General features: G+C 38.1%; 5 protein-coding genes and 2 pseudogenes across 10 annotated transcripts; 3 read left to right on the forward strand and 4 right to left on the reverse strand.

Moving 5' to 3' along the window:
- The first annotated feature begins 5258 nt into the window (after positions 1–5258).
- Positions 5259–13439, forward strand: LOC148845158 (uridine 5'-monophosphate synthase / UMP synthase (PYRE-F) (UMPS)). The gene is made up of 6 exons (XM_088953308.1): positions 5259–6172; positions 7723–7806; positions 10653–10735; positions 10852–10939; positions 11112–11366; positions 13158–13439. The coding sequence occupies exons 1-6, from the start codon at positions 5396–5398 to the stop codon at positions 13284–13286; spliced, it is 1416 nt and encodes a 471-aa protein (XP_088809434.1). The 5' UTR covers positions 5259–5395; the 3' UTR covers positions 13287–13439.
- A 15065-nt stretch (positions 13440–28504) lies between these two features.
- Positions 28505–32467, reverse strand: LOC148845159 (coniferyl alcohol acyltransferase-like). Its single transcript, XM_088952737.1, has 2 exons — positions 32064–32467; positions 28505–29615 (listed from the first exon to the last, which is right to left on the reverse strand). Exons 1-2 carry the CDS (start codon positions 32418–32420, stop codon positions 28626–28628), a joined length of 1347 nt encoding a protein of 448 aa, XP_088808863.1. The 5' UTR covers positions 32421–32467; the 3' UTR covers positions 28505–28625.
- A 1467-nt stretch (positions 32468–33934) lies between these two features.
- On the reverse strand, positions 33935–40719 carry LOC148845160 (coniferyl alcohol acyltransferase pseudogene; annotated as a pseudogene).
- A 2168-nt stretch (positions 40720–42887) lies between these two features.
- LOC148845161 (uncharacterized) lies at positions 42888–45608 on the forward strand. The gene is made up of 4 exons (XM_088955852.1): positions 42888–42988; positions 44420–44571; positions 44689–44903; positions 45099–45608. Exons 1-4 carry the CDS (start codon positions 42888–42890, stop codon positions 45606–45608), a joined length of 978 nt encoding a protein of 325 aa, XP_088811978.1.
- Positions 45609–49956: 4348 nt separating this feature from the next.
- LOC148845162 (coniferyl alcohol acyltransferase-like) lies at positions 49957–64977 on the reverse strand (annotated as a pseudogene).
- Positions 64978–67137: 2160 nt separating this feature from the next.
- Positions 67138–95353, forward strand: FY (Transducin/WD40 repeat-like superfamily protein). Its single transcript, XM_088954962.1, has 18 exons — positions 67138–67683; positions 69868–69959; positions 71475–71543; positions 72527–72631; positions 75868–75963; positions 76050–76132; positions 76250–76321; positions 85630–85727; positions 86577–86636; positions 86728–86788; positions 86867–86954; positions 87645–87708; positions 89021–89099; positions 89900–89989; positions 93760–93848; positions 93995–94491; positions 94570–94821; positions 94912–95353. Exons 1-18 carry the CDS (start codon positions 67533–67535, stop codon positions 95017–95019), a joined length of 2154 nt encoding a protein of 717 aa, XP_088811088.1. The 5' UTR covers positions 67138–67532; the 3' UTR covers positions 95020–95353.
- A 2929-nt stretch (positions 95354–98282) lies between these two features.
- LOC148845164 (uncharacterized) lies at positions 98283–105214 on the reverse strand. 6 transcript variants are annotated; one of them, XR_016101706.1, is made up of 4 exons: positions 104984–105208; positions 104505–104828; positions 98812–99163; positions 98283–98601 (listed from the first exon to the last, which is right to left on the reverse strand). XR_016101706.1 is itself a non-coding variant. In XM_088952822.1 (3 exons), the coding sequence occupies exon 2, from the start codon at positions 104678–104680 to the stop codon at positions 104534–104536; it is 147 nt and encodes a 48-aa protein (XP_088808948.1). In that variant the 5' UTR covers positions 104681–104747; positions 104984–105122; the 3' UTR covers positions 98283–98601; positions 104505–104533. The 6 variants fall into 6 exon arrangements, 1 of the variants encoding a protein (XP_088808948.1); XR_016101707.1 differs by having other exon boundaries at positions 98812–99112; positions 104984–105205; XR_016101705.1 differs by lacking the exon at positions 98812–99163 and having other exon boundaries at positions 104984–105214.
- Positions 105215–115221: the final 10007 nt, after the last annotated feature.

Below are 115221 nucleotides of genomic sequence, written 5' to 3' on the forward strand. Positions count from 1 at the left end.
ATATCAGAAGCTTTCTAATACGTCCCTACAGAGTGTATCGGGGTTTTGACCGGTTCAGGGGTGAATAGACCTTAAACAGAACCCTCTGAACTGGATTTAAAAAGAAAAAAAAAACCTAAAAGAACTACTAATATGCTTCTACCAACGTATTGATATTTTGAGCCTAACCTTACAATATAAGCTTCATTTACATTGCTGTAAGACTATAAGTGCATGGGAGTTAATAGGTTGAAAGTAAATTCTGGTTTAGTTTTGCTTCAAATTTAACTTTGTCCTATTTGTTTGTGAGAAGTAAAAACAGTGTGATTTTCACCTCATATGCAAGAAAATGGAGGTGGGGAGAAAGATTATTTATTTAAGAGAAGTAAAAAGCAAAATGATGTATTCCCACTTTATATAGTTAGAAAAAAATTATGTAGAATAAGGTGGTACAACTTTTCCATCAGTTTTTAGAATGCAAAATTTGTACTACCAATCAATGCAAATGAAAGAAAAACATAAATTCGATGTTTGGTAAGAGAGCAAATCATAATTACAAATAAACAGATGTAAAATTGAGTAGGGTATAAAATTTGTATACTGTTCAGGTTTGAATTGCAAACAAAACAAAACTATAGATGCAACACTATAGATCTCAAATTGCAAAAATTCAACATTAATGCACATATCATGAGAAGAGTATTGCCATACTAGTGTTTCTGAACCGACCGTATTATTTACATTAAAAGTTATGCTCAATATTGTGATTATAACTCATGTAAGTGTTGATAGTCCACTTTTTAATCAATATATCTTTTCAATAGATTTTCCTTTCTTAGATACTCCTAAACAAATAATTGGCGTATCAATAGTTGCTATATAGGATTCAAAAAAATGTGTTAACAAACATGTTTCTTGACATGCGAATGTGACAAACGCATAGAACTAATGGTTATAAAACAGAACCATGACAAACACCACCTAAACGAACAAAATCACTTAATCCTCTCTCTCCCCCCGAAAATAAGGGACTCGACCCATCAACTCAAGAGCCCCAAAAGAGGGCTTTGAACAACCTTGGTGTCACACAGTAAAAGTGAAAAAACAAAAAAATACAAGAACCAAAGTCATGCCTTCATTTTCTTTTCTTAAGGCCAGTTTGTTTGTAGTGCAAATTTTATTTGTATTAGTGTGCATGTTACTGCAAATAAGTTGAGTGTAAATTCTGGTTTATTCGTGAGAAGAAAAACGATGTAATATCTATGTTAAGGTTTTTAAAACTGGATAGGACAAGGAACCATTATAGGGTCCAATTCTCGGGTTAAACGGTCCGATCGTCTGATCCGAATAGATGGCCCACTCTAATAAAAAATAAAAAATTTAAAAAACCCTAAAAAGGTCAAACACCATTCCCAGGTCAAATGGTTCGACTGCCCGGGTCAGTAGTTGTTGACCAAATCAAGGGTTTTTGGCCAAACAGCGATTTTGAGGTAAAACAGAACCAATCAAGTGACCAGTTCCTAGTTTTTTCTGGTTCAGCCATCCAGTCTGGTCCGATTTTGAAAATATTGCCCTACACTATGTAAAAGATAACTTTATTTGCTTGAAAGTGAGGTAAAAAGCAAGATGATAAAAGAATTAAGGTAGAAGGAATGTGGTGCAAATTTTACACAGTTTTTGAGATGCAAAAATTGCACCACCAATGAATGCAAAACTTAACCAAATACAAAATTTGTATTTGATTCAAACTTACATTGTAAATTAACAGAGAGGTAAAGTGCCAAAGAGATGATAATTGACAATAAGCGATGCCGATTCATACGACAACAAAAGTTTCAGGAATGGTCAGTACTGATTGCAAAGCTTTTGCAAAACGGAAAAAGTATAAACATTCACCGATGGCCCCCGTGAATTGACATCAATTTCGGATTGCCACCCACCCTAACTGTATTTTGAGCCTAAAAATTCTAACCTTGAGCTAAACAGTCATTCTCCCCTTGCAAAAGAAGCCGTTGATTACCGTAAGCATTTCCTTGTACCATCTATTAATGATATTTGATTGTGGGACCCGGGGGGGTGGTCAGTCGTGGCTTTTTTTCTTTTACGAGTGGTGGTGGCGGCTATCATCTCTCCAGACTCCACATAAAAATCTAAAAGGTTAGAGGAATGTGATGATTACATAAGACAAGGATTTTCTAGGTCCAAGGGGTTGGGATTTCCTGCTTACGATAATTCTGTCAACGCCAATCCACAATAAATCATTCTCGTAAATTGAGAATATTTCTTCTGCATAATACCATATCATACAGACGATGAGATGTTATTCATGTATAATTGCGATAAATGTGGATGGAGTTTTCGTGAATAAGACTTTAAGAAATCCAGACTCCACCTTGACGGGATTCAAATGAGCATTTGTCAAACCCGATGCAATCAGTGTTGTAAGATTTTGGTTGGACCAGACGGTCAGACCGTGAAAACCAGGAACTGGTTTCCATTATGGATATCGGTTAAATGATGATTCTTAACTTCTTACCAATTGAACAAATCAATCACCCAGTTAACTGAAAAAGCCGTAACCCATAGAGTATTCGGGTTTTTAATCCGGTTCGACTCTTACAATATTGGATGCAATTAGAAAAACGTTCAGCTCAGTATCCAACTTGCACCTTTCTTCGTAAGGGCAGGTTTCTCACCGTTAATGTTGCCTTCCCCCTTTATCCTCCATATTTAGGGGTTGCAAACGGTATCTAATTATCCAAATTTGAAATTGAGATCAATCTTACAAAGGGTGATCCATCGAATATGGATCCTTCCATTTAGATGTGTAAAGTGGGCTGTGCAGTGTTGGCTTGCGGGCCGTTATGGGCCATGCCGCCCTTCCTAGTGAAAATTTTGAGGGTCGGCCTGGCATGGCCCACAGCCCAAGCACGTGCAGGCCCGTGCCATGTTGGGTAGTGTTGCGAGCCGGGCTGGTCCATGGGCCAAGCCTTGGCTCAAGTCAGGCTATGAATCAAGTCAAAGCTATTTTTGTCTATTTATTTAACAAAATTGAAAAAAAACTAAATTTTTAATTTTATATAAATTTTGATGTATACAATTGCTTATATATACATTAATTAAATAAATTAGTATAATAAATTGAAAACAATTGTTTATTTTATTAATATATTATATACTATATATTATTATATAATTATAATTTATATAATATATAAATAGTATATATGGGTCATGCTGGTCCAGGTCGTGGGCGGCATAGCCTGCTTGGTTGTATTGTGTCGTGTCGGCCTGTGGACTTTGAACCCCAAGCCTAGTACGGTATAAACCATTGTGTCGGGCCTGGCATGGGCCGTTGGCTTTCGTGCCGTATTGTGCTGGACCAGTCTAAAGTCATGCCGGGCAGTAAGTGGCGTAGCTCGATTTACACATCTACTTCTATTCAATATGATATAATCTGATTCAATTTGATTAAAAATATTGCATTTTCATTAAATTGTCATAAGTTCAAATTTCATATAAATAATTATTAATTCATTATGTCCACAAGATATAATATTAACTAAAGTCATTTTATTTCATTATATTAACAATGTATACCATTTTGATAAGTTTTAGCATAATTTATTTATACTATTTAATATAATTGGGAACTCATTTTAATAGGGTGATAACTCACTCTTTTAAAAGCATTTACTATGGTTGTTACACATTATTGATTTATTATCAAAATTCACTCATTAACCTTCATTGTAGGAATCCAACACAACTTCTTTTACTCAAATATCGTATTCACAAAATTTAATAATAGCTTTCTCATTTCTTAGCTAGAAGTAATGTTTTCAAGTTATCCTTGATTCAGATGATCAGACCGTTTGGTTCAAGAATCATTCAAGCAATTGGCTTTGTTTCACCCTTAATCTAGTCTTTGGTAAAAAATTATTGATTTGATAAACAACCCATTGACCTGAGTGGTCATCGAAGATGGGCACATCAAAGAGTTGCACATACCCATCGGAACTTTCACAAGTGTATTGAAAAAAAAAAACTCTTTGGGGCGTTCTTTTTTTTTTTTTTGGATTTTGAGAGGGGGGAAAGTTTGCTAATGGGATTTTGTTTCCCATTGACCAAGAACCCCATGTTATTTTTTTTAGATTTATGTGTAGAGTAGGAAAAGTTTATTTTCCTAAGTATCATTTGCCTGAGTAAGTGATACCCATCTCTTAGGTGGATAAGTAACTTTTCCACATGAGGGAAAGTCACTAACACTTGAATGGGACAAAAATGCTCCTTTTAATCATGAATTTTTATGGCTAAAATGGTCATCACCTTATTTACTTGAGAAATAAAAGAACATCGGTAAATGCACTTACCTAGGTAATTTTTTCTTAAGAAACACTTACCTGAGTAAGTGCATTTACCAGAGTAACTAATTTACCGAAAAGCAAACAAGGCCTTTGTGTTAACCTCCCATTAGGAAAATGGAGTGAAAATGATGATGTTTGAATCTTGTAACCTATTAAATTTACTGAAAATACCCAAGATACCCTTATAGATGTATTTTTCTCATCTTCTTAAAAAAGGGTTTGCTTTCTACTATGCTTCTTTTGTTTATAAAAGCTTTTCATTTTGGGAAAAATTCCCGATTAGAACCCTTTTTACTTTAAACCTAGTGTTACTTTAGTCCCCGAACTTTAAAATGTAATAATTTAGTACCTGAACTTTTAAAATGTGTCAATCCAATACCTGTTGTTGATCAGTCCATTGACCAATAGGTAAGTGGCACTTGAAAATGCACAAATGCTCTGATTTATAAGTTTTAAAAAATAATAAAAATTTAAAATAAATTAATAAAAAAAAAACTAAAATTTTATTATTTATAAGTTTTTCACGACCCAATTCTTTGTGCTGTACCGGCCCATGGGCCTCAAAACCCTTACTTTGACGGGACACGATGGTTGGGGCTAGGCCTGGCATGGCATGGCGTGTTTGCTAATTGCTATGGTGACCGGGCCGTGCCATACGGGGGGTGGTCCGGTCCACTTTAGTGCTCTGATTTTTTTCCGGATGTGAAACAAACAAACACGGATAATCTGATCATTTTACATTTACCGTTGATGGCTGACGCCGTTTAATTTATAAAATTTGGAGGGGGCGGTATTTACAACTTCTGATAGTTCTTTAGGTATTAAACTGATAAAATACTGTAGTATAGGCGGGTTTCTGAAATTTTCCCAGTTGCATTAACAAAGAAAACGTTCAAGTACGAATTCCGAACCGCATGAACAAACGAAAACGTTCGCGCGTTACCCTCAAGACACTTTATAAAAGAGAAAGAGAGCCACTGAGGGTGAGGGTCTACCGAGTGAGAGGCAGAGTGAGAGAGGCAGAGTGAGAGAGGTCCGAATCATCGACAATGGAGTCTTTGGTTCTGCAACTCCACGAAATCGAAGCAGTGAAGTTCGGTAACTTCAAGCTCAAATCCGGCATCTCTTCCCCAATCTACATCGACCTTCGTCTCATCGTCTCCTATCCATCTCTCCTCCAACAAATCTCTTCCCTCCTCCTCTCCGCCGTCTCTTCCACCACCTTCGACCTTGTATGCGGCGTCCCTTACACCGCTCTCCCCATCGCTACATGCGTCTCTATCTCCAACAACATCCCCATGGTCATGCGTCGCAAGGAAATCAAGGACTACGGCACCTCCAAGGCCATCGAGGGTGCGTTCAAGGAGAACCAAATCTGTCTCATCGTCGAAGACCTCGTCACCAGCGGTGCTTCCGTGCTTGAAACCGCCGCCCCGCTTAAGGCGGTCGGATTGAAGGTTACGGATGCTGTGGTGCTTATCGATCGGGAGCAGGGAGGGAGGGAGAACCTCGCTGAGAATGGAATCCGACTGCATTCCATTATTAAGCTGAAGGAAATGATTGAGATATTGAGGAAGAATGGTAAGGTGTCGGAGGAGATGGAAAAGCAGGTTAAGACTTTCTTGGAAGAGAATCGCGCGGTTTCCGTTCCGGTGGTGGCGCCGCCGGAGAAGGCCAGGGTTAAGTTGTCGTATTCGGAGAGAGCAAAGATGAGTAAAAATCCAACAGGGAAAAAGCTTTTTGAGGTAATGGTTGCCAAAGAGAGTAACCTCTGTTTAGCTGCTGATGTTTCAACTGCTGCAGAGCTACTTGTCCTTGCAGACAAGGTATATTCTACCCTTTGTTCTTCATCTTTACCTTCTGATTGTTGCGTACCCAGTTGTGATAATATGTCCTCTGTAGATTGTTCCTTTTCTTGGTTACGCATATTTTCAATTTTTTTTTCTCATTTGAGTGTATAAAAAACGTTTTTTTGCTGATAAAAAACGTTTTCTCTATATTTTTCTTTGCTATCAGAAAAAAAAAAAAAGAATAGCTATAAGAATGTCGTTCATTGTTCATTATGGTTCTATACAGTTGGTTTTTACTTGCTAGCAATTGATGAATATATCGTAGGACAGTGTTAAAGCTGTTAAAATTCCTTGTTTGAACATCGCGGCGGCTGTTTTCATAGTTTAGAACCGTGGTTGTATTTAAGCGATCAGAATACTGTCACCACCATCATCGCCTCGTCCCAACTATATGCGATCGGTTGCAAGGGGGGAGGGGGTTGACTCATAGCCTGTCAAGCCTGAGTAATCTATAGATGAAACTCCAAACCGTTCGTTTTTTTTTCTCCTTTTGATTGACAACGGAAGAGAACCATTGGTTTTGCACAGCCTTAAGATGAATCAGTAATGAAAACATGAAATACTTCTCATTTGCTTAACCGTAAGTGACAGTTTTATAAAAATAAGATTAATTGCTATAACTGAAGTCCATTAATCAGATGGGTGCCGTTACTAGGATATCTCATTGATGGAAACTTTGCAAGGATTCTGTATGAAAAACCATAATTTATAGAAACGTATCATCTGTCTATTATAAATCCCTTAAGTACTGAGTTCTCCCCATTCAAATTCTAGTTCCTTTAAGCAAAATTATTTATATGTGAAAGACAGTTTGATGTAATGCAGTTTGATTAGTGCGTTTGTCTCCTTGTCTTTGGGGGTGGGGGGGGGGGGCTCTGTTGTAATTTGTTGTTCTATTAATAAAATTTTACCTTACCTTTCTCAAAAAAAAAAAAAAAAAAAAGACAGTTTGATAGCATCAGTCACTTTGAGTCGTTTCTCTAGTGCATATAGAATTCTTTCAGTTTTTTTCCTGAACCTATGGTGCCGAAGAAGGATAAGGGTGGAAACTATGTTTTATACACAGGTTCTGATGTGGATATGTAGCTTTAGCTGATTGAACACTTTGATTTACTTTCTAGCAATTCTGCACGGGAATTTGTCTGATGCATGTTCTGTTTGTGTAGATTTATCTTTGTTCCAAGTAGATGGTGATCATTCATTTTATTTTTTCTATTTGGGAGGGCAGCACTTTATAGGTGCCAATAACATGTGCATTAATTAAGTATAATCTTAGAGATGCTGATCTCTTTGCCCTCTATTATTTATCATTTTTGTGGGGTCACATTTCCAAGCTTCTAAGATAACCTGAAACCTGGTCTTGATTACTTGTTCTAATGATGGTGGTATTGGTTTCATTTACTGAAAAGGAGAAGATGGACTGTTTTCTTTTATATTTTGATAAGTATGAAGTTGTGTTCATTTATGCTTTTCAAAATAATTCTTACATCATTTGGTCATTGATTCTGTTCTGGGTATGCATGCAGGTTGGACCAGAGATTTGCTTATTGAAAACCCATGTGGACATATTGCCAGATTTTACCACTGAGTTTGGCTCCAAGCTTCGCTCAGTATGTCAATTTGCTTTCCTACTTTATTTTGGCATATCTTTTTGTTTTCTCGTCGTTGCTTTTTGTCTTCCATAGAGTGCTTTATTTTCTTTACCAAGCAAAAGATGAAGAATGTACCTTTATGTTTTGGGCAGTTCATTACTTTTTCATAAGGTAAAAATATCATTGAATAATTAGGACTGTTTTCAAAGCTCAATTTTGATGGAAGGCTCAAAGCCTTGATACCAGTTGAACCAGGCTGGATTTTTTCTGGTCCTTGTTGTAAAAGGATATTTTAGGTCCTATTTGAGATGGATTTCAATGAAGTGTAACCTAGAATCCTTCAAGGATTATTAATATTTAAAGGGATTCCTTGGTTACTTTGGTGATTGATGATGATTCAGCCAAATGCCATCTGCATAGTGAAGAATAAGAAGATTAGATTGTGAAGATCAACAAGTTACTTGGACAATGTTATTGATTTTGGTCGAGGATGATCTTATCATTTCCTCTAATTCCTTCAGAATGCAGATGAAAGTGTATTATTAACCAACATTTATGTAATGACTTCCGTAAATGGCCGCATTTCATGTCAAGCACATATTGGATTCTGACACTCCACACACTCTGGTTGTGACCGTTTCTATATTTTGTTCTTTTCTTACTTGCACAAGAAGTACTAAAGTTCACCATACATATTGCACATTGTCTTTTCCTGTAGAAAGCTTCCAGGCATGGTTCTAAGTATTGATATGATATGCCCTGTATCGGGTGTATCCAGTGATTTAAAAGCACACGTGAGGCACATTTTAAGATACACACCTTGCCTAGGACCCAGGTTCAGCATTTTCCAAAGGTCTGCACCTTGCCTAAGGCTGCAGTCCATACTAAAGGGCCACTTTTGTAGGCACTCTAATCCCACAACTTTTTTTTTTTTTTTTTTGGGGGGGGGGGGGAACGGGCCACTGAAACTGAAGTGCTGCATCATGGACAACAGAGTAAGTGCCTTTTCTATCTCACTTCCAAATTCTGCTATCCTCTTCAGGGGCAATCGGCTGGAACTGCTGCAGCTGAAGTAATAATCTTTCCAGCTCATCTATTTCCTAGTCAAAAAAGACTCCTGGGGATTTTGAATAAACAATATCCCTTGTCCATAGACATCTGATACAATTTAAAAAGATATTTGATTGCTTTTGAAGTATATGAGGAATGAGGATATATCCTTATTTCAGGGTTATGGCAATGTAGTAGGTTAAATGAATCAGCTGTTCTTCCTTTACCCTGTTGGGATGGTTTCTTTCAATATTTTTTACTGGGTCAGGTCAAGTCATGTTTTGTTTCCAAAACAATGGAGTGTGTCTGGTTCAGGCAGAGGTTAAGTTCCACCAAACCTGAAAGCTTGAGTCATTTGCCTAGTGTTTTTTAAGGCTCTCTTCACTGTATGGTATTATTAAGGGTAGAAACCTGAGGATCCTTTGCCCTTTGGATGCATTTTTGTACCTGTAAACTCATGCAATTTGAAAATCAGTCACTATGGCTTCACCCTCTCAGTATATCCAACCCTAAATAGCATTTGAATGAGTCGTCCTTCTGTTTCTCTCCAACATGGCTTAACCTTTTTCTTTTATAATTATTTAGTTATGAAATTTGAAATTTGGTCGGTCTATACCTTTCAAGTGATGCACTACCATCCTTGATTTGGCTTCTTATGCAGTAGTGGCAACGATTTCTGGTTAATATTTGCTTAAATTAATTGTTTTATGGATAATTGAAAGAAATGTTTAAATTGGTTGCTTTTATCATGAGGATCTAGTTTATTGGTTGGTATTTGCTTTCTGCTTGCTTTTATTTATTTTTATTTTGGGACTGGTTAACCATGGCTTCTGTCATGGTCTGAAGAATAAATTTGTATCTAATTTTCTGTAGGGACTAGGTACCATATATTGGAAGTTCAGTTGTAGGTGCCTGCCTAAGCGCTGGTACCCATCCAACATGTAACATGCTTATTGGGTTTTAAAGGCATGTCTGCTTGGACCTTCACCATTGTGTTGTGTTGGAATTTCCTGTCATCCACATTCTCTATATTTTGACATTCTCCTTTTTTTCCATACTCAGAATCCTTGATTGGTAATAATATTGACAAGGAAGGGATAAAAAACATAGCTTGATTCAGCAATTAACCAATGTTCATTGACTCTTGTGCATTAGTCTGTCCTAAGTATCCAGGTGGGCCAGGTTTTTATGCATAGACATTGCCTCTGCATGTGATAAAATGTGATCAACTAAAGGCTAAGCAAAGCAAAGATAGGAATGATTAGTTTGGAAGAAATAACATCCAACTTTCTCTTGGATCATTCTCTGATAGGGAGCATTGTGTTGTGGTAGAATGTTGCTACCAGAATAGCCCCTTCTAGGCTGATTTTGGAACTGGTTTTATCCATTCTTAATGGTATTTCATGAATCATATTTTTTGATTGTAGGTATTTTATTGATGAAGTTTTGCAAAGCATTCCCTCCCTTTTCCTCTGTCAGAACATGATTTAAAAAATAAAAGGACATTAATGGTTTGCCATTTGAACTTGAAAAGCAGTTATTGTCTGCTATATTGTGTAGTTTAAACTCAATGTCATTTCATAAAGGCGTACTTTGCTGACTGAAATGCACTAACCATAATTAAGCATGGCTACTTAGCATCTTTCTTGACCAGTAACTATACAAGGTCACAGTTATTCTTATCTTAGCATTTGGAAAGTTATCCACTTAATATTGAATGCAATTGCCTAGTTTTCTTTTAGTTAATTTATGCATTTTTTATTAATTAAAATTATTGCTAGGTTTGTAGCTGATTGGCTTTATTTCTATTGAAGGTCGCAGATAAACACAACTTCTTAATCTTTGAGGATCGTAAGTTTGCTGACATTGGAAATACTGTGACTATGCAGTATGAAGGGTGGGATTCAACTTCTGTCCTGGATCTTTGTCCCTTATCTCAATTTTTTTATTTCATTAGTTTTTGCTTACATTTTTTTTATCTAAGCTTGAAGGCTCTTATTTTATTGTTTTCAGAGGTGTGTTCTGCATTTTGGATTGGGCAGATATAGTTAATGCTCACATAATCTCGGGTCCAGGAATTGTGGATGGTCTAAAGTTGAAGGTCTGGCTTTGGCAGAAGTACTAACATTTCATATCCAATAATTGCTGTTTGGGATTGATTTTTCATGATATATCAGAAATCTAGAACTTTATTTGGTTTTACATATGTACTATATTGAGTTGATACTTGATAGTAATGCCCAATCTATGACTTTCAAAATTCTGGAATGAAGGGCTTGCCCCGTGGCAGAGGCCTACTACTGCTTGCAGAAATGAGCTCATCGGGAAACCTTGCCAAAGGAGACTATACAGCTGCAGCTGTGAAAATTGCTGAAACCCATTCAGATTTTGTCATTGGCTTCATCTCAGTCAACCCAGCATCATGGCAAGGTGGACCAGTAAATCCAGCACTTATCCATGCAACCCCTGGAGTTCAAATGGTTGCTGGAGGTGACACACTGGGCCAGCAATACAACACTCCTTATTCTGTAAGTTACTTTTGCCATTGATTGCACATTCTCTGATTTGGTATTGCTTCTTTAGAGTAATCTTTCTTCTTAGCTCTTGCTCTCTTTTGCCAATTTATTTATTCAAAGTTTCAAATAAATGCGAAGTTATACTAGGAGTAGAGTTCGGGGTTAACATGTGTTACCTGTCCACCAAATACAGATTTTTTTTTTCATTGGTTAGTCCTGGGTCCACATATTGACATGGGGCTTTTCCATTTTGCGTTCTTTTAAACTTGTACATATTTATGCTTCTTATTGATGTCAAAAGAAAGGTAGGGAAAGGAGAAAAATTAGGCTGCTGGAGTTGATAAGAATAAGGTTTAGTTAGGTTCAGAGATCAGCAAATTGCCTGGCTGATGCTTTGACTAGAGAATTCATTGGAAATGTCGATTATTCAAGGTGAAAAGGGTTGGGTGAAGCCAGTCTATATATATATATATATATAAGGGGTACCAGGCACAGGTGTGTACTTGTACAGAAATCTTTTCTTTAATCAATAAATTTGATTGTTACCCATTAAAAAAATTCAGGCTCCCTGCCCCCATTTCTGTGTCGGAGTGGGTAATCAAGCTGGCATTTGCAAGAATCATGCTAAAGAATTTAATAATGAAATGGCTGTAGATAGATATAAGTTAGAAAAAAGAAGTTGAAATGAGTGAAGCTGAGTAAACAACAGTTTTCCATGCATATGAAACTAAAAGAAAATGCAAGATCTTTTGATGGTGCAAGGGAGATTTTTATCTGAATCAACTAAAAGAAATTACATCGTACTGGTCTTTACAGAAAGTCTAGAGGTCGTTTTGATTGGGATCTGAGGGGAGCAGGGACAAAAGAAACCTAAAACTTGTACAGCAATACTTTGCTTTCCCAACTCTTTCATAGTAATTTAAATAATGTAAAGCTTGTTCTTGTTGTATCAGTTTTTTGTTGTCAAACTGTTTCTTTTGCATTGGTTAATGTCTAAACAAAGGAGCCTAAGGTAGAAGATTCAGATTTTTGTTTTTCGGACAAGTCCTCAGGCTGGTTCACGTATAAGATCCTGAATTATTCATGCTGGGGTTCCTTCCATCAATTATGGGAAAAGTAAGCATGTGAAGTTGCCTGTTCATCATTTTAAATTTTCTTGACTCCATTTTGTCTTCCTGCTTCTCATTGATGATCATTTCCCAGAAGATTGGGGGATGCTGTTATAGCATGTTTTTTTTTTCCAAGATAGATGCTCTGATACCCAAATGGTCAAATACTGATATCCTGTTGACTTTTGAATATTTCCTATATTTGTCAATAATCAATATGCTTGTATATCATAGTACTCATAAAGGGGTTCATGAAATTAGAAGTTTAGTTGAATTCCACATGATGGAAAACCATTGAAGAGATCCTGCTAAAGTATGTAGGTGCCAAAATATTAGAAGCATGAACAATTGAATGGAAAAAATAAAAAAACAGAAGCTACTCAACCTGGTAGATCTTCAACATAAGATACAAGGATAAGGAGCAATATTAGTTATATCCGGATCTACCCAATGCATTATTTGATCTATAGTCTGTACATCATCTAATATAATACCTGTTTCTTTCTCTTGTTGTTTCAAGAACCGATTTTTGTCTCATCAATCGTCCATTTCAATTTTCTGATGCCCAATTATTTTAACAGTATATAATAGAAAAAACCAAATAGGCAAGTTTTTGAAGTTCTACTTGCAAGCTTATTATCGATTTTAGATCAATTCGTATTTTCCATGGGTCTAATTTTAACGGTGTTTTCAGGTTGTTTATGACAGAGGAAGTGACATCATAATTGTTGGACGTGGGATTATTAAGGCCGAAAACCCCGCTGAGGTTGCTAGAGATTACCGTCTTCAAGGATGGGATGCATATATGGCCAGATGCACTTAAGAATCCTTGGTCTGAAACCAACGTATTCTAACTTGCATGATTTTGCCAAGGAATAATTGAATTGAAGCCATTGCATGTACACCAATACCCATTTGGGTGTTGGAACTCTCGCATTCAATTCATAATGAATCCCAGATATGGTGAGAAATCAAATGTAGGCTCAGACTTCACCCTTTATCGTGTCACATATTTTACTAAAGCCCACCCTATAGTTTGTGCTTACTAAAACACCCCCTATACTTTGCAACTGATTTATTTAATCAACCTTCCATTTGTTGGAAGTGGAAAATGATGGTTTGATCCCCTTGTTAGTAGTTCAAACAAATTAATTAATTAAAATAAAATAAAATAGAAATGATAAAATAACATTTTTTTTTACTTGGTAAAATGTGGACAACCACTTTGTTTAGTCGATTTTGTTCGAGTTCGTGTTCTGTACACCCGTGAACCCACCAATAGGATGCAACCACGTCGGCAATTTGAATTTGGGCTTTAGTTAACGGACTTCTTACCATTAAATCCGGTTGAATCGGACACAAAAGATTTCATTCGAATTCCCTCTTCCTCCTCTCCTCCACCAAACCTTGACCCAAAAACATCCCACATCCCACTGGAAATCTTGCTGTACACCGATGTTTGTGGACGTCAAGTTCACCGGCGGCAGTCCGATGCTAAACGGGGAATTCTGCTGCCGCCTAAACATTTCAACAAACAGAAAGAAAATAAATAAGTTTCCACGGAAACAGGAGAATAAAGTTAAAAGGTAATCAAGAGGTTAAAGGTAAACGACCAAATTAAACAACAAAAGTGAATTGCGTATTCTTCATTTCTCACAAACAGTTATATATGCCGATAATGCATCCAAATTTACAGTCATATGCAGTAAAAACATGACCATGAAGTTTTTCGGCGCATACGCCATTTCCGGGAACACTTTGCAAGCTCTTTTAAACTCGCCCCTTCTGGGTAGGATGGATGGCTTCCTCTAGGAGAGATGGTTAGAGGACACTTTCTCTGCTCATCTCAAAACTCAGACATCATTTCCTCAATAATTTGCCCAAAAAAAGCATTCTTAAAACTCTCTCCTCATCTCCAATAATTAATGTTTATGTTACATTTTCCCTCCCCATTAAATCTATTATTTCCACTTAAAATATAAATTAGATAGACTGGATCAAGTTAAGAACCAACCCAAAACTAACCCTAGACATGATCCTGACCTAGACCCAAAATGAAATCGATCAAATCCCAAAATTATCAACCCAAAACCAAATTTCTATTCAACACCATGCATTGCATGGGTTTACTTGCTAATATCCATTTCAATTAGAATAGAATCTGGATTTTCAGAAACTATCAACATAGGTAGTAGGTACCATATATGTATGTGTATATGTATTGAACATCCCCCAAGTGGATATGTCAAAGGGCAATAGACTAATGGGCCGGAAAGCTATATACATGTATTTATGTATGTATGCGTATATGTGTGTATATGTACATTTGTATGTATGATATGCATGATTAAAATAAATATGACCAATCATGCATGGTCTAATTGGAAGAGGAACATATCTACCTGAGATATAAAAAAAATGAAAGAGATAAAATAACTATTCATTAGAAATTCTGAATGTGTTTTTCCAAGATGTGTGAATCTAGTTTTTAAAACAAAAGCACGCTACAATGGCAAAAACAATAGTGGAGAACAGTCGCTTGTTTTTGTTTTGAAATAAAAAATCGTGCATATTAGATACTGGTCCCTAATTTGTGAAGTTTTACTCCTGAACTCAATTCGAAGTAACTCTAACCCTAACCTGACTTGATCCAACTAAAATAAAAATTGGATGCAGAACCCATCAGCCCCGCCCCATATGTAGCAAATATAACATACGTGCGTACATGCATACATACCTATATTATATTTTAAAATGCAGTTGTCCATAGCAACTTTCTCTCTTTTGATTTTCAACCCTTTTAAAGTTGGTTTTTTTTTTTTTTGGGGGGGGGGGTGCGGGTTACTAATAGACTAGGATGGGACTGCAAATTCAATTTCTGAGGGGGATTGCAGTCCAAAAAACCCTTTAAAGTTTTGTGGAATTTTTGTTTAAAAGAAATAAAAAAAATTAACAAGAGTTAACTAAATCAAATTTCCTTTTGCATTAAAATTGAATTTGAGTACACCAGAAAAGAGTTATTTCCAGTCATCCATTAATACCAATCCATCTGTACTCAACATTTGGTTGGCATTGCACTCAGCGACGTAATGAAGAATTCTTTTTCTTTTTTTCCCGTGGGGTCATTCAATAAATTGTATCAAAAATATTTTCATACATTAAGTGATTTGACTAAAAGTAACACAAATAATTTAACATCTTTAAAATACAAAAATAAGGAAAAGACTGTAATACCTTAATCACACTATTTCAATAAAAAATAATGTCATCTTTATCTTAAAACAAAAAATCTAGATGTAAGTACAAAAGCAATGTAAAAAACACAATTCAGAAGGAAAAAATTAAAAGCATAAAAATATAGATAACTCATACTCCATCTTTTTCAAATTTAATTTCATAACAAGTCTTGCATCAAAAAAATTACATTAGAAATTTATATGTATATGATATATGAGAGGACTATTCGATTAGAATGGTAAATTTCTTTTAAAGCTTTGTCTTTTGTTTTCTTGTTTTTTATAGTTAAAATCCAAGTGATGCTTCCAAATTCTTTTGATGTATGGTTTGCTTCTTGAGTTGACAGATGCGGTCAGATTAAAAGTAGAAAGGATGAGTTGTTGAATTACACAGCTATTCTACTATGGATGATATGAGAGTACGAAGGAATGTGTTCTTGAAAATGTGATCCCTGATTCTAATCTGTCCTTATCTATGTATAACAGGGCTTGGAAGGAGTGGTAGATGATTTTACTAAAAAAACGACAAGATTCTTCGCAAATTCCTGAGGGTGATTAACAAAGTTTTTTTTGGTGGCAGCCACCTCAAATGAATGTTCTTAAAATCAATGTAGATGATAGTTTTATCAAGTGGATGAATGGAGTAGTTATCAGAAATCATTTTGGATTTTGCGAAGCAGTTCTTTTTGGTCCCTGCTCTGTGTCCTCTTCATGGAATTCAGCTAGCAAAACAATTCTCCCATGGTCCTTTTGTAGTGGAAAATGATAATAGGTCCTTAATCCAGGCTTTATCACCAGGAGATTTCTTTGCTGCTCAGGATGCTTTCTTGTTTTTTCTTTTAAGTATATTCATTCTGTGACTGTATCCTTTTATTTTGTTAAAAGAGAATGAAACTCCCTGGCCCATAGGCTAGCCAACAAAGGTTTAAAGGAGTCAAGTGTATATATAGACAACGAGAAGTCTTTACTGATGTTGGGTGATTTGGCCCGACCTAATAATAGGGGGACATGTGGATGCGACCTGACTATCAGGATAATAACTCATCTCGATGTGTCAAGTCCGCGACAGATGAGCTCATACAATCAGACCACCTAAGGAGAAATCCACCTCAGGACGAATCTACCTTGGTGCAAGGTCACATCAAGACCACCTCGGTCCCAAGGCACTTCAGCATTCATATCGGGTCAGATTTAAAGGACACGAGCTCAAGCAATGCTAACCGACCATTGCATGGAAACTCCAAGGATCTCACCACCATACCCCGTGCCTTATGGGATCGTACCTTGTAACAACTAGTATTATCTCCCCACTCCCTGATTTAGGCAAAAATGGCCAACCTTACCGGTTAGTAGCATTATCCCCAATTAACACGAAAACAGATCCTATTGCAATGAGAATCCCAAAACTACTCCATGGAACCCACGAGGACTCCAGTATATAAAGACCTCACCCCCCCAGGGGCGGACGATATGCGTAATATCTACTCTTTGGTCCTCTTACAATCTAAGTTTATTTTTAGCTTGCAACCAAGTGCTAACTTAAGCATCGGAGCGACCACACCGGGTAATCACCCTTGGGTTCTCTGATTCACCTCTTGCAGATTCTTCAAGCCCGTCGTTGCTGGTATCCAGATCACCTCCAGTTAGGAGCAGTTAGATTGCGCTACATCATTTGGCGCCGTTTGTGGGAATCGCTTCAAAAAGCCTCTTTCCACTAAGCATCCCAAACTCAATGTCGATGGCATCCTCCAACAACGCCAGACAGAACAATGAAATGAATGTCTTCAGGGGTTAACCTTAAGTCCCAACCGTGTGCATTAGTCAGTTCACCGTGCCTCTCTCTACAAGTGGGGTTCCCACATTGAACATACCTCAAGTCACAGTGCCGGTGAATGCCCCATTCCCTCCTATGGTGGGTGCAACCTTCATTGAACCCTCTATGGTTCCCCTTGCAGTTGCACAAAATCAACTAAACGACTTGTTACACTGCTTGCAGGCTATTTAGGTCCGAATGCGATAGGTCTAGCAGTTCCAACATTACCAACAGCAGGTCCTGCACCACTTTTACCAGCAGCAATATTAGCAGCAGTTCCCTCTGCTGCCACAAAATCAACAACATGTTCCACCTCAGAATCTGGCCCCACAACAAAGCAAATCCCATCATCAGAACACTCGCCCTCCTCACTAGGGGCAGAATCCCTAGGTTCTACATCCCCTTGGGAGCCAAGTCTCGTCTTGTGATAGGAGAGACAGACAAATTACTCCTATTTTGGACAACAACAAATAGGGAAACACTCAGCTTGCCAGGGCTGTTTCACCCAGGCCATCGTGTCAAGAAGGTCCGCTCATGGGGAATTGGTTTGGGGTTCTAGCCGTGGACTCCAGACGAGGCCAGTCCATCCATAGTAGCCAACACCAGTAGTCCGAATTAGCCCGTGACTGCACCGTACTCGATCACACTAAAGTTAGCACCACAAATGTACAACCTATCAAGAAGCAGCAGAAGTGGCATCGTAAGACACACTGAGCTATAGCTCCAAGCCAGCTCGTCACTCCTAGTTAGATTGAGCAACCGAAAGGTAAAGAGGAGGCGAGCTCAAAAGCTACAAAGACCGCTCCCCTCCTCTCCGGGTCATCTCCACTGTCTTTCGAACTCCTGGCGACCCCAATGCCAAAAGACTTCAAAATGCCTCCATTGGATAAATATGATGGGTCATTCGACCCAAATGATCATGTAGACTCTTTCCAGTCCTAGATGCACTTACCTGGGGCTGATGAATCTTGCATGTGCGGTGCTTTCTCTATGACCTTCAAAGGAGTAGCTCGCACGTGGTACAAGAACCTCACACCCGGGACGATCAAGAGTTGGGCGTAGTTCGTACAGATATTCACCTCGCACTTCATCACCAGCAAGAAGTGTCTGAGATCACAAGAAAGCCTCTTCAACATAGTCCAGAGAGAAGGGGAATCAATTTGGAGCTACATCAAATGCTTCAATGACAATTGTCTACAAATTCCCGATCTAGATCCCGATTAGACCTATTCATGGGCCGGGCTGGGCTTTTACTGTGTATTAACAAATTTTTTTAAGGCCCGAGCCTGAGCCCGACCCGACCATTGGGCCTACAACTTGGGCCCGAGCCCGGCCTTCATAAAAAGCCCAAAGCCCGAGCCTGGGCCCGGGCCTGAAATTTAGCCTATACTATTATTATTATTAATGTTGAAGCAGCTGAATAGGGAGAGAGAGAGAGAGATATTGAAATTATAAAGAAAAGAATAAAATATATATATTAAATTATAAATATATATTTTAATAAATATTATATTATTTATATATTTTATATAATATATAAAATACATATTATATATTTTATAAAATATATAATACTGAGTCGGGCCGGGCGGGGCTCAGGCTGGGCTTTTTTGACAAATCCCGAGCCTGGCCCGAAACACAGTCGGGCTTACTGTGTTAAGCCCGAGGTCAGGCCCGCGGGCCTAATTATATGACCAAGCCCGGCCAGAGTGCGGACTGGGCTGGGCCGGGCCGTCGGGCTACCCAGCCCATGAACAGGTTTAATCCTGATGTAATACTAACGGCAGCGAAGAGAGGTATCACTCAAAGGGAGTTTAAATGGCACATGGTAGCAAACAAGCCTAAGGATATTATTGAGTTTCTCAAGATTGCCGATCAACTTATTGGGACAGAAGAGGAGATGAACCAGAAAAATGAGAATCCAATGGAGAAGAGGAAATGAGAAGGTGATACCTCGAACAATGGGGACAATAAGCGAAGAAAGAGCAAGTCACCAACTAGAGGAGGGAACAAGTCAGATCAACATTCCCGAACTCCTCTAGTCGAAAGGATGAACTACACGCCCCTCAATGCGAAGTGAGGAGAGATTCTCATGGCGATTAAGGACACCTCTTATGTGAAGTGGCCACCCGGTTGAGGGGAGATCCCGCCACTAGAAATAAAAATGTATTTTGTCATTTCCATAGATATCACGGTCATAGTATTGAAAATTGTAAAAACCTTCGTGACAAGATTGAAGAACTCATCCATCGTGGATACTTGAAAAATTTTGTACAAAAAGATAATAAAAACCAGATAGATCGATAGGGGGAGCAGAGGAGAGATGCTCTAGAGTCCAGCAACTGACAAAATGAATAGAGACAACTACCCGAAGAAAGACCGATCTGCGGAGTAATCAACATGATTACTGGCAGGTCTATTGTTGCGGGCTGCACCTCAGCAGCGGGGAAGACCTCGGTTCGTGAACTAGAACGAGAAGAACAGAATCCTCCAAAGCACTCAAGGCTCAAGGACCCCATATTCTTCATAGAAGACGACACGCATGGGATTCAATACCCCCATGATGACGCACTAGTCATAAAGATGAGGATCAACGATTTTTAAGTTAAACACGTCCTAGTGGATTCAGGAAGCTTGGCTGACATCTTATTCAAGGACGCCTTCGACAAGTTTCAGATCCAAGAAAGCAACATCAAGCCCACAAGTACTCCTCTGGTAGGCTTCAACGGAGAAGAAGTCAGGCCCCTAGGGCAGATTTTAGTACCTGTGGAGGTCAACACGTGGCCCAATATCGCGAGGTTCGAGCACACCTTCTTGGTGGTTGCGACTCCCTCCCCATATAATGCCATTGTAGGTCGCCCATCACCCACACACTTCGTGCGGTAGTGTCCACCTACTATTTGGCTATGAAGTTCCTCACGTACTTCGGAGTAAGGGTAGCGCGAGGCGACCAGTTCGAGTGTCACAAATTCTATGTCGCCACCCTTAGAGGGAAAGCCAAGCTAGTGGGGTACGTCAAGCTAAAGCGGCCGACAGAGTACACTGAGGAGCGGGCTACACTGACGAAAGAGACGGTCCACGTCCCTGTTTCGACAGAAGATCCAGATAGAACTCTCTAGATCGGTGCATCAGTCGTGGAACCTCTTCGTTCACAGCTGATAAGTTTTTTAATTAATAATTTAGATGTATTCACATAGTCTGTGGCAGAAATGCCCAGTATAGATGCAAAGATAATAATGCACAAATTAAATACTGATCCTGCAGTCAATCCCGTTAAACAGAAGAAATGCAACCTCACCCCGAAGCGCTGGAGGATAGTCAACGAGGAGGTCAGGAAACTCCTGGTAGCCGATTTCATCAGGGAGGTCCATTACCCGAGCTGGGTGGTCAACCCAGTACTGGTGAAAAAGGCCAACAGTAAATGGCGCATGTGCATCGATTATACCGACCTGAACTGAGCTTGCCCAAAGATTGTTTCCCACTCCCTAAGATCGACCGTCTAGTGGATACGACCTCAGGGCATGAGTTGCTAAGCTTCTTGGACGCTTACTCAGGATACAATCAAATCCGAGTGGACCCAGATGACGAGGAAAAAATGACATTCACAACCGAACTAGGACTATACTATTACAATGTCATGCCCTTTGGGCTAAAAAATGCTAGGGCTACCTTCCAAAGACTTCAAATCAGACTGTTTGAGCCGTTGATTGACAGTAAAGTTGAATGCTATGTAGACGATATGGTCGTTAATGCTCGATTTTCAAACTATCTAATAAATGACTTACAATGTGTTTTTAAAATTCTGCACAAGTACAATATGAAGCTAAACCCCAACAAGTGTGTCTTCCGTGTCACCTCAGGTAAGTTCTTATGTTACATAGTTAACCGACGTGGCATCGAAGCCAACCCCAAAATAATAAAGGCCATCTTAGATATGAGGCCACCCCATAAATTGAAGGAGGTTCAGAAGCTAAATGGTTGTATAGCTGCTCTGAGCCGCTTCATGTCTAAATCGGCAGATCGCTGCCTACCTTTTTTCAAGGCGATCAAGAAAAGTAAGGACTTTGAGTGGACTGAAGAATGCCAGCTCACCTTCGATGAGCTGAAGAAATGCTTAGCTTGCATCCCGGTTCTGACTTGACCTGAGGACGGAGATGTTTTAAAGTTGTACCTCTCCGCGAGTGATGAGGTAGTTAGCTCGGTACTGATAAAAAGTAGATCAGGTCCAACAACATATCTAGTCTGTCAGTAAAGTTTTGCAGGACGTTGAAAGCAGGTATTCGGAGATTGAGAAACTGGCATACACACTAGTCATGGGAGCTCGGAAGCTTCGTCTGTACTTCAAAGCCCACACAATCATCGTCCTCACCAACAAACCTCTGAGGCAAATCTTACTCAAGCCCAATGTATCTGGTAGACTGACAAAGTGGGCCATCGAACTCAGTGAGTATGACATCCGGTATGAGCCTTGGATGATGATTAAGGCCCAAGCCTCGGCCGACTTCGTTGGAGAATGCACCTTTGACACTGCAGTTCCCGAATTGATTAAGCTCGAGCACAGAAAGGAAGCTTTAACCAGTGTGGCATCGGTCTCGGTTAGAGCAAAGCCAACCTGGGACAAGGAGCCTTGGATCGTCCATATAGACGACTCATCCAATCAACAAGGAAGCAGAGCTGGCATTATTCTATATGGGCCAAGCGGGGTGAAGCTGGAGTATGCACTTCAGTTCGAGTTCATGGCATCTAATAACGAAGTGGAGTACAAAGCATTGATAGTCGGCCTCACTCTAGCGAACGAGGTACAAGTGAAGCACATTGTCATTTGCAATGACTCCCAGCTTGTGGTCAACCAGGTCATCGGCGATTACGAAGCTCGCGACCCCACCATGGCTACTTATCTAGCCAAGGTCAAGGAAGTTCTACGCAGCTTTTAGTCATACTTCATCAAGCAGATTCCAAGGTCCAAGAACGCTGAGACCGATGCCTTATCCCCGTTATCCAGCACGAGCAACAATACCGTGAGAATCATGTATATAGAGAACCTACCTCGGCCCAGTCGGGGGTGGGGGGTGGGGGAGGGCAAAAGAGGTTGCTCCTATTGCACAAGTAGAACCAAGCTAGATTGACCCACTCGCGAGCTACCTACTTCACGGGACCCTCCTTGTAGATCACAACACGGCCAGGAGGGTAGAGCGATAGGCAGCCAAGTACGTCATGATAGACGGTTGGTGTACCGAAGATCCTATACACTCCCCTACTTGCGCTACTTGCGACTCTCAGAGGCTAAGCTCATTCTCCACGACACTCATGAAGGCCTGTATGGTGGACACTTGGGAGGTAGGGCTCTCGCCTAGAAAGCACTATGACAAGGATATTATTGGCCTACGATGAAGGCAGATGGACTCGAACTTGTCAAGAAGTGCGATAAGTGCTAGAGGCACGCCAACATCCGTTACCAACCTGCTGCCGACCTGAAGTACCTCACTAGCCCATGGCCCTTCGCAAAGTGGGGAATCGACATTCTTGGACCATTCCTGCCAACGACAGGACAGAGGAAATTCCTAGTGGTAGCAGTGGATTACTTAAAGAAGTGGGTGGAGGCAGAGCCCCTAACAACAATCACAACACAAAGCTTACTAAACTTCTTTTGGAAGAATATAGTATGCCGCTTCGGCCTACCTCGAGTGCTTATTTCTAACAATGGTAAGCAGTTTGAAGATATCAAATTTCAGAACTGGTGTTTCTAGATGGGGGTACAACAGAAATTCACATCAGTGGCACACCCTCAAGCAAATGGGCAGGCGGAAGTCACGAACAAAGCCATAATTTGTGGGCTAAAAGCCCGTTTAGCACGAGCTAAGGGACTTTGGGTAGACGAGCTACCCAGTGTACTATGGGCTTACCGGACCATCGTCAAGACCACTATAAATAAAACCCCCTTCAACCTCACCTATGGCACATAAGCGATAATCCAATCCAAGATCGAGGTACCTACACTATGTCTGGAAGCATATGACAAAGAGGCGAATGATGACGAGCTTCGTACGAACCTCAACCTGGTGGAAGAAGTGCGGGACCTCGCGTATATTCAGACCTTAACCTACCAGCAAAGAGTGGCTCGGTACTATAATGCTCGGGTCAAGAAGCGATACTTTCGCGTCAAAGACCTGGTCCTTTGGAAAGTTATGGTGCCTGAGCCTGGTGTCGGTAAGCTTGGACCAAACTGGGAAAGCTCCTATCGAGTAAAGCAAGTACTCGGGGAGGGTACGTACAAGCTCGAAACCTTAGAAGGGAAACATGTACCTCAAGCTTGGAACATCAACAATTTAAGGCAATACTACCTATGATCATCAAATTGGAGAGCGGACTGCGAGTCGCTCCCAGAAGTCCAAGAACTAAAATGCCGAGTTGATAGAAGACCCCAACATCCTATAAGTCCCAGTCGCCTCTTTGGCATGGGCGAATAAGTCCTAGTCGCCTCTTTGGCATGGGCAGATAAGCCCTAGTCGCCTCTTTGGCATAGGCAAATTACTGCTAACGCCTAAGGCATAGAGAACTCAGGTATAAACCCTACGATGTCAAATCCACTTCAGCATATAGCAACTGGTTGGACCTAGTAGGGACAACCAATACTTAAATGAGTAGCCCGTGCACAGACATGCCGGGCATATACCCCGCAATGTCACCCACTTCAGCATACATTACGTGGAGTTGCCCCTACCATTAGTCGTAGTAGACAGTTCGGGTGACAACCACTTGGAAAAATTTTACTTCGGTTACCCTTGTTTTCTAGCTCAGTAGCTTGACAGTTTGGGATAACCCATACATCTGTTACTTGTGTTCAGTTAGAAAAGTTAATTAAACAGCATTTAGCAAAAAGTGTATTTCAATGATAAGGAGCTAATTACAATATGGGGGAGAACAAAAGAAAAAAAGATATTGAGCTCGCAGGCTCGGAGTACATAACTCGGAAGACCTACTCGTTTGGGTGCCCTTCACCCTTGCCCGAAGCCTCAGCGGAAGAACCAGCGTTGTCATCAGTGCCGGCCTCTTCGATGTTGAGCAGCTTGTCGTCACTCTCTGCTTTAGAGTCCGGGTCTTCGATGGCTTCAAGGGCCATCTCTTTTGTAATTCGCGAGGTGGTAATGGCACTCAGATCAAGCTACGGAAACTCGCGCCTGGTTAGCCACCTACTAAGCTTGAAGCCTTTGTGGTAGCCCTCCGTCCTGGCCTCAATAAGCTCTCCTCCGAACTCCTCCAAGCTCTTGTACTCTTCAACGGCTTTGACCTTGGCTTCCTTCATCGCCTTATAGAGTATCTTAGTTCACTCCTTGATGAGGGCCTTGAGATTCTCCACTTCGTGCTTCAGCATCGCCTTCTCTAACATCAACACCGAAATGAGCTCTTTTTGAGCTCGTGGATCATTCCCCAGTTGATTGATCTTGTTACGAGCTAGATTTAGCTCAGTATGAGCTTCGCGAGACGAGCACTCAGCTGCTAGAGCCCACTTCAAATGCAGCTCAGACTGGTACGTCAGGGTGTGCACGATGGAGTTTACCTGTCAAAAAGAACATTTAGTACAACAGAGCTACAAACACAAAACTGAAGAAGTAAAACAAGACTTACCACCATGCAATGGATAGTCGTCCGAGCTCCAAGCTAAACGACCGATAATTCAGCCTAGCTCGTAACCTCCTCGGCGTACACCACACCTTTACTCTTGAGGAGGCTATATTTCAGAGTTAGAATACTCCAAACCGCTTCCTTACTGCCTGAAGAACCAACTGTTGTAGGAGTGGGCTCTGAAGACGCCTTAGGCGCGCATGGTGGGGTCTTTCCTGATTCCTCCTTGATCAAATCAATTACTAGAGGCGTAGCAAAGGGCTGTTCGGACTCAGGCATGGCGGGCTGCGGTGACTCAGTGTGAGCTCTTTTGGAAGCTCGCTTCTTCTTTCCCTTCATCCGCCCAAAAAGTTTGTCTGCATCGAGTCTCATGGGAGCTGCAACGAAAGCATGGCGTTAGCAACATTATAAAAAATGAAGTGCCAACACTAAACCAAGATGACCTACCAGGACTCAAGCCAGCCTGCATGAGCTTGTCTTTGACAATGTAGTCTGTGAAGTTGAGGCCGACCTCCGTCCAAGACTGGAGTGTCTCCCTTGTCTTCAGGTCCAGTCTAACACCGAAATCCTGATTGGCTGCCCTGTTATGGGTTGGAAAAGGCCACCCCTCAGGACTGCGGACCACGAAGTAACTCCGCTTCCAGGCAGGGATCCTATTGGGTAGTTCATGCAAAAGCTTGTAGCCCGGACTAGGTGACAGATAGTAGGTCCGCCTATGCCCGTGAAGGACACAAGCAGTGTTCTTCTTGATGGACAAGATTGAAGAAAAGGTATCGAGGTCGAGGGGCAGGTTATAATCGTGAAAAAGCGAAATGGTCCCTACTACATTACGGATGGAGTTCGGGTGTAGCTGGTCTATGGTAATGTTGAAAAATTTCAAGACTTCTACTATTAAAGGGTGCAAAGGAAAATGAAAACCAGCCATGAGTAGCTCTTCAAAAATCATGATCTCGTTGTGATCGTGCTCCCAAGGGACGTTGCCTATGGGGAGGCTATAGGTAAGATCGTTTGGAAGGTTATACTAGTACACTAAGGCCTGGAGCCTATCCACAATCATTGTCGAGGGGCCAAAGTTGTCTAGCACTCAACCTCAATACGAAGTGGATACCGGATTATTTGAGGCCTCTCGCACCTCCCGAGGTGACTGCACCTCAGGAGGGCCATGTACTACCTCTGAACCCGAAGTAGCCTCGTTACGGCTATCGACCTGGGCCGAGGCACCTCCCTCAGCCTCATCTAAAAGGCTATCAAAGCTAAAGCTAGACATGAAAACGAACCGTACTAAATTGAAAAGAAGAGTTAGGGAAGACTCACCAAGGAGAATGATTGAACAGAAAAGAAATGGCAAATTGGAAAACCCGAGCTAAAGAGGCTAAGAGCGGCCTCAGATCGAAGGCTAGTAAGCTTATGGCGAAGAAAATGAGTCTCGGGTGCCCCCTATTTATAGCCACTGTACCGAAGAATCAACGGTCAAGATTAAAGTGATCTGACGGTTCCTAGGAAAATCAGTTGCATGACCCCCGAGGTCGAAATTGGTTTAGTGCGCCTTTTGGCGTCCGTAGAATTTATAGATCGCGCGACATCTGCGTGTAAACCACACGTGACCTAGGTTATCATTGGTTGAGCCGAGCAGCCGAACTGGTCCGACCGATGATCTATCTGACAAAATGGCCTGAATTTCGAATCAAATCCACTTGTCACATTGTGAACTCCCCACAGGTCAGGACGCCTGGTTCGAGGAGTGGGGGGCAATTGATGTAGGGTGATTTGGCCCGATCTAATAATAGAGGGACACGTGGACATGACTTAACTATCAGGATAACAACTCAGCTCGACGTGCCAAGTCCGCAATGGATGAGCTCGGACAACTGACAACCAGACCACCTCGGGAGAAATCCACCTCGGGACGAGTCTACCTTGGTGCAAGGTCACATCAAGACCACCTCGGCCCAAGGCACTTTGGCATTCATATCGGGTCAGATTTAAAGGGCACCAGCTCAGGCAATGCTGACCGACCATTGCAAGGCAACTCCAAGGATCTCACCACCATACCCGGCGCCTTACGGGATCGTACCTTGTAACGGCTAGTAATATCTCCCCACTCCCCGATTCAGGCGGAAATGGCCAACCTTACCTGTTGGTAGCATTATCCACAATTAACACGGAAACGGATCATATCACAGTAAGAATCCTAGAACTACTCTGCGAAACCTATGAGGACCCCAATATATAAAAGTCTCAGCCCCCAGGGGTAGACGGTACGCATAATATCTATTCTCTGGTCCTCTTACAATCTAAGTTTATTTTCAGCTCGCAACCAAATACCAATAATCACCCCCGAGTTCTTTGATTCACCTCTGCCCGTCGTTAGTGGTACCCAGATTTATAACCCATTTGCTACATCATTTACGTTTGCCCAGTATTAATTTCTTCTTCTTTTCCTTGTTGATCGTCACCATCTTGTTCTTCTCACCATTGACCGACTCCACAGCAATAACATAAGTCAAAGATCTTCAGCAATGCACTACGTACGATGGAAACCACATCTAAACAACCCATTTGCTTATGTGAACTAGATTGGGTAATGACTTTTTTAAAGTATGATCTATAAAATTTTAGACGATTTTTTTTTAACAATGGTTTCAGAAAAGATGTCTACTTGGTCCATTAACTAGGTTTTGCAAAAATAAGCATCAGGTGTCTTGGGTTGTGTATCATACATTTTTTCCGAGGAGATGTACGTCGTGTTGTCCAGGAATCCATGTCCTGTAGGTGTGGGGAGATATGTACCAAGTCAGATAGGCGATCGAGCCACTTCAGTTCATCAGGAGAACTCGGGTTTAATTTATCAACCCAATATGTTGAACCCAACTACGAAACTTGGTGTGTTGAATCATTCTCATTCAAATTGATCTCCTTGTATGGTCACTGGCTGGTCGTAATGGAGGGATCAGATCCCACCGATCCCATCAGGGGTCCAGTTATCAGGTCAAACAGTCAGTCCGTTTTAACAAAAAAAATAAAAAATGGTCAAAACCACTTGAACAATTAACCGTCAATATCAGCGGTTTGTTAACCAAAATCAATGATTTTTGAAGAAAATCTACCTTTAGGGAAAATTGAAACAGATCACCTGACCGGTTCCTGGATATTCGGTCCGACCATCCGGTCCAGTCTGATTTTGAAAACCATGATTTGAACTCTAATTGAACCCAGCCAAATATATATAATTTTACTTGTAAGAATAATAAAAATACATTCACTTTTTGGTTACTTTTCAATAAAGAAAACAAACCTATACATATATATATACCTTCAAATTATCAGCGATTGACTATGGTACGTAGGGGACACACAACAAACATTTTCCTTCAATTTTATTCGATCGAAGAACAATGATCGATATTATAAATATAACTTCCCATCTTCAACAAAGTCATAAGATTCATAACAAGATCATTGCAACAAACACACATAAGCATTAAAACAACTACTCCCGATCCTTCATGGACAACTTGAGATAACCACACGTCAATGGCCTAAAGACATCAGCAGCCTCAGCCTCCAAGAACTCCAGCTGCCCTTTCGGCATGTGCATATAGACAACCCAATCACGATTCCCTCTTGAACTGGGCATGGGCATAACGTACCCAGCCTCACCTTGCCATGGAAAATGGTAGGACCCAAATATGGGGCTGCCCCACCCGAAATCCACCATCCCTACAGGGAACCGCTGCCCAGAGGACACCACAAACGTCGGTCCATCCATATTACGTCTGCTACAATATATCTTGGCTAATGCTGGCTCTGGCCGATGATCTTCCACCCAATCAATCAAACCCAGGAAATGCTCCTTAGTGACTGCATCTTTCAAGTAGTTATGCACCACGCCTGCCACCCAATTCAGTGGCCTTGTCTTAAGCTCACTAACACTCTTATCACCGAAAGGAATGGAAAGGACATTGCCGAAGTAGGTATCCATTGAGCATGTTGTTTTGCCTTCACCATCCATGCTTAATCTCCTCCGCCCATCAACCACAATACCCATTTTGCATCTCTTGGCATCGTCATTGGAGCTTTTGGCAACCATCTTCCACAAGAATGCACTAAACGACTCTATTTTGCTTCTCTTTTTAGGGCCATTAGAGTTAGCCTGCGACTGAAGCCAGTCAATATCCTGAGCTGTGACATAGTAGATGCGACTTATGAGATGATCATCATGAACTCCAAGTTCAGCAACTGTAGGAGGGGGAGGCAACATTGATATGGGTATGTACATTTCATCAAGGGATGGATCATAACATCCTGCAGGTTTTCTAGGATTTAGTAGGGACCGACGGAAAGATGGAGTGATGGATATCGGTTTTGCTTGAGCAATCTCCGCCCATGACACAAAAAACATGTTGGCGGAATAGGCATCTGCTACTCGGTGATCAAATGTGCATGCCACCACAAGACCTCCGCATTTGAGCTCCGTTGCCTGTTCATACAAATTAACGAGCTTAATTATCAGCATATCACAAAGTAATACAAATATTAATTTCGTAACCAAATTCAATTCTAAGCAAGTTTCTATCTTTCAAACCTTTTCTACTCCTAGGGTACTCAGTGTTTTATGACTTATACTTTGTTAAGTGGAATTGGTGGAAACAAGGTTACTAACTATTGAGCAAAACTCATCAAATACAAGTTTGGTATGAACCAGGCTTATATGGATTGCAAGAATAGAAGCATAGTGGTTACTATCAAATGGGATGACAGATATATGTACTTTCAAATTGGGAACAAATGGGGTTGAAGCTCTGACCAAAGGAACAAATATTGATAATTTGTATATATTAATTTGCAAATTAATGCTGCAAGATATAAAACAAATAATCGAATTCATTTAAGGAAATGGAGCTGCTTTTGCCACTTCCTTTTTAATTTGCTCAGGCCACTCTTCTTCAACTTCTTAGAAAGACCCATTGACTTAAAATTAGGGGTATAAATGGATCGAATTCGAATCGAATCAACAAATATCCAAATTCAGATTTGATGATTATATATTTTAGATAATTAATATATAATATAAATGTTTTATTTATATAATTTAAATATTATATATCTTAACTAAAATAATTAAATATTTTATATTATATTATATAAATTATATAATCGGTTGAATTGAGATATTTATCAAATCAAATCAGATCATAGCCAAATTCAATTCAATCATGTCAAATCTGGAATTTGAAATGTAATTGTGGGATACCGTTGTCACTCCCAACTAAAATGGCCCGTAGAAGTTCTCTTTTAATTAAGTTGTTCTGGTAGAAAAAAAAAAAAAAAAAAAAAAAAAGGCATGTGACTTGAGAATTCTATATTTATAGTTTGATAGAAAGAACACCCTCCTCTTTACAATTAATGATGACGTACCGAAAGGAAATAATAACCTTTTTTTTTACTTCAAAAAATAATAACCTTGTCTCACGCAGAGACCAAAGAGAGGATTAGATAAAACAAAAGATTCACACGATTATAGGACTTCAGCAATATGATTTAGGAGTAATTTTGTGACATGAACAGCTTTCTTTGTTGTGATTAATTTCAAGAAAACTAGCCCTTACAAATTAGGGATGCATGGCATGCAATTTTCCCTATTTTCTCGATTTCTATCGGGATCCGCCCTGATTGGACTGGGGATGGGGATAATTTTCCCACGTAGGGACACAGGGATGGGGAAATTTTCATCCCTGTTAGTGGGGATGGGGCAGGGACAGAAAGAGCACTCCCCGCCTCACAGGGACCCCGATCCCCACTCGGTGGGATCTCCACTAATATTTAATATTTATGCATATATGTATGCATATGTTATATATGTATATATGTATACATACATCTATATATTAATATTTTTAAAAATATGGTTGAATATGTTTGAATCTTTTTTAATAGGATTGTAAATTTTTATTTTTTTAAAATAAAATAAAAAAAAAACAAAAACAAAATTGTTAACATTATAAAAACTCACAGGGAATGGGGATCCCCATGGAAACGGGGATGGGGATAACTTTGTCCCTGTTAGCGGGAACGGGGATGGAGATGGGGAAAGGTTCCCTATCCCCGCCCCACCCTGTTTCCATTCCTATTACAAATGGTTTAAAGTGCATTATTTTCTTAAAGCAAAAAATTGGCCCTTACATAAACTGTTTAATTAACGTGCACTCCTTTGAATTGTGATAAATACTGGTTGATTGTTCAACTCTTTTATGATACTCTTGATTGGATTGGATGCAAGTTTTTCTAATATCATATCTTTCTGATATAATAGTCAAACCCATTTCCAATATCTTTGGTTTTGAGTTTATATGGACAGTGAGATTGGACATAGAGTACATGTCAACACCCCACAGGGTGCGCCCCACATGCACACCTCAGCAAGCATGGTCAGTAGATCCTAATTGTTGAACAGGAGGCCAGCTCAATATAGTCATGGTCTGCCATATGTGGATTAATTTGATAGATCAAATAAGAGAGAAACTAAGTTGAAGGAAAGTGGTCGAAAAATTTCACAACCCCACACCATAGATGGGGTTGTATGCGTAAGGAAAAATTCCCTACTTCCCTCTAGCTAGGAAGTCTTTTTAATATTTTTGGTGCCATGGAACGTTATAGGGTTTAATTTGTCTCACACCCAGAGAATTTAGGGATGTCAATTTTGGGACAAGGACGGGCTTTGGGAATGGGGTGGGAACGGTCTTGAACTTAAAGAATATTTGAGTTTTATGTAAACAAAAACAGTATATCTTAGTTAGAATATGGTAAAAAAGTTGTGCGCACGAACCCAAACTGCAATACTGCACGATGTTGAGGCTGCTGCTGAGACAGAGATCAGTCTGTACCCAAAAATAAGAAAAACAAAAACAAAAGGAAAAAGAAGAAGCACCTGAACACAAAGCACACCTTGCTTCTTATGGGGAACAAGCTTTGCAATACTAGAGTCTGGATCATAGAACTGGACATCTTGAAGGTGGATGTCCGCATAAGCTTCCATGAAATCCACCCCTCGATTGTTGCAGAGGAGCTCCGGCTCGCCGACGGAGTTGGTGACAACCTCACCCGCAAACGCATAGTACGACACGAGGGCTTCAGCCAGTGCTCTCTTGAGAATGCTAACCATCGATCTAAAGGTGAGGTTGTTTACTTTAGTTGCTGATGATCTCTGATAACAGAAGAAAACTCCCACATCAACGGGTGGCAGCAGTAAGTCCAGGTTCGAGAGGGGCAGCCAGTGTTCCTGCATGGGCAACACCGCTGCCACCACCTCTTTGCTCTTCAAACTTACTGAAAAATCGCTACTACTCATGACGGTACCAGAGAGAGAGAAAGAAATATGCTGTGGACTTTTCATGTGATAATTGGAAATTTATAACAACAGGAAGAGCTAATAATATAATTTATAAGGCAAGTTGAACTTATTGAGCTGGTACATGCACCATCACTCCAACAACCGGCAGTTGAATATTCAGCTCTGGACTATAGAATGAGAGAAGATCTATTAGTCACCAGCCAACATCGTTCAGTCATATCAAATGTTAATATTGATAACCACCACACAAGCGATGTTCCATATATTCAGCAGGTTTGAATTAGAAGGAGAAGTCGAAAGAATTATTAATAAGTCTTTGTCTTATGTTTTAATTTCCTGAACAGCATATATATGATTAATTCAATATCGATGAAGACAATACAACCGATGCTCCATATCTTCAGCACATTTGAATTCCTAGAACGAAACAAATAGGGAAGGAGAACAAGAAAGAATTATTGGTAAGTCATAATATTATATTCAATACCATGCACTGCATGGGTTTACTTGCTAATATCCATTTGAATTAGAATAGAATCTGGATTTTCAGAAACTATCGACATAGGTAGCAGGTACCATATATGTATGTGTATATGTATTGATCATCCCCCAAGTGGATATGTCAAAGGGCAATAGGCTGATCTCGAAAGCTATATATATATATATATATATATTTATATGTATGTGTGTATGTACATATGTATGTATGATATGCATGATTAAAATAAATATGACCAATCATGCATGGTCTAATTGAAAGAGGAATATATCCACTTGAGATTTTAAAAAAATGAAAGAGATCAAATAATTACTCATTAGAAATTCTGAATGTGTTTTTCCAAGATGCGTGAATTTAGTTTTTAAAACAAAAACACGCTACAATGGCAAAAACAATAGTGGAGAACAGTCGCTTGTTTTTGTTTTGAAATACAAAATCGTGCATATTAGATACTGGTCCCTAATTTGTGAAGTTTTACTCCTGAACTCAATTGGAAGTAACTCCAACCCTAACCTGACTTGATCCAACTAAAGTAAAGATTGGATGCAGAACCCATTACTCACCTAACCAGTTCCTGGATTTTCGGTCCAACCGTCCGGTCCAGTCCGATTTGAAAAACCATGATTTAAACTCTAATTGAACCCAACAAAAAGATATATATAATTTAGCTTGTAAGAATAATAAAAATACATTCTCTTTTTAATTACTTTTCAACAAAGAACACAATAACTATACACGTATATATATACCTTCAATTTATTAGCCATTGAGTATAGTACGTAGGGGACACACAGCAAACATTTTCCTTTAATTTTATTCGATCAAGGACTATGAATATATATATATATATATATATATATATATATATAACTTCCCATCTTCAACAAAGTCATATGATTCATAACTAGATCATTGCAACAAACACACATAAGTATTAAAACAACTACTCCTAATCCTTCATGGACAACTTGAGATAACCACGCGTCAATGGCCTAAAGACATCAGCAGCCTCAGCCTCCAAGAACTCCAGCTGCCCTTTCGGCATGTGCATATAGACAACCCAGTCACCATTCCCTCTTGAACTGGGCATGGACATAACGTACCCAGCCTCACCTTGCCATGGAAAATGGTGGGACCCAAATATGGGTCTGCCCCACCCGAAATCCACCATCCCTACAGGGAACCGCTGCCCAGAGGACACCACAAACGTCGGTCCATCAATATTACTTCTGCTACAATATATCTTGGCTAATGCTGGCTCTGGCCGATGATCTTCCACCCAATCAATCAAACCCAGGAAATGCTCCTTAGTGACTGCATCTTTCAAGTAGTTATGCACCGCGCCTGCCACCCAATTCAGTGGCCTTGTCTTAAGCTCACTAACACTCTTATCACCGAAAGGAATGGAAAGGACATTGCCGAAGTAGGTATCCATTGAGCATGTTGTTTTGCCTTCACCATCCATGCTTAATCTCCTCCGCCCATAAACCACTATACCCATTTTGCATCTCTTGGCATCGCCATTGGAGCTTTTGGCAACCATCTTCCACAAGAATGCACTAAACGACTCTATTTTGCTTCTCTTTTTAGGGCCATTAGAGTTAGCCTGCGACTGAAGCCAGTCAGTATCCTGAGCTGTGACATAGTAGATGCGACTTATGAGATGATCATCATGAACTCCAAGTTCAGCAACTGTAGGAGGAGGAGGCAACATTGATATGGGTATGTACATTTCATCAAGGGATGGATCATAACATCCTGCAGGTTTTCTAGGATTTAGTAGGGACCGACGGAAAGATGAGTGATGGATATCGGTTTTGCTTGAGCAATCTCCGCCCATGACACAAAAAACATGTTGGCGGAATAGGCATCTGCTACTCGGTGATCAAATGTGCATGCCACCAGAACACCTCCACATTTGAGCTCCGTTGCCTGTTCATACAAATTAACCTTAATTTTCAGCATATCACAAATTAATACAAATATTATTTTCGTAACCAAATTCAATTCTAAGCAAGTTTCTATCTTTCAAACCTTTTCTACTCCTAGGGTACTCAGTGTTTTATGAGTTATACTTTGTTAAGTGGAATTGGTGGAAACAAGGTTACTAACTATTCAGCAAAACTTATCAAATAAAAGTTTGGTATGAACCAGGCTTACGTGGATTGCAAGAATAGAAAAGCACAGTGGTTACTATCAAATGGGATGACAGATATATGTACTTTCAAATTGGGAACAAATGGGGTTGAAGCTCTGACCAAAGGAACAAATATTGATAATTTGTATATATTAATTTGTAAATTAATGCGGCAAGATATAAAACAAATAATCGAATTCATTTAAGGAAATGGAGCTGCTTTTGCCACTTCCTTTCTAATTTGCTCAGGCCACTCTTCTTCAACTTCTTAGAAAGACCCATTGACTTAAAATTAGGGGTATAAATGGATCGAATTCGAATCGAATCAACAAATATCTAAATTCAAATTTGATGATTAATTATTTTAGATAATTAATATATAATATAAATGTTTTATTTATATAAAACATATAAATTATTTATATAATTTAAATATTATATATCTTAACTAAAATAATTAAATATTTTATATTATATTATATAAATTATTAGCCATTGAGTATAGTACGTAGGGGACACACAACAAACATTTTCCTTCAATTTGTCGGATACCGTTGTCATTCCCAACTAAAATGGCCCGTAGAAGTTCTCTTTTAATTAAGCTGTTCAGGTAGAAACTTTCCAAAAAAAGGCATGTGACTTGAGAATTCCATATTTATAGTTTGATAGAAAGAAATTAGGGATTATAAAAATTAACCCTTACAATCTGATTTAGGAGTAATTTTGTGACATGAACAGCTTTCTTTGTTGTGATTAATTTCAGGAAAACTAACCCTTACAAATTAGGGATGCATGGCATGCAATTTTCCCCATTTTTCCGATTTCCCTCAGGATCCGCCTTGATTGGGCCGGAGATGGGGATAATTTTCCCACGTAGGGACAATGGGATGGGAAAATTTTCATCCCCGTTAGTGGGGATGGGGCAGGGGCAGGGAGAGCACTCCCCGCCTCACAGGAACCCCGATCCCCACTCGGTGGGATCTCCACTAATATTTATGTATATATGTATGCAAACGTTATACATGTATATATGTATACATATATCTATATATTAATATTTTTAAAAGTATGGTCGAATATGTTTGAATCTTTTCTAATAGGATTGTAAATTATAATTTTTTAAATAAAATAAAAAAATAAAAACAAAATTGTTAACATTATAAAAACTCATGGGGAATGAGGATCCCCATGAAAACGGGGATGGGGATAACTTTTATCCCTGTTAGTGGGGACGGGGACAAAAACGGGGATGGGGATGGGGAGCCGCCCCACCCCGTTGCCATGCCTATTACAAATGGTTTAAAGTGCATTATTTTTTTAAAACAAAAAATTGGCCCTTACATAAACTGTTTAATTAACGTGCGGTCCTGTGAATTGTGATAAACACCAGCTGATTGTTCAACTCTTCTATGATACTCTTGATTGGATTGGATGCAAGTTTTTCTAATATCATATCTTTCTGATATAATAGTGAAACCCATTTCCAATATCTTTGGTTTTGAGTTTATATGGACAGTGAGATTGGACATAGAGTACATGTCAACACCCCACAGGGTGCGCCCCACATGCACACCTCAGCAAGCATGGTCAGTAGATCCTAACTGTTCGGCCAACTCAATATATTCATGGTCAGCCATATGTGGATTAATTAATTTGATAGATCAAATAAGAGAGAACTTTATAGGGTTTAATTTGTCTCACACCCACGAATTTGGGGATGCCAATTTTTACCTTACACGATATCGGGCAGGTTTTTACTTAAAAAACAATTTCGAGACAATGACGGGCTTTGGGAATGGGTGGGAACGGGTCTTGAGCTGGTACTCCAACAATCAGCAGTTGAATATTCAGCTCTGGAATATAGAATGAGAGTCGATCTATTAATCACCAGCCAACATCATTCAGTCATATGAAATATCAATATCGATAACCACAACCCAAGCGATGTTCCATATATTCAGCAGATTTGAATTACTGTAACAAACAAATAGGGAAGGAGAAGACGAAAGAATTATTAATAAGTCATTATATTATGTTTTAATTTCCTGAACAGCATATATATGACTAATTCAATATCGATGAACACAATACAACCGATGTTCCATATCTTCAGCAGATTTGAATTCCTAGAACGAAACAAATAGGGAAGGAGAAAACCAAAGAATTATTGGTAAGTCATAATATTATATTCTAATTTCCCGAACAGCATAGGAGGTACCAATGTCCACATATATGACCAAGTCAAAAGGGCAATGGGCCGAAAATCCACTTACCACCTACTCTGATTATATAATGTCAAAGCAAAGCCTTCATATAAGACCTCACTAGTATTTGTTAATGAGTTTGTATATTTTAATTTGTTAATGAGTATATGTATGTATCTTTATATAATAACGTTTCTCTTTCAAATGCTTGACTTACCTCATACATTTTGTCAAATCTGACTAAAAATGGAGTTGAAGGCCATCTTATCTGTGATGTGGAATCAGAAATTGCACCTCTAGCATGTACTTCCTTGATTTTGTTAACCTAATTTATTATTATTTTGTTTAGCGTCAAACCTTCAATTGATGCCACTAGAATTTTTTTGGTAAGGTCACACGCACCGCCCGGCAACAACACTATGAGATGCGCGCCGCCTGGCGGCAGTGGTAAGGCGGGACCCACATGACAGCTCATCAGGGTGGGCCCACACTTATTTTGCCACATCAGCTCTGCTTGCTAATTCGCCGCCAGCTACACCAAATCTTATCCTTATCCTCCTTATCTTATCTTATCTTATCCTATCTTAAATAAGAGTTGTGTTACTATTAAGAGTAGGTAATTAGGAGTTTGAGTTTAATTAGGAATTCCCCTCTGTAATCTACTATTTAAGGAGCCACGAATTGAAGAAAAGGCATTGAATTCTTGATCAAGAAAATAGCTTAGGAGAGTTAGGGTGATCTCTTGGACAAATCACCCCCTAGTTCGCCACAATAGGGTCAGCATGCAAAGGGAAGGGCAAGGGAAAGCTAGGAGTTTTCCCCATGGACCGTCCCGTGATGAGATCCTAGCATGGGTCCATAACATTTTGGTATCAAAGCCTAATGTCATGGGCGACATGGAGCAGCTATCATCCAAGGTCCACGAATTGGAACACCGACTCGTGGAAAACCACGCAGAAGTAAGAGAGGTCAAGGAGGATGTCAGGGAGCTTCGATGCCTACTAGAGTTATACTTCGCCACCAGAGAAAGAAGTCATGAAGAGGCGGCCACCAACCACAGCCGCCACCCAGATCGGGCCGAAGGCTCCGATGAATGACAGGACGCCACCCCAGCTGCAGCGGTCATACCCAAATACAGTCGTCTGGAGTTTCCCTCATACAGCGGTAGCGGTGACACACTGGAATGGTTGTACCGATGTTCCATATCTTCAACAGATTTGAATTCCTAGAAAGAAACAAATAGGGAAGGAGAAGACCAAAGAATTATTGGTAAGTCATAATATTATATTCTAATTTCCCGTACAACATGGGAGGTACCAATGTCCACATATATGACCAAGTCAAAAGGGCAATGGGCCGCCAATGTCCACATATATGGCAAAGTCAAAATGGCAATGGGCCGGAAATCCACTTACCACCTACTCTGATTATATATTATCAAAGCAAAGCCTTCATATAAGACCTCACTAGTATTTGTTAATGAGTTTGTATATTTTAATTTGTTAATGAGTATATGTATGTATCTTTGTATATTTTAATTTGTCAAAGCAAAGCCTTCATACATTTTGTCAAATCTGACTAAAAATGGAGTTGAAGGCCATCTTATCTGTGATGTGAAATCAGAAATTGCACCTCTATCATGTACTTCCTTGATTTTGTTAACCTAATTTATTATTTATTTATTATTATTTTGTTTAGCGTCAAACCTTCAATTAATGCCACTAGAATTTTTTTGGTAAGGTCACACGCACCGCGCGATAGTGGCACACACCGCCCGACAATAGCACTATGAGATGTGCGCCGCCTGGCAGCAGTGGTAAGGCAGGACCCACATGACAGCTCATCAGGGTGGGCCTACACTTATTTTGCCACATCAGCTCTGCTCGCCAATTCGCCGCCAGCTACACCAAATCTTATCCTTATCCTTATCCTCCTTATCTTATCTTATCTTATCTTATCCTATCTTAAGTAAGAGTTGTGTTACTATTAAGAGTAGGTAATTAGGAGTTTGAGTTTAATTAGGAATTCTCTTCTGTAATCTACTATTTAAGGAGCCACGAATTGAAGAAAAGGCATTGAATTTTCGATCAAGAAAAGAACTTAGGAGTGTTAGGGTGATCTCTTGGACAAATCACCCCCTAGTTCGCCACAATAGGGTCAGCACGCAAAGGGAAGGGCAAGGGAAAGCTAGGAGTTTTCCCCATGGACCGCCCCGTGATGAGATCCTAATGCGGGCCCATAACATTTTGGTATCAAAGCCTAATGTCATGGGCGACATGGAGCAGCTATCATCCAAGGTCCATGAACTGGAACACCGACTCGTGGAAAACCACGCAGAAGTAAGAGAGGTCAAGGAGGATGTCAGGGAGCTTCGACGCCTACTAGAGTTATACTTCGCCACCAGAGAAAGAAGTCATGAAGAGGCGGCCACCAACCACAGCCGCCACCCAGATCGGGTCGAAGGCTCCGATGAACGACAGGACGCCACCCCAGCTGCAGCGGTCATACCCAAATACAATTGTTTGGAGTTTCCCTCATACAGCGGTAGCGGTGACCCACTGGGATGGTTGTACCGATGTGAGCAATTCGAAAAATTTCACAACCCCACACCATAGATGGGGTTGTATGCGTAAGGAAAAATTCCCTACTTCCCTCTAGCTAGGAAGTCTTTTTAATATTTTTGGTGCCATGGAACGTTATAGGGTTTAATTTGTCTCACACCCAGAGAATTTAGGGATGTCAATTTTGGGACAAGGACGGGCTTTGGGAATGGGGTGGGAACGGTCTTGAACTTAAAGAATATTTGAGTTTTATGTAAACAAAAACAGTATATCTTAGTTAGAATATGGTAAAAAAGTTGTGCGCACGAACCCAAACTGCAATACTGCACGATGTTGAGGCTGCTGCTGAGACAGAGATCAGTCTGTACCCAAAAATAAGAAAAACAAAAACAAAAGGAAAAAGAAGAAGCACCTGAACACAAAGCACACCTTGCTTCTTATGGGGAACAAGCTTTGCAATACTAGAGTCTGGATCATAGAACTGGACATCTTGAAGGTGGATGTCCGCATAAGCTTCCATGAAATCCACCCCTCGATTGTTGCAGAGGAGCTCCGGCTCGCCGACGGAGTTGGTGACAACCTCACCCGCAAACGCATAGTACGACACGAGGGCTTCAGCCAGTGCTCTCTTGAGAATGCTAACCATCGATCTAAAGGTGAGGTTGTTTACTTTAGTTGCTGATGATCTCTGATAACAGAAGAAAACTCCCACATCAACGGGTGGCAGCAGTAAGTCCAGGTTCGAGAGGGGCAGCCAGTGTTCCTGCATGGGCAACACCGCTGCCACCACCTCTTTGCTCTTCAAACTTACTGAAAAATCGCCACTACTCATGACGGTACCAGAGAGAGAGAAAGAAATATGCTGTGGACTTTTCATGTGATAATTGGAAATTTATAACAACAGGAAGAGCTAATAATATAATTTATAAGGCAAGTTGAACTTATTAATTATTGAGTTATTATATATTGAGCTGGTACAGGCACCATCACTCCAACAACCAGCAGTTGAATTTCAGCTCTTGAATCAGAAAGTTTTTGTGTAGTGGATTCGTGGAATCAGAAATGGCACCTCTAGGATGTACCTCCTTGATTTTGTTAACCTAATTTGTTATTTATAATTTATTTATTATTATTTTTTTAGGTGGGGTGGGGGGTGGGATACAAAGAGAATAGCCCGTTGCTTAGCTTCAAATCTTCAATTGATACCACTTGAATTTGTTTAAGATGTTTTTGGTAAGGTCATATTTAATTTTGCTAGAACGTAACAGAATAGAATTAGGATCTGTTCCTCAAGAGTGCACCTGACACTAATCTCAGCCACATCTCACCCTGTGTTGGGAATATCTCCCCGTGCATATTAAATACAAGCGCAGGAGATACTGTGCGAGATTGATGTGAGTTGCACTCTGTCAAGAGCATCTGACTCAACAGAATAGATCACAGGGTAGTTGCCCAAAAATCTAAACTTTTTAATGGAGTAGTGGTTGGGAATTCATTGTAATTTCAGTCAACCAATTCTCTATAGCCTCGAAAGAACTTTTAGATAATATAAAATAATTGATTTTTATCCATCAAATTAGAGCAAATATGGTTAAGTTCGCTAACTCAACCCAACTTATCAAATGTATAAATCCCAAACAAAATGATGTATGTTTACCCGTACCAACAACTACAGGGACTGGTAATTATCTTCAAGATGTATAATACGTTCTAACATGATCTGTGGACGTATATCTCACCGTGAGATTGGGCCCACCATTTACGTGACACGCGAACACAGATGATGTTAGAACGTATTAGACAGCTTTTTGTTGTGAGAACATCAGGACCTGATTCTTGCAGTTCAAATTGAAATTAAAATAATATAGTGTGAAAATTAAAAAAAAAAAATCTTATTGGGATCATTTTTCCTACACAACCTACGATATCTCTGCCATGTAAAGAGATGATATGGCCCATGCATACATACAATCCACTGCATAGGAGGAGCCAATGGGTTGATCTGTGTTCATTTTTTGCAATCTACATCCATCAGCCACGCCCTGTTTGGTGATTTCCCAATTAATGGTAGCAATTCAAAGTTGTAATTTTTTTCTGCTAGAAAATTGGCACACGCAGAGGGTCTTTTTTTGTACATGTAGCAAGTATTTCAGGGCTGAGACTTGCCCCAAGAATAGAAACCGATTAGGAATAAGCTTGGATCTCTTACTCACAGGACATTATAACTGTACATTGTAAATATCTTTCATATTTATAAATTATTATTCATGGGGAAATGTTCTTCATCTAAGTGAGTAGGATTTATTCATTAGAAACATGAAGAGCCCTCTTGGCACCCTAAAATTACTTTTCCGCTTTGGGCCATTCAGAAAAGTTAATCAATTAAACAACATTTTCTTAACCCAAAAGAATCCCCGGTAGTGGGGTGGCCAACGTTAAGTTTTATTAATATTTTCAAAAAAAGAAAGAAACTAGGATGGGTACATAAAAACCTTATCCTTCATAATTAGCTGAAGAAGTAAAAGGTTAAGCTCAAACATACGGAACCAAATCCAATATATCAAAAAACGGTACCTGTTGTTAATTTAGTACCAATGCTTTAAGTCGTGACAATTTAATACCCAAATTTTCAATTTGGGACAATTTGGTACCTGTTGTTAGCCATCAGTTAGAGGATAAAATGTCTAAAATACCCCTAATGTTATTTCGACCTATTAATCCCAAATTATTAAAATAATCCATTGGTCAATGCAAGTACGAACCACTGTTCATGCTTGCATTTACAGAAAATTAACGCTGGTGGTGTTAACCGACTGTGCCACCGAGAAAGTTGATTTCGACATCAGAAAACTATCGCGCTGCCAAAAATCCGAGAAGCAGTGCCTTTTTTTCATTTATAGAGAATCAGCTCCCTCACGCTAGTGGTGTCAGGCAACTGTATCGTCGGGAAAGTTGATTTCAACGTCAGAAAACTATTACGTCCCCGAGCGTTTTCGGAGGATGACTCCTATTGCCCATCGCTGGAACATTCTTGCACCCACTGTTTACTCAGTCATTGTCAAAGAAGACGAATTGTTGCCGGAGCCAAAGAAACAACCAGGGTATGTTTATTTGCTATTTTTTTATCATTTTTTATGTGTTTTTAACATCGACTTCTCCTTGATTTCTCTACAAGTGGGCTACTGAGATTTTAATCCAAGATTTTTTAGGGTTTTGACTTTTTTAGTGTTTTTCATGGTTAGATATGTTTTGATTTAAACATTGACTTCTCCTTGCATTAGTTGTGGACACCTGGTTTTGATACATACGAGAATGTTGTGCACGGGGAATGTTTCCCTTTCTTTAACCGGTCATTGTTAATTGTGGTTCCCCACCTTGTCTGCCAGACATGCATTTGTCTTCATAGATAGAAAGTAAGGCACCATTTTGTGTGTCTTTTTGTATGGTCTTTCGGCTATTTACAAGTTGGGAAGACAAAAAATTGGTCTATTCCCATTTGGCACGCGGAAGATCTAGCCGCCAAAAGACACGGTTCTGAAAAGACGCGCGAAGCCCATTTTGGGATGATTTTAGGAAGCTCCAAATGAAGCTTCTCGTGTCTTTCACATTTTAACCTCGCACAAAATGACCCAAAATGACACACAGAAAGACGTGTGTCTGCCAAATGGTCTTCGAGCTGCCCAGATCTTATGGCAAATGTTCAATGTGTCTATTGACTGTTAGAGCTACGAGAAGATCTTCTAAAAATGACTTACCGAATGGGCCCTAAATGTAATTACTGTATATGTAAAGTGGTTCCCCACTTTGTTTACTTGTTCTTATCTGCCCAATCCTTGATAAGTGAGACACACAAGCCCTAACCTGTGGTTCAAATCATGGTCCAAACCATGGTTCAAACTTATGGTGCAAACCATGGTTCAACCATATGGTTTAGAAACATTGGGCTGAAGTGTGCTTGAGACAATGGTCCAAACCTATGGTTTTATAGGTAATATTGGAATTTATAGTGTATTATATCTTTTATTGTATTGCATATGTATACTGCTTTCATCCATCTGGAGGATAATGAGGCCTGCTCCTCAAGTCCTAGGGCAGATGAGTATGATGACATCAACATCCCATTGGATGGAGCTGATATCGGTGGTGATTAAGAATACAACAATGATCATGATGACCATTCCACACCACTAGAGGATGATGTTCTTGGGCCGGAATTGTTGAATGATTATCATCAGCTAGAAGAGTTGCTTAGTCCACATGCATCGGATGACGAGAGAGGTGCACAATATGAGTCATTTATACCTGAGAGGCAGATGGATTCACCCAACTTATTGGTGGGGATGAGATTTACCAATCCATCCAAGTATATTTAAGGAAGCACCGGTTAACTTTGCAATCATACATGGCATACAATATTATTATGTGAAGAATAATAAAGATAAGGTCACAACATCTTGCAAGCGGAAGTGTAGTTAGAAGATTCATGCATCTTGGATGCAAGACCGGGAATCTTTCCAAATTATAACTTTCAGTCTTAAGTGTGAGTATGCTCGGGCATTGAGGAATGACAAAATGTCATCAACATGGCTAACCAATAAATACAACAACAAATTTATGGATGATCCTGGTTGGAAAGCCCTTGCTTTACGCAATGAGACTCTAAGAGATTTTAGAGTTGATATTAGTAAGCAATTGGCTTACATAACTAAGAGAAAGCCAATTTTCTAGATTGAGAGGATACATAGTGAACAGTTCAAAAAGTTGGTCGATTACTGTCATGTCTTGCTGAATTCAAATCTAGGTAGCATTGTGAAGATTGTTTTCAAGGAGGGGGTTCTTGGACAATTTGAGAAGATGTTTATTTGTTCCAATGCAATGAAAGTTGGCTTTTTGGAGGGTTGTCGCCCATTCATAGGGCTTGATGGCTCCCACATGAAGCCACCTAACTTTAGCCATATCCTCCCGATTGTTGCTTTGGATGGGAATAACTGCATATTCCCAATTGCATTTGCTATAGTTGAGTTTGAGTGTAGGGAGTCGTGGACTTGGTTTTTTACTTTGTTGTTTGACGCAATTGGAGGACCAGATGATCATGGTTGGACCTATATTTCTAAAAGGTAGAAGATAATATACTAGTGCATTTATGTATTTTACATTTTATATGTGCATATATACATTCATATTAACATTCTTACTTAGGTTATGTTGTAGGGACTTGTTGAAACTTTTGAGAGGTTGTTGTCGAGTACAAAGCACCGCTTTTGTGTAAGGCATATGTATGCCAATTTTAAGCTTCTTTTCAAGGGGAATGATCAGAGAGATTGTTTATGGGGGGCTGCTAGTGCATACACATCTGTCGAGTTTGACAGGTACATGGATAAAATGAAAGAATTGAACAAAGATGCTCATGACTGGTTGAGAAGGGTGCCCCCAACAATGTGGTCTATGTCAACCTTTGGACTAAGAGCCCTCAATGATGACATTTGTAATAACATCTCGGAGCCATTCTACAAATGGATATTAGATGCTCATGACAAGCCTATTATTACATTAGTGGATACTATCGGAAGGCAATTGATGTCCTTAGTCAAAAGAAGACATCAACAACTTACAAATGACAATGAACCCGTTTGCCCCAATGTTAGAAGAAGATACAGTGGCTTGAAGAACATGCCTGGAACTGTTTTCTTGTATATGCTGGAATGTCTACAATTGAGGTGACATATTTCAATAGGAGAGCAGTTGTAAATCTTGAGAGGAGAACTTGTTCATGTCGGCGGTGGACACTCGTAGGGATACCATGTGCACATGCAATTTCTTGCATAAAGATGCAGAAGGAGTGTGTATACAATTATATTGATCCCATTTACACCAATCAAAGATGTATTCAGGCCTATAGCAACATAATTGTCCCAATCTTGGATGAGTCTCAATGGCCCATTGTACATCAACCAATGCCTATCACCCCACCCTCCATTAGGCCACAACCAAGAAGGCCAAAGAAATTAAGGAGGAAGGGGCCCGATGAATTGATAAGTGGGCACAGTGTAACACGGAGGAGCAGGCCTATGACATGTTCTAGATGTGGACAGACGGGACACAACAATAGATGTTGCAGGGGCCAACATCAGGGAAATTATGAGAATAGGTTTGATGATGTAGGCCCATCACAAATATCATCATCATTGAGGGCACAAAGACAATCTCGTGACAGAACCACTAGTACGAGGGGTAGATCATCGACATGTAAAGGTGGGTCATCAAATCAGAGGGGTGGATACTTTACTCTCATTACCATTTATGCCAATTCAGAGACAAGAGTTTGGACACATATTAACTAACCTTAGTGGATGAACATTGTTGCTGGAGAGCTTTAACATGGATGGTGATCCTCCTACACAATAATATGCATGGCTCTTGATGGTGAGATGAAATTCTAACTTGGGTCTTAACTTCCAACTTTGATTACTTTTGCTTCACATCTGCCTGTGTTTTGTTTGTTTGTAAGGATGACGTGGTTCCAATCTATATGAAAGAGAGTAAATCCACAAATCAGATATAGGAAGGGGAAGAGGAGAGAGAGAGAGAGAGAGAGAGAGAGAGGAAGAGTTAGAGGGGGGAATCTGATAAGCTAATCAGAAATCTGATAGGATGATCAGATTTTAGGAAGGGGAGGAGAGAGGAGAGAGGAAAGAGATTTCAGGGGGAAATTTGCTTAGCTGATAAGATTTTAGGGAGCAGAGGAAAGAGGTAGAGAGAGGAGAGAGAGAGGGAGAGAGAGAGAGAGAAAGAGAGGAGAGAGAGCTAGAGGGAGGGGGAATCTGATTAATTGACTAGATTTCTAATCTGATCAACTGGTCATATTTCAGGGAGGGGAGAGAGGAGTGAGAGAAGAGAGAGGAAGGAGAGAGAGGAGAGAGAGAGAAAAAGAGAGACGGAGGGGGAATTTGATCAGTTGATTAGATTTCAGGGAGGGGAGGAGAGAGGAGAGAGGAAAGAGAGAGAGAGAGAGGAGAAAGAGAGAGGGATGGGGAATATGAAGAAAGAGAGAAAGAAAAAGACAAAGAAAAGATAACGGTATGCTTTGAAAATTTTATGGACAATTAAGGACATTTTAATCCTTTATAATTTGTTAGACTTCGTGCTTGAAAGGTATAAGGTATATGCAAATAGTTTTTAAAAAATATCTATCATCTATCTATCTATTTATCTATCTATCTATCCATGTTTTATTTTGGTAAGCAAATGGGTTATACAATAGGGTTGCTTGCAGCAAAAAAGGTAAGGGAATGGCGGGTGGGCCATAGGGGTATCCCTCATTGAACCCCTACACCTAGGTGTTCAACTCAAAATGGCCTAAATTAGCATTTTGCATTGCTTTGGGCTTGAACCTTCATGTTGGTTCCGTTCAAATTTTAACAAAAAACCCAACCCTGGGCATTTTGTTCTGGCAAGCAAATGGGTTACACAACAGGGTTGCTTGCAGCAAAAAAAGTAAGGGGTGGCGGGTGGGCGGGTAGGCTGTAGGGGTAACCCTCATTGAACCCCAAACAAGATTGTTATCCATGAATTTATTTCATAGAATCTTTTAATCTAATTGTTTGTACAAGATAAATCACCAACTTTTTGTCTTCAGTCTTCATCTTACTTTTAATATTTCAATATACAAGGTTTTACACTACATATTTGTATTTATATTCCTCCCAAACGGAGTCTTACGTGCTTTGTTTGTATGAGGGTGAGTTTGTTATTATCAAAACATGGAATGGATGTCTCCCTACTATAAAGGATAACGCCATGTCCTTTAAAACAAAGGGTGGAGATTTCTTGTTTGAACTAGCCATGAACTTTCCAAAGTTCACAACAAACACCCAACATATGGAGCTTTATAGCCACAAGCAGGCTTTTTCATGGACCTGGTCGGGCTGAGTCGGGCTTAGTCTCTATATTAATAGAACACATCCAGGCCCGAACTTGAGCCCAACCTGACATTGGGCCTAGATTTTGTGCCCAAGCCCAACTAGGAAAAAGACTATTTCTTTTTTATTCAATAAAAACTATTTTATTTATATTAAAACACCTCAAAACCCAAACATAATGAAAAATCTTAGTATGAATTGAAAAAGGGAAAATTCCCGATAGGTATCCTGTACTTTAGGTCGAGTGCCAATTTAGTACCCGAACTTTCGAAACGTGACAATCTAGTACCTGTTGTTAACCAGTCATTAAGTATCATGGAAAAAGACATAAATACCCTTCAAGTGTTATCTAATTTTCCTTATCTAATAAAGCAACAACTATCCCAACTTCTCATTAACCAAACCAAGACTGGATTTCCTGCACTCGTTCGGTATGTGCCAAGGTACACTTCTAATGAGATTGGAACATGTTGATGTTCCATTTCTTCTTCCCTCTCCTTTGTTACTCCCCTCCTCCCTCCTCCCTCCTCTGAGTTACAGAGAAATGAAAACAGAGAGCCTATGGGGGCGGTTCATTAGAAATACAAATAGTCAAACTGCAAGCCATTAAAAATACAAATAGAAAACTCAGGTTCTGACGAAGAAGAAAACTCAGCACATCAAATGAGGGGCGTTTGACTAATTGCGTCAAGAAGAAAACTGCAGTTTGTATTTCTAATTGCTTGCGTTTGGCTAACTGCGTCACCTGCGTCAACTGAGGGGCGGTTCTGATAAAGCGCCTTGATGTCCTAAGGGGCGGTTCATTACAGAGAGTTTTCTTCTTCGTCAACTGCAAGCCCTTTATGCTGCCTTGATGTCTTGCTTCCTTGACATCATGCATCAAGTGTAGGACAACTGAACGCCTTGATGTCCTACTTCCTTCGAGTTGTGTTCGTGGTTCTCCCAAACCTCCATCTTCTTCCTCGTCTGCATTCTCTTCCGCCTCATCTGCTACTTCCAGATTCTCAGGATTCAAGATTTTGCTCAAGTGTTCCTTTGTTCCATTTCATGGTCAACGAGTTCCCTTTTTTCTCTCTATACTCTTCCACAGTTCCTGTTTCGCCTCCACCGTAGTTCTCTTTCTCTCTCTTGATCAGGAGCGTTTAGCATGGGCCATGGTGGCATTTACGGTGGTGAACTGAGAAACCACCCCTCCCGCTGGCCATGGTGGTGGTCAACGGCAAACCTTGGCCCTTGTGTAAGTGTGTTTTATTTTCAAGGGTAATTTTGACATTTTCAAAAGTCTTAAATCACACATGAGATCATGTAATATACATAACTGACGGTCCATTAACATATTAAATTGTGTTCAAAAGTTTGGATACTAAATTAACACTTGGTCTAAAGTACAGGGTACCTATTAGGAATTTTCCCCTTGAAAAAAGAGAATAGTAACAGTGAAAATAACATACACACAAACTATATATATATTATATATTATCAAGTCAGGCCTGGATTTGAGTTAAGTTTTTTTGAGAAAGCCTGAACTGGCCTAGAAAAATCAGGCCTGCTGTTTTGGCCTAAGCCTGAGCCAACGGGCCTAAAGTAATGTCCAACCCCAACTTAAAATGGGCAGGACTGGTTTGGCCCATCGGGCTACCTGGCCATGAACAAAATAGCTGCTCTCATGATATATCAAAGTTGCTGATCACAACCCTAAAATCTTAGAACTGCTCAAATGGAAGAATTAAAAGGTCTTTGTATAAGAAAGATTCATATAATTAATAGAGATAAAAAAAAAATCCTTCCATGAATCAATCTTTAACTGGATCTTACAGGTGTTTATCCAAAAATAAATCCAGATATGGTAGTATGGAGTCTCATCTCATTCCATCTTATGGAAATTATCCATGACCTAATACTAAAGTGAGTGGTCTAATAGCTAACTCTTAATTAGGATATTTTAAGTCTAACGAAACTGGACCATCCAAATCTCCCATGCATCATGATTAGTCTCACCCATCATTTGGATGCTCTATAATATTGTCCATGGAGTTAGAAAGTATAATTTCTATTAACAAAGAGAATAATAAAACAAGTACATCTGCTTTGAATGAACAGATAGAATTCCCATGTACAACATCTTATTAAAATGATTCCTAATCCTTCATCTACACTTTCAAATAATCATAAGTCAATGGCCTAAACACATCACCAGCCTCAACCTCCAAGAACTCTAGCTGCCCTTTCAGCATGTGCATATACACAATCCAATCACCATTCTTGCTTGAACCCGGCATGGGCATAACATATCCAGCCTCACCTTGCCAAGAAAAATGGTAGGACCCAAATATAGGGCTACCCCACCCAAAGTCCACCTTTGATATAGGGAACCGTTGTCCAGAGGACACCACAAATGTAGGTCCATCGTTGCTTTTGCTACAATATATCTTTGCTAGGGCAGACTCAGGCCAATGATCTTCCACCCAAGAAATGCTCCTTAGTGACTGCATTTTTCAAGCAGTCATGCACCTCATCTGCTACCCAACTCAATGGCGTCGTTTTAAGGTCATTGACACTTTTATCGCCAAAAGGACATTGCAAAAGTAGGTATCCATTGAGCAAGTTGTTTTGCCTTCATCATCCATGCTTGGTCTCCTCCGCCCATCAACCACAAGACCCATTTTGCATCTCTTGGCATCATCACCAACACTTTTTGCGACCATCTTCCACAAAAATGCACTGAAGGACTCTATTTTGCCTCTCTTTTTGTAGCTATTCGAGTTGGCCTTGGATTGAAGCCAGTCAGTATGTTGAGCTGTGACATGTATAGTAGATGCGGCTTATGAGATGATCAGCTCTAGGTTTGGGAATAAGTACTGTAGGAGGAGGCAACATTGATATTGGAACATACATGTCGTTAAGGGATGGATCATAACATCCTGGATTTCTAGGATCTAATAAGTAACGAAGGAAAGATGGGAAGGTAGATATGGGTTTTGCTTGAGCAATCTCTGCCCATGACACAAAGAACATGTTGGCAGAATAGGCATCTGCTATTCGGTGATCAAATGTGCATGCCACCAGAATAGGCCCACATCTGAGCTCCGTTGCCTGTTCATACAAACGATGTTTTAAATAAGTAAATACAGATATTTCTTAACCAGATCCTAAGCCAGCTTTTATCTAATTTCAAACCAATTTTACTTCTTATTTCTTGTGAACTCATTTTTGTGATCTAGACATTCCATACAAGGGTATCGTAGTGAGAAAAATAACAAAAGAGAGGATCCCGATAAAAGAAAACAGCTAGCATGATTATAGGATTTCAACCGTCTAATTTACGGGGTATTTTGCCAATATGAACGGTTTTTTCCTTTGTTATTGTGATTTCTAGAAAACTAGCCCCTACAAATGGTTTAAAGAGCATCTATATACTTGCATTAGATTCTTGTGAAGGCCATAATTAAAAGGGCAATCGCCCAAATGTTTTAATCCTTAAATCCAGCCAATGAGATAACACATTTAAAGTAATATTGTAAAAAAATTTGAAATTTGATATATATATATATATAATGCAACCAAAAACATATTCATTTCCACAAAGACCCACCATGAATCAGACTTTAACCCATGTTGTTAGCATATGTGCATTTAAATATGTCTAAAACTCTAAACTTCCTTTATATTATTTTATACAAAATTAACAAAATATAATAAAAACTAAAATAAAAGGAAAAGAATGAAATTGTAAGGAAACGTAGGAAATACAAGAAGAAATGAAAACAAAAATAAAACAGAAAATAGAACAAAAAAAAATGAGTAAATAAAAAATAGTAATTGCAAACAAAAGATCGAAACAGAAACTAACAAAAAAAAATAGAACTTCGAATAGACACTTACGTAATTTTATCTTTACCATCAAAGCCGATTAACAAGTTAGCAGGCGAAGTGATAGAATCTGAAAACTAAAGATGAACCTTTGTCGCAAATCAAAGTTTGAGGGCTAAATGTTACTATCCAAATAACACAGTGTCAATCTGTAATTTACTCTTTAAATTGTTTGTACTTTAGACCCAAGTCCATTTAAATACGGACTGGTATGATTAAAAGGTTTATTACTGTATTAAATACGGGTGATCATTGGCTGGGATTTGGGCCTATGACATTAAACATTAAATATAAAAATATTAGATATTTACAATATTTTATATCTAAATATATAAAATTCATTTTATACATGACATACTATAGTATTATATATAAACATACCACCCTTAGTATTAAAGCAGCATTGGTAAGAGCGTTTATAGTAGGGGTGATCATATTTCTGACCCGGTCGGCCCACAAATCTTTGGATTTGGGCTGGGGTTCAGTAGCGGCTTGGGCTACAGCCCTTGTCATGGGTGGGGATCATATTCCGATTTTGAAATTAATCCTCATCCCCATCCCTGATCTCCACCAAGGATAAAATTTGTCCTCCATCCCTAATCCCCGATGGAGATGGGATCTTTGTGGGGACCCGAATCTCTAAAATGTTTTCAAATAATAGTAATTTTAATAAATTTATTTAAAATAAATAAAAATTATAAATTATAAATAATATTTTAAATATATTTTAATATATAATATAATATAAATAATATTATATTATATTTAATATATATATATAATCGGAGTCGGGGCAGGGTGGGAACCTCAATCCCCATCCTCAACCCTGGCCCCGATTGGAGATTCCTATTAATCTCTGCCCCCATCCCCGATCCCATAGGATCGAGGAAGTCGGGTCGCCATCAAGGATGGGCAAAATTGCCATCCCTTGGATGTCGGCATAAGCTTCCATGAAATCCACCCCTCCATTGTTTCAGAGGAGCTCCAGCTCGCTAACGGAGTTGGTGACAATCTCACCTACAAACACAAAAGTGAGGTTGGGAAAGGTAGGGTAACCTATACAACCTTTCCCGACTTTTTCCTTCAAACCAAATACAACCTTAATTGCTGATAATGTCCGATAGCAAAAGAAAACTCCCACGTCAACAGGTGGCAAAAATAATTCCAGATTTGAGAGGGGCATCCGCCAGTGTTCTTGCTGAAGAGGCAACACCGCTGCCACTACCTTCTTTGCTTTTCAAACTTACTGCAAAATCGCCACCACCCATGACTCAGGGAGAGAGAGATATGTTGCAGGCTTTGCAATTTTGCATGGAATTTATGTAAATTTATAGCAACAGGAGAAATCACGAAATGAATGTGAATAATTTAAACCATATGTTTGAAAACAACCCACCCGGGACCCTTCCCATATGGCGAACTGGCCATTTCGTGTCGTACTTGACTAAATAAAAGTAATTATAAAAGAAAGAAAGTTGGAATAGTTGGTCATTTTCTTTGCTTACTCTTGGGGATGCAAATGGATTGGATTGGATTCGAATTAGGGTATATTTGAATCTGATTGGATAGCAGAATTTGAGATGGATCTCATCTCATAAATGGTAATTTGAATCTGAATCCTTTAAGGATGTCAGATATCCAAATATTTGAATTAAAAGAAAAAAAGTACATAAAAGTTTATACAAAGAAAAACAAAAAACATAAATATTTTTATCATATATTAATATATATGCATGTCCTTTTATAAAAAGTTTAGCAATATAAATAAATATATTAATGTATATACATGTATTTTTATAAATAAATATATACATATATAGACCGGATTGAATCAGATCCTATCCAATAAGATAAGGCTGATCCGAATCTAACAAAATAGGGTCAGATTGGGATACGATCCGATCCATTTGCACCCCTACTTACACATTCATCCACTCGATCATCAATATATTTTTGAGTGTATGACATGAATGGTGAGGACCACCTGAAATAAAGTTTGTCCTGTCCCTATCCTCTTTTCATATGGTTCACATTTTTCTTTGACAATATCACAATCGGTGCCACTTCATCATCAGATAAAATTCTGATGAGAACATTCAACGTCAGCTTGATCGATTTTTTTTTTTTTTTTGAATTTGGAGAAGTAAAAGGCTTTCATTCATCTCATCAGTTGATCATAACCAGAAGATACAATATGTTGCTGTCAATATTAAAAAGTTGCACACGGAGCAGCTAGTTATAGAATTAACACACCACGGTGGCATTAAAGAATTAATGGAAATGTACGAACAAGTTTAATACAGATTTTTGAATTCCACCGCAGAATTATAAACATTCAAAATGTCAATAATTCCCACTTTATACATCAATGCCCGCGTGAATTGGTATCAATTCTGAGATGGCACCCACTCCAACTGTACTTTAGACCTAAAAAATCAGACCTTGGGCTAAACCGTCATTCACCCAATAATTAATCCACCAATACTGTACAGTCATTGTCTTGATCAAAATATTACTCTGATATGATATTGAAGACTCATGACATGGTTACTCACTTTAAGGCCAGTATCACTTGTCCCAGCTTGAAGATTCGGGTGGGAGAATGCAGCTCTTGTCAACACTACTCAATATCCTCTAATGCATCGATGACATTTCTAAATCGGCCCAAATCTTATTCTGAGGAAAGGTTTTTAAAATTGAATCGGATAATGAATCATTTAGGGTCTGGTTCTCAAGTCGAATGATTTGATTGTTCAAACCAAATGGATGGCCAGTTCTAACAAAAAAAATTTAAAAATTAAAAAATAGCCAAAAATCGTTGTTTGGGTCGACATTTCGAACAGTTCGACCGTCTAGATTGGCGATTCACTGACCAAATCAATGGTTTTGGCCAAAAAATGATTCGAGGGTGAAACAAAGGTGACCGATTCTCAATTTTTCCGATTTGATCCGGTTTTGAAAGCATTGCTCTGAATAAGCTCTCAAACACCCCAAGTAATGTGTTATAGAGGCTGAAATCATTGTGTTGCATGGCTTCTGCAATTGTCTCCTCCAGGTCATAATGTTGTTAGCTATCAGTGGGTTTTTCGCTTGAAATGCAAAGAGGATGTCTTCATTGGTCGTTATAAAGTTCATATAGTTGGTTGTGGCTTTATGCAATATGAAGGGTGGATTTTTATAAAACTTTCAGTCCTGTCATCAAAGCCATTATTATTCTCATGGTTCTTTCTCATGCTCTCTCTAATTGTTGGCATATTCAATGTCTTGATCTACAAAATGCTTTCTTCTATGGTGATATTCAGGAAGAGATATATATGAATCAGCCCCTATTGACTTGTCATGCCCTCATTCACTATACGGTTTGGAACAAGCACCTCACACTTGCTTCTCTTTTTTACTCCTTGTGTTGACTTGAAGGTTAATAGATCCATATATTCATTCGTGATCCCTTTTCATCTATAGTTTATTTGTTGGTTAATTTTCATCCAACCAAGTTGTTGTCGTTTAGACCAAGAATGATATTGAGAAGTAAACCACTTGAGGGAGCAATATAGCACTGGAGATATGGCAAGGTTTTTAAAATTGAATCGGACAATGAATTGGTCAGGGGTTTGGTTCTCAAGTCGAACGGTTTGACCTTGAAAAATGCATATGGGCCCTACATACATGTCCACTAATTGAATGTTAGCCCCACATACATGTCCACACATGGACCCCACATGCATGTCCACTAATAGTATGTTAGACCCACCTTGTAAAATGTATATGGGCCCCACATACATATTCACACATGGACCCCACATGCATCATGTATGTCCACCAATGGTATGTTGGGCCCACCTTGTAAAATGTATGTGGACCCCACATACATGTCCACCAATGGTGTGTGGGGCCCACCTTGAAAAATGTATTTGGGCCCTACATACATATCCACACATGGACCCCACATGCATGCCCACCAATGATATTTGGACGGTTCAAATGATTTAACTACCCAAGTCAACAATTTACTAACCAAATCAATGGTTTTTAGCAAAATAACATTTTTGGGGTAAAACGGAACTAGACACCTGATCAATTCCCAGTTTTTCCAGTCTGACTATCCAGTCCAATCCGGTTTTGAAAACCATGAGTTATGGTGTTTATGTTTATTAAGAAGAAATCACACACCATCTGTGATTTCAAGATGATGGCCTCTTGATTGAACTCCTTTTTCTCAAAGATGGCATTTTGATGCTTCAAGCTTCATATATAAAGGTAAGCCAAGTGATTGTAATCTTGCTCCATCTCCCACCAAGTGGATAATCAATCGACCATGTTACAATGTGAGCAATATATACTCAATTCTTAAGGCTGAGTTTGGAAGGAGTATAAATGCAAACATATAGATTGCAAAATCTTATATTTTGTATTATTTTGTTTGTATTTACGCTTTACATATTTGCATTTATACTCTTTCCAAACTGAGCCTAAGGTTCAACATTGACCAACACCACACAGGTTGAACCACTAGCTGGGCAATAAAATAGGATGTGTTCAATACTTTCCTCACTTTCTCCACATAAATGACAAAGGGTATCATGACAGTAGAGGCACGCCTTTGTGGGTATAATTCTTTGGATACAACGGCATAAGAAGACCATAACTCTTTGAGAGATTTTTTTTTTTTTTGTAATTCTAAAATATACTCCACGTCAAATTAGTTAATATATATTCAACACTAGTGAATGACCCGTACTAAGTACGGGGAATCAGTAATGTTAAATTTACATAATGGAATCAATAATGTTAAATTTATATTTATAAATATTTTAAATAATTATTAAAATTTTAATAAATATTTATTTTAAAAAATAAATTTTCAATAATTATTAAAATATGGATACTTTTCTTTTGTTATGATACGTAAAGGATTTATGATTAACTCAGATTGATAGAACGTAGGCAGAAGTAGTTGTGGATAACCACTTTTGTATTTTTTGCATTTTTTAGGAATAGATTGAAAATTGTGGTAGTGGGTTGTGGGCTTTAGCAGTAACTTCTCAGAAAATGCCACGTATTTAGCTTTCTAGAAAAATGAGAAGGCCATGTGTCGGAATGGTGGGGGGTTGTAGCCTATTAGTGGGTTGTGGGCTTTAGTAGGAATTTCTCAGAAATAGCCACGTGCCTAGGTTTCTAGAAAATGAGAATGCCACTTGTCTAAGGTGGCGTTTGATAAATTTGAAAATTCAGATATGAAAAGTTAAAAAGATATTAAATGTATCTAAAATTTGAAAAAAGGCATAGTTGCCTTTCTACTTTTTAGAGGATCAGAAATTCTAAATCCATAAGTTTGTGTTGGATCAACCCTTTACCATATGAAATTTACTGATTTTACTATTTTAACCCTATAGCATACAATTTGAAAATGTTGAATTCAATTTACATTATCTCATAAAAATAATTTTCAACCTCAAAATAATATTGAAATAATATAAATAAAAAATAAAAAATTAATAATTACTAATTAATAAATGAAACAATTAAAATTTAAAAATAATTAATGATTATAAAAATACTAAAATAAATAATAATTTACACAAATAAAAATAATTAATAAATAATAAATTACACAAGTAAATTTAATAAAAATAATTAATGTTTAATAAAAGATATAAAAATAATTAATAAAAAGTAATTTATAATTAATAATTAATAAAAGCATATTATTATTCACTGAACTACCACTGCTACTTGTTGCAATGGTGGTGGGAGTGGTGGGAAGATAGGGGAGGGAGGGAGAGAGAGAGAGAGAGAGAGAGAGAGAGAGAGAGAGAAAGAGAGTTGCCACTGCAAGTTGCAGTGGTGGTGGGGAGAATACAGGGCAAAGAGAGCGAGAAAAGACAGGGAGAGAGAGAGAGAGAAGACAATGGGAGAGAGAGAACCGACGCTACAAGTTGCAACAGTGGTGGCGGGAATACAGGGTAGAGAGAGAGAGAGAGAAGACAGGGGGAGAGAGGCTATCGTTGCAACTTACAATGGTGATGGTAGGAAGACAGGGCGGAGAGAAAGAGATCGAGAGAGAGCCAGAGAGAGGTCAAATGTTTAGGTTTTCTGGGTTTGGGGGTATCAGGGGTAACTCGGGTAATTTATGAAAAATTGTAAGGATGTTTTGGACATTGGGTTGGCTTTGAAACACGTTAAGAGTCGGCTCAAGGTCTCTGATTTTCATATATGAAAATCAGTTTCAGACCCAATTTAAGAGGTACAACCAAACAAGAGGTGAGGTCTAAAAAGTAACATTTTTCAGATTCGGACCTCTAAAAAGTGCAATCAAACGGCACCTGAATGGTGGTAGTGGACTGTAGACTTTAACAGAAACTTCTCAGAAAATGCTACGTGTCTAAATTTGAAAAAGCCATGCATCTGGTGGGGTTGTAGCCCTAAAGCCTTCCTTTAATATATATATATATATATATATACCGGATTCTAGTATAGATGGAGCAACAATAGTTAAAAATCAGTAGTGTTGTCAAATTCTATAATGAGGGTAAAATTGGAAAATTACATGAGATTAGTTGAAGGTCCCACATTTAGACACAAAAAGATGTTAGAGGCCCCGTGGTCATGGGATGAACACACTCCAACAATCAAGCCTAGGTGAATAGGAAAAATCGAGGTGTGACAGGGTGGGAGAGAGTGCCGATGAGCAGGTAAGGGTGTGCGAGAGAGTGTCAGCTTCATCTACATAACGAGCTACATACCCATTTTTAAGGTAGCCCATCATGGGTGCTAGTAGATTACTATTTTACCCTTTATTGTATTTGACCTATTTTTTAATATATCAGAAATACCCTTATTATTATTTGACCCAAAACCCTTTTTTCAGCTTCTTTGCAATGCATTCAAGCAGCACAACAAAAGCAAAATGTCTTTCAACAAGTATAAATCTTATATGTATAGGGCAATTGGGCACGTAAAGGCATTTTAGTCATAAAAATATGTTTAATAAGGCTGTCTTGCCATTGGGAGGAACTTTGGTCATGAAAATTGCATTTATGCTGATGTGAACAATTCCTATCAATTTACACTAAGATGCTCTAGCGGATGGTGAATTTTAGAAAATAAAAGCACACTATACATGGGGTTCCTTGAACGTTTTGAAAAGTTATGGTAAGTTTAAGAGAAATAATTAAAAGTTATAGTAAATTTTAGACAATTTCCCTTTATTATTTAATTTCTACTATGCTTTTGATTTACTCACTTAACTATTAGTATCTGTGCTTACTAGTCCAGTTAATTTTTTTGGTTATGGCTTGAGCTGGCCCATGAGATGCATATCTAGGAAGCAAGATGTATGGTACTTGGCCTTAAATAAATAAACACGAGCCACTTTTCTTTCATTTAGGCTCAATTTGGAAAGAGTACAAATGCAAATATGTTAGTACAAATACATACAAAAAAGAAGGTTTTTCTCTCTACATATTTGCATTTATACTCCTTCCAAATCGAGTCTAACGAAAAAATAACTAGATTGAATTTGGATGTAGAATCAGCTTTGTTCTTTTCGGTTTAAACAAACAGCCATCTTTCTCTGTGATAAGCAATGCCCCTTGTTATGGTGTTATATTTGATTGTCATTTTCTGATCTTGATGGCTTAGTTTATGATTATTATGATTATTATTATACTCATTATACTATAATTAATATAAAAGTATCAATAAAGAAAAATATGGTAACTTAAAATTTCCTTTGGTCTTTAAGCTTAGAGAAATTTCTATTTTTAATAAGAAATTTAAATACAAATCTTCTGTTTTGCATGAAGCTTTATGCCATCAACCCTTTGAGTTTTCTACTATTGCTGCTAATTTAACTCTCACAATATCCATCTATTAAGGTCAAGCACATATTCTTTGTCTCGTTGATCTTAAAGCACATCTTCTAATGTCACTAACAAAGAAAAGACATTAATTTATAAATCATACATAACGTTTAAGGTTGTGTTTGGTTTGAAGGAAAAGGTAGGGAAATGAAGGAAAATGTAGGGAAACCTTTACAAACCTTGTATAGGTTTCCTTATGTTTTCCTTCCTTTTCCTACCTTTTCCTTCAAACCAAACATAACCTTAAGGTAGAAAATTTTGTTGAATGATGGCATGATATTACTTTATTATAACTCTACTTCATCTTTGTTTTCTTTCATCTCTACCTTATAGAAGTTGTAATAAGTTGCACACACTCTACAAGTATGAGAATCCAACTGATGGAGGGTGATTTGACCTGACCTCGTAGCACGGGGATACGTAGGTACAACCTAGCATAAGTGACAACTCAGCGTGGCAGCTTGGCCATAACTCGGCGTAATGAACTCATCGGAGCCCGATGAGACAACTCGGTGGACGTGGCAATTCGTCGAGAAGTAACATCCAACTTACCCCGAATTCTCCTTAAGGGAACACCCCGAGATCCTCTTAAGACCCGAGCTCCTCCCAATGGGCCCCGAACTCTTAAGGGAACACCCCAACCTACGGATAAGTATCTTGAAGTGGAAACACTTCAGGACAGCCCCATTAACACTCCTGCCCATACTTGCCTAAGGCTTGCCTCAAGCATAAGCACCTCGGTGTACCCCTAGCACCCCCACATAAGGTAGCTCGGACCAAGGTAGCTCGGTGCAAAGTAGTTTGGCAACCTGCAGGAAAGATCTACATATCAATAGTACCTACCAAATCTGGAGGTTGTGTCCACGTCTCTTGTCAGGCGGCGTCATGCCTACCACTTCTACCAGATGTGGCATGCCTAGCAGGTCCATACCCTGCAACGGTTGCCTGCATCCGCCACCTCAGCTCTGGCAGTAATGGTTGTGGCAGAGGCAGTTACGCCTGATTTGAGAGATCTTCAGTATAAAAAGACCCCGACCCCCAAGGAGCCAAGGTATTGAACTTGCGCCATCTACACTCTTAGCTCTCTCTTTGTATTCTCTTCAGTTCTCCTAGAATTCTAACTTAAGCATCGGAGTGTTCTCGTCGGGCGACCTCCCTGGGAATTCTTCACCTTCCTCTTCGTCTCATGTGCCGTCCGCCACCCAGCTAGGAGTGCCCGGATCGCGCTGCATCACCAACCATATTTTAGGTATATCTCCTCATGAATTTAACATATATGTATAAGGAATGTTTTCAACTTGTGATGGGATATTCCCTCAAGCAAAAACTCTGCATATGTACTCTACCGGCATGGGAATCCATCCACACATTGGGTACATCTCCTAATAAATTTAACATACATGCACAGGAGATATTCCAAATTTGTGATTGGATGCTATGTGCACATAATTATTTCTTACAAGGGTGGAGTCAAGAAATTTCTCTTTAAGAGAGGGATTTATATGTGTTGTTGTACTCATATATACATGCTAGATGTGAATACGTACAGAAAAAACATACATGTGTCGGGCATTGGATTTACCCAATTGTCTATTCCCATAGTCTGTTTGATTCAGACAGGAATGAGAATGAGAATCGGAAATCAGGAATGAGATTTCATTCCCAAGGGAGGGGCAAGGAATGGTCATTCCCTCAAATGGGGAATACCATTCCAGCAGGAATGGGAATGTGATTATGATTCTGCCCAACCAAATAGTTGGAATCGGAATAGCCCATTCTGATTCCAATTCTAGACCCCTATTCCTACGAACCAAATGTGGCCTGATATATTTTTAAATTAAGATTATGTATTTAATAACGTATTTATTATTTACAAAAAAATATTTACAAAATTACTTAATTTATATTAGTAATTTTGGAGAAGTTATATAATCACTAACTAGCATACTAAGAGTTTAATATTGAATTTATTTATTTATTTGTTAATATACAAAAGTAAAAATAACAAAACAAGTGATCTATTATTATTATTTTTTTAAGCCTGGGTGGTATTCAACTCAACGCAACAACACACAACCAGCCTCAACCCATTTAGGTTAGTAGAGATAAAATGTCTTAAACTATAGAGCTAAAGTTAATAATGCGCCTTATACTCCTTATGGAGTACAAATACAAATTATATGTACAATATAAATACATACAAACTAATACAAAATACAAGGTTTTGTGCTTATACTCCTTATGGAGCCTAAGTGTTCTCAAACAGGGGTTAAAATACCCCTAGTTTTGTAATAATTAATTGGACAAATATATGCTTCCCATCCATTAATTCTCTCTCACATTATTCCATTCACATATGACATCAAGTGATTATTATAATATTTTAAAACTTAAATTTACCTTCACTTTCTACTTCACCATCTCTAACCACTAAAACCTGACCACCTATCCACTAAAACCAGTTGGTCTCATCATAGATCAAATTATAATAACAAAACAAAAATTAGGGTCCTATTTGTTCTGTGGACAAGATCAAAATCAGAATCCCCAGGAATCAAAATCAAAATCACCTATTCCTAATACCTGTTTGGTTGAATCAGGAATTGGAATTGAATTCCGATTATTGTTATTTGATTTATTTGGAATTGGAATCCGAATCAACTGAAAATTTTTAAATTTGTATTAGTCTATTTATTATTTTATTATTACTTTATTAATATTTTATGAATATATAATTGTTATTTTATTAGTACTTAATAATTAATATCTCGAAATTTCTCATTAATTTATAAATATTTTATTAATATATCATTATTTTATTATTACATTAATAATAATTTTATTATATTTTATTAATAAATTATTATTTCTTATTAATTCATTAATATTCTAATATTTTTATTAATTTAAATTACTTTATTATTATTTAATAATTAAAATGTTAATATTTAATTATCACTTTAATTATATTTTATTAATATTTTATTATAATACTATTATATTATTAATAATTTAATAATATTTTACTAACATTAGGATTTGGGGTTTTTTGTCATGATCATGAGTTCTTTAGGGGGAGGGGGGATGGAATGAGTCGAATGACTATTAAATCCCTCATATGGGAAAACCCATTCCTCCAAAAATGAGAATCAGAATTGAGTCGGAATGGATCGTTCTGATTCCGATTCCAAGAAACCAAACTGATCCTCAATTAGAAATTTTAAAGATGACAAACCTGCAACTCAAATTCCAAGCAAGGAATCCATCGCATGCGAAAAAGGTAATAATCAACTTCCTTAGCCAATGATTCAGGAGAGAGTGATGGGAGATACAGAGAGAGTCTCAAATTTATCCTTTTCCCATTTGGGGCCAACACCTGCACTCAACCACACATCAAGTAAAACCGAGCAAAACGATGGTGATTAATTGATCTCTGCCACGTTAATTTTCCTCGTGATGGCATCGCATTTGAACCAAATTGGAATAATTAACTTGCTAATTTTCCACCAGAATTTCTTCTTTATGCTTGTTTTTTATTTTCTTCATTCTTTATTATTTGGACGTCGGAGGGAGGGGGATATCACGGTTAGTTTGAAGTAGAAGAAATCACTGACGAAGCCATTTTTCTGCTTCTTTCTTCCTCTTCTTTGGTTCTACTGTTCTACAGTTCTACTATTTCTGCTGTGTAATTTGTTATGACTGACTTTGTTTCGAAGCTTTGGTCGATTTTTTTTTTTTTTTTTCTGAGCCTTGAGTGGGAATTTCCTTATGACAGGCCGTGTTAAGTATCAGACTGCAGTCCAGATTTCTTGTATCAAAGTGTGGCATGAGCTTCGATTTAAAGAGACTAAAAACGTTGGATTTGTCGTGAAAGAGGAGTTGGTTATTGACGTTTTCAGGTGTCTAGATGAAGGGTCCGACTATGATATGGAAAATCCCTTGCAATACCACGTTTACAGCAATTACTGGTAATTAATTGTTTGTTTTTTCGGTCAGCTCTCAATCAGCCTGGTACGAAATATGAAACTTCCGATAATTACAGTAAAAAAAATATGAATTTTTTTTTCAACACCTCCCCCCACCTTAGCGAAACAGTAATAATATTATACCGTTATATCCTTCAGTGTTATTCAAAACAAGAGAAGAAGAGTCTATGTTCTGTGCACTGAACGAACGAATGCACCCACGAATCACAATCGACCACGCCGAGTAGGTGGGAGAACGCATAACGTTCACGGTAAAAGGCCCGTTAACACGAATTCGGTGGTTCAATCAGACACAAATAACATTTCTCAAACGCTCCCATCTCTTGGCCATGAGGCTTCTTCCATAGTCAAAGAAGTCTTGTCTGCAACCATCAGAATTCTCCTTAACACGAATTCGGTGATCATCCTACATGACCAGTGCTTCTGGAGATGGTGACCCAGTATGGCCAGGGCTTTTGGAGACAGTGAATAGCACGTGATCATGATCTTCCGGAGTTGTAATCGGTGTATATTGAGGCCAATAGTATGCCAGGTCATGAATGAACTTCCCTCCGCTCCGGTTAATTACCATTGCCCGAATAAACCCATCTGGATTATTTGGGGAGGTTATGAACTCTATGTAAGGTTGATCGCCTTTGTACGTGTATGCATCATCGGCCCATCTATAGAACCGGGACTTTAAGAAATCGGTGACTGCCAGGTAAGAATGCAAGGAAGAAGCAATTCAACACAATTAATTAACAAATTGATGAACCAATGAACATTAGTAAATTAAGGCCAAAACTTTTTTTCTTTATTTTTATTTTTTAAATTTCTTTGGCCATAGAAACTTTATAAGCACTTGATAACATGATGGTCTACACGTATATACCACTAATTTTATTCCCTCAAGGTACTAATCCACCATTAATTAACCTGAACTAGAAAGAGAGAGTCTGTATGGAAACAAAGGAGCATGAGACAAGGTCACTAACTAACGTTTAATAAAGTCCCAAGACAAACAGTGCTGAAGAAGAAGAATTGTAAGTAAGTATTGAACAATTCTAATGGCTTGATTCAAATCTCAACAACAATATCATCAGATGGGTCATTCTCGTGCAAACAAGTCTGCTAGTTATCTATAAACAAATGATACGTGCCGTGAATTCACAACTAATGTATAGAGTGAGATTGTGAGAAAGATCACCGAATATTATGGAATGGTTGAAACGACGTTGATTAGCTCTGCTGAATCGGGAGATGATAAAGCATAGAGCACTGCCTAAAAGAGTTGTGTTGAACCGGTACCAACCACGATGTAACAACCTTTTGTTTCACTGTTGGCCACCAAATGATGCAAGCGTCTGATCTCTTCCGCTAATTGCGGCTCCAGAAACCAGCACAAGTTTGTAATGTTGGAGAAGTAGCTTAGCGATTGCCAGATGGAGATCACCACCGTGCACTTGTCTCCCATCTTCTGCCAATATGGCTCGAACATTTTTGGATCACCACTGTTAAAGTCAAATAAAAAATATTGTTAGGTGCCAGTCCGAGAATATGAAATTACTGTATCCTGGGATGATCTACATATCGAAAACCCAACTTCAACTATAGGTGAAAATGATGGAAGCAAATAAAGCACAAGCTTTGAATTGGAAACTTAATTATTGCTCAAGGTTAATAACGGAGTCAGAGGGGAGCTTCTTGGTCATGCCGTTTTGTTTTGCTTGGAAAGCAACAGAAGAAGGGGAAGAGTGGCCGTTTCACCCCTTTGATGACAGAGATCATATCCAGAAAACAACACTGTTTCTCGATCACATACGGCTGCTTACCTCTTGCTCCCAAGTCTTTGATTGTCAGAGGCCTCCTGTACTAGCCGTTTCACCCCTTTGATTATCTGAGGCCCCCTGTACTAGACGTCCGAAGCAGCCGTTCTTCAGCATCGGAAGTGAGCTTTCCTAGTCATCGTGCACCCCCATTCGCCGGAGCAGCTTCTGGGTGACGTACGTTTAACGGTGAAGGCTTTAACGTCTTTCTTATCTTGAAATGAATTTCTTTTGTGAAATATGAGTTAAATGGTTGTTTTTGAAACTGGTATTCACTGAAACAGAGAAGTGGAATGTTGATTGGTCCATGTCATCCGATATGATATGGAAAAGATACTTTTTCCATATCATAATTTTCTCCAACATTGGAAGGTGTACAAATACAGATTTGTAGAGTGTAAATTATTGTATTAAATATATATAAAATAATACAAAATATAAGGTTTTACACTCTCCATATTTGCATTTGTACTCTTTCCAAACTGAGCCTATAAAGTTTCACCTCACAGAGATTGTCTTTCAGGTAGTGTTGGAAGAATAAAGCAAAGCTTTGCACTGGCTAGCTAGAGTATAAAACTTTCAAGTGTACGCTGGTTGGTTTAAGTGAAACTTTCATAGTTTTCATCGTGAGAAGGTAAAATAGCCTTTATTTTCACATTAGGATAAGAAGAATATACATACATTCTTCTGGGTTTGACAAAACTTGTTTTATCAATCCGGGTGAAAAAGATGATTTAAGCGGGTCACTTAGACCAAATTCTAAAAACACCATACACAACATATGGGTTTGAATTTTATATGGTAACTCATCTTGTGGAGTTGTGGTGAACCGTGTGCTGTATGGGTTCCTAATATAACTAATTATTGGGCAAATTGCATATTAGTATCATACTTTTAGGTTATGTTTGTTTTGAAAGAAAAAGTAGGGAAAGAAAAGGAAAGATAGGAAAACCTATACAAGATTTGAAAAGTTTAGGTTTCCTTACCTTTTCCTTTCCTTACATTGTTCCTTCCAACCAAACACATCCTTAGGCTTAGTCTCATTGAATTTCAAAATGTGTTAATTCCTTAAAGTAAAGAATGTCAAATGCAGTCTTAATTTAGTCCAAAAGCATTAACCGCCATTAAGTGGTATGTGAAAGGATACAAATGCACTTCCAGTGTTATCTAATTTTCTTTATCAGCCATCCAAGTGCATAAATTTCCTTGGAACATTGGTGGTGGGTTTGAGGTTATTCACCATTGTTTTGGTTCAATCTTGATTCTTGAGGAAGAAAATGATGAACAATGCCTTATTTTGAATAGACCTATTCATGGGCTGGGCTCAGGCTTGACTTTTGCCAAAATTTGAATGGGCCCAACCAAAAGCTCGTGCCCAACTTGAGCTATTGAACTCCCAATTCTAACCCTAACTCAGACCTACAACTTTGAATTGGATAGACATTGGGTTGGGTTTGGGTTGGCCAAATTCACTTAATTCAACTTCAGCATTATTATGTGTAAAACAACATATATGATATATAGTCAGGTTTTCCCAACAAATTCACTTAAGGGGCGTTCTATTTTTGGGTTTTGAGATGGGCAAAAGTTGGTTAATGTGAATTTAATACTCACTGACCAAGAAACCCATGTTATTTTTTCATATTTATGTGGGAACTAAGGAAAGTTTATCTCACATAAATAACTTTCCCACTTGGGGGAAAATTAACAACATTTGAATGGAACAAAAATATCTCTTTTAATAATTGAATTTTATGACTAAAATAGTCATTGCCCTATTTACATGGCAAGACAAATTTGATTCCAATGTCGGTTCTCCTATGAATTGGGGTATAGGATAAATCCCTGAACCTTCAACCAGCCCAAATGGGGGTGTTAAAATTGGACCTTAGCTGATAACATATTGGATAGAGTTGGTTCGAGGTGATTTAGAAGTACAGTTGGTCAATTTTACAAAAGTAGTTGAAGTATTTTACCCCTTTTCTTTCACTAATAAAACTCAAATTCGTTTTGGGACTCGTTTAGGACATCGTGGTCTCTGAAATCCTGTATATAAATCGCAGTTACATTTCTTCCCGCCTCGTCTCCTCCCAAAACGGCTAAAATGCTTTGCTCTAAAGGATTTCCTCCACTCTAGGCTTAGGTTCTCGTTCTCGCTTCCATTGTAGGTTAAGTTGGATTTTCGATTTCTTCCCCAAGGAAGATGATGTACGCTGATCAACCACTCCAGCAACCGCCACAGGGCGGTGATTTTCCCAGAGGACCACCGATGCGGCAGCCCTCAGCTTCTTCGAGTACAATCCCGTCGGATTATCATCACGCCTCCACTCCTGCTCTGCCTCCTCCTTACGACAGTAAGCAAATTTCTCTCCGGTTTATTGTTCTTTACAGATGATGTTGAGATTGCTGATTTTAAAGTTCTAGGGTTTCAAACAATGTAGGGCTCCTTTTGTTTTCGTTTTTGTCTTTCTAATGGTTTATTGTAGTTGTAGCAGTGGCATTGTACTGTAATTATATGAGAGGAGTATGTCGTAACATACTGGTAGTTTTTTTGCCCGTTTTTACAAGCTATTTTGAACAGTGATAATCTGATAATAAAGCTTGGTAGGTTCTCTGACTCGTCGAAGTAGAGACCTGGGATCAAATCCCGCTGCTACCAGGGTGGGGTGGGGGTTAAGGGAAAGGGGATGGGCTACCCCCTGTTGTGTAGCCCCATGAGGCGAAAAAAAAAACTGATAATAAAGCCAAAAAGGGTAGTCCTCTTCTAGGTGGATCTCCTCTTACGTCTCAAATCGGGTAGCCAAATCTTCATTAACCATGCACGTATATACATCAGTAGCTTCCACCTACATCATTCCACTCACTCCGTTTTCTAGGAAATTGACCCACTAATCCTACGACTTCTCAGCCATGATTCAAACGGACTCCTAAGACTGAATACCATAGTATCTTTTGGTTAAGGCTATTACTAACGTTAAACACCTTTACTGACCCCTATACTCGTGGCCTTATGCACGTTGAGAAAACCATATCAATCCTCTTCCATTAGGTCCGTCTTGTTCTCAAGGTCGAAGCTGGGATAGCCTTCTGTGACTTTCAAGTGGCATCTCGTAAAGATGCCCCACACCACTGTACTAAATTCAGTCTCAGCGAAACTTGCAACCAGATCATTGTAAGGAATTGTTGCAACCCCTCATTGTGAATTGCTCTAAACTTGGGAGATGTGATGGTATTGGCTTGAAGGAGGTTAGGAATAACGTATGATGCTAGTTCGTTCATCAGAAAAAAAAAAAAAAAAGAAAAAAGAAAAAAGAAAAATTTATGATGCCAGAATCTACACTGAGAACTGGAATTATGATTAGGTTCAATATGCACAGCCACAATACTTTTATACCTTAGATGCACACTGTTTGTTGAATGGCACTATGACACTGGTGCAATTGCAAATACATGCATTAGTTAGGAGATACATGAAATCCACATGAAGAATAAGACAGGACATGGGCATCCCATATCCATTTCCAAGGAACAAATCCGAAGAAGTCACTTGGAGGGGTCATTCCGAATTTACTGTGAATTTCATTAAGATCAACCTTCCAAAATTGTTCAGTTTTCTCTACACAATAACCGACTGACTAGGAAAGGATTAGCTGTGTTTTGATAGCTGTTTTACTGGCTGTGGGACCTATAATTTTGCTTCACACCAGCTATAAATGCGAGTGGGAGATCGAGTGGTTGCAGGCAATATGCACTTTATGGATGATGTGGAGCAAAATGGTTGGTCCCGCAGCCAGTAAAACAGCTATCAAATTCAGCTAATCCTTTCTCAGATGTTCCAATAGCTGAACCAAACTGTCCACTTCCAAAATCCCATTTTTAGTGAATGGAAATAGTGGCCAATAATAAAGACGTCATATTCTGCGAGATGTGTTACTGAAACAAAACTTTCTCTAGAGTGACCAAAATCCCTTGGGTTAACTACATATGTTAAAAAGGTTGTTCTCTACAGTCAGTCATTCATAAAAAAATGTCGTTCTCTGTAAAAAGGAGTTTCTTATGCTTGGTTGTGGCCTTAAAATTTGCATGTAGACAAGTATCTATTTATTCCTTGTTGTCAATTTAACAGAGCACCTGTGAAAAGAGAAAACCTGGAACCAGAAATAAAGAGATTTTTAATCTCACATGAAGAAGAAGGGGAAGGTTATTTTATCTTTTACTGGAATCTCACGTGTGCTCTTAAGAATTGTTTTTTGCTTTGAACTGGGAAAATGTTCTGTCTCTATTTCATCTTGCCTCTTTGAGTTAGGGCTTTATATAAGGTTCTTTTTTATTAATTTTCTGATGTAAGCATTGCAAACTTTTATGAGTATTGAGATATTAGTAATTTTGGTTTTATTTAAGTGAATTTTTGTCTGTTGTCAATTTGTCATATGACATTTTTGTTTTTTCACCTTTTTTAGAAAGGTCATTGGTATTGGTGAACAAGGGTTGCCCATGATTGCTGCTATATCTTATTTCAATTCTTCATTCCTTTTCAGCTCATGGGGAGAGTTTTGCAGCCAGAAGGATTCGAAAACTTGTCCAGCGGAGAGCAGTTGATTATACTAGCACTGTTGTGCGATATGTGCAGGTGGATGTTTATAATAAGATACTAATAGTTTTTTAACATATGTGTTGTATTTAGAATTTAACCATGGTGGACAATTTATTTGTGGAATCCTAATTATTCAACCAACAGGTTTGAGTAACAACTACAATAGTTGGGATGCCATTCTCATCCAATGCTACTTTTTTAATTCTAACGCCAAAACCCTCCTTCCTAGTCTCAAGGTTGGGAACCTTTGTTCTAGCTACAGGTCTATCAGTGTCATGGTTAGCTTATGATGTTTGTTGCTATTTGGTTATTCTAACACTTTTATACAGTGTATGTGGATGGACATTTGTAATGTTGTGCTAAATTACTAATATTTTTGCAGTTCACACACATAATTGTAGGTATATGTATAATTCCTGCCAAATGAACTTAACATTTGGTTGATTTGTATTGAGGGTATTGGAATATCTTCCTTTAGTACATGCCTAGGTCTTTTTGAAGACCCTAGGTGGTGTATCAGCAACCCAAATAAAGGACAACCACGAAACAGCACATGCCTCCCTTGCCTTTGTTATGCTCAGCATTTCATATCACCTTTTCTGTTTCTTTTGATCAGCAAGTTGTCAATTTTTTTATTAATCTTTAAAATCAAGAACGATGTATATAGTGGCTGTATCACAGTGATGATCTTGGGGTTAAGCATTTGCTGATGGTATATAGAGCTTCCCAAGAGGCTGTCTTTTATCTTCCTAGTGTCAACTTCCCCCTTGTAAAGTCACCCCCAGTAAAATTGATTCCTATTTCTTCTCTTTGTGTCATGGCAGCCATACTGTCAGCTGATCTCTGTGTTTTGTTGTTTCTTGTTCAATCTCTTCCTCTTTAAACACATGATTCCAGTATATCCCAATCCAGAAGCTGAGGAACCTGTATGGAGATGCTTTCAAATTTATGACCATTGGCAATTTCAGTCCTTTTCGGCCTCCTCAAAGTTGTAGGATCAAATCCCATTCAAGTTTTTAAGTATCATTTTAATCAACCATGCATTTCTTTTGTTTTCTTTTTTTTTTGAAAAGGTATTGTATATAAAAAAGAGCCCTTTGTACAACAAGTGGCTGTACAAATTGGAACGTACAAAGTTTATAAGTATTTCACCATATCATCATTCCTTGGCTGTGCGCAAAAAGATTCTCATAACAAAAAATAATCAAAACCATCATGTATTTCTCAATGTTGTAGTTTCACCTGTTTTTGTTTTGAATGTGTTCAGTACAGTAAAATTGCAGACTTGTAACTTAAAATACTTACTGAGGACCGACTTTAAAGAGAAATGACAAGTGATTATTCATAGTCATTGTGCAGATGCATAGGTTTTGTTTCCCTTTTGATTTTTGTTGTTTTTTTAATCTTCTTTGGGAATGCCTTCTCATTTTGTATATATTTCCTTCTCACTCTTTTGGACTTTGTTACTGTTCATATACTAATAAACCAGCTAATTATCTTAAAAGTCTATTAATTTCCATTCGGTGGTTGAATAATTTGTATATGATGCAGACTCGTATGTGGCAGCAGGACTCAAGGGACAGGACTGTGTTACAATGTACACCAGCTGCGGCGATTGATGTTAGTTAATATTTTCATAAAGTGTATATTTTGGGTTGTAAATTGTATTAGTGTTTGGTATGTTGAGTAAAACCATGATATGATATCTCATAACATGGTTTTTGACTCTCTATTATGTTCAGTCTTTTGTCTATCATTTTTTGGCACCCTTTATGACAGATTCTTTATGAACAATGAGGTCCATTTTTTTCGTACAACTATATAATTGAAGGTTACTGGCTTGACTTTCCAAAGTTGTTCGTTAATTTTGTTCACTGATCATGGTTGTGTTATCATACCAATTGCTTCACTAGTTAGTCAGTCGGTATTCATGATTCGGTTGCTTGGGACTACCAAGCGTCAGCTAGGTCAATTAGTTATCTAATGACTAGTTAACGTAGTCAAACATAAAATTATTTTAAACTTAATTCCTTTGTTTTGTTTATCTTTAATTGTTTAAAATATTATAGTATATGCTTTTATTTGATGGATTCAAGCTAGTGCAGTAAGCATTTGGTGATTGTTCATGATTGGTTCATGGTATATAACTAGAAATAAGACATAATAACAAATGATAATAAATTTTCTTCCAAACAGAGTTATGTTGGTATGGAGTTGCCATAGACAAAAGGGCAACTGAATAATTAAGGTTGCACTCTTTCTTTGAAAACATCCTAGCCTATCCAGCCTTCATTTTCTATGTTTTCTAAAAAGATTGCAAACTAAATGTCCTACATTATTTTATTGCATATTTGTTGTCTATATATGAGATCAGATCAATATCATCTATTTAAGACACATTCTTTTGTTATCTACTGGCCACTGCCCAGGCACCAACTAGCCATAACATTGACTAGGGAGGCCAAAAGGATTGCCTCACCACATTAATAACATTAGATCACAGAGCCTGCTGATCAAAAAGAAAAAAAAAAGATTACAGAGCCTGGTAATAACTAGGTGGATATGTTCATTCTGTGTAACTTTTAGCATGTTGGTTTGTGCAGATGCTGCCTACAGTTGCCTATGCAGACAATCCATCCACAAGCTTTGCTGCAAAATTTGTCCATGCATCTACTAACAAAAACAAGTGTCCAATCAACAGAGTCTTGGTAAGGTTTCTACTATTTCAATGTCTCTTAAATAATGATGCATTCTGTTCAAGGGTAGTACTACCTTGCTTGTCTAATTTCTTTTAGGTGGTTAAACATTGACATGAACACATTTCTATTTTCTGCCTGTATATTTTAGTTGACTACATCGTAAAATGTAGCCCTTCAAATATCCATTTCTGTTCAATTTAAGCCTTTTTTTTCTTGGTTATTAATAAGGTTGCTTCACATACATTGTGAAGTTGAAGTAGGGTGGCTGACTGATAAGGAGGTAGTGTGGAAATATAGATATGACCTAAGAGAGCTACAAAGACTAATAGAAAGAGCTATTGCAAAGTTGAAACGGGTATCACTTACTGCTATTGTTTTGGAAGATGGGTTGACAAAACAAGGGACATCGAGGGATCAACTGTATTGGGGCCAAGTAGCTTAAGGGGGAATGCAATTGTATATGTAAGGAGGTTAGGCAAGGCTAACTTCGCATCTACTGATTGTTTGATAAAATGCATTATTGTTTTTCATCAAAAAGTGTAAAAAGAGATCTCCAGTTATGTAGGAGGGACCAAGGCAGGCAGTTTGTAGGTACTTTGCCCATGTTGGAACAACTTCATAGGGTATGGTTTTAATTGTTTCCAAACAGAAAGGTTTTGGTTTTAGTGGGATAGCATCCAAAACCAGATTGATTTGGCCAGGAAGCTTGGAGGATTAGATCATACCACCACAAGTTTTGATTTCCTATGATAATCTCAATAGAAGCATAGACCAAAGCCATTTTCCTAGTTTTTCCATATCTAATTCCCCTCCTAATTCTTGATGCCATCTTTTTCCTGTTTTTAAACACTGCCCCAATTGACGGGATGGCCTTTCCTTCTATATATGAGCTCCCATAAAAAATCTTCAATGATTTGCTGCTCTCTTTTTATCATCATTATTCGTTATGTGAGCTTTAACCTGAGATGAAAATAGACTGGTTAATTGAAATGGTTAGATGGTAGCAACATGACGGTGATGGTGAACGGTTACATGGCAGCAACTGCTGCTGGAGCCTCCTCCTTGCACTTTGAAGCTAGAAAAAATGGCACAGAGATTGCTCTCTTGCACTTTGCAGATGATACTCTCTTCTTCTGTATGCATCCTTGGAGCAGGTGCATAGTTTAAAATTCTTACCTTATTGGTTTGAGGTGGTATTGGGATTGAAGGTCAACCTAGCTAAGAGCCTAAGAGGGAAATGAAGGTTAGCTGATGTATTGGGCTGTAAGCAAGGTTCAAAGATTTGATACGTATTGGGCCGTATCGGTCGATACGTATTGTATTGGGGGAGGGGGCTTCCTGATATGCCCCTACAGTGGGTGTTTTGGGTCAGACCATGGTTCAAAGGGTAGATGAGCCTTAAACTGATCCCTCTGAACCAGATTTGAAAAAAAAATTAAAAAAATACAGAAGCGAGCCTCGATATCGAGTTGTATTGATATTTTGAACCTTGGATGTAAGATGGGTAACCTTCCCACCAAATACTTGGATCTGCCTCATTGGGCCAAGTTCACTTCAAAATCCATTCGGAACCTTATTCTAGAAAGGATAGATTTGAAACTGGCTTCTTGAAAGGCCTGTTACCTCTCCAAAGGAAGGAGGCAAGGTGATTTTAATTAATAGTGTCTTGGCCAGTCTCACAGCCTACTATATGTCCATTTTTTCGATCCCAACTGAAGTGACAGGTAAAATGGAGCAGAAAATGAGAATCTTCCTTTGGACTGATTGGAAAGATTCAACCAAATGTCATCTGCTAAACTGAAATCAGGTTTGCAGACGAATATCCCATGAAAGTTTGGGAATCGGGAAGGTTAAGCAGTTCAAGGTGGCTCTGCTGGATTGGTCTTGGAGATTCTCTACAGAACCCACTAATCTGTGGAAAAAAATAATAGAAGAAAAGTATGGTCTAAGAAGCAAATGTTGGAGGTTGGGATGAAGATAAGTCTCAAATGTCCTATTGATGCAGTGTATGGAAGGGTATTTCTAAAGTTTTCAACAATTTCATTGAAAGAAAAAAGCTCAAGGCAGGAGAAGGGAGGAGGCTGCGCTTCTCTGGATCCTTGGTGTGGTGAGGAAAGAGCTTTAAAAGACATGTTTCCGAATCTATTTAATGTGGCTGAAAACAGAATGACTAGGATTGTTGATTCATATGCTGCTGAAGAGAGGTCTCAATGTCACTGATGGCCTTTGTGCAGTGTTTTAAAAGCAGGGGCATTTGTGCCCGAGGCATGAGGTGTGTGCCTTTTTGAAGCAAGGTGCAAAAATGCAAAAAAAAAAAGATTAAAAATTCAAAAAAAAGCAAAAATTAAAAAATATTAAACAGAATATTAATTGAAAATATAAACTAAAGTTTTAAAATAAATGTTTTAAAAAAACCTATTATCTCAAATTTAAATACATAAACATACCATGTAAAACATATTTAAAATGGAAATTTAAAAATAAAATCAAGCATAACATATAAAAGCATACCTGGGCTGAAGCGCAAGGCGCACTGGGCGTGTGCCTTTTGAAAGTGCTGTGCCTGGGACCCAGGCGAGGTGTATACCCTAAAATACGCCTCTAGACACACCTTTTAAATCACTGTGTTTGTGTGTCTCTTACATGGGATGAGACATTGAGTCGCCTGTTTTTACACTGCACACATAGTGCTTCAGGTTGGAATCATTTCTTCAAATCTGTAACCCTACACTTGTGCTGCCTCAGATCAGCGAAGGGGATGTTAGAGGGATTATGGGCATGTCTGGGAAGGGGAAGGTGTGTTCAGCAATTGTCCCAGCAATGATTTTGTGGGCCATATGGCATGGGAAGAATAGCAGAATATTTAATCAGAAGTCAAGTTTTGAAACAGAGGTTAACAATGTGGTAGTAGAGGATCTAAAGAATTGGTTGTGTGTACACAGTGCCCTTAAGGATGATAGGTTTTCATCTTCTATTTTGAGGCTGGACTTTTTGGGGTCCCTAATTGGCTTATACATGTATATAATCTCACTGTACAGAGGACCATACGCCTTCTGATATTAATATAATACATTAAATTGCTCAGTATTATACCCTTTAGCTTTTTATTGTTAATTCGCTTGGGTTGTCTTTGGTAGCACTGCTGTGATATCTGAACTCTAAAATTTTTGCTTTTCAGTGGTAGTCATCTGTTGCCAGGGTTTTATCCTTCCTATGGCTGACCAGCCTATTGTTTTCTATTGAAGTGGTATCCTACAGGGAGGAGGCTCATCACGGGCTCACAAAGTGGTGAATTTACTCTTTGGAATGGGCAATCATTTAATTTTGAAATGATTCTTCAGGTATGGGTTATTTATTTAGTATTTCTTGTTGAGCTTGTTATTAAGGAAAAAAGCTTGATTGTGCTTTAACACTTGTTTGTGTGCAGGCTCATGATCAGGCAATTAGGTCCATGGTGTGGAGTCATAATGAGAATTGGATGGTCACTGGTGATGATGGGGGTTCTATAAAGTAGGGCATTCATTATCATTTGATAGTGCTGCTTTGAGATTTTGTATTTGGTCTGGATCTTTAATTTATGTACTTATTTTGTATGAAATGTGTTATGGACATGGCACCATTTTTCAGATATTGGCAAAATAACATGAATAATGTGAAGGCAAATAAATCCGCTCACAAGGAATCTGTTCGTGACTTGAGGTATGTGCTTTGTGATCTTTCATTTTCTCCACTGACAAGTTAAATATGTTCATAGAAAATAAAGAGAAGTCAAACTAGGAGGTTTCAGAGATTAATGCTTCCAAAGAATGACAAAGAGCAAGATATGGAAGAAAAAGGTAAAAAGAAGTGAAGAATGACAGGTAGGGTAGGTGTTAGATTTCCACTAAATGCCCTTTCAACTGGATATAAGGGAATAAAAAGAAAATAGAGAATAAAAAGGAGAGTAAGGGGCAGAACCCTTGTTTTTGTCTAAGAAAATGAAGAAAAGAAAGGGTTATTCTTCTTTGTTGATCAGATAAAATTTTCAAGTTCTTCTGTTCGTGTGTTGATCAATGTTTAGAGAACTGGACTGGACATCGACCTGGAAAAAGGAGAGGTTCATGGATCAAAGGTTCAACTGGGGTAGAACCGGAGGTCAAACCATGATTACATAATATACATACATACAACATATTATAAGTATATTCTGCTATAACATTTTTTATTTTATTTTATATTATAGTGTAATGTAATATTATATAATATATACTAATATATATATATATATATTTATATAATATACACAATTTTATGATATATAATTATATTCTTCTATATATATATTATTGAGAAACCTGGAAGCAATTTTAGACCATATCCTCCCAAGGGAGATTCATTGGGTTAAGACCTTGGATCTGTTTTCTCCATTTTCCTTTGAGAGCATAAAAATGAATTGGAGGGAAGTGGCCTTTCCATTTACAAAAAAGACTATAAGAGTCAGCTTTTGGAACCACCATCAGAAACCTTTGTAAAACTTAATTTTTATGGAAGCTGTTTCGGCAGGCCATGAGGCATAGGAGGGGTATTCAGGGATAAAGATGGAACTATCTTAGCAATATTTTCAGGTCCTATTGCCCAAGGAGATTCAACTAAGGCTGAATTGTCTACTGTATTGTCTGCATCTAACAATGCACATATGTTCCCATGTTTATTGAAATTTCTCTTCATGATAAATTTCATATGGCAGAATATTGACAAAGTAGTATCAAACATTACTAAATAACAGAGGCAAGGAGTTTGTGGCTATGGATGGGTTTGTGGCTGCAGGACGATGGAGGAGAATGCTGAAGGTTGAAGCCAAGGAGTTTCTGCTTGAAGAGCTGAAAAACAAAGGAGTGGCAAGCTTGAAGATTAGGGAAGGGAAGAAGGCCACAGTGCTGTTGCAAGGTATGGAAGTGATTAAATGGTTCAGGGAGTATGTTAATGAAGCATGTCTCAAAGGTAAACAAAGAAACTGGAAGGAATTGAGTACTCAAAAAGGGAAGAGGTATGTTGTAGAATGCAGAAGAAACAATAAAGGGGGTTATTTAGCTTTTTCTGAATATTTTGGGAAAGGAAGGAGGCAACTAGTCTGCTTTCCTGAGGGAAGACAAGGAGTTGGATGGAAGAAAATCAATGGAATACTGGAAGATTTTATCCAACACTTGGAAACCTTGCATATGGATATATTGAAGGAGAATGGAAAAACCAACAATCTTTTAACTGAAGATGAAGACCAGGTCCAAGAGCTACTAGCCCTGGCGAAAAGTAACAGACAGAACAGGCTGGTTGGCTATTCCAGGAAAGAAGAGTGGGAAGATAGATATGTGGTTCAAGCTAAGAATCCGGTTAGCAACTGGAGGAGAATTACAGACCTGCTCGTATTACAGCTGAAGTTAAAAGGGATGTTTATTCTAACACCTTTTGAGAATAGTAAAGTGGTGCTTGATCTGACTGAAGATAAATTAGAGCTCTCAGCTATCAGTCTTCAATCTGAATATGTTGTGATTACAATCTTTAAGTGGAACCCTTCATCTAACTCTAAGGAGTTCTTCACTGAGGATGGGGTGGTGGTACGAGTTCTAGGTTTGCCCTTTCATTTGTGGAAACAGGAAGTGGCTGCATCTATTGCACTTTTATGCGGTGGTAACCTTGCCAGAGCCTTTTGGGGGGACCTTTGATCAGTAGCTCTTCTAATAAATGGAGTGAAACCAGAAGTCATACCCAGGGAAAGTGGAGATAAACGTGGAAGGTTGCTTCTACTCAGTTTGGCTGGCCTCCTCCATAGAAGCTACACTGTGGAGGGAGTCTCACAAGGAAGGGGACGAGAAGGTAGAAGAAGAGGCTCTATGTGGAACAAGGAGATTGGCAATCTCAAAGGTTGATAGATCTTTCACCGATTTGGGTAAACCAAATTTGGAGACTATAAAAGAGCAGGGGCAGATGGGGTGGTCAACTACGTGGAGTGCAAACTATCAGAAGGGATGGCAGTAAATCTTATGCTCAGATGGTTAAAGGCGGCAAGAATCATGTTTTAAATTCAAGTTACGAAGGGAGGTTAAAGGATTCAGACCAGTTCGAACCAAAAATTGGTGAACCTGAGCCGGGTCTCCTGGGCACTGAGTGTGACATTGTAAAGTCTCACGTGCCAATGCAAGTTAGCCTGAGTGGGCCTCTAAAAATTGTTGGGCCTGCTAAGAAACCAAGGGTAGGCTGTGTTCTCAACTTAAGTCGGCCCAAACCAAGTTTCAAGTAAAGGGGGCACGTGAATCACTTAAGTTACACGTGACTGGAAAGGGGGAGGCTCCAATAGATGGTAAGTATCATCTATTTTCTTCTTCGAGCTCCTCCTTTCATGTCCACGCGCGAGATGCAGGTTCGGCCACTTCGTCACTGCAATGGGTTCCGACCAAGAAGGTAAATCATCTCTTCCTGGATAGGCGGAATCCCAGAAGCATAAAACGACGGGATCTAGACCTTGTTACAGACATCGATTACTTAGATGAAGAAGGTAGCGGTGATGAAGACACAACTGATACAGAGAGTTTGGGAAGTTTTGACCAATAAGAAAACTTGCACATGCTACAGGAAGGAAGTTTCAACACAGATTCTTTATTTAGAAGGAAGCTGTCAAGGGGAAGACGTGGAGGTGAGGAGGATTGAAAGTACAGCTTCGGAAGCTAGGCTTATCACCCCCCCTCCCCCTCCATGAGGGAGCAACTCCAACCTCTCAGACCATAAACGAAATTAGTACAAAGGCATGAGACTCTTTGATGATCTGTGAAGATAGGCCAGGAAGGAAGGAAAAGGAGCAGGCTTCTCCGGTGGTAAGAATAGTCAAAGGTGAAACTTTAACCTTGACCACTTCACTGCAATTGCCAACTAAAGGGATGGACGGGGCACTACCACCAGTAATGTCTCAGCCGCAATCCTCGTTTGTTCCTCATTCTCCTACTCTGCAATCAGGCATGGGTGTCCATTCGGTTTTTACTACTGATCCGTGTGTTCAACCTATTGCAGATACTCTAATATCCCACCTTGAAGGAGCAGATTTGGTGTCTAAAGGAGGTGGTGAAGGTGCTGGTGGTAATCATGAACTTAAGGAGAAGGAAGAGTTAGCTCTTTGTGAGGGTGTGGGGGAAGAGGTGGAGAGAATTTGGAAGCTGATTTGTACAGAAGTTGAAGCAATCAGAATGAAGGAAGGTTGCTTGAAAGTGAATCATCAGAAAAAGGGTCTGCCTAGTGAGGAAGGAGAGAGTGGTGAAATAGAAAATGTTGAGGGGACAGAACCGAATCCTAAAACAGGAAGTTGTTATCGAGAGGTTGACCTAGGGGTGGGGAAAGACATAGTTAAAACATACCATAGGAAACCTAAGGAAAAAAAAGAGGAGAAAAATGAGTATAAAAAGAAGAAAAGAACTGAGGTGCAAAGGCTAATATCTGACATTGAGGCTGATCTTGAGTTTAGCGGAAGGGGAGAGAGGAGGAAGAACTATAGGTGAGGAGTCGAGTTCAGGAGGGACTATATTGCAAGTATATCCATGACAATTATCAGTTGGAACGTGAGAGGATTGGGAAGTGATAGGAAAAGGAGGGTAATAAAGGATTTTATTCACAGGAGAGAAGCCTGATATTGTGATGGTGCAAGAGACGAAGCTCTCTGAGCTGGATGGAAGGTGGATAAGAAGCTTTTGGAGGACTAGGGGTGTTAGTTGGTCCTCGGCTCCATCTTGGGGAGCCTCTGGAGGAATTGTCACTGTTTGGAAGAATGAGGTAGTGGAAGCGGTGGAAGAGCTAGTAGGTAGATACTCTGTCTCCATTAAATTCAAGAATATGGAGGATGGATTTTGTTGGGTGCTTACCAATGTTTATGGTCCTAATACCTACAGAGAAAGGAATGACTTGTGGGAGGAATTGTATGCAATTTGAGGTTTATGGGATGGGCCTTGGTGTTTGGGAGGGGATTTTAATGTCACAAGGTACTTAGAGGAATCTAGTAATCATGTACAGTCAATCACAACAAGCATGAGGAAATTTAACGGATTTATAGAAGATTGTGAGTTAAAAGAAGTTCCCTTAATGCAAGCTAGATTCACTTGGTCCAATTTTCAAGATAATCCTTTCTACTCAAAGCTGGATAGGTTTCTATTCAACCTAGAATGGGAAAACTACTGGGGAAATCTATTTTCTAGAGCCTTGCCTAGGGTTACATCAGACCACTGCCCCATCAAAATTGGTGTGGAATCCCTAATTAGTGGACCAAAACCATTTAGGTTTGAGAATATGTGGTTAGCTCATCCAGAATTTGGAAACATAGTGAAGGATTGCTGGAATAGGGAGTTAAGGGGAATAAAGTGGAAAGGAATCAAATTCCATCAGAAGCTGAAGAGGCTGGGAGTCAAGTTGAAGGAGTGGAATAAAGATCACTTTGGTAGGGTATAGGAACAAAAACTTAACTTATTCACACAAATTGAAAAGTTGGATGAGAGGGAAGCCCAAGGATTGTTGAGTGGGTAGGATAGAGAATCAAGAAGGCAATTGAAAAAGGATCTAGAAGAGGTTCTACTTAGAGAAGAGATTTGTTGGAGGCAGAAGTCAAGGCATAAGTGGATTAAGGAGGGGGATGGGAATATTAGATTCTTTCATGAGTTGGAAAATGGTAGGAGGAAGAACTTAGTGGATAGATTAGAGTTAGAAGGGCAGGTAATTACCAATTAGGAGGAGATAGCTAAGACCCTTGTAGACCATTTTAAAGGTGTCTTTAGAAGGACATTGAATGAGAGGGTGCCTATGGAAGGATTGGAACGGCCGAGGTTAGATGGAGAAAAAGCAAGGTGGTTAGAAAGGAACATTGAAGAAGAGGAGATCAGGTGGGCAATGTTCATGATGGATAGATCTTAGGCACTAGGTCCGGATGGTTTTACTATGTCTTTCTACCAAGATTGTTGGGACATTTTGAAAGAGGATTTATGTGATGTTGCTAAGGAATTTGCCGAGAATCATATAGTAAGCCCGAGAGTCAAGGCCACATTTTTGGCCTTAGTCCCTAAGAAACAAGATGCTATCCAACCTAAGGGCTACAGGCCAATTAGTTTGGCAACTACCACTTACAAAATCTTGGCTAAGGTGTTGTCTTTGAGGCTGAAAGTAGTTCTCCCATCCCTAATAAGCCAAGCCCAAGGGGCATTTGTTCAAGGGAGACAAATAGTAGATCAGATCCTAATTGCTAGTGAGTGTGTGGAGAATATGAGAAAATCGAAAAGAAAAGGCTTTGTTTGTAAGTTGGATCCAGAGAAGACCTATGACTTGGTGGACTGGCACTTCTTGGTACAAGTGATGAGAATTTGTGGCTTTGGGAATAAGTGGTGCAGTTGAATATTTGGATGTGTGAGTTCATGCCATTACTCTGCCCTAGTTAATGGAGTGGTGAAGGACTTCTTCCCAACTTGTAGAGGTATCAGGTAAGGGGACCGTCTATCACCATTCCTCTTCACTCTAATAGTAGAGGTGCTTAGTAGAATGATCTCAAAGGTTGACAAAGAAGAAGTGATTAAAGGGTGGAGGATAGGTAGGGATGGTATTCTGGTCACCCATCTCTAATTTGCAGATGATATTTTGATTTTCTGTGACGAGGACAATATTGAGCAAGTGAGAAATCTTAAAGATCTAGCTAGGAATTTTGAGATGGTGTCAAATCTAAGTGTCAACTTTGGGAAGAGTTGTGTAGCCAGGGTTAACTTGGAGGACAATCAGATGGAGGCTATAGCAAGAAGCTTAGGGTGTTCCATCTCGTCCTAGCTTATGACCTACTTGGGGCTTCCGTTAGGGGCAAACCCTAGGGAAAGTAGCTTTTGGTGTCCAGTGGTGGAGAGGTTTCAAAAGAAGTTGACTTCTTGGGGGGAAGAATCACGTTAATAAGAGCCACATTAGCTAACCTACCAACTTATTTCCTATCTGTGTTTAGGATACCACATAGAGAAGCTAAGAAGCTAGAGAAGGCGATGAGAGATTTCCTCTGGGAGTCAGGAGAAAGTAAGAAGGATTACTTGATAAAATGGGAGGTGGTATGCCAAAATAAAGAGGAGGGGGAACTGGGGTTAGGGAATTTAATTAAAAAAATAAAGCACTACTGGGGAAGTGGCTGTGGAGATGGCCAATCGAGAGAGAGAGGCTCTGGCATGAGGTGGTGGGTAGTATTCATGGTCGCTCTAATAATGGGTGGGATGCTAGAGTATCATGGTGGGCAACCTTGGCAACACCTTGGAAAGCTATTCATGGCATCCTTCCTCAATTTCTCAATTTTGCCAGGTATGATGTTTGTAATGGTAACTCTGTCCTTTTTTGGGATAATACTTGGGTTGGAGAGGCTCCATTGAAGGACCTCTTCCCTTTGTTCTCTGTTTCAAGGTACAAAAAAGAGTTTGTGTCAAAGTTTTGCTCCTTTACAAATAATCCATTAACACCAAATTGGGATTTTGGGTTTTGTAGAGGTCTAAGGGAAGAGGAAATTGTATCCTTAACAAATCTGTTAAGTCTACTTGATACAGTGTGTTTGGACCCTTCTGAACCCGATAAACGGATCTGGACACCCAAGCCGAATGGATCCTTCTCTTCCACTTCTTTCTTTTAATCTATTACTCAATCTAACCCCATTCAGCCTTTCCCTTTTAAGGAAATCTGGTGTAGGCTTGTTCCCCCTAAGGTTATGGCTTTTTGCTAGGAAGTGCATTATGGGAAAATAATACACTTTAGACATTCTACAAAGGAGAAGACCTTATCTTTGTCTCTCACCTTCTTGGTGTATCCTTTGCAAGTCACATGGTGAGGACTATAACCATCTACTAATTTCATGTTCATTTACTGCAGACTTATGGGAGTGGCTCTTCTCATTGTTTGGGTGCAGGTTGGTTAGGCTAGGGGATGCAAGTTTGATCTTTGATCCTGTTTTCTTCCCTTGGCAGCACAGAAGAGGAAGAATTATGTCGAGGTGTGCAAGAACAACATTGATCTGGTCCGTGTGGGAAGAAAGGAATACCAGAACTTTCCAAGAGAAGGAGAGAAACCTAGAAGAGATGGACTACATTCTAAATAGGGTGATCGTATGGTTAAAATCACTGGACCTATTCCATCAATTCTCATTTAATGATATTTGGAGGAATTGGTTAGCAGTGGCTAATTGTTCATCTAGAAAAGCTAAAGTGAGTTTGACTTGGGAACCCCCTCCTGAAAGCTTTTTGAAGCTGAACTTTGATGAAATTAGTCTTGGTAATCCAGGTCCGTCAAGGGTGGGAGGGGTACTGAGGAATGAGGTTGGGAACGTGGTTCTTATTTACTCGGGGCCCGTAGGAGTTGGAAACAACTCTACTAGGGTGGAACTTGCAGCCGCTATCCAAGGAGTACAGCTAGCTGTGCAGATAGGTGTGGAACATCTGATAATAGAAGGGGACTCCAAGGTGGTAGTGGGATTGCTACAAAACCTAGACTCCATAGTGTGGTTTTTAAGAATGAAATTAAAAAATTCTACTGCATGACAAGGAGCTTAACAGTAAGAATGCAATGGGTGGGGAGATCAACAAACTCTATGGCCGATGGTCTTGCAAAGCAAGGGGTAAACATGGAAAGCTTATATTGGGCTCAATTGTAGATTGAATCTGTTTCCTGTTTCCTGATTTTTGTTATCTGTTTTCTTTTTGTCTTTCTTCCTGCTGTTAGGAGTCCATGGGAAGCTTGTAATTGCATTAATTCTCTATTAATGAAACTTATCTTATTACTTATCAAAAAACATATATTTTTTTTATTTTAGTTTCAATTTTTTATTTTAAAAATTAAGATTTGTGGCAAAAAAGGCATTTTTAGCAAAAATAGTGGGTCAAGGTGCCTTTGGCTCCATGGTAACATGTAGTTCCCGAAAAGTTACCCAAAATAAAAAAAGATCACGCTTATCAAACATCCAAGCACAAAGTTATGGCCTTTAGAAGTTTGCATTTATGTGGTAAAAAAATTTCACAAAACCAGCTGGTTTTCTAAAACTGGGACTGGTCACTTGTTTTCCAGTTTGACCATCTGGGTCAGCGGTTTTGGGTATATGACTGGACATACTAGGGGCCTGGTTCATGGTTCAACCGGTTGGTCTGGTCTGGTTTGTTAAACATTGGTGTTGATTGGACAAAATTTTCAAGTTCTTGCTTATAGTTGAGGTTTTCCGGTCTTTAAGAGTTCAAAGCAGTGTCCACTGACTTGTATGTTGATTGAACCCTAACAAACAAGAAAATAATGAGTAGAAACTAGTAAATGAATTATGAATGTATTATAAACCCACAAAATGAATAATTCAGTGTAACAATATCTATTGTAATATTTGAACTAACAAAATAACTAATATAACAAGTATAGAATATCCTAAGTTTCCTTGAACAAAAATAACTAGGTTTTTAGGCAAGGTGATCCTCTATAGGTGCGTAGTTGCTTAGGCATTGACTTTGACAACTATGATTTGTTCAGGTGTTCTTAGTAAATGATGCTTGAAGACATATTTCTATTCATAATTCATTAATCATGGTCACAAAACACGCACACACACACACATACATACACAAAAACTGTCACACCCTGCCAAAACAACAAATGCCATTTGGAGAACCCTGGAATTGTAATATCAACCTGTCAATAGATCTGGTTCACAAAAGCTCCCCAACTGCTAAAAGTACCCAACACCCAAAAAGAGATGGTGACTCAGGTACATTGTTATTGGTGATGGAAAAGCATTATTGTCTGAATTGGAATCTTTCCAACAACCCTGAAAGTATAGTCCAAAACCCACCACCCACAAAAAAATCTCCACACGACTTGGTCCAACCAAGTCTGCTACTTAACAGGCTTTGTTCCCTTGCCAGCCCTTCCCTTGGTACGGCACTTATCTTTGTAATTTTCTCTGTGTATATATATAGGTATAGTGGTTAAGTTGTTTGAAGGTTACTTTGTTTAAACAGCTTTTGTAGGACAGATTTGAAGTTCTGTTCATGCTCTGATGATACAACTGTTAAAGTTTGGGACTTTGCAAGATGTCAAGAAGAACGCTCATTATCCGGTAATGTGCTTCAGTCACTTATGACATTTTAAGTTGAGTTTATTTGCTTCTTCAGGAAACCAATTAGGGAAAGCCTATTAAATCAGTTTGATTAATTGGGTTCTCATCATCTCTCATCCTTATTGTACCTTTTTTGGTTGAGTAAACCTTCTAGTACCTTGGTTTTGATTTAAGCCTTGAAGCTTTAAACACTCTAAAAGAAACTCTATAAAACACGTGGTTGATTTAAGCCTTGTCTTTCTTTGGTTGTATAGAACCCGTGGTCTCTTGGCCGTTTTATGACCAGTAGTGGTGTCTTGGCTGTTTCTGATATATTTTTTTGAGAAAAGATAACAGAGATTCCATAAAAGAAAGAAGCAAAGGACCTTTTAAGCTTCGACCCTTCAATATGGTAGGGCTCACATTCAAGAAGTAAAGGACACTTTCTTTTCTTAAAGGGGAAACAAATTACTTTGGCCCACTGCAAGAACGCATGCTTCATATTCATCTAACCTCAATCCAGGTTACACATGAACCCTGCTAATAACACTTCAGCTAGGCCATTACAAGCTCTATGTGCATACCTTGCCTCATGACTGCACCTAGGCATGTGCTTCACTTGCCTACATTTACCATGATTTGTGTTTCTTTTTTGTTTGCTTGTATAATTGTTTTGTTATCGGTAGAAGTAAACCTTTTTCTATATAATGAGAAATTACCCATTTTTTCTGTATGTGCAATCCCTTTCTGCTTCATAGAGAATAGAAGAGAAAGATCTTTTCTTTAGTGTTTCTATGTCATTACAGTTTGTGCTTAGGGTGTGCAGGAAATAACTTAAGAGTCTTGTCTATGCACTTTGAACTCAGGCAGGCCATGGTTGGGATGTTAAGAGTGTTGATTGGCACCCAACAAAGTCATTACTTGTGTCAGGTATGCAATATAAATTCCTACAAACATGTTCATTCAATTTTTTGTACTATTACTACCATGCTTACATCGATTTATTTCTTTAAAATTTTAGGTGGGAAAGACAACCTCGTAAAACTTTGGGATGCAAAAAGTGGGAGAGAGCTTTGTTCATTGTAAGTGTGGTCTTATAATGATCAAGACCATAGTTTTGTTTATCCATGCTTTTGGTTAGTCATGTCCATGTTTTGCAGCCATGGTCACAAAAATACCGTGCTTTGTGTCAAATGGAATCAGAATGGTAATTGGGTGCTAACTGCTTCAAAGGATCAAATCATCAAGGTGAGCGGACTTTGCTAATTCTTTGAAGTGATCATCCAAGCATATGACAACAGTGTGATATTATAGATTTTGATGTGTAGTTAAGATTTGAGAATTTAATGTTCTAACTTAATTAAGAAAATGGACTAATGCAACCAGATGAGCAATTATGCAATTGAGGTCGATTACTTGACTGCTTAATTGATAATTTTTTTTGGTTTCTTTTCTATTTTTGCATTTTTTTTCCGGAAACCTTCTCTGTTACTTTGTTTCTTGAAATCTTATCATATGCTACTCTATGTACCTTGAAGCATGATTAAGAGGTTGCTAGTTTCGTCAAGTTAGTATAGTTAAGTGGCTTATATGTTCTGATTTTATTTCCACGTACAAATGGCAAAGGTTAGGATTATATCAAGTCCACCCTCCCAAGACCCCAGATAGCTGGGACCAATTTTGGGTAATGGCCTTTGGCCTTTTTTAATTATGCAACTGTTGTTTATGCCTTGCATGATCTAATCCATGTGTCTTTCTGAAACCTACCCTGTACTTTATCTTCTTTATGCAGAATAACCTTGCTTGTATTGTTTTCTCTCTCTCTCTCTCTCTCTCTGCATATCTTTATATTCTTCCTCCTTTAACTAGTTTCCGGTTTCCAAAATAAAAGAGCATTTTATTATATGCCCTAAAATCATTTTCCTCATCAAATCTCAGCTCTATGATATACGTGCCATGAAAGAGCTTGAATCTTTTCGTGGACATCGGAAGGATGTGACTGGTTAGTGAAATCTCTTTCCCTGATCTTGTTTCTCCTATATTTTTCTTTTGCAATTCCACTCCATTTTTTGATGAAGAATGTACAAACAAGTGTTCATTTTGAATATTGTACATGAGGAAATATGCATACGTTGGTATATCATTTGATGCAAGAGCGCCCAACTACTGGTATCTGACACATGTTGGTTATTAATATTTTCAACTTTGCTCCAATGTCTTTATACTAGTTGAAACTTGAAAACTAACATCCTTAAATTTTCCAGGATTATATAGTTACTGATTTTCTGAAAATGTTGGACGATAGACCTTTTATTTATTCTTTATTGGCTCTGTGCATTACTTAGGAAGAGAGAACATACAATACTGCACCTTTCAGGGCATATAAAATCAAGGCTAATGCCATATTGCTGAGAACTATGCCATTGAACTAATTGCAATAACTCAAAAGCATTGGATGGGACAATGATGTCATAAAAATCATATGCTATGCTTATCTGCTGATTCAATGCCTTTGAAATTGTTAGTAGGAGTATTATTTTTGCTATGAAATATTTTCTCTACAGGCTAAAACTCACCTTTGCATGTAATTTGCACTAGCCATATAAAATATGCAATGTTTCCTTGATTAGCTGAAGTCATATAAGATACGTTTTTCAATAAAAACATTTTCATTTACTGTTAAAAAATTCCTTAAGCCCTGCTTATTCTAGTTTGTGTTACTCATCATTACATTTACCAGAGAGATTCACCTGTGAAGCTCAGATAGAAAACAAAAATGAGATCCTCATAGTTCTTTTCCAGAATATTATGGCCCTATATTTATCTCAACTTTTTACTGTAGGTGAATGAAGCATTAAAACATCACTTACCTTGATATGTTAGAATATATAACGGATATTTCATCATCTGGTTCAAGGTGTTTTTTTTTTTTTGGTAAACACGGTTTAAGGGTAATTTGGGTATCTCTGTAAGCATTCTCCTCCAAATAGATCTGTCTTGCATGGAATTTCTTTTTTCCCCCTGAAATGATAGCTTTTGCTTACAGTGTAATGCATTTGTTATTCGTAATGGAACAAAGAAAGCACCCTGCAATGTTTTTCTGTGATGTTATAATGTTTATATGGAATCAAGCTCATACTCTATTTTGCTTTGCTCCATGAAATATGATTCCTCATGTAAATTATTCATGGTACATAAGCAATATGTGATAACATTTTCTGCAGCCAAAATCCCTGGCACAATTAGGTCTTTGCTTATGTTTTTGATTTCCTTGATCATGTATTCATGATTACTGTCTTATTCTGTTTTTCTAGCTTTGGCATGGCATCCATTCCATGAAGAATATTTTGTGAGTGGGAGTTTTGATGGATCCATCTTCCATTGGCTTGTCGGGTATGTTGGAATAGTAACATCCATTTCCTCTTTTCTTCTTTCCTTTTCCCTCTGTGCTTGTGTGCGTGTATGTTGGGGGGCGGGGGGGGGGGGGTTCCTGGTCTCTTGCTATGGCCTTTGAAACCTGCAGCGCGAGCTTTCTCTGGATGAGTCTTATGTATATTGACCTTGTTTCCAGTTCCATACTGGATGGTTTATTGCATATAGTAATAAAAAATGGTTGCAATTTTTTCTCTCCTCCCAAAGTTTTACCGATCAAAAAAATGTTAACTCTCCTCCCATATAGCAGAAGATTTGGATGTTAGCTTACCCTGTAGAAAGATTATGGTGGAAAAACACAAATATTTTATGCTGTAACCTCTGTAACCACGTTTAGAGAACCTTTGTACAAGGAACAAAGCTAGCATTGTCTGTGCAGTAAGATTACCTGGTCTTTTTTGTGCTTCTTATTCATTTTTTGGAAGGTAACTTGCAGGGTTGCACTTTTGTTAAGAAAATTAAGAAATGTTTACAATAAAACTACAACAGTAGAGGCTAGCAGCAGTGCTACCTCAACCTTTCCCCTTGTGGAAGTCTCATACCGTTTTTTGCTTTTTATTTCTCAATATTTTACATACTACCTAGTCCTTCCCATAATTTTCCATTTTTCCTGTTTTACAAACTAGGTTGATCCTGAATGTGTCCTAAAAAATATGCTTAATTTATCTTGCCAGTCGATGCAATGCTGTTTGGATGGTTATTTATTTGCACTTGACCTCATTGTCACTAATAGTTATCTTCATGATGATGATGATGAATAGGCATGAAACTCCTCAGGTGGAAATGCCCAATGCTCATGAAAACAGTGTCTGGGACCTTGCTTGGCATCCTATTGGCTATATTCTGTGCAGGTATCCTGATCTTGTGTACAATATGCAGTTGTTGTATGTTGTTTATTTCATTTACTTTGTTTTTTATATGTATATTTTTTTTTATCAGTAATTTTTTTATATTTGTGTTTTACATTCAGGTTTTCATTACAATCATTCATGTATTCTAGGTCTATGTGCTATCATTAGTTTTCTGCTGCTATATCCACTTCAAGTTACATGCGTCTAGAACAATTCTGGTTTTCTAGTTATATTTTTCTGTACGTTCAGTGTAATTGTAATGAGACTATCACAAGGGCATATCTTATCTGAGCATATTGTTATAAGTCTTCATGTTGTCTCAATTCTGCTACATGACTATATGCAAATTGCAAGATATGTCCATTGGCAACTAAAAGAATTGATTGGAAGAAAGTATTGAACATGTAAAAAGATAGGCTGATTAAGGGTGTAAGAGTGTAGATATGCCTACTGCCATGGTACTACTATTGGGGCACATTGCAATTCTCAGGCCCATAGGTGGAGAGCTCACATACTAACTTCCATGAGACATGTAAAAAGCCAGCGAGTCTGTAAAATTGCGAATCCCACAGATAAACTCGCTGAAATCTGGGTCTATGAGATTTGTAAAGGTGTGATTCCCATGTTTCCCATGTCCATATGACCCAGTTCTTTATTAGTTACAAGCATAACCCCAGATAGTGACAGGTGGTGATGAGATCATATAGGAGGTGGGGAAAACCATGCAGGCCAGTATCTGGTCCTCTCCTTGCACATGTCCTCACCTCACCCGAAGTAGCCTAGGATCTACAGTCATAACCAATAACTTCCTGAGAGAATATCTGGAATGTTCTGGAATATCGATCCAAAGCCATGCATGTGCATGGCCAGCTTCTCCTATAAATAGGAGATCTGGTATCCTTGTAGGGAACTCTCTCTGTCTGTCTGTCTCTCTCTCTCTCTCTCTCTCCCATCCTCTTCTGCATCTTTGGCACCCTCAGCCATTCTTCTCTGATCATTTTTTTGGCTTGTTAGCTGAAACCCTAGCTCCACTGCCTCATTCTTCCAGCATGTGTCAGACTTTCAGAGATTTACAGGCCATTATCGTCCGATCTGCTTACAAAGGAAGTGTTCTTTTCATGGTTGTTTTTATGTTTCGTTTGGTTCAGGAACACAGCCAGCGTTTTGAAGGAAATTTTCATGGTTGTTTTTTTGAGTTGAAGTGGCTAGAAGCACTAGGGTTAGACCAAAAAGAACATAGGTTGAAGTAGTAAGAAATGAATTAAGCACTAATAATTTAACAATGGATGTGTCACATAACAGATTGGAATGGTGAAACAGGATTCATTTATCTGACCCCATGCAGTTGAGACAAGGCTTATATGATAATGATTTACATTTGTAAAAACCTTGAAAGGAAATGGAATTGGAGGTGTTGAAACTTGTAATTGAAGGAGATTAAAAAATAGTAGTAAGCTGGTTGAGGTAGAATGATAGTGCATTATGGATAGATAGGAGTGAGATTAAAATCAGGTGGCTTTCAAGAAACATGCAGCTAACAAATACAGTGGGTTCAAAGATCTGCCAATGGTTTGGCCGATTGTCTCGCTGAACAAGGGGTAACCAGGAGACAGCTTTTCTGGGCTCAATTGTAAAAGAAAAATGTAGTGGGGAGAGAGAGCTGGGAGCCATACTTTGGGGGTGGAAAGGCAATGAAGCATAATTTCTATGATGTGTACTTTCTGTTCTTATGAATAAATCTTAATGTTTTCTTGTTGCTGATCAAAAAGACATTTGTAAATACATAAGTGCAACCAGAACATACCTCCTAACACAAAGGAACATCATAAGGTGCTTGACCATGTTTTGACAAGAAAAACTAAGGATGAAGGTAACATCACAAGTTGGTAACTTACAAAACAATCTTAGTCAATCTATTATAGACATTATGTTCCATTCGTTTTCTTGCCATTTTCTTACAGTTGATTAGTTCCTACCCTATTGTCGCATAAATTTGATGCAAAAATTTTGCTGCTAGCAGCTAGCGTAATATAGAAAGAAATGGGTGCTAAGATGACGATTTGTTGCCTTAAAATGACTTGCAATTTAGTTCATTGACATCATTTATTGATTATGGTGTTGTTTGGTCATCTGTTCCCTGGTAAGTTATCTTGTTATGGTTTAGTATCGATACTCTTGGTATGCAAATTTTATGTATTGAGAGTTTATATTAAGCAAAACTCTTATGTTTTTTCTTAAAATTTTCTTTTTGTAATCTGATTGGGGCCCTGCCACATCATTGATTACTGTCTTAAATAATTGAAATCATGTAAATGCTCAATAAGCACTTATTGAAAAAGGGCTTAAAAATAAGCCAAAAATAACTACTTATTGGTGTAGTACCTATAATAGCACGGTTTTTTCCCAAATGCACATAAATGCTTATTGGTGTAGTGCCTAAAATATCTGCTTAAAAATAAGCACGCTCAAATGGGGGCAAAATATAGCTAGCTAAACTGTGTAATGGTGATGTTGAAACTACCTGGAGATTTTTTTTTTTAATATCTCAACATATTGTCTCAGATCTCTCTATAGACTCCAATTCATCATCTTCATCATCATCTATGCCTTATCCCAACTATACGGGGTTGGCTACATGAATCCTGTTTCACCAATCCATTCTACTTAAAGCCATATCCCCTGTTAAATTATTAGTTCTTAAATCATTTATTACTACTACCCATGTCCTTTTTGGTCTACCCTGAGCTCTTCTAGGCCCTTCAATGTGTAACGAATCATTTCTTCTAACTGCTGCAGTTGGTGATCTCTCTCTGTAGAACTCCAATTCCGACTTGAAAATTGACCCGAAATAACTCCTAATTACATTAGGTCCAAAGTTAACTCAATGTATTTGTAAAGGCACTCTAAATGGCCATAACTTTACCAAAACACATTGGATTTACATGTTTGATGGTCTTTTTGGTAGGTAATTGAAAGACCTATATAATGGCACCAAAATCAAGCCATACAAATGGTTGACCTTTAAACTTGACTGTGAGAAAAAGTGCAATTTTGTAAGCTACTTTGATCCATTAAGATTATTAATTCCGTTGCTTACAACACCAATAAACTAGAAAATAACTTTGGAAAACAAAAATTGACCAAAACTAGACTCACATGGAAAGTATGAAAGTGCTACTGGTATTTATAAGTTTGGTTTGTTTTTCCCTTGGCCCATGGAGAATAACTCGTGTCCTCAAATGGTTGACCTTTAAACTTGACTGTGAGAAAAAGTGCAATTTTGTAAGCTACTTTGATCCATTAAGATTATTAAATCCGTTGCTTACAACACCAATAAACTAGAAAATAACTTTGGAAAACAAAAATTGACCAAAACTAGACTCACATGGAAAGTATGAAAGTGCTACTGGTATTTATAAGTTTGGTTTGTTTTTCCCTTGGCCCATGGAGAATAACTCGTGTCCTCGCTTCAACTCATTTTTTATATGATGTACAATAGACTTCATTTTCTTTTGTTTATTGTTAGCAAGTTTTTATACCGAGGTGATGCCATCACATTCTGTTGTTTTCTTTTAATTTGATTTATTGTCTCTTCTATTCATTCTTTTGCACTGTGTTAGATGCATGAAATTTATGGGTTTTGATTTGTTATACAATGACTATGAAGGTTAGTGTTCTTTCTAGAATTTGGGTGCTTATGCATTTGAGATTTTTCTCGTTTGGTTCAAACATGTCTTCAATGATTTGACTCAATTCTGTTTCTTGTTCAGTGGTAGCAATGATTACACAACAAGGTTTTGGTGTAGAAATAGGCCAGGAGACCCCCCTCGTGATAGATTCAGCATGGGGTACATGCAAGGTTTGTTCTTATTCTGTTGCTTTAGTTATCTTTAGATGATTGTTTTGTCATCGCTATTGAAGCTATCTATTCATCTTGCAACGAGAACTGAAATGGAATCTGGCAAAGTGTGTTTTGAGTTCATGTCTTGATGTTTCATTTTCCAGGTTTTGGGGAGCAAAACATTCCTCTTGCTGGCCGTGCAGTTGGTAATTTCCCAGTACCTGAAGCACCAGCTACTCCAGGGCCATTTGCCACAGGATTGCCTCGAAATGAGGGAACAATTCCTGGTGTTGGGGTTGCAATGCCATTATCCATCCCATCCCTTGACACAACTGAACAGGGAGAGCAGAAGCAGCCTCTTCCAGTTTCTCTGCCTGTTGGAGCCCCTCCACTCCCACCAGGTCCACATCCATCTCTTCTAGCCTCGAGTCAGCAATCATATCAGCAAATTCCTCAGCAGATGCCTCCACAGCAAATGTCATCTCTACCACTGCCACCTCCAAATTTGCACCAGCTGCAGCCCCCATCGCATTTACCCCTACTTCCACATCCTCATTTACCTCGCCCCCCTCCACCCCAATTACCACCACTTGGCATGCCTTCGGCCATTCCATCTTCAGTGCCGGCATCTTTGCCATTGCCGCCACCACCTGGTCCAATGGTAACTACTATTCTTAGTTGTCTCTTGAGAGAAAACAAGAGAGCAGCAGCTGACCAGAGTTTTCTATGGCTATTTTAGGGTATGCAAGGTTCAGCAAATCAGATGGTTCCTCCATTGCCACAAGGCCACATCATGGGCTTGAATCCAATGCACTCTGGTTCAATACCTGCTAATAGCATTCCACCCCCAATTGGTGGTTTTGCAAGCGGGATGTCAAATATGCAGGTCCCTTCAAGTGCAAGTGGAGCCCAAATGTACCCAATGGGTGGTCAGTTCAATCGGACACAAGGTGGACAGATGCCTCTGGTTCCGGGACTGGGCACATACCAGGTAAGTGAAGGCTGCTTCATTGTCTTGCATTTTTTTTTCATCTTCAAGTGAGCGCTTTGTATTCTCATTTGTTTTTATGTTTTCATTCAGTCTGGGAGTCCAAGCTCAACTGGTATGGGATCGTTGGGACCGAATATTGGTCATTCTGGTCTACCGCCCCCACCACCACAGTCTGCACATGGTTCTGCACCTCAGTAGGCTATTCGTTTATATTTATGTAGAAATGAAAGTAATCAGATTGTGCTGAACGAAGGAAAGACTCTGCCCAGGACATGCAAAATATAAACACCTGCAAATATTCTTGGTTCATTTTTCATTTGGACCATTGGATTTCAGGGTTGTAACACAATTGGAACATTGAACCGGGATTTCTGTACAATGAGTTTGTGGACGAAGTTAGTAGAACGTTCACTCGGTTCATCATTTAAAAATGACCTGACCTTTTTGTTTCCCTTTCTCCTCACTCATCTTGCTTTTCCTTTTTGTTGAAATATACAGTTTCTTTACTGATATTAGTCTTTTTCCATGGACATACTGCAGTTGTATTAGTTAGGTGTCATAAGCATCCTAAAAAATGTTGCGTTCCTTTCTATTTTATTTTATTTTATTATTTTTCTGGTTGCGAAGAAATTTACAACCAATTTTCATTTGAATGTGTTCTTTATTGGTTGATCCCATCCCACCTCGACTTAAGACTCAGTTTGGAAGGAGTGTAAATACAAATATGTTGAGTGTAAAACCTTGTATTTTGTATGTATTTATACTACGTATTTGTATTTCTACTTCTTCCAAACTGATCCTAAAAAGAAAGAAAATGATCTTTCTTCACACGGTTAAAATTTTCAACACGATACACTCCTTATTTTGCGAATTGAATTATATTGGCACGTTACTCGTACCTGATTTTTAAGGCTGTTGGGGTCAACTGAAAATCCATTTTAAGGGGTAAGCATGCCTTAGACGAACCCCATGAACAGCAGAACAGGTTTCGGGAAAAAAAGTGAGGTTCAAAATTGATATGCCTTTTCCGTGGTATCGTGATTTATTGATACTTTGAACCTTGCTTTTTCATGAAAATATGTTTTCAAGTAAAGCTTAAAAGAAAAGGCATGGGATGTCGAGTTAGGCCATTGGAGTTCCATTTTAGTTAGACGGTGGAGCGTGGAGAGTGTAGGCAATCTTCAAGAAGATGGATTAAAGCTGAGTTTATCTAAGGTACTCCGGTCAGTCGGTGGCAATCAATTTTGGTGACTTTGCCTTTGAAGGAGAATGTAGGCAATCCTTTTCAGGCCTATCCCCATCAAACTTGAATAAAAGGTGCCAATACAATGGTTGATGCTGGACCATATCTTTCTTGTAAGAAGGGTTTCTTAGGACAGCAAGTGGAAGAATGTCTCGAGTATGGGGCCCTCACATGTTGGATACGCACCAAGAATCAAAGTGATAAGCACCTGATCTGGTTTCCTTTCTGTTCAAATGGTTGAATAACCTTTATCTACCAACCATATATTTGCCGATGGAGGCATCGGGTGCAGGATCAAGCCAAATGTTTGCCATAAAGGCATAGTTACTGCAATTTGTCCCAGTTAATCTGATATTCTCCATGGTGGAACGGTGGTTCATACTTCATACTTCATACTTCATACTTCATAGTGAGCACGTCAAGTTATACGGTGGTTCATGCCAAGTTATAGGTCTTGTATTCCCAACTCAACATAATACCAGCTACCTGGGCCTGGGGTGCCCAGAAGCTAATTACATCCTGTATTTAATCTAAAGATTTTCCAATAGCCTCTAAAAATACAAACTTCGGATAAATGATAGAATAATATCTCACGCTATTGATTTAGCAAATCTTAACAATCCGATTGACATAAACGGGGAAAGGAAATTACACTGTGAACTATGAACTATAAAATTCCTCAATCGGGGATACCAAAATTACACTTAACCATGAACTATAAAATGTCATTGCCCTCTCGGACCCAACTTGGTAATCAGCATTGCTGTGTAGATGGTTTAGTATGTATTCCATGTCTGCGTTTGACAAATTACAATTTTACAAAGACACTTGCATCTTTTGGGGTTGGCTGAGCCTCAGATGAGTTTCAGAACCTGATGGATAGACAGCTTTGTACTGTAAGGTAATGTCGGTTCTAGTTGGATACGGACTTGGATAGCCTGGTAGCTCTGCTAGTCTCCCTTGATGGTGTTTTCCTAAACCCTGCTAAGAAAGACACCAGATTTTGAACCCTTTTCTAGCTCTGGTACATTTTCTTGTGCTTCTTTCTTTGAAACTTTAACTCAGCCTCCTACCCCCCTAGGATTGTCCTTTTCAGTTAAGAAAATTTGGAGCAGACCTATTCCTCCTTGGGTGGGGTTTTTTTGTTGGAAAATTTTCCTGGAAAGAATCAACACCTTAGACTTACTCCAAAGAAAGAGACCCAACTATTGTCTACTTCCTAATAGATGTGCTCTTTATAAAGCTGATGGGGAATCTGGCTTCCACCTCATGGTCTCTTGTAAGGTTGCTAAATCTGTTTGGGAGTGGGTTTTCTCCCGTTTTGGGTGTTCTTGGTATCTTCCGGAGACTGTCCAAGGTTTGTTTTTCTCATCTTTTTTCAATTGGCCTAAGAAGCGAGGGAAGACTATGTGGAGGTGTATTTGGACAGCGGTTTGCTTGCCTTTGTGGGAAGAAAGAAACCCATGCATATTTTCTAACAAGGAAAAAACTTTGAAAGATTTGTTAGATCAAATTCTTATAAGAGCGGTCCACCGGCTAAAATCTTTGGAGTTGTTTTTAGATTGTCCTATGGATGATTTGCTAAGAAACTGGAAAGAAATTGCTTTCACTGCAAGATGCAAGAGGACTCTTTGTCCGTTCTGGTCCCCTCCCCCCTCGGGCTTTTTAAAACTGAATTTTAATGGCAACAGTGTAAAGAATCCAGGGCCCTCTGGGATTGTAGGAGTCTTCAAGAATGAGGAAGGGATTGTTACTGCTTTATTCTTTGGCCCTATTGGAGAATGTGACTCTCTTAGGGCTGAGATCCTTGCAACGCTTGAAGGAATTCGAAGAGCAAAAGATCTAAATATTAGCCATTTGATTCTGGAAGGTGACTCGAAGGTGGTTGTTAATTGGTTGAAGACAAGGGACAGTGGTTTGTGAAACTTTAACAATGAAAAAAAACAATTCTTATGACTGGGTAGGGACATAGAAATTTAGTACAGCTGGGTGAAGATGAGTGCCAACTCATTTGAAGATGGGTTGGCCAAGCAAGGAGTGAATAGGGAGACTATTTTCTGGGCTAGTTTTTAATTTTCTTTGCTTTCCCTGAGTTTTCTGATTTTTGGGGAGCTTAGTTATTTTGTCTCCCTTTGTATTCCTTTCCCTCTATTCTCTTAATTTAATGAAATTGATGTTATTGATAAAAAAAAAATGTCAGTTCTAGTTCACCAGCATATCATAAAACCGAGACAATTAATTAAGGTAATGGTATCTGTACAAAAAAAGATGCTGCTAATTACAACACGGTTATGCACGAATTGAAGGGGGCAACTACATTCCTTTTGTATGTATATCATGTAATCATGGTGGGCGTAAAAAAAATATTACACTGTTCAAAATCTTCTTACTGTTTCAGTGCATTCAACCTGCACAATAGATTAGTAGCTAACTTGAAGGAAAGAGAGAAACAATTTCATTCACAAGAATTCACACTTCTACCACTTTAGGGGGCCAGCAGCACATTCAAAGATGGATTCGCCATTTTACTCCAGTCCCTGCAGATAGAAAAAGACGTGATTGCATGAGGTCCAACTGGATCCTGTCATGCAACTGAGTAAACACAACATAAGCTAGAATAACGATATGCGTTGTTAGTGAGTTAGTCTCCATCTAAGCATTTCTCAAGGTTCAAAAGAATTTACTATGAAAATAATGATGGGCAATCAAATCAGTGAGATCTGAATGATTTTCTTTTAAAGTTTAACCTGAAATGAAGCTCAATCGGTTGCATGTTGCTGGAAGAGATAGTATGCACAAGGATGATGATGAACCTTCCATTGCTTATTCTACCAACAAGGCTGAAGATAGAACCATCCATCTTGCAGACCTGGTTTCCTATGAAACCAGATGCAAAATCATGGCTATGGGAGCCATGCAGCACTAAGATTTGATTTTGAATGAATTAATGCTTTGTTATAGCACTAGAAAATTCTCTAGTTGAGCTTTCCAGCGGTCCATCCAACCAATCATGTAATACAATGACGGTCTTTATATTCCGTGGTGATGCTGAAAAATTGCCATCATAAAACTGGGGCTTTCAATATACGAATGCTGTGCCTTAATAATTAACAAGAAGAACAAATGTTTGAGAAGCATGTTGTTGATCTACATAAATCAAAATGACACCACATCCACAAAGTAGCACAAGTATGTACAATTTTTAATAACTAAACCTTACTAAGTAGCGTAGAACTGGGGCTTTTAATTGGAAGCCCCAGTGCCATCATACAACTGGGCCTTTCAATATGTACAAGTTTTTAATAACTAAACCTCATTACAAGTAGAAAAAATAGCAATAGCCTTTCAAGACTCATACATAATGATCTTAGACAAACTCAACTACTTAAATTTCTATTCAAACTATTTAACAAGGTATTTGGGGAATGATGGTGCACACTCTAATAATACTTCTCAACAAGGATAGGTGTTGAGCTCTTCATGGGAAAACCTAAAAATGTGTGATCACAATAGTCACCATTTTGTATGCTAATAACATACCACAAAGGTATTCATCAAAAAAAAAAAAAAAAAAAAAACATACCACAAAGGTCATGCAGATATTTCAACCTTCTCATGTAAACTTGGAGAGATAACAGGATCACTTCATCCTATGGACCATGCAAAGGCCAGGAGGATTTCTCCTTCAAAAACATGGCAAGGGCTCCATGTGTTATCCTATATCCTTTAATGATAAATCAAATCTTAGTTTCCTAGCTCACAAAAAACCCAGCACGAAGGCTTTCAAAAAGTCACAATGGTGTGGGTCCCATTTTTTTAGACAAAGTGGGTTGTTTAATTAGAAATCAAATCTAATTTAGTCTCCCATGTCAAATAAAAACCCAGCTTTAATGCTTCAAGACTTACTGCATGGATAGTGGGTCCTAAATAAATACATATGGTTTCCCTGTACTCACCATATATCATTAACCTTTTTTTTGCCATTAACGAATTCATGAATTCAACCAGAAGTACTCAAATGAGGGAAACGATAAAGACACATTTGGAAGCCCCATAGTTGACAATAACTTTTGACTTAAACATCAGTTCTCTCCATTTGGCCTGTCAGTGCCTTGACATAGAAGTGTCTTGGTCAGTTTGGAGACTATGGTTTCAAAACTAAAAAAAGGTTACCTTAATCTCTGTGACATATACCAATCTGTTAGGTAAGAGTTGTCAATTGCAGACACTTGTTAGCCCGGTGAATCTCATTTCATACAAGGTCCCATATGCTCCATCAATCTATTGAAGGGAAACTCAAACTTCAGAAGAATGAAATTCTACTCATTTCAAACAACCCCATTTTGGATTCTCACTATAGCCAAGTAAAAACTTCAATGAATGCATGCCTCATCCAAGCCTACCATTTTAACCATTGTTTGCATCCATCTTCGTGTTGATCAAATAGAGATTTTTCACTTAAATTACATTTTTTAACACTGAACTGAGCTATGAATTTTTACTCCTCTTCAGTGCAGTCCTATTATATAGAAACAAATGAAGATATGCATGGATTAAACATTAAGTATCAATTATCTAAATTCTAAAAAGCATAATCCTTGCATTACTTAGTCAAATTAACCATATCATCAATAGACAAAACCTCAATATCACAGATCAATAGGAATCATCAGCATTACAAGCCATGTTCCAACTATATGAGTTGGCTACACGAATGTTGTTCCACCATTCCACTCTGTTCAGTGACATTCCTTGGACTCAAAGCACTGTAATAAACACTCATATCTACTAAGCTTCCCATATATCAAGGCATTATTGGCACAAAATTAGGGGGTATTGATCCATCTAAACTAAAGACCAAAATCTTCTGCCATGGATCTTTTATGTTGTGCTTGTTTGAAAGAAAAAGTAGGGAAACCTATACCAGGCTTGTATATGTTTCCCCAGAGAGTGATAGAGAAATGGAGAGATAGATAGTCAGGGAGCAGATTTTAACCCTTGTAAATGTATTTGGCTACATTACAAAAAATCCTTGGTTGTATTAACAGCTAACATGAATAGTTATACTTATCAGCCTCGGTGAAGCATTGGAGTGGTACATAAATCACCTCCAAGGTAAAAATTTTATGCATCTTTCCGATTTGAAAGGAATAAAAGGAAATCATCCCTATTGGAGTGGTACATAAATCACCTCAAAGGGAGGTGTTTGCTCATCCCTATTATGGGACAGAACTTTAACTGATATTTTGAAAAAAAAAAAAAAAAGCCTTGAGGCCCACTCTCAGTAAGCTTTCTACACAAAGAATTGAAAATCATCTTCTTATTTAGATCAGACATTTGTAGCATTGACTATGTGATAATAGTTTAATGTATTATTTATGTGGTGTTCCCAACAACGATTTAAAAATAGACATACCAAAATAAGAAAACAAGGATTTGAAGTTAAGACAACGTTACAAGGTAGAATTTTCACATAAAACAGAAAATAACAACTACAACATGACCAAATATCAAGGAAAAACAAGCAATTTTCAACAAACACAATTGATAATGTTATGTGACATTTCTTGCAACAGGATAAGGAAAATCATATTGTCTTGGACTGAAAATGGCTCATCTTTACTTTAAGGTTTAAGAATTAGTAGTGGCAAATGGATTTAGTAGGTTACTTGTCCACACAAGTGGCTAACCTAACAAGTATGCAAAAGAAAGCCCTCTAGGGCACGGTTTAATTAACATTTTGAAATCTCAGTATCTAGCATTAGCAGGGGAAGATTGCAGGTGGTATAGAGTTGGCCTTGATTGTCCATATCACCATCTGGATGAAAGAAATAATAAAAACAACATATCTAGAAGGCTAGAACATCCATCTAGGAAACATTTTCCTTTTATTATTAATATTGAATATTACAAATATATTACACAAAAAGTTCAATTCAAAAGAAGATAAAAAATGCTAACAAAAGAATGCAAGATTCCTTTCCTTCCTTTCATTGTACGGTAAAATCAGAAACCAATTATAGCTTAGACCTAGAGAAAGGTAAAAACTGATTCATAAAACTGAATCCAAAAAATGAGAGAGGAAGAAGAAAAGTAAGGGGTGGGGGTGAAACAATAAATTACTCCTTAAAAGCAATACAATCCACCAATCTAATATGATTTAAAGTTTGTCATTTTCACCAGAACGTGCATAAGAAATATCAAGTTATCAAAGAATTGGAAAAGAAAGCAAGTTCAGAAGATGCAACCAAAGTTTACAAATATATTTTCTTTTTTTGATCAATAACAAATTCATTAACTCATCATTAAAATAATTACAAAGAGGAAGACAAACACTCTTATCTTCCAAATACAACTTAAGCCTTCAAAAGAAAAGAAAAGGAAAGGAAGAAACAATAAAGTTACAATTTAGCCCAAAACATTGAGTCCCTTTCTACCCCTTGTTTAGCTAATCCATCAGCTAAAGAATTAGTTGATCTTTTAACCCAATTCATCTTCACTTCCATCTCCTGCACCAACCACTTAAATTTTCTCCTCTCATTGTTGTAATTCCATAAGCCATTGTTATCTTTATTCAGCCACCTTATCACCACCTCTGAGTCCCCTTCAATTATAAGCTTTCTGATATTCATCTCCTTAGCTTTCTGGATTCCTTCCATAACTACAAAGATCTCAGCTCTAAGAGAGTCACCCACTCCAGTTGGGCCTAAGAACAAGGCAGAAATGACCTCATTCTCATCCCCAAAGACACACCCAATCCCTGACTATCTGGGATTCCCCCTATTACTCCCATCAAAGTTTAATTTTATGAATCCAGCAGGTGGTGGGGTCCAGGGCACACTCATTACTGATATGGCCTGTGTACAGTTTGCAATCTCACCCCACTTCCTCAACATGTTATCCACTGTGTAATCTGTAAATAGCTCTAAGGATTTCAGCCATTGGACAGCCCTAATATGGATTATAGCCCTCAGTTCTTCAGCCCCTCTCTCCACTTCTGAGAAGATCCTGGAATTTCTTTCTTCCCATAATGACCAACATACTGCAGACCTCAATCCCCTCCACATAGTCCTTCCCTTTTTCATACACCACCTAAAAAAAGAAGGGGAGAAAAGACACTGCATGTCTGATGGAGGGTCCCAGCTACACCCAAAAAGAGAAGGCCCACTCCCAAATAGACTTTGCAAATTGGCAAGACACCAGTAAGTGGAAATTAATCTCCCCCTCCGCTTTGCAAAGAACACACCAATGAGGTAACAAGCAAGTATTGGGTCTCTTCCTTTGGAGCAGATCACCAGTGTTTATTCTTTCCAGAAAGGCTTCCCAACAAAAACTACCAACCCCGGGAGGAGTTGGTCTGCACCAAACCTCATTAACAAGGAAGGGGGGGGGGGGGGGGTAACAGGACTGGTAGATTGGCTTAAGACTTTAAAGAAGGAAGCACAAGAAAAAGAGCCACTAGGGGTAGGGGTCCAAATTCTAGAGTTCTCCTTAGTGGGGTCTAAGAAGACATTATCAAGAAGTTCAAGGAGACCCGAAATACTCTCAAGGTTTGAGTCCCTCACCGCCCTTCTCAGACCCAGGTCCCACCCCAGCCCAAAAATAGAAGAGGAAGGGGTGATGAAAGAATATACTGGCTCATTTTTAGAATCAGATAGAGCATACAATGAAGGAAACTGGTCTTTTAAGGGAGCAATCCCCACCCAAGTTTGTTCCAAAAACTTTATGGAGTTACCTGAATTCAAATCATACCCAATAAAAGGGGTGAAAAATACCAAAGTTTACAAATATAATGACGATCTAATGACATATCACTTAACTAACCCTTCTACCAAGTCACAAATTATTGCCACAATGCCACATCCATCAGTCTTCTATGTAGACAAAACCATATTGTCCACAGAATGATAGAAACCAAAGCAAATTCCCTATTTCTTCCTGTAACTGCTCAAATAAGAAAGAAGATCTCCTTAGGAAAGACCCTCAAGTTTGAACTGCACATCCACCCTTATCATCCACACAAAATATAGCAGGTAATAGGAAGCACCAAACACAAACAGGCATTGCTTCATAAAAATATATACCAAGAAATACGAAACACTTCTTCAGGTTGGCAAAGCAAGTGTCTTTTCCCTCCTAAAGTAGGGCAATTCAAAGACTAGGAAAAATAAGAGCTAATCAAAAGAATCCCCTATAGAAAAATAATTGGCATTACTCTGCAAAGTTGAACTCAATCAAATTAGTCGAAGAATAAAAGAAGAATCAAGCAGAATACAGAAGGAATGATGGAAGAAGACAGCATAGAACATGACCAAAAAAATTCTACCAAATTGGTCATCAAACAAATTAAAAGATACAATTCAATAAACAAACTGTACCAGGAAAGCAAACAGGAAGCAACTTCGGTCAAAACCAAAAGGGTATCCAGTCACTCACAAACCTGAACAAATTAATGAAAACACAGGTTCATCACCCAACATTGAAAGGGCTGACATCACCGCTTCTGAGAGCCCTCGCAATCTCATCAGCGACCATCAAGCACGAGGAGACCCAGCTACACAAAGCCACCCACACCATCTTGGCCAACCAGAGAGACATGCTCCACGGCATTGCCATGGTTCTTCCCCCAAATCTGCAACAGTTCTCCCTCAGATTGAAAAAAGCATCAAACCCCAACTTCCCTCTACACAATGAAAGCCCATTCGAGCAGCAACAAATATAAAATTAATCAGATCAAGAACTGAGGAGGGTAGTGGGTATCGAACTGCATGCATTAAAAAAAAATACAAAGGGTCAAAACGAAAAAAACATATATTTCGTAAGAAGAATGATTGAGGTCGAACTAGAATTTGGAGGTTGGAGGCTTGGAGCAGTGGATTTTGGCTAAAAAGAAAGAATAATAGCTCTTGAATCTCTCACTTTCTTAACTATTGTACAGAATTCCATTGCTGACACTTTCAGCTCTTGGATGGGTCGTTAATTCCAGGTGTCAACGAAACACAAAAGAATAGGAATTGTCGGCACGAACTTCGATGCTTCAAGTAACGGCGGCTTTCAAAAGGTACAGTTGACTTTTGTTCCTCTTCTGGTAATTCTGAATTCTGATCCACCTCCATATTTCGACACTTTAACAGGAGAGTTGGCAAATAGGCCAAAGTAACCCTAAAGATAAAACTTAGAAGATTCAATTGAAGGATTCCACAGGTTTTCAATTCCACGCTTTTTACGGATTTGAAATTATTGCAAAGGTTAGTAGGTAGTAATTATATATGCATAGATTGCCAATTTAGTTGGAAAAGAGATATTTACTTCAAGTAAAATTTTCGATTAGTATATGTAATTTGGGCCTAGTGCCATTTTGGACCCGGAACTTTAAAATGTGATAATTTAGTATTTGAAAATATTGACAAAAAATGAAATCTTAAATCCTTGCCTCATTTATTCAAGAAAGTTGGGGTTATATTTGACCGGGTATTATGGTGACTCTAACTTTATTGAATAGAAGAGACAATGATTTGAGATCGTTAGTTTTTTGTTAATATTTAGATAAAGAAAATTAGATGACACTCCAAGAGCATTTGCATCTTTTTCAAATGCCACTTAGCAGCTAATTAATAGTTACTTAACAACAAGTACTATGTTGTCACAATTTGAAAGTTTGGATATTGAATTGTCGCATTTTAAAATTTGGGGGCCAAAGTAACACTAAGCCCAAAGTACAAGATACTAATCGAGAATTTTCCCTTTAATTTAGTAATACTCTATCATCTTATACAAACATTAAAATAGTTAGTTAAACATTGATTTCTCTGGGGCAATTTTTTATATGAAGAGAATACGAGAGTTTACAGCATTACAAGAATTAAAAGCACAAGTTAATCCTAACTTTGCTGCAGCGTGGGCAGCACCATTCTTCTTCCTTGAGCACCAGGCAAACCTATAACTTCTCTTCTCAGCCAAGGCTTTAATATCATAAAAGAAAAAAAAAAAAAAAAAAGATCTAAAGAAGGGTCGGCACGCCACTCATCAAAAACTTTTATCAAGCTGAAATTGTCTGATTCAAAAACAACATTTGAAATTTCCATCTTATCAGCAAATTAGACAGCTTCCCATAAGTGGTGACACTACTTTCAAAGTATCGTAGCTGGCACCCAAGCACACACCCCAACGATCTCACAAAATGAAGCCAAGAAACTTTATTGGAGTTCACAAAATCTGCATCACGATTCAACTTCATGCTTCCAAAGGTCAGGGGGCTTACACAAAAAAAAAAAAAAAAAAAAAAAAGAAAAAGAAAAAAGAAAAAAAAAAAAAACATCATCCATCTTCTTAGAGTTGGAAGAGTCTTTAATTTGACCTGCGGATGTTAGAAATCACAATAAAAGGGTCTCAAAGTAGAACTTATTTCTATCTTTCCAAATTTCCCATGAACAATAAGTTGGTTAACAAACCTACACCCCCAAGAAAGGATAAAATGCTTCTAAACCAATCCTTAAAGGAAGAGAAGCCTCTTGCAAATTCCGGGTTTATACCTAACCCAGAGTCAATCCAAATGCATCTTGCTTTTTCACAAAGCACTAATGCATGCAGTAAGGTTTGAAGCTCCTTTTCACATCTTTCACAATCGTCATCCTCAGTCAAACCCCTATAAAAAGATTCTTTTTAATTGCTACACCACCAATGCAACAGCTTCAAAGGAAATGCTTTAGTTTAGGTTCTAAAGGCAGGCCCCAGATCAAGTTCCACATTCTTCTTTCATCATTATGGGCATTCACACTTGGTGGATCATTTTTTTGATGCATTTCGCTAAAAAATAAGTTGACCTAACCGAGAATTTGCTATTTTCACTTCCTATCCAAATTAATTTACCGGTTTAAGGGTTAGTCAAGAGATCTAAATCCAAAATCTTCTAAGCTATAGGTTGCATAAACAAGGAATTGATTATGGAAACATCCCAAGATTTGTTATTTTGGTCGATTAAGTCAACCATTCTCAAGCTTTGAGAGTACTCAATTCTAGGCTCCATTTACTTGCAGCCTTGGATCCCCGGAATCCACGGATCATCCTATAGATTCACATCAATTCCCCTACCAATCTTCCAATAGATACCTCTTTCAATAACTGCTCTTCTAGCCAGGATACTTCTCCAACCCTAAGAAGGTTTGTTTTCATGGTAGCTTGGAAAAAATGAGAATTCAGGTAGTACTTTGCTTTTAGGAGCCTATCCCATAGACTGGATGAGTTAGAGCATAGCCTCCAAGACAACTTAGCTAGCAAGGTTAAGTTGAAAGCATGAGGGTCTCTAAAACCCAAGCCTCCATTGGATTTATTTTTACTTATTTGGTTCCAACTAATCCACCTTACTTTTTTCCTATCCTCACTATATTCTCACCAAAAGGCTTTTTTACTTTTAGCCATGGAGTTGCAAACTTCATAGGGATTAAAAAACAAGACATGCAGTAAGCTGGAGTTGCCATTAGGACAAATTTGATAAGCACCTCCTTACCTGCTTGTGATAATAGAGAACCCCTACAATTCTTAGCTCTATTAGAAACCCTCTCAGCTAAACGATTGAAAGCTTGAGATTTCTTCCGTCCAAAATAAGGGTGAGCACCAAGGTAAATGGAGGGGTTATCCACTTTTTTAACATGCAAGCAATTATGGAGAGCAGTTTTTTTTTTTTTATTTTTTATTTTTTTGAATTTTGGGTCCAAGTTCTTACTAAAAAACACCTCATATTTTTGATAGTTCACCTATTGACCTGAAGCTCTTTTATACAGCAAGATGGCCCCTCTGAGGGAAGATTTTTCTAGAGAGGGAGCCACTCACCAAAATTTGATAAGAGACCGTTGATACACAAGTCATGACCTAAGAGACCCATTCATCCCCCACAACCCAGCTTTTCTAGGGTTACTTTCAAAAAATTTCATTCCACCCTATCATAAGCTTTGCTCATGTCTAATTTGATTGTCATGTAACCACTTTTTGCTTTGGTGTTAGACATGAAGTGCAATAACTCATGGGCTATCAAAATATTGTCAAAGATGGCTCTATTTGGGAGGAAGGCACTCTGGTTTTTTGAAAGTAACTTTTCCAAAATTGGTTTCAGACGATTAGCCAAGATTTCTTCTATTATTTTATAAACTGTGTTACACAGGCTAATTGGCCTAAACTGGGAAGCTTCTTCAAGGTTCTTTACCTTTGGAATTAGAGCAATAAAAGTATAATTCAAAGTCCTATTAAGGCTCCCTTCATTAAAAAAATAAAGACACTTTTCTCACCACACCCTCTTTAGTGGCATCCCAGAATTTCTAAAAAACAAATTGGAGAAGCCATCAAGGCCTAGAGCTTTTCTGGGTGCCATTTGAAAAAGAGCATCCTTTATCTCCTCCGTAACCTGTCTTTGTAGCTCTTCATTATTTTCCTTGGTTATTTAACTCTCAATTCCTTTCAAGGCCAAAGGAATACCGTAGGGGGAAGAGGTGGAAAAGATATTATTAAAATGATTAACCAGAATGCCTTTAATTTTTTCTTGCCCTTCCTTTTATTCTTCATTCCCATTTTTTTAATTTTAGAATCCTATTTTTTGCTCTTCTTCTAATGGTAGAGTTATGAAAAAAATTTGTATTTATGTCCCCATATCTTAACCAATTTACCCTAGATTTCTGAACCCACATGATTTCTTCTCTCTTAAGCTAGCTATCTAACTCCACCTCAATCTCTTCCACTTTTTTCTAGCTATAGCTTGGCCCTTTTTTTTTTCATTTATGTTCCTAGCTCAAGTTTTAGCCTCTCAATCCACTCTTAGACTTTACCGAAGTCCTCTCCGTTCCATTTTTTTAAAGCTCTTTTTAGCCTTTCACACTTCCCTGAAATGGATAACGAAGATGAATTAGAATGCTCATTCCAAGATTTCTTTATTAAGTCAGCATAAATGGTGTGTGAGAGCCACATTTCTTTGAACCTGAAGGGCTTCCTAAGTTTGAAAGTTATAGGGTTTGTGTCAAGACAAGTAGGCAAGTGGTCTGACCCATGAGAGGGGATGACTGAATCATTTGCATCCGGGAACATAGTTTTCCACTCTAAATTACCCAGGCCTCTATCTAATTTAACCTTAATATGATTTAGATGGTCTCTTTTGTTGGTCCAAGTATATTTAGGTCTAGAGCTAGGAATCGCTTTCAACCCCCCACCCCCTCAGAAATCCCCTATTTTTCCTTATGTGCCCAGTTTTTACCTCTCTGTCCCGCACTTTATCCTCCAAGTTAAAAGTCATATTAAAACCTCCAACACAACACCAAGCCCCAACAGAAAAAGTGGCTAGCTGAATTAGCTTCTCCACAAAGAGTTTTCTTCTATTCATCTCAAGTTCCCCGTAAACAAAGGTACACCACCAGAAAGTATCCCCGTTTGCAGTCTCTATTTTTGTATGGATCAAGTTTTTGTCTATTGTCAACACTTTAAGATTCAAGCCTTTCTCCCAGAACAAGGCTAAACCTACTGCATCTACCCCCCAGCAGTTCCAATTTCAAAACTCCCTAAATTTCCCCTTATAGTTAATTAAGATGCTTTTTGTCTCACTAAAGAATACCACATCTGCTTTTAATTTTCTTAAGGCCTCTTTAGCTACACGAACTGTCAAGGGGGAGCCCAACCCTTGACAGTTCCAACAAAAGACCTTAATTTCCATAAAGGGAGTTGTATAGGGACAACTCCAGCAAACCCTTCCTGTTGAACGCAAGACATCATAGAGTCATACTTTAAAGTCGAGGACACTCCCCAAAACCTCCCTCTGTAAAACCTGAGACTACTACAACATCTTTCTTTCTCAAAACCAAAGCTGGGCTACATCTTTGCTTTCCTTTTACAATTGAACATTCCCATTCCTTTGAGATGAATATACTTCCAATTTTTTTTTTTTTTTTTTGACCCTAGAAACTTATTTGGTAACAAATAACTGACTATCATCATAAGTTTTGCCTTTAAAATAAGAATCACACTAAATGCTATTTAGTTATTATATTTGCTAATATTGTTCATATGTTCTGCTTTATATGTTTTATATTCCAATTGCATGATCACTTAGAGGACACTTTGTAAAACCCCCCAAAAGAAAAAGAAAAAAAATGTTCTTGAATTATGCTTTTATTTTGAAAGAAAAAATAAATGGGTTTTGTTTCAAATAAAATCATGTTTTAAAACCATATAAAAATCTTAGTACAGATATTATGTGAGCTATGGAAACATTACATAACAAGATGAAAGTGTGTTCTTTAAAACAAGAATCCAAGAACACGTTTTTGGTGGCTTTGGAAACAAAAAAAAGAATATATATACATATATATATATATATATATACAATCAAGAATTGTTTTAAGACTTTTAGTGGTGACTAATTGTTTTAGACTTCTTGAATCTCCTAACTAATCAGGGAAGTTCCCATAAGCTAGGTTATGTAATTGATGGGGACTAGAATGTTTGTTCTATAGCTGAAAAGACAAACATTTCTTCCCTCCAAAAGAATAAAGTCATGCTCTTAATTACTAGCATCCAACATCTATTTGAAGTCTTCTCTTCTTGGAGTTCCTTATCCTCTTAAACCTTTGAATTAGCTCATTCGGTTCATGTCTTAAATTGGGTTTTCAACACAAAATTTATCGGAAAAAAGAGGAACAACTAGGGTTTTCACCTTGGGAAAATTAAATGGAAGCTTCGAAACCTATAATTAATTCAATCATTCTAACTTCTAACATGCATCCACTACAAGTTGATGATAAAGTAATGAAGCAAAAGAAGAATAATGGAAGTTAAACCATATGGAGCAAAAAGGAGAAAGACCATGCAAAAGAAAAATTATTGGAATTTTGTACAAAGAATTGCCAAATTGAATTGGGTATTTTCTTTTCTTTCTTTTTCCAATTAATTAATGGTCATCATCATCTAAGCCTTGTCCTAATTGAATGGATGGGCTACATGAATTCTGTTTCACCATTCTGTTAATATTTAGTACCATATCCATTGTTAAGTTATGGGTGCTTAAATCATTGTTAAGTTTTGCTCATGTACAGTCCAACAAAGAAGGGAACAACTTCAAAAGGGTATAAGGAAACGTATCGGATCATATTTTTACATGATTGTCTAGTTTAATATGTATCTAAGTAATTTGGAAACTGCAATATATTTTGAAGGCATGAATGTATACAAATTACACTTAAAATGTACTTTTTGGTTTTCATAATTTCACATCTTTTATCAAAACTTGTGTACAAATGGAGAAAATAGGGATTTTTTTTCAATTTAATTAAGATAATTTCATATATTTTTCTTAAAATTATTAATCTATAATGGTGGTTATATGTCAAATAAAAATGGGCTTGTATGCTGCTATAATGGACAACATAGAAGAAAGAAATTCAACTAATTTCTTTAATCACTTGTATTATTCTTTTCCTTCATTTTTTTTTTTAATCTCCCAATTACTTGATCTTGCGCCTTCCAGTTGGAGGGGTGACAAATGACCATCTTGACCAATAGGCTATCAGTTGTGGTCGAGATAAACACTAATAATGATGATGATACATAGCGTTTTTTTTTTTTTTTTTTGCCCTTTCTAAAAGCCTTTTGTGTAATTCATAGAAGGATAATTACAATGATCCGCCCTTTGTTGGGGAAAAAATATATAAGAAAAAGCTGTACTAGATCTCTTCCATTATCAAACATTCACACCTTTTCAAATCTGTGCTGTTGATGGAAGCATACTGCGAAGAAAGAACATTTCCAGTGAAATCCTTGCTAAAAATTAGAAGGAAAGAATATAGCAGTCGCCATACAAGAAAGCCTTTATGGACCTCCATGGCCAGAACATTCTTCTGAAAAATCCATCTTGTTTTTTTTTTTTTTTTGTTTCAAAAAACAAAAGTTGTATTTGATACCATTGCTATTTTTCTTTGGAACAATTTTGAATTGATCAATTCAAATCGATAAAAATGTCGTCTCATCACATATGAGAGTCCCATATTGATATTGATAGCACCTTGGTACTACATTGGTCCACTAATGACATTTACTTTAATAATCATTACTTTGTGTACTATTATATGTCACTTTGTGTACTATTACATTGAATTAAATTGGACTCGATCAAATTTAATAGACATTGTAATAAATTAGATTGGAATTTTCAATAGTGCATTAATGGCCAGACTTGAATTATTCTATTTCCTACAATGTTTGCATCATTAGAATTTAGGAGAGCAGGTGATTACTTCACAAAATCTCAAATATTTATGTTTATTCTATTTCAATATATATGTGTCATATTATTACTGATCAATATATATATATATATATATATATAAAAGTACTAATACTAAAATGCCCCATTTTTAACATTTGAATAAGAGAAGGAGCAATTGTAAGTATGTAATTTTGTTTCCTCATTTAATGTTTATTATAAAAAAAGACACAACTCCATTCTTTTTGTTCATAACTGTAAAACAATTCAATGACAAAAATGTTATTTAGCATTCCCATTTAATGCTTGTTAGGGAAAATATACAAAAGTCCCTCTTTTGTTCAATACTTAGAAAACAAACCATGGTAATTGTTGAAACCTTCCATAAAGTTTTTATTGCCCAAACCTCCCTTGAAGTTTGATAATTGCAACCACCCCTCTAAACTTCTTGACATAGTTGCAAGTAGATCCTTTTTGTAAAATCCTTTAACAAGAGGTATGAAAATGTCCAAAATACCCATATAATTATTATTGAGGCTGGTTTATACATAAAAAACAACATAAATGTTATGAGCAACAAAAAAAAAAGAGTTTAAAGTTGCAATTTTAACTTTGAGCAATTGGTATGAAGGGAAAATTTGAAAAATACATCAATTCTGAAAAAGAGATTAGAAGGGATTGGGGTAGTGATTGATATGAAGAAAAAAATCAGAAAATAAACATTTTGGTCAAAAGTAATTATATAGTTATTTTAAACATTTTTGTTCTTTTTGTTAGAAGATTCTAAGAGAGGGCCTACTTGCAATTGTGTCTAAAAGTTCATGGGAGGTGATTGCATTTACCAAACTTTAGGGGGGGTCAGCAATGGTCAAAAATTTTATGGGAGATTTTGGTAATTTATCCTTTCATTTATTTAAATTAAAAATAAAACTAAAAGTACATGTTATATTCTCAATAGCCAATGTTGGGCCACATTAACTACCATGAAGAGATTTCCAACTTGCAAATAGATAAGTAATGGTGTTTTAAAAATCTTTTTTAACCAATTTTCATTGGCTCAGTTCTTAATCATTAAGGTAGCAAATGGTTTTCTTTTCTTTATTCCCACCATATGGGGGGTTAATTTTTCATTTTCGTTACTTTAAAGCCCACATCATTGGATGGCAAGAGTAAGTGATATTTTTTATAGCAATTCATTGTAAAGTTTTCAACGGCTGAAGGAGCTAAAATTGAATTTATCATATAGAAGTTAATTCTTGCAAAGTTGACGAAAATTCAAATAAAATTCTAACAAAGGTAATTGATAAAACTTATTAATAAACCATAATAAATAAGAATAATAAGAATTTTACTAATGATAAATAAGAATAATAACAATTTTATTCATTCTCTTGACCTTTGCAAGAATTTTATTTGGATATATCTTTATATTAATGAACCATAATATATGTGAAAATAAGAATAATTTTTATAGATGTAGAAATATAAAAAATTACAAAAAAATTGGAATGTTGTGTGTGTATATATGTGTGTGTGTGTGTGTCATATAAGACAAAGCACCTTTGAGAATAAAAAAAATAAAAAAAAAATTGTTTTCATCAAAAGTTTTATAAAAATTAAGATAAAATAATTATAACCATTTTTTACTTGATGTTCAACCAAATAAGAAATTACTTAAAACACCTATATGGTGTTGATGAAGAGTTAGAAAAGTTATTTGAAACAGTTCTCACTACTCATCTTTGCTAGTAATGGATGCCCTCTTGGAAGTAGCTTGCTTCTTAGTCTAGCATGTGAGGAAGTGCTGTAATATTCAGTTCAGTGCAAGTGTATGCACCACCGCACGCATTCAAATTTCATGTCATAGATTCGAACAAACAGGGATGGTTGCCAAAAAAACAGATTCAAACAAACAAGACTATGCCAGGAAAATGCAAATCATAATTTAACCCTATAACACTAAAATGTTTTATCTGGGTTATGAATTGACGAAAGAAATAAAATATTTGACAGCCATTGGCTTTGGATTGGCCTACTGCGAGTGTGGAATCCTGCCCCAGAAGATTCTCATAGGTGGTACACAAGCACATTGAATAAAACACTTCAAATATTGACTTACAAATTAAAATCATTCCAAAGTCTTCAGATCTGATCCAATTTCAAAATTCGAGTACTTTGTCAGTTGAAAATTCTCAATTATTTTACAAGTAAAAGGTTTTCTATTTCCTCACCAAATCATACATTGTGAAAGAGTTTCATTGTACAAAGAAAAAAATAAATGATTTCTTTGGACAATGATATCTTATGGAAAAATGAGCCACATTTATAATTTCCTTAGGCTGCGTTTGGAAACAATGCAAATATGTTGAGTGTAAGGACACCAGATTTTGGGTTCCCTCCTCTTCATGTATTTTCTCTTAAACCTCATTTTTTGAAAATTTAACTCAGTCTTCTGATCTCATTGGATTGTCTTTCCCGGTTAAAGAAATTTGGAGTAGACCCATTCCCCATCGAATTGGTAGTTTTGCTGGGAAACTTTTCTGAAAAGAAATAACACAAATGACCTACTTCAGAAGAAGAGACCCAACTCTTGTTTACTTCCTAATAGATGTACTCTCTGTAAAGCTGATGGGAAAACTGGTTACCACCTTATGATTACTTGTTTGGTTGTTAAATCAGTTTGGGATGAGTCTTTTCCCTTTTTGGGTGCATTTGGATACCCCCTGGGAGTGTCCAAAGCTTGTTCTCTCCCTCTTTTTTCAGATGGCCGAAGAAGAGCGGAAAGATTATGTGGAGAAGCATCAGTTATGAGAAGAAAGAAACTCACAAATATTTTCAAATAAGGAAAAAACCATCAAAAACTTATTAGATCTAATTCTGTTAAGGGTGGCACATTGGTTGAAAACTATGGAACTATTCTCAT

Source organism: Nelumbo lutea, chromosome 7 (genome assembly GCF_056320005.1).
Source record: "Nelumbo lutea isolate HS-2025 chromosome 7, American lotus-T2T, whole genome shotgun sequence".
NCBI classification, from domain to species: domain Eukaryota; kingdom Viridiplantae; phylum Streptophyta; class Magnoliopsida; order Proteales; family Nelumbonaceae; genus Nelumbo; species Nelumbo lutea.

Bases quoted from the DNA above. Each gene is read 5' to 3' on its own strand.
- LOC148845158 (XM_088953308.1), top strand. From the start codon at position 5,396: ATGGAGTCTTTGGTTCTGCAACTCCACGAAATCGAAGCAGTGAAGTTC. The intron at 7,807-10,652 runs GTATGTCAATTT...TTTCTATTGAAG, and splicing joins TTGGCTCCAAGCTTCGCTCA to GTCGCAGATAAACACAACTT. The intron at 11,367-13,157 runs GTAAGTTACTTT...CGGTGTTTTCAG, and splicing joins AATACAACACTCCTTATTCT to GTTGTTTATGACAGAGGAAG.
- LOC148845159 (XM_088952737.1), bottom strand. From the start codon at position 32,420: ATGCAGGAACACTGGCTGCCCCTCTCGAACCTGGACTTACTGCTGCCA. The intron at 29,616-32,063 runs GTGCTTCTTCTT...TTGTATGAACAG, and splicing joins AAGGTGTGCTTTGTGTTCAG to GCAACGGAGCTCAAATGCGG.
- LOC148845161 (XM_088955852.1), top strand. From the start codon at position 42,888: ATGACTCCTATTGCCCATCGCTGGAACATTCTTGCACCCACTGTTTAC. The intron at 42,989-44,419 runs GTATGTTTATTT...TATAACTTTCAG, and splicing joins GAGCCAAAGAAACAACCAGG to TCTTAAGTGTGAGTATGCTC. The intron at 44,904-45,098 runs GTTGAGTTTGAG...GTTATGTTGTAG, and splicing joins TCCCAATTGCATTTGCTATA to GGACTTGTTGAAACTTTTGA.
- FY (XM_088954962.1), top strand. From the start codon at position 67,533: ATGATGTACGCTGATCAACCACTCCAGCAACCGCCACAGGGCGGTGAT. The intron at 87,709-89,020 runs GTTAGTGAAATC...CTGTTTTTCTAG, and splicing joins ACATCGGAAGGATGTGACTG to CTTTGGCATGGCATCCATTC. The intron at 89,990-93,759 runs GTATCCTGATCT...TTTCTTGTTCAG, and splicing joins ATTGGCTATATTCTGTGCAG to TGGTAGCAATGATTACACAA.
- LOC148845164 (XM_088952822.1), bottom strand. From the start codon at position 104,680: ATGGCAATGCCGTGGAGCATGTCTCTCTGGTTGGCCAAGATGGTGTGG.